The 138750-nt window shown below is 46.2% G+C and overlaps 4 protein-coding genes across 18 annotated transcripts in view; 1 reads left to right on the forward strand and 3 right to left on the reverse strand.

The window, feature by feature from the left end:
- Positions 1–2148: 2148 nt before the first annotated feature.
- On the reverse strand, positions 2149–8700 carry RIIAD1 (regulatory subunit of type II PKA R-subunit domain containing 1). 3 transcript variants are annotated; one of them, XR_013991684.1, is made up of 5 exons: positions 8595–8695; positions 8037–8113; positions 4043–4089; positions 2824–2951; positions 2149–2266 (listed from the first exon to the last, which is right to left on the reverse strand). XR_013991684.1 is itself a non-coding variant. In XM_081025301.1 (4 exons), exons 1-4 carry the CDS (start codon positions 8676–8678, stop codon positions 2881–2883), a joined length of 279 nt encoding a protein of 92 aa, XP_080881427.1. In that variant the 5' UTR covers positions 8679–8700; the 3' UTR covers positions 2149–2880. The 3 variants fall into 3 exon arrangements, 2 of the variants coding, with proteins under 2 accessions (XP_080881427.1, XP_080881426.1); XM_081025301.1 differs by having other exon boundaries at positions 2149–2951; positions 8595–8700; XM_081025300.1 differs by lacking the exons at positions 2149–2266; positions 2824–2951 and having other exon boundaries at positions 3776–4089.
- Positions 8701–13412: 4712 nt separating this feature from the next.
- On the forward strand, positions 13413–27655 carry CELF3 (CUGBP Elav-like family member 3). 7 transcript variants are annotated; one of them, XM_081025295.1, is made up of 14 exons: positions 13413–13460; positions 14209–14314; positions 15471–15553; positions 20549–20597; positions 21038–21163; positions 21296–21375; positions 22334–22477; positions 22728–22869; positions 23049–23198; positions 23532–23597; positions 23767–23883; positions 24132–24275; positions 24974–25110; positions 26706–27655. In XM_081025295.1, exons 4-13 carry the CDS (start codon positions 20549–20551, stop codon positions 25099–25101), a joined length of 1146 nt encoding a protein of 381 aa, XP_080881421.1. In that variant the 5' UTR covers positions 13413–13460; positions 14209–14314; positions 15471–15553; the 3' UTR covers positions 25102–25110; positions 26706–27655. The 7 variants fall into 7 exon arrangements, with proteins under 7 accessions (XP_080881421.1, XP_080881420.1, XP_080881419.1 ...); XM_081025294.1 differs by having other exon boundaries at positions 21035–21163; positions 23770–23883; positions 26706–27460; XM_081025293.1 differs by having other exon boundaries at positions 13414–13460; positions 21035–21163.
- A 4427-nt stretch (positions 27656–32082) lies between these two features.
- Positions 32083–95703, reverse strand: SNX27 (sorting nexin 27). Of its 2 annotated transcripts, none has more exons than XM_081025521.1 (12): positions 95203–95703; positions 72518–72749; positions 60373–60565; positions 58756–58820; positions 57097–57201; positions 54340–54418; positions 48906–49069; positions 43488–43577; positions 37270–37419; positions 36876–37004; positions 36418–36477; positions 32083–35598 (listed from the first exon to the last, which is right to left on the reverse strand). In XM_081025521.1, exons 1-12 carry the CDS (start codon positions 95511–95513, stop codon positions 35551–35553), a joined length of 1626 nt encoding a protein of 541 aa, XP_080881647.1. In that variant the 5' UTR covers positions 95514–95703; the 3' UTR covers positions 32083–35550. The 2 variants fall into 2 exon arrangements, with proteins under 2 accessions (XP_080881647.1, XP_080881648.1); XM_081025522.1 differs by having other exon boundaries at positions 95274–95531.
- A 20447-nt stretch (positions 95704–116150) lies between these two features.
- The window catches only part of TUFT1 (tuftelin 1), a gene marked incomplete at its 3' end in the record, with an annotated part of 35866 nt that continues 13266 nt past the window's right edge, over positions 116151–138750 (reverse strand). Inside the window, exons 2-13 of one of the 6 annotated variants that reach the window (XM_081025732.1) lie at positions 135102–135176; positions 134562–134663; positions 131543–131629; positions 130998–131087; positions 129082–129147; positions 126494–126607; positions 123125–123253; positions 122506–122600; positions 120520–120625; positions 119605–119688; positions 118199–118299; positions 116151–117629 (exon numbers count right to left, since the gene is read on the reverse strand). In XM_081025732.1, the coding sequence (XP_080881858.1) occupies positions 117566–117629; positions 118199–118299; positions 119605–119688; positions 120520–120625; positions 122506–122600; positions 123125–123253; positions 126494–126607; positions 129082–129147; positions 130998–131087; positions 131543–131629; positions 134562–134663; positions 135102–135176 (1113 nt within the window). Of the gene's footprint in view, positions 117630–118194; positions 118300–119604; positions 119689–120519; positions 120626–122505; positions 122601–123124; positions 123254–126493; positions 126608–129081; positions 129148–130997; positions 131088–131542; positions 131630–134561; positions 134664–135101; positions 135177–138750 lie in introns of those variants that run through there. The other 5 variants (XM_081025733.1, XM_081025734.1, XM_081025736.1 and 2 more) reach the window with 5 other exon arrangements.

Consider the following 138750-nt stretch of genomic DNA (forward strand, 5'->3'; position numbering starts at 1 on the left):
AAGGGGAAGGGATTAGACAGCATAAATTGGTAACTACAATATTGCCACGGGGATGTGAAAGACAGTTTTGGGAATATAATCAGGTACAATATCTTTGTAAAAATCAGGCAAAATGTTTACAATAATATCATTGTAAAGATTTTGTAGATGGGAACATGTCTTATTAGGGAGACCACTTCATGGACGGTGTAGATCTTGACCACTGCGCTGTGCACCTGAAGCTGAAGCTGAATAATACTGAATGTCAACTATAATTTAATATATATAGTCATGGGATATGGAGTACAGCATAGGAAATAGAGTCAATGGAATTGTAATAGACATATACGATGTCAGAAGGGCAATAGATTGGGGAGGCGGTTAACACTTTGTGAGGGGTGAAATGTCTAACTACTGCATTGTTTTGTACACTTGAAACTAAAAAACAAAAGAACACTTATAACTGTATTCCATATGTTCGAAAATAAATCAGAAACATGGCAGATTTTTATAAAGCTACAAATTAAACTTCCAGAAATGAAAAACAAAATTAGTGTTCTGTTAGCAAGGAAGAAAGGGGTTGTGAGGGTCTGCCCCGCCACCCCACTCCGAGCCCTGACTGCCCCACGCCTCGCCCTACACCTGCTGGGCAAATAGTTTCTTACCCATCACATGCCGGTTTCTATGAGGCCTCTCTTACTCCCGCATGCAGCCCTGACGCTCCTTCTACCTTCTCCTGTACCACGTACCTATCTCCATCAGGAATGTCATTGTTTTGTAGCCATGGATACAATGGGAGTGCTCACTGAATCACGCAGGCATTCCTTCTCTCCACAAACGCTGACCACGCACTTGCTGTATTCCAGACACTGTGCTAGGAGTCGGCATTCAATTGTGAACAAGTTTGATTTTTAGATTTGGTTAAGGTTTGGGGAGAAAAGCAGCCCACCTCCCAGACTATAAACTTAGCACAGGGTGTCACACAAAGTAGCGGCACTGTCACCATGTTAAATGCATTCCTGACTCAGGAAGGCTTTGAACTCTATTTTAAATGAAAAGGATTTCTTACATCTGCCAGCACTCCTCCTCTCCCACACACACCCCCCCAAGCATGAGCCATGATGCTCTCACAGTTAGATCACGCACTCAAGCATCTCGAAAAACACTTTGCACTCTCCCACACTGCTGCAGGTCGCTTCTCCAGGAAAGGTTCCAAGAGTGTCTAATATCACACTTCGTATCAGACATCCTCAGTAGATGTGTTTTTTGCTGAAGGCTTCATTAGGATTGTCGAAACAGGGATACCTCACTGTCAGAGCCATAGCTGCTGGCGAGTGATTCTGAAAGCACTTAAAATAACCCCTCAGCTTCCTGTTCCATAGCTTATTATGTGTAGCTTTAATAGTTGCCTGAACGCCCTGTCTTGGTGCCCTTTCCACTATAGCAGGTGATGGCAGCTGAGAACAAGGCAGGCACAGACCCGGGGAGTTTAGTCTCTGCTTTGGGCTGTGCTTGTTGCCATGGTGATGTTGACAAGTGACACATAGGTGAGAGGTCCTTCATGCAGTGGAGACCAGAGAGACAAGACATAAACAGACAACATCCATGCCTCCTGGCCTGGAAAGGACTGCCTAAGGCCAACCGGTCCATTCCCCTTCCTCTTAGCTGAAAACCAAATGGACGGGTAGCTGTTCCTGCAAATCTGATAACCAAGTCTAGGTTCACGGGATTGGCAACCCTGAATGGCTCGCCTCTGTCTAGCTCATTCTCTCTCGCTGTCCTTCCAGCCCACTTCCTCTTATGATTGCTCCCATGGAAATAAAAGTTAATCACCACCGCACACTCTGAACGGTAACCCAGGAGGTCAGATAAGGAGAAAACAAAAGCCACTACTGAAGGTGGTTCCTGTTCCGGTACCACACAACCAGTGGGGGTCTGCAGGGTCCCCACACTGTTTTTTTGTCCCGTCTTGGCTCTGGGAGTGGGTGGCCTGGGGGGCTGGGGAGTACTCCTTATCAAGGCACATGTGGAAACAGCCGGGTGACCCAGTGGACAGGCCCACGGCTGCCACCACGAGAAACAGGCCCGCTGCCCTGCCCACCAGGTCAAAGGATGGGGCAGAGCAACCCTCCCACGAAGGTCCTCCGTCTGAATGAAACAAGGCAGAGAGAGCAGGAAGGTCTGTTTTTAATGAGTATCTTTAAAAGCCTTTGCTGGAGCAGACACTGCCCAAGGCAGCTTCGCAAGCCACGCTGATGACAGCAGGGCCTCTTCCTTCCAGGTGATTCTGCCGCAGAAACAGTTCCACTATTAGCAGGAGTGTGGCTTTCTCCCACCTCACATTAAAAAAAAAAAAAAAATCCCAACCTTCAAAATTATTTCAGAAATCATCCTGTCTGTGAAATGTGTGATGGCCCTGAGGACCCCGCCTGTTTCCCAGACACAATGGGAAAGACCCTCGTCCCATCACCAGGGCCATGCGGAAAAGGCACCTGCAGGAACACTCTGGAATTCTGCAGCCTGAGAGCAAGGCCTGGACACCAGTGGGCCTCACCCCTACGTCCCTGCCACCCTCCACCCCCCAAAACTCCCCCACCTCCATTCTCCTCATCCACTTCACCAGATTAAAAAGACAGATGTCTCTTCCTGCCATGGACACGCTAGACAGACCATGGGTCTCTCTTCACAGTCCCTAATTCCCCAAAATAGTGTCGGAAAATCTGAATGCTCGCACGATGCTTCTCTTCAGCTTCTCTGTGTGTGTTCCTTCACACCCCGGGCCAGCCAATGCTCACTCTCCCCAGCGTAAAGGAGCTTCTGTCTGCAAGAGAGGTTAGCACCCACCCCCAGGCTGGATTCTTGCTGGTCTCTTTCCACAGCTGGGCGTCATGATTTTGCTAATTAAGCCTCTTTCTTCTCCTTAATTAGCTGCCTGTGAATCTTGTTGGGAAGTCTCGGATCCGTGAAATACTCTGGGATAAGAATCAAAAAGAAGAAATCATCGAAACCCAAGGGGGAAAGACTGGGAGGGAGACAGCTTACTGTGGTGAAAAGTTAGGAGGGCTGGGTCTTACTAGACTGCTAGCCGGTGGCCCGCTTTACGCTTGACAGCGTAATATGAGATGTCACAGCAAATCCTGTGGTCACTGTCCCCGCAGCAGCTCTGAGTCTGCCAGCTCCTGTGTTCCCAGGACTGGCTCCTCTCCCCTGTACGCTGCCAGGCCCTTGCTGACGCACAGAGAGCCATCAGAAGGCTGAGGGAGCCCTGTGGGTTCTCTGCTCCTGGCCCATCTTGGGGCCCAAATAAATGCCAAGTGTTATTCTTGTCTCAACTCTGTTTGCCAGCTTCTCTCTGAGAAGCACGTCCTCTCTGAGAATATCCTCTCAGAGGAGAGCCAGGCTCTCGCAGGATGACGACAGAAGAGGTTTTTATACACCCGCCATAATGTGCGTCAGAAACAGCATCTGCTGTGGCAGCAAAACGCAGTTGGACTCAGAAACGATGTGAGGACGGAACCAACTCCCGGGGCTAATAGGACCCAGGAAATCAGCCAGCCCAGCCCCTTCCCTCTAAATACCATTGACCTTGAGCCATCTCCAGGCAGCAGAGCCCATTAGAGTCACTTAGGGAGCCTTTAGAACTCCGGAGGCTGGGCCCCACCCCACACTAATTACATAACACCATAACACACACCTCCTCACACCCCTCCACACCCCACCCATCCCAGGCCTGGGCCTCGGTACTTTTAAAAGCTCCCAAGTGACTCTAGTGAGCACCAGGGTTGAGGATCCCGCTTTGCAATTCCTGCCACTATGTTCCTTTGGGAATCTCAAAATTCTTAACCCTCACCACGAGGAAATTCTGCCTCATTTCTTATCTGTCCTCATTTGGAGGAAATGACAATGGAGGAAAGAGTTTTCTGAAGACAGCTCCCTGGGGGACATCAGGTGAAGAAGAACCCCAGACTCTGCGGGGAGAATCCTGGCCCTGCCGAGTTCAAATCCACGCTAATACGCCTTCTGCTGCTTATCAAACACCCCACAGGGACGCAGCCCCACTCACCTGCAGCAAATTCTCGGATGTTGTCTGGCCTTCGCAAAAACATTTCTCTAGAAAACAGTAAGGGATGAGGGCAGGAGAGGAAGCAGGCGTGAGGGCAGGGTCTCTGCCTTTTAGGGCAGTTGCGCTGCTGTCCCAGGAAGCCTGTCATTCATTCAGCAAACATTTTCACCGAAACAGAGACCAAGCCTAGGGCGGGCAGCAAAGATAAAGAGCTCACTGCCTCAACCTCGACCTGGGGGGCGGGGGGTAAGAGGGGCGAGCTCACTGCGGTGAGACAGACACGGAACCCCACAGTCTTCTGAGTGAGTGTAACCAGGAATTCCCACAGCAGGGGCTTGGGTGGGGGTACCATAAAACAAAGCTGAGACGGTGGCTGTGAGAGGGCTGGTGGCCCTCCAATCCAGCAGCCAGACACTGAGGGTACCCGCAGTCCCGGTGCCACCAAGGAGTTGAAACTGCCTCACCCCATATAGACTTTTATGGTTTGCAAAGCATGTTCACAAACATCCTCTCACTTTACAACAACCCCAGGAAATAGCAGTGACTGTCTCCATTTTACATCGGAAGACACCCGGCCTTCAAAAGGTTAATCATTTGCCCAAGTTCATAAAGCGAGTAAATAAAGGAGATGGGCCCAGGCCTTGTGATTGCAAGGCCACTGCTCTCCACACATGTCCTTTTGGCCACGGCTGCCCGGCCCCACCAGCCTAAAAGGCCTTGCCGGCCCAGGGAGCCCCCACGTGGCAAGGGTCCAGAATGTCGCTTCCCTTCTCCTCCCCCAATCCAATTTGAGAATTAGTGAGCACAAATTTTGCATAAGTAACTGTACTAGATATGAGGGATTGATTTTTTTAAAGACAAAATAATTACAGTCAAAGAAATTACAGTCAAGTCAAAGGGAAGGGACAAGTTCCCAAATGTCCAAAAGGCACCTCCAGGAAGAAGGCCAAGAGAGGTCTTAGTGCGCTGGGAGATCGGAGGAGAGAAGTTACTGAGCGGGACCCCAAAAATCTCCAGAGAGCAGCTGGCACTTGAGAGGACCCTTGAGAGGGATTTCAGTGCAAGGGCTGAGGGACAAGGGCATTCCAGACCCCTGGAAGCAGCAAGTGCAAAGACCCAGAAATGAAACAGCCCAGTTCGACAGATGGTGAGTGAACCCATCAAACTGGGTCGTACCCACCTTTGTCCCCCCAGGATCCAGAATGGCATTGGAGGGGGGTCAGTGCCCCTCCACATGGTCTGTGAAATGATTGGGGAAGTTCGGTCTGGCCGGAGTAGGGCACGAGCAGGAAGTAGTGGAAAGTGAAGGAGGCGCTGTTCTGGGGGGGGCCGTGAAGGCCGGGGAGGGACATTTATACTCAGTTAAAAGCCAGTGGGAATGTGTCAGTAAAGCCTGGCACAGTCACACAGTGGGGACCTACAAGGCACAATAGACTACAGATGGCAGAATTCCATTTGTGTGAAGCACAAAAGGGCCAAACCAGTCTGTGCTGTTAGCAGTCAGAAGACTGGCTACCTTTTGGGGGGAAGTGAGTGGCAGGGGTCACAGAGGGTCTCAGGGGCTAGTCAGGTTCTCGTGCCTGCCTGGATGCTGGTGCCATGTGTGTTCTCAGCTTGTAAAAGTCTATCCCGTTGAGAATATGCCACTTTTCTGTGCTTCGTATTTCAGTAGAATGTTTAGAAAAAGACGACGACGAAGAAAGCAAGTAATAGTGTGGATCCACTAAAGTTTTCCAGCCAAGGAATGATAAGATCAGTGCTGTCCTGGGGAATATTCACCAGCCTGAGTGTTTACAAAAACACTTCATGAAGCCTTCCTCAACCCTCACCCTTTGCTATCTCATCTCCAGCCTAAAACCGGAGCTCTCTGGGAGCGTAAAGTAAGTTAGGTCCCTACTGTTTCCATGTTTCAGGTCCCAAACTCTTTCCATTATTAAGAGTTCTGTACACTATATATATATGAATATAGACTGGTCAGCTGTGGTGGAATGGCCATAAATCTCTACGACTGGAAAACCCCAGGCGGGAGCTTGTTTCCCAACAAAAACAGCTCGGAGTGTGTTGTGATTTGGAGTGAGGACAGAGCAGGGACCTATGTGACAGGTGAGCAGGCATGCTGCCCAGAATCCTGTCCCCTCTCTGTCACTGGAAGGACCATCTGAAGCATCCAATATGGACTTCATCCTGATGCGTCCCAAAGGAAACGACAAGAGCACCAAATAAACAAAGCAAACCCTCAAACTTCAAATACTTCCTCTCCCCCTCCCACCTCCACCCCAGAAAGAGAAAGGCCTAAAGGGGGCCAGGAGGATTTCACATAGGGGAGCTTCAGGGACAACAAAAGGAAAAAGCCTGCTGGCCTACCAGGCCTGGGGAGGTGGGGTGATAAAGGACAGGGACGATGCCTGAGGCTGTCCCTGCGGCAGCCAGGCACAGGCGTCGAGCTCCTGGAAACTGTTCCTGGAAGAAAAGCAGCAGGGCCCCCCCTGACATGTGACGACTAAAACAAGGTCCTCTTCATTCACCAGCCCCAAGGATTCTAATCCTTTTGTGAACAACGCAAACGGTGATTTAATTCAGGCTCTTAACATCTATCTCCAAGCTCGCTGCTGGAATCATTCCTAACTCGTGGATTGCAAGCTCCCCAGGATAGGATGTCATCCTTTACTTCCCTTTAGAAGTAAAGGTGCAAAAAGTGACAGCCCCATCCCCAGGGCTGACTTTGACAGAGGACCCCCTAAGCTATCTTTTGCCCAAGCCTTAACTCTGGCCCAAATAAAACCAACCTTCATAGACAGATTTCGGTTTTCCCTTTCTCTTTCCCTGCCTGCCCTTTGAGAACCTGCTGCCACTTGGAGAAATGGCTAAAATATAAAGAATAGTGCAATCCAGAAAAAACAAAGGGGCCTGGGGAAAAACGACATCTCTCTGGCCCGCTTTTCAGGAGAGAAGGGAGAGTTCCAGCCCTGGCTCTCCAGCTCCCATGTGCTTACAACACAAGGTGGAGGAAAAACCAGGCGTTTGGATCCTGGTTCAGCAACTTGGGGAACGTGTGTTACCGCTCAGAACTTAGCTTTTCTCCCATGTAAAATGGAAGCGATAATAAGCTATCTTTTGTGGAGTCGCTGGGAAGATCAGCCAACGTGTACCGAAATGTTATCACTATGTGGGCGCTGGGACACAAACACAGCTCCACCAGCTTAGAGTTTTGGTCCAGGGAGAGAAGCAGAAGATTGACAATGCAATTAACAATACAGTGTGATAACTGCTAAGGCAGGAAACCAAGGCAGGGCCTGCAAATGGAAGCCGCTGTTTTTTAAACCTTGCCTGTTGTCTACAGGCAAACAGCATTTGAGACAGCTGTAATATTTTCATCCCCTGCTGCTCCAAGATTATTTCCCCCCCTTCGTTCTTTGCCCATCATCCCATTAGGAGATTTTCCTGTTCAAACAAATGCCCTACTGGATTGGGTGAGCAGGCAGGGTCGGGGTGGGATATGTGCAGGGATACGTATATGCTGGAAAGTGGTCTTTTCCCCAAAACCTGCAGGGGAGTGGCTCCCAACTCTTGGAGTCTTTCTACCATGTTCTCAGGTAGGGAAGGGCCAGACAGTTGAATTTTTTTAAAGTTCTAGAGATCTTGTGAAGCATCTCTGCTGGAGGATAATGTTCTATACCCAAAGGCTGCCTGTTGAGTTTCTCACGGCCCAATTCCTTCTTCCAAATGGCATAAGGTATACAGTTATCCTTGCAGCCACGGTGAATGAATATTAATAGTTTCGAGAATTTAGAGGTAATTCAAGAAAACGCTCAGTGCCACAAATCCCAGAGTGAGAAAAAAATTCAACCTTGAGAGATATTTTCTAACTTTCGGACCCTACAGGAAGCAGTAGGGAGTGTTGAAAGAAGGAGTCACTCACACTCATGTGCCCCCCCAACAAGATTTGGTCGCGTGTTCCACTAGTTGTTCAAGGCCAGTCCTGAATACCACCTACCTGAGGAAACCACTTATGAGCAAATCCACTTCTTTGTGGGTCCTCAGGTACTTTTCGTTGGCAATCCGAGTCTGAATCTGGGGGTAAGAGCAAAGGGTCACGCTCCGGGAGGAGGCAGGTTCCAGGATTCACACCCCGCAGGTGTGAAGGGGCTGGGGAAACACCGCGAGCATCACCCGGGTCTTTGCGCAGGATGTTTGCAAACGTAAGCCCCGCGTCTCCTAATAGATAAACCTCTCACGCTGCCCCAGCTCAGGCTTAGCGCCCTTAACAACGGTCGGGTCTCCATCGCCGGGAAGTTCTGGTTTGTGTCTAAGTCAACGTATCTGGCAGTAACTTCGGGCCCTTTCTCTGTCCCGAACCCCGTCTTAGTTCTTCCTGCACTTTGAGGCGCCTGTTGGGACTCTGCTCAGGGGTCCGCCGGGGGTCCCCCCAGAGTCCCCTCGCCCCTTTATCTGGAACCGGCTCGCGTCTCTCGGGGCCCTCCACCCAGTCTGGGCCCTTATCCTGGGGGGGCGGGCAGCACCTCGGTACAGGCGGGAACCGAGGCGCACCCACCTTGAAGTCGCGCAGCTGCTCCAGCTGCGCGGGGCTCAGCGCCCCGGGGTCGGACGCCAGCAGCCCGCCCTCCAGCGTCGCCATCTTGTTGCGGTCGTCAAGGCGACGGGCCGCGCGACGGTGGGGCCCCGCCCCCAGCCCCGCCCCCGAGCCCCGCCCCGCCCCCCGAGCCCCGCCCCGCCCCCCGAGCCCCGCCTTCTCCAGCCGCAGGGAGGGGGCAGAGGGAAGCAATCTGGGGCGGCTCTGAGGCCGAGGAGTAAACTCGGGAGGGTCTCCTTCCCCAGGCTGATTTCCTGGCTGAGTGTATAAGGAACGATCCCTTCTCCTTGACCCCACCCCACCTCAAATAGTGTTTTTTCTTAGCTCTGGAGCAAAACTGGCAAAGGGATTCCTAAGGCAGTCTCCCAGAATCTGGTTCCTGACCCTCTGTTGGGCAGAACCTGGGTGAAGCCTGGTAGGGAAAGAGAATCCAGGCTTCTTCCCTTTCCGCCGGCCCGGAAGCCAAACCCTTCCCTCTGTCCTGTAGACACTGGACTTTGAAGTCTTGGATTCTTAAAACAACCCGCAAGCTCCCCATAGGATGGAGTGAACGGATGTCTTCAAAGGAAGGACTGTTCTCAGACTAAAGATGCTGGAAAGGAACCGGGGGTCATGCTGCCAGAAATTTCCCCTCTTGGACTGACTTTCTTGTGTAGATTAACGTGTCTTGGTAAATTCTAAATTATTTCTCCCATTCCCAATTGAGTAGGGGAGGGAAAAGGCAGTCGGTCTTCAAGATGTGTTCTTCTAGTATCTAATTAAGAAGAGAAAGTGAAACAAAGCCAGAGAGCTGAAACTAGCAGCCTGGAAAGGGCAGCAGCCCGCCTGTCAATTCCCACCTGCTGAGTCGCTACACCCCCAGGGATCACACCCAGCAGAGGCCTCTGCCAGGCAGTGAAGAGAGCCCGAAAGGGAGGCTGTGTTTCCAGATTTGTGAACAACTGCCCGAGGAGCAAGGAAAGGGCCTGAGAAACAAGCCTTGCCTTAGGTCATGGCCTTGGAGGGATCTCTTGATGATCTGCCTGTATCCTTCTCAGCAAAGACTGAGGAAAAGAAGGAAAAATGTTGACAGTTCCCAAGCCAGGAAAAACCTACAGGAGGCAGATTAGGTAGTGGGCTCCAGGCCTCTTCCTGGGGACCTCATCCAGGTTAGGAAGCATTTTGGTTGGTTCTCTGTTTTTTAGGAGAGAGAGTGAAGAGAGTGAAAGGAAGATAAGCTGCCATCTGTGAGAAGTGATCTTTTCAGGCAGGAGCAGGGGTTAATCAGAGATGGGAGTTCCTGTCGGCCAACGCCTGTCTCTTCCCACCCCTGAACCCCGAAAGACAGTGGTGGAAACTCTAGAGCTGCACCATCCAGGATGTTTCCCACGAGCCACCGATGGCTACTGAGCACGTGAAATGTTCCTGTGAGTGTCAGATGTGCTGTTAGTGTAAAATACAAACTGGATTTTGAAGACTTAGTACTGAAAAATAATGTAAACTATCTCATTCATCTTTATATCGATGGCATGTTGAATAATTTGGCTATATCATATAAACACATTGAATAATATTTTGGATATATCAGTGAAGTAAAATATATTATTAAAAGTAATTTCACTTACTCCTTTTTTACTTTTTTTTAATGTGGCTACCAGAAAATTTTAAATTCTATACATGGCTTACATTATATTAAACAGTGCCAGTCTGGACTGGGAAATCTACGTGTCCACACACACACCTGGATGTGTGTGCACCATTCTCTCCAGGCCCCCACCCCCATGTGTAAATAATTAACTATCGTCCCCCAGCTGCTGGTCAACCACCTTCTTGTGCTTTGAGAATCAAGCCTTTGTTGACTGATCACATCCCATGGCCCAAATCCCAAACTCCTGTGAGAGAGGCTACTTCCATTTTCTTAAAAGAAGCTCACTCTTCAGTCCTGCATCTTGTGTTGGCCTGTCTTCCCTGTCCATTTCAGGTAGAAGCCACTGGAGGGAAGAAAGGTTATATGATCAATTCTTTGCCCTTTCACAGATGCTGTACTGATGTCTTCTTCACTCTGTTTTCGGTTAGTGAGGCCACCAGGTGTTTGGTGACTAGCCACTCTGCCCACACATGCCACCACCACATTTTGCCCTTTCTGACAAATATCCCAATTATTCAGCACTTCTCATTTCCTAACAATGCAAAACCAGGAGTGAGCTCCCCCTTTATAAAGTCCATAATCTTTTTATGTAGGGCAGCTTAGCAAGCGTGCAGAGGAACAAGACAGAGCGTGAGCTTGGGGACGGCGGGCAGGGAAAGTATCTTGGAGGAACCAGGGCTTTGAATCCTCATTTCCTCCCGGACAGCGACTCCTCAGAATGAGCCTCTAGGGGACCCCTCCCCCAGTCTTTACCTCACAGGGCTCCCCTCCCCCGACGATCTGAAGGAAAACAGAGAAGTGCCTACACCTCTTCTCCCCCAAACCCTGCCTCTCCTCTCAGGCCGAAACCTTTCAGCTGGGGACCGCAAACTAGGAGAAGGATTGGAGGCATCATGCTGCCTGCAGCTGACTAGGAGGAGGAGTGAGGGGAGTTCATTATAATTCATTTTTGTGAATGTTTAATATTACAATTAATATGATTAGCCCCAAGCCTAAATGAGCAGCAGGGCAGCAGATCTGCTGACAAGACACAGAGTAATGAGATCAACGGGGGCCGTGGGGTCTTCCTAGGCTCCATCCTCAGAGGGTGTGCTCTGTTTAGCATCTCCATAAATACCAAGATCGAATTAGAGGCAAGAGAAGGAGCAGTGGGGGTGGGGAGGTGAGCGGGAAGTTACTTTCCAGATGTGCTGGCACCCTGGATTCCCTAGCACTGCCATCACATGCTCTGATCACCCATCACTGGGTCCTCTACCATCTCCCCCCACCACTCATCTTAGGGGCCCTACTGGAAGGACCTGGGTGTCCATACAATGAAGCGTAATCACGTCTACACACACATGCAAACATACCCGCCAGAATGTGGCTTCACAGACATCCAGGCTAAGGGAGGATGGAAGTCGTCGTGAACCAAGCAGTAGAAAAACAGACATCAGAAAGAAGGACACCTCTCACCCAGGGCTCCCGTGAAGACACAGGAAGAAGAAAGGCCAGGCTTAAACACTCCCCCATTCCCACCAGGAGGGTTTGATGTGGGAGTTAAACACGTGATCGCAGGAGCCAGGCTGCCTAGCTCCACTCTCAGCTGGACCTCTTTCTAGCTGCATGACCTTAGGCAAGTCACTGCATCTCTGTGACTCAGTTTCCCATCTTTATTTGGAGATAATGATAGAACCTATGTCATAGGGTAGTGCTGAGGTTTAAACACATTAGTAAATATCAAGTAATGGGAACAATGCCTGGGACACCGTTAAATGCCATCTAAAGGCTGACCACTGCTATGGCTTCCTTCCCAGAAGAGAAGCCTGTCTGTCATGACAGCTGGGGAGGGGGCTGCTGGGGTTCAGTTGGGACCTGTTTCAGAGACACCAGCACCACGGTGGAGAGGCATCAGCCCCATTCTGGGGTGAAGAAGGGGATGACAGGAGTGAAGTGTTCCACAGATCTTCTAGCCCCCGGGGTAAGCACGTGCTGGCAGGCAAAGGCTGCCCGGCCCAGCAGGTTTGATGTCAGCAGACACTCCACTCGCTGAGGGAGACCTGGGGTGGGCCCAGCACATGGAAGGGCCAAGTTCCACTGAGATTATGGAGCAAACTGGTCATCCAGAGAAGCATAGTTGTTTAGGGGAGTAATGGCCCCCGAATATGCTTCCCTAGCCCTCTTTGCTACCTGACTCAATCAGAGTCCCACTCAAGGAACCCGGGGTGGGATGGGGAGCAAAGGGAGGAGTAATCGGGTTTCCTCTGCCCTAAAAAGGGGCTGGACAGCTTTGGAATCAAGAATCTACTCTTGTCAGAGGTTCTTTGCATCAATTGTTTATGTGAAAAATATCTGTTAAGCACCTACTACGTATGAGCCAGACACTGTGCGAGACAACTGTGAAGTAAAATGCTGAATTAAACCGTGTGCTGGTCTTCAAGGAGCTTACAAGTGAGAGCTCCCGCGCCGCCGTCACCACCGCTGCCCTGCCCACGCACTTATACACACAAACCCCCCAGAGGGAGAGAAGGGGGCGTCTGCAAATGCCAACAAGATACAGTTTTTCTTGGTTCCTTTTCTGAAAAATACACATTTCTCTCTCTGCATTCATCTCACCCCGCTCTCCCCTTTCCATCTTTCCTCTCTGGGTCCCTCTGCCCTTTCCTCCCAGGCTCTGCAACCTGCTTCCCTCCCTGGTTGCACCTCCCTCCACCCCCACCCGCCCCAACCTGCCCAACTGTTCCTATGCCATTTTCTTTCCCTGGTTTCTTTCCTTGGCTCCCCACTCTCGGTCTCCCCAGATGCCGGCTCCCCTCTCCTCCCTCCCCCCTGCTCCCCTCTCCTGGGTCTTCTCTTCCAGCACCAGGGACAGCTCCAGCCCCCGGAACAATGGACCCCACCTTAGGGCTCCTCTATAAATTCTCCATCTTAGAGCCTTGCCCAACTCGTGACTGGGGAGTAAGATGGGGGAAGGGTTATTATCAACAGGACCAGCTGCTCTTCTGGGGGCGGGAAGGGAGTCGGGGAGGAAAGAGATAGAAAGAGGGCGTGGCTCGTGTCTAGATTGTGCGTCCCTCTCCAGGGTACGGAATTTGTATTCCACCCCTGAGACTGACATCACTGATGTCAGGGGAAAGGAGGTGGGAGTGGGGAGGGGGGTGTGGAGGGGGGAGGTTTTTGTTGAGGAGAGCGCGGCCGGAGAGCAGAGCTCCGGGACCCAGGTGACCGGGAAAGCAGGCAGCCCCAGCAGCGGGAGCAGCCAGCAGCAGCCCAGGCCCGGGGACCGGGGTGGGGGTGGGAGGGGGGCTGAGGGGAGGACCTGACGGGGGGCGGCAGGGCAGAAGGGACCCCCGGAACCCTGCCGCCATCAGAGATCGAGCATCTGGCATCAGGGATCTTCGGACCCAGCAGAAGCATCAGCCACAGGGGAGGTGTCCTCTCAGGGAAGCCAAGGAGAGCTCCACCTGCCCCACATCAGGAGTCCCCCCACCCCCGTGCTGGCAACCATAGCACGCCCCTAACCCCTCAGCCTCCATCCCCATCGCCCTCCTCAGGCCCTTTCCCCCACCTCCAGCTCTCATCTCAGCTCCCAGTTCCCAGCGCCCCTGTTACCATCCTACCCTCTAGGTCTTGGCCACACTGACCCCCATCCTGGGCTATTTGCCAAATCTCCGGGAGGAGAGCGTTTGTTTGGGCTATGCCCCCTGGTGGCATGACAGTGTCTGCCTAGACCCCTGACCCCTAGCCCTCAACTCCCTGGCCTCCTTTGTGTGGAGAGCTGCTCCTCTGCTCAGCCTGTGGTTGGGGGCCCAAGGGAAAGCCAGCCCCCGCTGGGCCCCGGCCCCCACCATTGGCCTCCTTGCTGGGCAGCTCCCCCTGGCCTTCGGGCCTCTCCCTACTCCCCTCGGCCCCTCCTCCTGGGCCGCCCCAATGAAGGAGCCGGATGCCATCAAGCTGTTTGTGGGGCAGATCCCAAGGCATCTGGAGGAAAAGGACCTGAAGCCCATCTTCGAACAGTTTGGTCGGATCTTCGAGCTGACAGTCATCAAGGACAAGTACACCGGGCTGCACAAGGGTGAGGGGTCAGGCCAGGCTGGAGGGAGTCCGGGGAGCGGGCTGGAAGGCCGGGGCTGGGAGGAGGGGTCAGGCCAGGCTGGAGGGGCGGAGTGGCCAGAAGCAAGAGTTTCTGGGCTGGGGAGTGTGGCTGGGGGAGCTAGAAGGGAGCTCAGCCAGGGTGACCAGGGGACCCGGAGTGAGGACTGAGTGAGGACTGCCTTTTGGGGGCAAGAGTTGTCAAGGGGCTGCAGAGAGGTGGATCCCAGAGATGAGGGGGTGTCGTCGTGGATGAACTGGAGGGAGGACGGAGGAACCAGAGAGCTGGGCAGGGGTGTGTGTGTGTGTGCAGGACAGAGTCGTAGAGTCTCAGATACTGTTGGGATGGAGGTCGGGACACAGGGTCAGGCACTTGACCCGGAAAGAGTGGACGTGGACGGGGCAGGGCAGCTCCCGGCCTAAGGAGAGGGACCCGGGCAGGGTAGGAAGGACTGAGGCTGGTGAAGAGCTGGGAAGTGTGGGGGACTCGAAAGTTAGGAGGGCTGGAGGCCAGGAGAGGCCGTGCCCCAGACCTGTCCAAGGGCAGTGTGGCCAAGCCGGCCGGGCCCAGGCAGGACTTGGAGAGCTCCAGGCACTGGGGGTCAGAGGGCCACACTGCCTCCCCTCCACCCGCCAGGGGCTTCCGGCTCCTGCTCTTCCCTTTCCTTCTCCTCTATTCCACCTGCCTCCCAGGGAGTTGGAGAGAGATGAGGAAAGAGGGAAAATGGGAGAGGAGAAGGGTGACGATGACCAAGATGGAGGGAGGTGGAGGCGAAAGAGGAAGAGGAAAGGAGATCAGCTGAGGAAGAGAGAAATACCACACTCCACGTCCTTGTCTGGCCATCACATGCCCCTGTCCTCCCCCCACACAAAGCCCCATCTCCCAACAGCCCCCGTGCTCCCCCTCTCCCATCCCCACCACCATTTAAGCCTCCTGGACTCTGGGTCTGGCCCCACGTCCATCAGCCCGGAGATCCCTGGGCGGAATGTCTGTCCCCTCTCCGACACCTCCCCACTCCAGCAGGCAGAAGGTGGCAAGACTGGACGAGGTTCCCAGGCCTCCATCTCCTGGGGGGGAGCCTTTTAGGAACACCAGGGACTCACCCCCCACCGGGTCTCTCCGCCCCTGCCCTCCTCAGGATGTGCCTTCCTGACATACTGTGCCCGCGATTCAGCCCTGAAGGCCCAGAGCGCCCTGCACGAACAGAAGACGCTTCCGGGGGTGAGTCCCGGCCTTCCCAGGGCCAGGGGGCTGAGAAGGGCCTTCGCAGGGGCAGGGGGCTCACCGCCTTCCCAAGACACTGAGTAGCTTCCACCTCCGCTCCTCCCCAGGCGTCCCTCTCTCCTCGCACTCCTCTTTCTTGCTGTAGATGCGTGCCTCTCTTCTCACCTGGAGAGAAGCGATTAGTGGAGTAAATGTAACCTTTGCGAGGAACAGATGCAGCCCCTTCCCCACTTCCCAACCTGCCCGTGGGGCGACACTTAGAGGGAGAACCTAGTTGACTGGGAGGTGAGGGGAGAAGACTTTGGACACCAAGCGTGGGGCACGGTGAGCAGGAGGCCCCCAGGCTGTCTTTTGTGGCTCTGGGGAGGAAGTCTGGCTGTGAGCTGGGGGAGGGGTGCCTGCTGCCTGAGACAGGCCGCTGGGGCCTGCTGCCCTGGCATCCATGTGCTGGCTTCTGAGCCTGGACAGGCTCACCTCCTGTCTCCCAGGAAAAGCTATGGGAACAGGGCCACAGGGCATCAGGGTGAAGCAGGGCTGGGTGGGCCTGGGCTGGGAGAAAGCCCGAGGGGCAAGCATGGGCAGGGGACGGCGGTGTGGAGGGCCAGGCTCGACCCACCAAGGGTGGCCTCGCTCCTGCAAGGCCAGAGCTCTTTGTCTGTTCCTCTCAGCCAGCAGATTTCCCCCGGCCTGGGCTGGCAGGGGCAGGTCCAGAGAATTCAGTCCCCTGCCCCCCTCTTCCCGTTACTCAACCTTGGGGGGAAAGACGTGCCATTCGCTTTTGCTCTCTCTGCTTCTAGAGTCTCCAGCACAGTGAACTGCAGGAAGTACTTCCTGAGAGGTCACTGCGTCCATCCCTTCAGCAAACATTGGCTAAGACTGTCTGGGTGCTGGGGACACAGCTGTCCCAGCCTCTACTCCACCCCCCATGTGGGAAATGGAGAGTGAAGCTGATTCTCCATTGCTTCCTGGGAGGGACACAAACTAAATGGAGGGGAAAGAAGGTGGGGGATCGAGGAAAATTAGAAGTGCTTCAACCACTCCCAACTTCCAACCCCCCGCGTGTCTGTGACCCACCCTCTCTGAGGCCCCCAACCCTTGAGTACCACTAGGAAAGCAAATTGACGGCTGTCACCCACTATCTGACCCCCGGGCAAGGCAGCCCAGGATAGTCATTGCTCACAGTTCAGGTCCATGCACATGTGTGAGCAGGCTTGGGATTCCAGGAGCACGTGTGCACGTGCACGTGGGGCACCTGACAGGCCAGGTGTGTGGGTGTGGGCACGCACATCCCTGGGAAGCCTGGTTCCAGTCAGTCCCTTCGCAACTTTCCTTCCTTTCCCTTTTTCTCCCTGGAGGCCCCTGGCAAATCAAGTTTTCGCTCCATTGCTTTTTCTCTGTTTCTGACGACTCCCCATCTCTGAGCCCCTGCACACACCAGAGGGTGAGAGAGAAGGTAGTGAGAGGAAGGGACGCTGGAGCCTGGGGGTGGACAGGAGCCCTAGGGCCATCTGTGCCAGCTGGGGGCATCAGCCCTGGGTCTGTGCCCCTCCAGCTGCCTGCATGGCTCAGACAGGGCTCTGTCCTGGGTGTGGCAAGGCACTGCCTCCCCTTCCAGAGGAAATAAGGCTCAGGCTGGGAGGTGAGGGAGAAGCCTCACCTGGTTAATGATCACCTGGCCCTGTCCCTGAGCTCCCAGGAGACGCTGAGTTCTCCACTTTGGCTCTTGCCCCAGAGGACAGAATGCAGAAGGGCCTGACAGTGCCTCTAGTAGGAAATGGGGGGTTCTGTCCTCCACTGGGGGTCCCTAGCTGGAAGCTAGGTCATTGTAGGGAGCAGATGTCTGCGACCAAGCTCTGCCTGCCCCTTTGTGTCCCCAGGTCTCCTCTCTGCCCCCTGCCGTCCTGGCAGCATTGTTTCCCCTCAGGCAGTTGAGTGTGTATGTGTGTGCACAGTGTGCCAGCTCTTGCACAATTGTGTCGGGAAGTTCTTCCTGCCGTCTAATCCCCAGGCCCTCCCACTGCGGGTTCTTTTTTAACAGCATCATTTAGTTTTCCTTTCTCCCCATCTTTGTCACCCCAGAATCTGGAAGGTGCCATCATATTAAGGTGACGCTTCAGGCTGCAGAGAGAAAGAAAGGGGGCTGGACCTGAGCCCCATTTCCTTTTCTCTCCACTAAGAGTACCCAGGAGTGGCTCTGCCACAGGTCCCTGGATTCTTCCTGCCACCAGGGTGTGACCTCCTGGAGGTGGTGGTGATGAGAGAGACTCCCTCTCCCTCGCCTGCCCTTCCCCCTTTACTTGGGCCAAAACCCCACTCTGGGGACATGGGCCCCATCAGCTTCTGCTAGCCCCATGGGGAGGACCTGTGTGTGGCCTGGGACACTGGGCACATGTCTGGAGCCAAGAGTGGCAGGGCATCAGGCCTGTGCCCTCAGGAGAATTAGATGAGTTCTTCTTGGAAGTGGGGTCTTCGCTATTGGTGAGGAGGACGAGGGCCTTCTAAGTGACCATGTTGATTGGGGGTCTCAGTGTCACTTGGGTGGAGTACAAAAAGCCCCTTTTTCTTTGGGAGGTCCTCAGGAGGCCTTATCACTTAGCAGGTGGTAGCTAGGGAAGAGAGGCACCCGGGGCTGGGTTGCCAGGTAAACAGGGCCCAGCTGGACTCAGGGGAGGGGGCAGGTGTGTCCCAGCCAAGCTAACAAAGACTGAGCTTCCCACAGGAAGTGCCAGGCCAAGAGGAGAAGGCTGGCAATGGGCACTGGGGCCCCCCGAGGGAGGCTGTCTGGGAGGGAGTGTGGGGGACCCTTCCATCAGTGTGGGCTGTACATTTGTGTGTCTATGTGAATCTTTATCAGCTGTGGGTATTTATTAATGTGCTATTTTTGTGCCTGGGAGTCTGTGCAGGGAAGGATGGCATCCTTTCTCTCTGGGGCCCAGGTTCCCCACCCCAACTAGAACAGCAAGTCCCCAGGGGCCTGCTGGGAAGGGGTCAGTGGCAAGCATGAGAATTACCCCGACACTGCCACTGGGCCCCTGGTTCTGATTCGTTCTTTCTCTCTCTCTCCCCCATGTGTGTCTGCTAAGGTGTCTGTGGGGGTATTCCCTGATTGCTTGGGTCAGAGTACAGGAAAGGAGGGTGAAAGACCAGAGCCTGAGCACCCTGCCCCCCACCCCTTCATACACTCCTCCCCCCACACACCCACACACCCACTCCTGAGGAGATTGGACCTCAGATGGGATAATCCCAGATTGGTGGTGGATAAAGGTGGTGGATATGGTGGTGGATAAAGCTGGGGGAGCTTGGCCAGAGGATTTGTGTAACTGGTTCCCCCACCAGCTGCTCTCACATCCAGAGGTGGGGGTGGGCAGGGGAGGAGTATTGGTTGAGGTGGGGCTAGATTTGATCGTGGTTGGGAATCACAAGCCAGCAGAGTCCAGCCAGACTGGCACAGTGTGACACCAGCTAGGGAGGAGGGTCCAATGTGAGAGGGGGCGGGGCAACTATCAGTTCTGCCCTTCTCTGTGCTGCGTGGTGACACACAGCTCTCCCTGCTAGAATACGAGAGCTGAGGAGACCTGGCTCAAGAGGCCTGATCCAGCCATTTCACAGATAAGGAAGCTGAGGCCCAGACGAAAGAAATGACTTTTCCAAGGTCACTCAGCTAGTGATTTGCAAGGCCAATCCTGAATGTCCAATGCTTTGCCTGAGGGTAACTTTAGCCCCATCCTCAGAATGCAGATGAATGCTTTCTTCTGTGAATTTATTTATTTTTGTCACTGGAACTAGGACTGCCCTGCCATCAGATGAGTGGGGTGACCAGTTGTATCCCCAGGGGTCAAAGTCTTCAGCAGCAAAATATTTTCAGACAGGAAATACTGAGTCCTTCCCTTCCTTCTCCAGTTCCTACGAGGCTCCCCTTCTGGTTAAGGAAATCAACCTGCAGGAGTCATTCCCAAGTCCTCTCGCCGGAAGACAGGCGAGAGCATGGGGAGAGGAACTGGGGTGTCTGCATTTCCACTGGAGGCTAAACAAAGGGAGACACTGCAGGAGAAGGAGAGAGGGGAGAGCTCTGGAGGGCAGGGAGGCTGGCCAGCACGGGACAGCAACCCTTTTAGAGCTGTCTTGGATGTGAGACACCAAGGGTTTGATCATGGGGAAGAAGGCAAGAGAAGGGACAGCATGGCCCCTGCAGGGCCTGCTCAGCACCCTACCTCCAGAATCAAGAGGCTCTCCTGGGCCCCTCCCCCACCTCCCAGCCCCCCACCAAATCCTCCACACACCCCCATACCCTGTTCCCACCCCCCCTCCCCACTCCTTCTCGGGTGTGTGGAGCAGCAAAAGTGATGACGTCACCACGGTCGCCAGGGCGACGGGGACGGATAAATCAGGCTGAGTGGGCGGTTGCCATGGCGCGCATGCATTCTCCCGTTGCCACGGAGACTGGGCATCTGCTCCCTTTGTGCTGCCCGAGTGCCTTCCCCCTAGGGTCAAGGGGTGTCGGGGGCAGAAAGAGAGGCAGACACACCTCTAGGGGTCAGAAGGAAGTCGGGGCATCTGTGGGGCTCCCTCAGTCTAGAGTCTTCCTTGGGGCTCCTTGATGGGTGGCCACTGTGGCGCCTGCGGTGTAGGACGGGGACAGCTCTTGTTGAACAGCCCCTTGGCTGGGCTCTGTCAGGACCTGGGGCCTTGGGCAGCCTCATTCTCCCCTAAGGACAGCAGTAGTGGTCCCTGGCCCAGTCGTCTGGGGCCCCACCTGAGCCTGGCACCATGCCCCACGAGCATCGTCTACATCCTGCCCTTCCTCCGGCCTCTAATCCCCTCCGGTCTAATCCTGGACAAGATCAGGCCCCAGGGTTGCCTTCCCATCAGCGACTCAGGGGGCTGGGGAACCTCCCGGGCCTGGGGCTCGCTCCCTCTGGCCTCCTGGCCTGCGGAGGGCTCCTGGCTGTTCAGAGGAGGTCCCCAGCAGTTGCCTTCTCTTCTCTCCTTTAGATGAACAGGCCGATCCAGGTCAAGCCAGCCGACAGCGAGAGCCGAGGAGGTAGGTTCTGTGCCTTTGGACCCAGTCCCTGTCCCTCAGCCCGCAGGCCCAGAGCTTGGAGTAGCTGAGGGGTAGGCAGCCTTTCTTGAGGAAGAAAGTCAGAATTCTGAAGGGTTCCCAGTGCAGGTGGGCATAGGAGTCAGCGTGGCCAGAGGGGACATGTGCCAGCCCATCACAGAGACGGCAGGACTGAGGCCCGGATGGCACGCAAGTCCTTCAGAACGGGGATGAGCACTCTATGCAACTGTACCCATCCCTCAACCATCCCACCTTTCACACCCTAGAGCCACTGGTCCCCAGGGTGAGGGGATCGACTGGAGCTCCAGGGAAGAGCGGAAGGTGGAGGGAGGGCTTCCTGCCTGTCCCAAGCTGGGCCAGAGCTGGAAAGCTGCCAGAAGGCCCTGACCCTGGCCTTTCTCTGGTGGTCTGTCCCCCAGAAGACCGGAAGCTCTTCGTGGGGATGCTAGGGAAGCAGCAGACAGATGAGGACGTCCGGAAGATGTTCGAGCCCTTTGGGACCATAGACGAGTGCACTGTGCTGCGGGGCCCCGATGGCACCAGCAAAGGTAGCCCCCACCCCTCCCCCACCCAGGCCCTCCTGTCCCTGCCCCACTGGTTCCTGGAGGGGGGGGCACAACGACTGTGGAGGCCTGGAGGCTGAGCACTCACCCTTTCCCTTTCCCTCTTGCACACTCTAGGCTGCGCCTTCGTGAAGTTCCAGACGCACGCCGAGGCCCAGGCGGCCATCAACACCCTTCACAGCAGCCGGACCCTGCCGGTGAGCCCGTCCCCGCCTTCCTTCCGCCCGTCCAGCCCCGCCTGGCCCACTGCCAGGCCCTGGCTCAGAGGGGCCAGTCCATGCCGGACAGGGTCTTTGAATTGATTCGGAAAGACTTCTCAGGCAGAAGAACTGAACCTCTTAGGGACACTTTCACATTTCAAATAGCATCTCCCTACCTCTTACCGCCACGCGGGACCCTCACCTTCAGTCCAAATGGCCTCCCCCACCCCTCAGCCCTCTCCTTCATCTCCTACCTCTTCTCCCACCTTCCCCCAGCCCCCCCCCACTGGCTGGGCATCAGGACACTTGCTCGGAGGCCCCACATGCCCTCCGCCCATGGGCAGCAGGTCAACTGCACTCATGGGGGGCTTCCCAGCGGAGCAAACCCCTAAACCCGAGCTAGCTGGCTGCAGACGTCCCCCGGCAGCGGCTGGGCAGTGCTCAGCAGGGATGGCCGCTGGGGACAGGGAACTGGGGACAGATTCTAGGCTCTACAACCGTCCTCGCAAATGTTCCCGTTTGGTTGTTTGGTGCCAGCTGGTATTAAAATGGGAGGCTGCACCCCGAGAGTGAGGCCCGGGGTGTGGGGGAGCCGCAGGGCAAGCCCCGCCGGGGATTAGAGCTTCTGTGTGGCGGCCCCACCCTGGGGACGATGTCGGGCTCCTGAGTCCACACGGGGAGGCCAGGGGTGCCCCGTGCCTGCCGGTGGGCCCTTCCCTTTCCAGGCACTTGCCTTCACATTCCTCAGCTTTCCCGAGTCTCTTGCACAGCCTGGCACGGGGTGCGGGGGGGGGGGGATTGAAATCTCCCCATTTGACAGAGGCGAGATGGCGGCCGCCCTCGCAGAGAGGCCAGGCCACGCACGAGTGGGGGGCCTGAGCCCGGTCGCCCGGGCTCTGCGCGGAGACACCCACCTCTGTCCCTCTGACGGCCGTGGGGGGGGCCCCGTGCGCAGGGCGCCTCGTCCAGCCTGGTGGTGAAGTTCGCGGACACGGAGAAGGAGCGAGGCCTCCGCCGGATGCAGCAGGTGGCCTCCCAGTTGGGCATGTTCAGCCCCATCGCCCTCCAGTTCGGAGCCTACGGCGCCTACACTCAGGCCGTGAGCACTGCCCCCTGCCGGCCGGGCCCGTATCCGCCCAAGGCCCCGGGGGTGGGGGAGGGGGGTGGGGGAGGGGTGGGGGGTGGGGGAGGGGTGGGGGGTGGGGGAGGGGTGGGGGGTGGGGGAGGGGTGGGGGGTGGGGGAGGGGTGGGGGGTGGGGGAGGGGTGGGGGGTGGGGGAGGGGTGGGGGGGCGGGCCGCCGGGCAGGGCGCAGGGGCCTGTCCCCACTGTCCTCTCCCCCTGCCCCCAGCTGATGCAGCAGCAGGCGGCCGTGCTGGCGGCTCACAGTGCCTACCTCAGCCCCATGGCCACCATGGCTGCCGTGCAGATGCAGCACATGGCCGCCATCAACGCCAACGGCCTCATAGCCACTCCCATCACCCCATCCTCAGGTGAGGCCCGCGCAGGGCTGTGCTGGTGGGCATGGGGCAGGTCAGGGGCTACCCCACTGCGGGCTGGGGAGGCAGGCCCCGGGGTCAGACAGCAGCTGGAGTCCTCCCGTCTGCGCGCACACCTGCTGAGTGGTTGTCTGTATTTGTGCGCGGCCTTCTGTCTGCTTTCTCCTCCCCAGGAACCAGCACCCCTCCTGCCATCGCTGCCACGCCTGTCTCGGCAATCCCCGCTGCCCTGGGTGTCAACGGTTACAGCCCGGTGCCCACCCAGCCCGCCGGGCAGCCTGCCCCTGATGCTCTGTATCCCAACGGGGTTCATCCCTACCCAGGTGGGGGTCTCTGCTGCCCACCCCTGTCCCCGGCCACCACTCCCATCACCGGCAGCCATGACACATGATCCTTCTCCAGGCTTGGGTTGGTTATAAGGCCTTTCTCCTGCTCTGTCGTCCTGGGCAGGGATGTTCTTTCCTGATCATAAGTAGGGAAGCTGAGACACAGAGAGGCAAAGGCACTTGGCCAGGGTTGCACAGCCAGTCAGAGTCCAGTCTTGCTAATGCCGGCTCTCCCCTCTTGCCACTGCTGTGTGCATGTCCACCCACTCCTCTCACACCCATGCTCACGCGAGGCTCTCATCCCACCTGCCCGGCCTCTGCTCTCCCCAGCCCAGAGCCCTGCGGCCCCCGTGGACCCCCTGCAGCAGGCCTACGCAGGGATGCAGCACTACACAGGTGAGGACCCCAGCCTGCAGAACGGAAGGAGGCTCCGAGCTGGGTCTGGAGTGGCTCAGACACCTCTCAGCCCTCCCACCCCCATTGCCTGGGTCAGGGGCAGGGCTGGCAGGGAGGGCCAAGCGGGGGTGTCTGGGAGCCCCGCTAGCTCTCTGTCTCCCCACCCCAGCAGCCTACCCGGCAGCCTACAGCCTGGTTGCACCTGCGTTCCCGCAGCCCCCTGCCCTGGTGGCCCAGCAGCCCCCGCCACCCCCCCAGCAGCAGCAGCAGCAGCAGCAGCGGGAAGGTGCGGCCCTTCAGGCTCAGGGGTGCCCTTGTCTGGCGGGGACGCGCACGCAGCCACACCAAGCCCAGCTCTAGCCCCATGGGTGGGGAAGAAAGCGAGTGGGGCTGAGGTGGCTGGTGCCCCGTCCACATGTTGGGAGCCATCCGTGATTCAAGGGTTCCCCCAGGACCTGCTTTCCCAGGGGCCCTGGCTCCTTGCGTCTGTCCCCCAGTCACCGAGCTGTGCCTTCTGTCCCTGCTGCCATCCAGGCCCTGACGGCTGCAACATCTTCATTTACCACCTGCCCCAGGAGTTCACTGACTCAGAGATCCTTCAGATGTTTGTACCCTTTGGCCATGTCATCTCAGCCAAAGTCTTTGTTGACCGGGCCACCAATCAGAGCAAGTGTTTTGGTAAGAATATGATGACCTAAAAGATAAAAGATGGCACGTTTTTGCCAAACTCCAAATGAGGACAGTCTGACACATTGGAATGCACTTATGGTTGCCATGGGCCCGTTATTTGGAACCCAAATTGTCCAACAGTCCAAAAAAAACATTTTGTACGCATTCAACATCCCAGACCAGCTGCTGCCCAGGCCCACCTCTCCCTCCAGAAAAACGCAGCTTCATTTTTTTTCTCCACGAGACCTGATCGGATCCGTGCTCCATGAGGTCTGCAAGAGGCTCGGGAAGGGAAGGTTTAGTCCCCAAAAGGAAGGCTTAGGGAGTCGGGTTCAGTTGCCTTCACGTTTTTGTCTGCAAGTCTCCTTCAGGGCAGAAAGGGAACAATTTTGCACCCCCTGCTTCAGAAGTCGTTTAAGGTCTGTAGGTGCTGTTTTCAACCAAGGTTCAGAGTGATCCAGGGTAAGGGAGGGGCTGCCCCTCAGAGAACCCCGGGAAGAGGGGCCCAGCGTGTGAGTGGTGGGCTGGGCTCACTCATGCCACCCATTCATCAACGACTGCTGGCTGAGTGCCTGCTGCCTGCTGGGCAGCTTTCCTGGCAGCTTTCCTGGCGTTTGGGGGACCTGGAAGCAGTAGGGTGGGGTGGGGAACCAAGGAACACAGGAGAGTGAGGTGAGGCGGGCCGCCCTTATGCACTCTCACCTCAGGCTTTGTGAGTTTCGACAATCCAGCCAGTGCCCAGGCCGCCATCCAGGCCATGAACGGTTTCCAGATCGGCATGAAGCGCCTCAAAGTCCAGCTGAAGCGGCCGAAGGATGCCAACCGGCCCTACTGAGGTGCCCAGGTGGGTCCTGCCTCCGTCCTGTGAGCTCTCCAGCCCCGCACACTGCAGCCAGGGCCCTCGCTTGGCCTGCTCCCCTTCCCCTCAGGGAGGCCTCCCTACCCCGACAGGGCCCACTCCCTCAGCTGTGCCATCCAAGTCTCACACACCCCATTCACACATACACGTGCATGCACGCACCCTCATGCACGCACGCGCGCGCGCGCACACACACACACACACACACACACACACACACACACCCTATGACCCCACAGAGCCAAGTGAGGGGTGTGTACATATCTGTGTCCACTCCCCAGATCTTCCCCAGTATTTGGTCTCGTCTGTCTGGTCAGCGTCCATGTGTCTGTGTGTCTCTTTCTTTCTGGTTTTCAGTTGGGTTGGAGTGGAATTAAGGGAATAGGGTTTGAGGATTAAGGGGGCTGGAGGGTCCCAGAATCACTGGCTCCTGGAATATCTGTTCTAAGACATGGGACATCAGGTCCTCGGTGCCCTGGACTCCAGGTGACTTTCTTACGTGGCAGTGGACCCCTGGGACAGTAGAGAGTGTACAGAACAAACTGGGGGAGTCCCAGCCTCAGGCATCCCAGGAGCAGCCTTGGTGCAGGCAGAGGAGGCTGAAATGCTGGTCTGCCTGTGAATCCCACAGAACAGGTGCCCTCCACCCCCCTGCCCACCGCCCCGCAACCGCAACCGCACAGCCCAGAGCCCTGAGCTTTGGGTCCTTTTATGTTCTCTAATCTCCTTTGGACCAACCCCCCCGAAAAATACAACCCAAGAACAATACCCACGTTTTCTGTTTCTCCCCCTTTCCCCCCAATCCTGGCTGCTTAACTCCCCGCACCCTGGGGGCCCCCCAGCCCAGGGCCCGTGTCCATTGTCGGCCGAAGCCCCCATCCCCGGACCCTGCTCCGGGCCCCTGTAAGTCGCATGGAACGAGCGTGTTGTCTTTGGAGCCAATTGTTTGTTATTTGGGGAGGGGGCCGTGGAGGGAAGCGCCCCCCAGCCCAGGGTCAGGGCCGGGGGCAGCTCGCGGGATGTGCTTGGTTAACAGTGGTTGGTGACTGTGGTCTGTGTTCTGTGCGTTTCTCTCTGGCTTCCTTCGTTCCTTTCCCAAAAGGAATGAGCACTCCCAACCAGGGTCTCCCCCAGAGGCCCCAGGCCCAAGCACAGCCCTGGCCTGTCCCTTGGCCTGCTCTGCCCTCCCTTTTGCCCACGTCCCCCTCGCTTTCCCTAGGTGTCTGTCCAGACACGTACCGTCTCCGTTCTCTGACTTCTCTCTGCCTGCCTGTCTGTGGTCTCATTTCTTTGCCTCTCTCCCCTCTAGTCCCTTTCTCCATATCTTCCAGCCTTCCTTTTCCTCACGGGCTGTTTTAACTATTTCCTTCCTGATCTCTTTGGCTTCTTGTGTCATCCGCCCCCTCCCTCCCCATCTTCTCCATCCCTGACCCTTGTCAAATGGCTGGGGGGCCGGATGGGTCCGCGGACTGAGGCCTTTTGGACGACCTGCCCTCCTCAGCCACCCCAGCCGCCTCTGCCCCCGGAGCCTGGGACCTGGGATTTGCCCACAGCTTCACCCATGTTTCCTTCCTTCACAGGTCTGGAGACACCACAGGAAGGGGCACCTGACCCCTCTCCCCACGACTGGCCCCAGCCCTCTCTGCACATCTGCCCTGGGCCTTGATTGGGCTCTGGGGCAAAAGCTGCTTCATGGCCCTGGGGGCACAGGACACCAGCCCACTCCTACCGCCCGCCTCTCCCAAAGGGCCTGTCTCCTCCCAGCTGCCCTTTTGGCCTTTGTGAGGGAGCAAGGAACAGGCTGGAAGGCTCCTGGGTGTCTGCCTTCTGTGCCCAGCTTTCGCACTTGCCTCTTCCACCAGCGGCCTGGGCTCCCACACACTCCCCACCCACCCTCGTCCCAGCTTCGTCCCCGCTTTAGGGGTTTCTCAGAAGCTGGTTCTCACGCTCCCTGCCACCCTCAGCTAGAGGTAGGATGTCCTGAACCCTGGGCTCCCAGCCCTAAAACTCACTGCCTCCCCCAAGGGCCCCCTCCAAGGAGGGTGTGGGGGAGCCCTGAGGGCTGCCTTCCACCAGTCAGCCACAGAGACCCTCTTCCTTCCATGAGGAAAAGACCTCCCCCGAACCCCTAAAAATGTTTACAGTCTCTGCTGGTCCCCTCCGTGTAAATACCACCACCAGCCGTGCGTTATCCAGCCCGGCCAGGCCCGGACGCTGCCATCTCTCTTTCTGGGAGTTTAGACAATGTTTCCCTTGGATTTTTTTCTCTCTTGATTTCTCCCTTTGCTTTGGGGGGGTAATTGGGTATTTGGGCGGAGGGGTGTGGGGAGGGATAAAGGGCTTTATTACCTGATCATTTTCTTTAGGAAGAGGTTTTAGGGAAAAGAAATGGGTGGGGGCGGGAATGGTAAGGGGAGACTGGGGAGTCCGTTTCAGACAGTTCTCTATGCTTAACTTATTTATTTATTGCATTTTACTTTTAAAGAGTCCGTCTTTTCTGTCTAAATAAAGAAAAAAGTTTAAAAGCATCAAATGAAAGTCTTGGAAGGTGGAGGGTAGGGTTTGTGCCCACGGGAGGTGTGGTGTGGCGGGGGAGGTGAACAGGGAGGTTTGGGAGAGAAGACTGTCAGGAAGGGCCAGCCCTCACCTCTGAGCAGGTTTACGCCTCGATCGTGGCTCCGTGACCCTTTTCTTCTGCCCTTCTGTGGGGCTTAATTCTGGAATGTTCTGCAGAGCTGGGCACAGAGGGGAGAAGGCAAGTCAGCAGGCCCCTCCTACCAGCCGTGTCCCTCTGAAGGCTGAGGACTTGTAGCCTCACATTCCAGACCCCCAGTCCTCTCCTCGTTCATGTGGTTGAGCTGCCCCAGAACCCGGCCCGTGGAGACACTGGGATCTAACTACCAGCACCATTATGAAGCATTTCTCTGTGTGATGGCCCTTAACGTGCATTTCCTCACTTAACCTGCCACCAACCCTGTCAGACAAGACAGAATTTGACAGACAGGAAACTCAAACCTACTAAGGGATGGCTGCAGGAGTGGAACCCAGTTTGTCAGACTCCCAACCCATGATGCTCTAGGCTCACAGGACCAGCTAGCTGACCTTTGACCCAAGACAAAGACCCCAAGGAGCATGAAGGAGTCTGTAGCCTGATCCCGTCAGGCTGGCGGGCTGCGGGAGCCCTGAGGTCCCTCCAGCTCCTAGCCCCGTCTCTGAACTGCTTTAGGACTCACACAGAAGTAGCCTTTGACGTCACAGCACATGGGCCGTTTGCTGCTAGGCAAGTACCTGTTACCCACCTTCATTATGTTCCTGCTCATGAACTTGCTCACCTTCCAGCCACGATCTGGTCTCAGGCCTGAGAGGTTCTCTTGAGAGCGTGAGACGAGGAAATCCCACAGGCCACCCCCACCTCCACCCCGTACTCTGCCTTCTCCTAAACTGCCCCAAACTAGAACAGTTACAAAGAGAAGCAGCCCGTGAAGTCCTCCAGAGACATATCTGGGGACAGTTTCAGGGAGAAAAGTCTCTTCGATCGGTAGAGATCAGGAACAGGGCCTCAGACGGAAGGAAGGGAACCCAGTCGAGATGCTTAGCAAGTACCCTGCACCTGAAACCTCAGGTAAATAGAGACAGGTGTTGGGGGGGGGGCGTCAGAGATGGGAGGCGGTGTCTGTAAGGAAGACAACAGGAGTTGGTCGTAACGTTATGATTTCTCCAGCTGTCTCACGAAAGCTTCGCTACTTTCTCGGTCAGAATAGAAAGATGGAAGGTGGATTTTAGACCAAAGGGCATCTCCCAGGGAGACGTGGGGGTTCTCCTTGGATGTGAGGGCTGGGAGGTAGTGGACCAGGAAGTCTTCTCCTTCCTGGCTTCCTCCCAGATCTCAGACAGCCCCTCTCACAAACACTGAGGACTACATTTATTGTCTGTCACTGCTCACTGCTGTCCCCCTTCCCTGCAAGGCTGCAGCCACATTTTCTCCAGAGAAGCAGGCGGTAATTAAGGTTGAATGATGGGGATGAAAGAGCCACAGAGGGGTATTTTGGGGGAAACAAAACAACCTCAGGGCAGGGATTCTCCAGGTCCTTTGACAGGAAAACGTAGGGGGCCACCTGAGACAGAAAAGGAAGCTCCTAGCTGGTTTCTTGTACACACGCCGATTTTTCAGGCCTCATATTGGCTTCAAAAATATTGGGAAGGGTAAGAAGGTGGGGCAGTGCTGTCGGCTGCTGATGTTCACTAACATCTCGTTGGCGCAGGAGAGGCCTCAGTGATAAAATGGGACAGAAGAAACAGGAAGGGATGACAGTGATCCCCTTACTTTAGACCAAGCAGGAGGAAACTCAGCAGCAGTTTCTTCCAAGACAATCAAGTGGCAGCTCACATGTTGATGGCGTAGAGAGGAGGGGAGGGCACATAAGCGAGCGGCACTGACAGGCGAACAGCAGAGGTTGGGAGAAGCCTTACAGTTAGAGACGAGAATATGGCAGGGGAAAGGCCTGGGTAATGCCTTCCATGCACTCCCATCCCATCTATTTTTAGAGCTTTCAGATGTATAAATGTCATGCAAAGTGTCCCATTTCCCTCGGGTTGGACCCTGCTCCTAGCCTGAGCGCCTCAGCCTCTCTGACTTGCAGGGTTTCCTTTGTCTTTTAATTCTCCTACGAGGCCAAAGCCTTGCACAGCCTTGCTTCTCGTACCTGTGACTGAAGAATCCCCACTTGTGGCCAAGCCTCCCCCTTCTCCGCATTCAAGAACTTGAGTATCCCTGGCCCAAGCTCCTGGTTCTTAGAAGAGTCTCTCTCAGGCCCCCCTGTCCAGTCGATTTCCCTGAGTGGTCAGCCATCTTCCTCTCGCTCCCCATGAATGGGGTTCCCCCTCCAATACATTGCATTCTCTCATCTGCTCAATGAAAACGATTCCCAGTGACGCGTCTCTAACCTCGTTTTCCTCCTGAACTCAGTTTCTTCTCTCAGACTTCCGCACTCGTAAGTGGCACCGCTACGGACCCGCTCGAGCCAACTGTTGACGATGCCCTTCTCTCGCGCCTCATACCCGCTCCAGCTGCGAAATCCCACTGGTTGTGTCTCTAGAACATCTGCACTGCCATCAGCACTGTCCAGGTCACCCTGGACGCCGGCAGTGTCCTCATCCTGCCTGCGTTTCCCCTTCCGCTCACCTCCAAACAATGCTCCATAGAGACCAGCTGTCTTCGGCAGGTTCAGCCAGGTACTGGGTACCCACACGGCCTCATCCACCACTGTATCCCCATTACTCTAAACAGAGCCCGAGACATTGGAAGGTGCCCAGCACGTAAGTCTTAAGAAGTAACGGGGGAAGAAAAACTTAAAAAAAAATAAGTAGTAACGGCTGGACACCTGGACACTGCCTCACCCATCCCGAATCTACTACAGGCCTGCTAGGGCAAAAGCTAAAATGTTTTCTCCCCCAAAGTTTCAACTCTTAAATATTTCTTTCTAGTCACCTAGACATAAAACCCTGGGAGCCTGTCATCCTTTCACATAAATTCAATGTTACTCAGTAGCAAAACATTTTACTTCCACCATTTTTCTCATATCCATTTCCCTCCTTTCAGGTGTCACTGCCTCCACTTATTCAGGAATCACAGCAGTGGCTCATTGATCTTCTGTACAGATTCTGAAACATCAATGTTTCTGAACTACAGCTGATTGGGAAAAACAACAAAACTTCTCTGGTTCTCTCCCCTCCTCCTTTTTTTTCATAGAGCACTTCACCCTGGAATCAAGGTTCTCCCATGTTATTCCTACACATACCCTAAGTTCTAATCAAATAGGACTATCTGTCTGGACAAATTCCTGCCCTCCCCACCCCCCGGCCATTCCCAATGACTAATGTCCGGCACCTAACGGCTGAATGAAGTTTTCTGAATGCCTTCTGGTTGCAAACCTGCTCACCCTAACAGTTCACCTGAAGTACCACTTTCTTCCCGACCATTTCCTTACTTGAATGCCTTCATCCAGGGGCTTTTCTCCCTTTTTCTAGCCTTAGGGCACTTAAACCTTCCACTGTTGTGTCTCACGGTCATTTCTCAGTGCTCAGCTGGTAGAATGTTCTGCTTTGCTCGGATCTGTTGCTGCGTCTAACATAATGCCCTTGACAATATTTGTTGCCTTTAACTTCTGGATTCTTTCCTCGTTAAAGCGAAACAATTTCCCCCATTAGGATGGTAATTTTTCTCAGATTCCGATTTCTCAACACAGAGTAAGACCCAGAACATCGTCTCTCTCTGAAGTGCCAAACTCGTCCTCACTCTACGGTCTTCAATCAAGCACGTGGTTGGGGTTGTAAAATACAACAGGAAGGTTCATAAACATGATCAAGGCATCGATGGAGCAAAGACGCCGAGCTTCTCAGAACAGATTCAGCCTGGATCCAACGAAGCAGAGTTCTCTGAAGAGCAGGTGCTCGGGCCGCAGCACCTGCAGCTCCTCTGTGACGGCAAAGACCACGCAGGGCAGACGACTGTTCCCAGGGTGTGGGCAGAGGGGACAACCCGACTGACCGGGGCTGTGCTGCACCCATCAGGGGTAACATGCACTTTTCAGGTCACATTCCAGAAAGGAGTCTCCCGAGTCATTTGAAAAAGGACATGTCTACATGTCGCCAGAGGTAGGGGGACAGTGCTAAGCTCTATCCTCAGGAGGCTGACGGGTTCTGTCTGCGTAAGGCTGAGGGAGGGAAGTCCTGTGAGCCAACATGGATTTAGTGCAGACTGGCGCAATCGAGTCTGAGATCTGAGAAGAAGATTCAGAGGAGCCACTGGGCACAGGTTAAACAGGGCCTCCAGGTTCTCCTTTCCCACCCCTCCTGCCTCCCCATGTTCAGGCCAACCCTTCTAACTCAAATCCCCAAGGTCCCTCTTCACTTCTTCCCACACAACCCAAAGGATTTGTAGTCTAGGAAACCAAAAAATAGTTTCATCAATAAATCAATTTATTTAAAAGAATATGTTACAATTAATTACACTAAGTGACATTACCAAACAATTTTAGAGTGGTTAGCTCTAGAACAAGGAATGAAAGAAACACTGTTAGCCATTATGTGTCTGCGTATTTTCTCTTCACATTTCTTAAATCACAAATAAAAAATACAAGATACTGCAGTGAAAATACAATTAGAGTTTCTCTCAAATAAATTAAAAGTGTGCATGGCCTGGGGAAAACTGAAGCCCAGCTCACTGGCTTAAAAAGGGGGCAGGATATAAAACTGGAGTCCAAGGTCAGCCGTTGGCCAAGTGCGTTCCCGTAGCCCTCCCCCCCTTCAATGCCGACCCCTGAGCCCTAGGCTTCCCACACTCCTGAGATTATCGCTTGGACAGACCTGATGTCGTAGTGTGAGTGTGAGCCAGGCCCGCACGACGTGCTCAGGTTCAGATGAGGGAGAGCTGGGGCGCCGACGCCAGTCACTGCCTCCATGGTCTCTGAGTACCCCTCAAACGGACGCTACTGTGACACGAATCTAGTGGAGGAACCAGGCAGCGTGCTGGAGTCCCACAGACCAAATTGTTTCTGCTGCTGAGTCGGTTCAGCCAGAGCACGATGGACGGCGAGAGGGAGGTCGCGGCGGTCCCACCAGGTCTAGACACTGCAGACCAACCAGGATGCCGTCCCTTTAAGGAAAGTGTGTCCACAGAGCCTGGCCATCAGTTGGCAAATTCTGAGATGAGAGATGTGTCACCTCCTGCCAGTGCCCAGTATGTTGGCTCCAAGCACTGGATTTGGAGCTCCAGGAGTGACCCGGAACTACTGGGTGACCAAAGGATGGGACCATCTGGCCAGGCACAGGGCTGCTGAGGCCTCATCTAAGTGCTCCCTGAGAGCTCTATTCAGGGAGGCGCTGCCCTGGGCACACACCTGTGCGGAGCCAGGGGAGGAGAAAACCGGAGGGCAGGATAAAACTAGAAAGAGCAGAGACCCTAAGCATGGCCCGGGACCTGCATTTTCTCCTGATCCATAAAAAACTCGGAGCGTTTCCCAGAGGACAGAAACTGAGTGTGGAGGGGGGGACGACAGAGACCAGGAAGACCTGCAGGCTCTGCTGGGGCAAAGCTGGGGCAGGAGAGCCCTTCCGGTTCCCGGAGACAAACTGCAACAGAAGCCTCCCTGGGCAGAAGCCAGGACCAAGACAGGAAGGAGCAGGGCAGGAAGTGCGGGCCAGGGGGAGGAGTGTCACAGGACACCACTCCATGCCAGCAGCCTGACCCTCAGCTCCAGCCATGCGGAGGCGCACGGGCCTCCAGGCCTCCCCACACCCCCTCCTTCTGCAGCTGGGGGCTTTGTCAGCGGTCCAGCCTCAAGGAGGGGCTGTTCCTACAGATTCACCCAATCTCCAAAGCACCCAGTGAATTCTACAGCAGAAAGGGACCCTCTCGAAGGACGTCCACTCTAAGGGCCTCGCCACGAGGTCTCAGATCCGGAGGGCAACATCCAGGCTGTCGCATGGCCTCCTGCCCTGTTCATCCCTACCCCACTCAAAGGTGGTGGCAAAAGCCTCTTTAGTAACTTGGAGTGGGAAGTCAACATATCTTCTTGCCAGGGTCCGGTGGCTCATTATTAAATTCATGTAGGCCACAGGAAGTTAATCCTGTGTAAAAGCCTTCAAATCAGGGCTCATTCTCTGCAACTGGAAACATTCAGCATTCTGACACTTTGCACGGGACTCCACCTGGGTTTGCAGAAGGGGAGAGAAGACAGCACATCCTATATGATCCTACACTCCCCTGGGGCCAACGGCTGCCAGGGTGACAGAGTGAGACAGAAAGAAAAGCGGCCTCATTATGACCTGCAAAAACAAGTTACAAAGAAAAGAGACTTCCAACCACCCACCCAGCACCGCTCCGTGGAGCTGACCACAACCAACTGCGGTGGCCTCCCAGGCAGACAAAGCACGAGAAGCCACCCTACAGAAGTTTTTGTTTAGAAGGTAGAGAAGGAAAAAGAAAAGGAGGCTGAGAACGCCAGCCCGGCCCCAGAGCCTGGGCTCCAGGCTCCAAAGTTCTGACTGCCAGTCAGACGAGGGGCTCTCACCAGACCAAGTCTTCTCTTCAGTGTCCTTTTCACTGCAAGCTGAGATCCAGCCCAAATGAACTGTATCGCTCCTGCTTCTCCCTGGGTCCTAGCTGGACTGGAGGGGCTACGGCTGGGCTGGCGCAGACCCTGAGCCAACCAGGCCGTGGGGATACGGGCAGGTGCCTCCCCACGGAGCTGTTTCAGGAAGTCACGGAGGGTGTAATGCTTATGGGTGGCGAGTGGTCAGGAACTGCATGGGGAAAACCTTAGGCACACGGCATCTCTGCGTGCCCTTCCCCTCTACGTCCAATTTGTGCCTAAACATATCAGCTTGACCTCTCTCTGGTCCCCAGTACTGTCCCTGCGTCAGAAAAGGCAGGGAAATAGGAAATGACGACCATGAAGTGTTTCTGGTTCCTGTGGCAACAACCTCCTGGGCCCATCCTCCCCACATTCCAGGCTGGCTGAGGGAAGGCATCCAGGCCCTGGAGAAGCAGGAAGATGTGGAACGCGGCTAGAAAGCCACCAGTGGGACAGAGATGACCCGGAAACTGTCTCGGAATCAGGAGGCAGCACCACGGCTTCAGACTCGCCTGCAGCCCGCGGCCTTGCACCTTGCAGCCCTTCAGAAACACGCCTCTTTCTCCTCCCCAACAGCCTCTTGGAAGATAAAGAAACTATGCTCCTTGCTCCTCAGACTCTGTGGTAACCCATGCACCAGAATCTTCACTCAATACAAAAAAGGGGCAAAAAAACCCAAGCAGGTTGTAAACTTTTCGAGTCCTTCATGAGGAGAGGTATTTTCCCTGTAAAATATTTTTTTTTCCTTTTTAAAGTTTGTTTCAAAATAAAGAGAGCAAGAGAGAAGTCATGAATTCTAGTGAAAGGTGTGTAAAAACACAAGCTAAAAAAGGTACTGCCATCAATATGAAATTTAAAAAGAAATATATATATGTATATACGTGCAGCTAATTTGTGTATATATAATTTTTACATACATATATATATATGTCTGAACAGTGCAAACGGAGGGAGTTCATAGTTCCAGTTTAAAAATATAGTACAAGGAAGGAGAGTCTGTTGGTGTGAGGCCCGGGTGAAAGGACACAGAGACCTTCGGAGACTTGGTTCGGCTCATTTCCTTTCCTGTCTTAACTTAGTGACTCCTCGTGCTGACCAACCTGTTGTTTTCTACCAGCTCAATTCCAGAGACACGAAATTCAGAGGGATTATTAATAATATTTAGTTTAGGGCTTCTGAATATAATGACTTTTTTCCTTTTTCTCTTTTGTGTTAATGGTTACTCTGTCTGGCATGGGAGACGAAGGATGAGAGGATGAAGGTGAAGAGAAGGGAAGGGGAGAAGGAAAGGCTAGGTGGCCATGTCCCTCTGCTGTGACCTCGCCATCTGGAAAATGTTCTGAAAGGAAAAGAAGAGAAGAGTTATTGGGAAGCCCCCGGTGTCCACGTCTCCCTCACCCGAGACAAGCCCTCAAACAGAAACGGACAGTGTATGACCCAACGACTCGATCTAACTGGACTCTTCCCCTGATAGAACCTCCCACCTAGAATCACAGCCTTTTAGAGCTGGAAGGGACCTTGGGGCTTAATTATCTGGCTCAGCCTTCCTGTTTTACACATATACGAAAGGATGAGAAAACTGCGCTCTAGGGAGGCTGGTTTGCCCGAAATCAGAAGAAGAAAAGCCAGGAGAGAATCCAGCCATTGTGCCCGAAGCCCAGCCTCTTCCGACTGTACCAAGAATATCTATTGCCACATTCCTGCCTTTACCTGCTGAACCTCAGAAACATTTTCTTTGACCATAAGTAGCTAATTACTCAGAATCTTCCAAATTCTGCTCCAGCACCGGCATATAGATAGCAAAGCAGGAGCAAACCCCATTCCCACACACACGTTCCTCATTAGCCTGTACAGACTGTCGTTGACAGCTGCCCTGCTGGGTCAGGAACAGATTGGGGGGTGACTTGGTAAAAACAGGCAAAGGAGGGTCCACGAAGTCACGAGAGGGCTGAGCATACAGCCGATGGCCACAAGGAGACGGGAGGGGGCAGGGCTTTTTCCAGTCCACCCAGCACCCCTAGCAGTGTCCTGACTCCTACGGGGTGAGCGGTCCCAGAGAGACAGAGACAGAGGTGAGGGTCCCAGGGATTTGGCCAGAGGCCTGGACCTTGTAAACAAACAAAGGTGCAACAGTCAACTCAAGGTTGTTTAGAATTACCTCTTTTCTCCACTTGAGCTCACAGAACACCCTCTCGAAGCATTCATGCATGTAATTGAACTGAAAAAACAAAACAAAAGAAAACACAGCAACACTCAGTGACTTCTCAAGACCAGGCACCACAGGGCCATGCCACTGAACTCCTGCCCTCTGTCACCCAACCTTCCTCACCTGCTCTGCCTAGAACCTCCCCCGCCCCCGCCCCCATCACCACCACCACGAGGCTCATCGCCGACACTCTGGCTCCTTCTAGTGGTAATTGCGAGTCAAGCGGGCTGGGAAGCTGCCGTCCTCGTGGGGCCCCAAGGAACGACAGGAAGAACCTGGGCTCCCGACTGCAGCCAGGTTCAGATCTCAAGACCACGGCTGCCTGTGCAGCTCTCTCCACTCAGGCTTAGTTTACGGAGAATGTACGCCAACCTGCTTTCCCCAAGCACGCTTCTCCGTCTAGCACTCACATACGGTGTGAAGATTTTAACCCATCGCGGTTTCTTCTCTCCTCGGGCGTATTCAAAGCAGAAGGCCATTCCTTCCTCATCTGTATCCCATCGCTGCATCTCGTCCCATTCAAAGGCTATGACCTGGTTCTGAACCACCGAAAGCAAGGAAGTAAGAGTGAGAGCGCTGGGGAGCTCAGGCGGGATGGTTCTGAACCGGGCGCGGGAGAGAAACGAGTGGAGACGTCCACATCATTGACAGGACAGGAGTCCGCGTGAGGATGGCGAGGAGTGTGGATGCAGTGGCAGGTCCACCCCAGTCGGAACAGTCGCACTTCACTCCAGCACCGCACCCCCAGTGGGAACCAAAACACAGCACGTGGGTACCCCAGGACCCCAGCCCGCCCGTCCTCACCTCCAGCTGTCCGTCTTCAGTGCAGGCGTGCAGTTTAAAGTGCGTGATGCTGATGGCTGTGATGACGTGCCCCTTCCTCCTGGAGTCGCAGGCACAGTGGGGGAAGAGGATTTCATTGTAGCCCTCACACGTTCTTAGCATGTTGAGGTACTGGAGAACAAAAAGGAAGGGAACCCGGTGTTACTGTGGAACGGAGCCTCCGCGGAGCTACCGACATGGCACCGGAACTCAGAGAACCCTCTCACCAGCAGCCTGGGGAGCCTGTCTCTGGTCTCAGGCCCAGCCTAAGGTGGGGCAGGACTCTGAGACGATCTTTTATCCCACTTCCAACCTCCAACCTCACCCCCTTTCTCTGCTTAAAGAAAGACACACAAAGGAAGCTAGAAGAGACACTGTAAGCAGGACTCCTGGGGCTAGACAGGGCCTCACAAGGCCACTTGGCCCTCCACCTTCACTGTACCTCAGGGCTGGGAATCGAAGCTATCCTTGTAATTCAGGAAAGGGAGCAAAGGCTTCACCCATCTCTTCTCCAATCAAGTTACAATGAGCTCAGCGATGAGGGCTCAGCTACCCCAAATCTCACACTCCTATCATGTCTAAGCTGAAAGAGACTTTAAAAGCTAGTCATTTCACGGAAACGCAGAGTAATATGAGAACTGCCGAAGGCCACATAAGTGGCACAACCAGGATGAGAAACCTGGTTTAATTTGTTGGTCAAGGATCTTTTTTCTATCACCAACTAGTCCCCAAATCAACCCCACTACCCCCTGGGTCTCATGAAAAAGCATCTGGACCCAAATCAAGTGACATATATGACCCTCACAGGTACAACGCTACCACCAGAGAGGTCTGCGAACTATGGAGTCTAACTCAGTCCCTTCTCTAATTATGGCTGGCCTCTCTCACTCAACTCAGTATTTTAAGTTGAGAGGAGAGAGTAAAAGAAGACATGTGGGAAGGAGAACAGAAGAGAAATAGGGAAAAGATGATTAAAAAAGAAAAAAGACTCATGGACCTGCCCAGAGACGGCCCCCTCCCAGAGACGGCCTGGGAACAAACAAACAGCCGTGGGCCCAGCTGCATGTCACACAGGAAGAACAGGGCACACTGAGCAGCTGTGTGGAGCGCTGGCGGGAGATAAAGGCACCGCAGCCCAGTGACGTAACGAGATGGGCAGGGGCATTAGGAGACACTGGACAGCTGCCCGACCAAGAGAGAAGAAGGGACAGAGGCGCGACACAGACCCCAGGCAACCTACGGCTCTGGTCCCAATGAATGGCACCGAAGATCGTGGCTACTGCCACCAGCTACTGTCTGGAAAGACTTAACTAAGGGCCCACATAAAAAATTAACAAAGAATCCCACCCCTGCTCCTTTCCCCACGTTGGATTTATTTCTCCTTAGGTAAAATATTAGCAACTTCAAAGGGGAGCATTGCACAAGCGCAACAAGAACACAGGGGTAGGGGCAATTCAGAAGTGCCATCGTATGTCATTGCATCATTTTTCTTCTCATTTCCCCTTCTCTCCATCACCCCGCTCCACCCCTGTCACATCCTCCCTGTAGCAGTGACAAACGGGACACTGCCTGGCCCTGCTGTTGGCACCATCAGCACACTGACACCTCTGGCCACTACATTTTGGTAAACATGACAGTGACATACGTGTACTCATAAAAGAGAACTCTTCGAAGTTATGACAAGAAGCAAAGATCCGACAGGAGGCAGAGGGAGATCAAGAGCCTGGGCTTGGATCCCAGCCCGTCACTTCCTAAGTGTTGGGCAAGTTACCTGAACTAACAGGACCTACGTCACAGCCATTCGCAGGCATTCTAGGACTCAGCATAGTATTTAGTGCGCAGTGGGTATTCCATACATGATAGCTTAAAAAATCACTTTAAAGGCTCAGTGACCCTTGGCCAGAGGGCTCAACTATTTTCTCTCTCACAAAGGCCCTGTGGAATGACATATACAGAAATGACTTTTTAAAACTCCAGGGGAAACAAGCACGTGCGTGAGACAGATGAATGGCAGGAAGTTGAAAGGCGCTGAACGAAGCTGGGTAATGGGCACACGGGGGCTAAACACGCTGTCCTTTCAGCTTCTTAATGTATTGGGACATTTCTGCAATAAAATGCTAGGAGGAAAAGAGGGCCCCGCAGCCAGGCCTCCAGCACTCCGTCCGGCACCCTGGCTGTCCCCGGGGACTTTCCACGTGCTCAATAGGCAGCCAGTTCTGCTCAGAGGCTCAAGACCTCTGCTTAAGGCCGCTGGGTGGCACGCCGCCTTGACACTAGTTCTGCTCGTGTCCTTCAACAAAAATGGCTTCCATACAACACACCTGCCAAGTGCTCTTCTTTGAGAGGCACCACTACTGTTTCAAAACAGGTCCTGCCATATTCCTAGTTGCGAGTCTGACTATATAGATTTTTGTAAACGCGAGAAACAGGCAGACAAGGAAGGGTTTAGGAAAAGACATTGGAAGAGACGTGGAGCTGCGCAGATCTTGAACTCGGTTTGTGAACTTGTGTTAAGTTACTCTTCTCTGGGGACTTCCCCTCTGCCATCTGGAAACAGAGAACACTGCTGCCACCCTCAGCTCTGATGTAGAGTAAACATATGCTTTGGAGCCAGACAGAAATGGTTCAAATCCTCATCTAACTTCTGATCTCGGGTAAAAGTCTTCCTCTCTCCGTCTCTGCCCTGCTCTGCAAAGCGGGGGTGACACCTGCATGGCTGCTATAAGGAGGAAATGAGACCGTGCATACAGTGTCCCCAGCAGCCCCAGACACACAGTATGTGTCCTCCCCCTTGAATCAAAAAGCTGATTTATCCCTCCAGATTCAGGAATGTAGTCCCCGAAAGCAAAGGACCTTCAGAGGACTTCCTAATGACATAGGTTCTAAAAATAACCTGAGTGAAAACAAAGGGCACCTGTGGCCCTGGTGAAAGGACAGAGGTCAAGTTGCGATGGGGAAACCTAAGGTTTTCAGAGATCCTCGGGTCAGGTGGTATTTCTCAGCTTTAAGAGGGCATCTCTCCATTCCTGGATTTGCACAAAGCGTAAAGAGAAGAAACATTGAAGAAAGTCTTATATACGTCCACAATTTCCAAAGTGAATTTTTGTTTTCAAACAGATTTATGTAAGGGTGTGTAGCTATATATTTGAAACACAAAATTATCCTGTCCATTTTCCTTCCATATTAAATACTGAGTACTTAAATATGTATCCTAGTTACCTCCCTGATACACACACCATGTAGGTGCCGGCCCCCATCAGGCTGAGAAGAGGAAACTTACAGCATGGGACATTCTGTGACTGTTCAATACTTAGCACGACAGGTAACTACAGAAATAGGACAGTTATTAGCAGACTCAGTACTTAACACCACAACACTTCAGCGAGTGGGTGAGGTCCATTCTGGAGAACTCGCTGTTCTCTCAAACACCCTGCTGAGGGTCAAACCAGGTCTAAACCTGAAATAAGGGCTTGCGAGGAACCTTAGGAGCCAACTCTTCCAAACCCTACAGCAGTGACTCTGAAGCACCTGGAGTTTCAGAATCACCAGGGCGCTTCTGTAAAAAATCGTTGCGAAAATTCCTAGATCCTCCCCCAGAGATTCCGGCTTAGTAAATGTGAGGTGGGTGCAGACACCTGCACTGTGATTCCCACGGGTGAGCTAGGACCACACTCTGAGAAACACCAACTTTCGCATTTACTGCCTTGTGTGAAATCACTAAAAATAATGTTGAGAAACACTAACATGGAAATTTCTTATTTGTCAGTTTAACAATGGCAAAATCAGGCCACTCCACCACAAGGAAAACATGAGTCCCAAACGTCTACTGTTTGTGTGAGAGTTAAAAAAAAAGACAGAAAGAAAGAAAAGGAAAAGACCAAATCTCTCTAGGATGATTGGATTCTCAACCATCCAAATCAGATTCAATCTAACTGTATAAATAAGTAGAAAACAAAACCGTTTTTGATCACACTGGGTCTCATACTGATGGCAAAGATATGCGCTGTCCTCTGCATCTGGAGGACACGGGGAATGAACACAGAGCTTCTTTAGCTACCAAGAACTCTGGAGTATTCTGTCAAGGTTCGACTTGATAGCTGCCAACCTGAACATCCTACTTGACAGAAAAGAAAGTAGAACTGAGAAGCTTGTCGAATTTCTGAAGTTCTCACAGTGATTTGGCAACTAACTGTACTGATGGACCTAACCTTAGGCCCACCAACCATACCGAGTTACTGATGGTATCAAGACGTATGGCTCTGAAGGGTCCATCGGAGATGGAAGTTTCAATGTACTGGCCACTGAGTAAGCTGGTGTCTTTGAACACTAATACTTGAATATATGAAATTACACTTGAATACATTTCAAACTTTAGTTTGAATAATTCTTTACAATCTGTAGTATTATAAGGTTAGTACACACTTGTATGTTGGCACTAGGTTTTCAAGACAATAGAATTCCATAAATGTTTAAGCCCATTTTACACTCAATTCGAATGACCCATGGGGAAGCGTATCAATGTACCAACTGCACTCAACATTCTCAACTGGGTGATTACAGGATACAAATTTGAGTCTGAAAATGATTTCACAAGAGATTACGCTGCTTGTTAAGTTCCGACTTTCTGTATTTTGCCACAGAAGAACACACACCTATTTGTGTCTCCAGCACGTTGCAGTGTGTGTGCCTGGCACACACTTGGTGCTCAGCAAGTAGTTTTGGTTGAATGCGTACACGGAAGAGAGTGTGTCTGGGTGCTGCATGTGCAAACACCCAATACATGTTCCGTCTGTCGTGGTGTTATCAGAGGCCGCTGTGAAATCACTTTGCTTCTGGTGGCTCTGGCGCAGGTAGAGAACCGCTGCAGATGCTGATGGCCCTACAGTATTGGGCTCTTTTCACCAAGAAGCTGCGAATGTGTTGGTCAGAATCGTGCAGTAACATATGGAAGACAATGCCAGTGTCTCAAAGAACAGGTGGAAGCTGAGTTTTAAAATCCTGTCTCCCATATAGTAAAATTCCCTTCACTGAAATTCTACCAAGTTAATATACTTTTTCTATTTAAAATACTGTTTGTTGCTTATTTCAGCCTGTTGCTATGCACAACATTCGTAGATGGTTCTCTGATCTGTGGCAATTTTCTAAGGCAAAGAGATTTCTTCCTTTTCATCATATAAGTGATAATATAACTGTCCCAGCTAGACATAAGATCATGGCTGAGTTCAATGGTTGACTTGCGTATTCTTATTTCAACCCAATTAATTTAGATAGATGAACATTCCCTCATAAGAAGTGCACAGAAGGTACAAAGAAATTCAAGTGATCTATAAGAATCATTACCAATGCAATTACTGCCTAGTGTGAAATCATGAAAAATTATAATTGGAAAAATTTCAACTACATGTGAATTTGCCAAGAAAGAAATTTTAAAATGCTATGAGTTGAAGTTCTATAAGTGTTCTTTACACATTTTATTTCTGACAATTTCCACCTTTATGGCAGATACAAATTGAAAACTAATTTTGAAACATTTAAGGAATATTCTAGGCAGGCCTCTCTAAGAGAACTTCCTGTGATGATGGAAGTGTTCTATCCTAGCTGTCCAACACAGTAGCTATTAGTCACATGTGGCTAGTAAGCATCTGATATGTGGCTAGGGCATCTGAGGGAATGAATTTTAAATTTTATTTAATTTAAATAAATTTAAAATTAAATTTAAACAGCCACATGAGGCTAGTAGCTATCGAACTGAACAGTACAGCTCCAGGATATCGTACTAATCAAAAGTGTTAATAAATGTTTAAGCAACTGCAGAGGTCGAAATTGCAAAAACAAATGATTTTGCTACTGCTGGATCTCAACTAAAATAATTTCTAATGTTAAAAACCTAAATATCAATTCTTACGGAATTGTATCATGTTTAACGTTTTGCACATCTTTTGTTTTAGAACTTTTTCTATCAAAAAAATGCCATTTGGTTATTAATAATAAAGTTATATACCTATAGAGAGCAAAGTAATTTCTGTGTGCAGTACGCGGAGGAACACAGGGACTTTCTACACCAAGGTCTGTATCCCCTCCTTTTCTAAAATTAGTTAAGCCACTGACCAGGCGGCAACATCTTTCAAAACTGACTGGAACAACAGGTTTGAGAGATAAGAAGCAGCATTTCAGAGAGAGATGATGGGATGTAAACCTACCATGACCATTTTCCTTTGTTCATACAGCTTCTGTAATTGGTAGGACTTTTCCTCTGCTTTGATGTAACCTTTCTTCACGTCATCGACAGCCTGTCACCAAAACAAGGGCAGGGAAGAAAGGAATGTAAAAACCAACGTCAAGTACCTTTTGATAAAAACAGAGACACGATTTCACCATCTGAAGAACTCTTCCCACGTGGACCATCATTGTCCCCAGTGAACTCGGCCACAAGGACACATTTATGGGAATAGGTAGCATTTATGAAGTGTCTGGTATGGGCTCCAGGATGTTCTAGGCACGTGAGGAATCTGGTTTCTCAGGTTAAGAGATTTAAATTCTGGTTAACGTATATGTGGGAAACAATTAGAGGCCACTAAAAGACAGCACCTAATACTGTGGTGAAGGTAACAGTGAAGCAGCCAAACGGTGTGGTATACAGTGACACAAACAGTGGAACAGGAAGCTCACTGCTGGTTGCAGTTTTCAAGGAAGCCTTGGCTGGAAGTCAGGAAACAGGAATGGGTTTGAGCTTAAGTACAATTAGGAGACGGACCTGCCCGGTTTAAGGTGCATGGTGGGGGACAATGGAAGATAATGCTAGAGGGGTAGGTTAACAGATTAGGGAGGATCCTAAAAAGCGGTCACAGGAATTTAGACTTCCAGACAGTAGGGGGCTAAAATAAGCAATACAATTTTATTATTTTGTTTCTTTAAAAAAAGAAGATCGATTTGTATGAGTGCCATATGAATCAAGCGAAGGAGAGAATAAAGGGAGACCGACGATGTTGTGGTATTTGAAGCACGAAATGAAACAAAACCTTAAACTAGGGTGGTAGCAATGGGAGGAGAGGAAGTGATAAATCTCAGACCATGAACAGCAAAAATCCCCAGTGGGACCTGATCCACACATCATCCGCTAATTCTAAAAGAGTCCTGGTTCAGCTATATGAAATATGCACCCCTTTCCCAACCTCACTGCACCCCAAGAAAAAAATTAAAATCTAAAGGAAGGGGACACTGATCATTGGGAGGAAAAAAGGAACAAATCATTTCTCCGGGGCCCTGGCTCAGAACCTAACCTCAGGGAGTTCCTGCCAGGAGAACTCTACGCAGGCACCAGGCAGGGGATGATGTGAACTGCCGACTTCCTTAAGGTAGCAGCAATCGTTCCCCACAGTCTTTTAAGGGGAAACAGTTGCAGAACAGAATGAGTTCAGGATTGAAGTCAAAAGACCAGTTCACCTTCTAGCGCTGGCCCTACCAGTGTGCTGAGTCACTTAAGCCCTCTCAGTCTGTAAAACAAGACTGATACTCATCTTACAGGCAGACAACAAAATGAGACAACAGGTGTTAAGAGTTTTGTAAAGTATAGATAAATAGTTGTTACTGTATCATTGCTATTGGCATCGTTTAGCTGTTAAGTCCTGCCTGGGACCACCCACTCCTCCCCAGTCCTAACGTACAAACCAGGGCTCTCTTGGCACAGAGGCTCGTATGCAGAGGGCATGCGCAGTAAGAATGGTCCCACAATGACCTGGGAACCTGAACACTTCATTATTTATCACCGAAAGACTTGGCTGCTCCAGACCAAATTTAAACCAATTATTGGAAAGCCGGGAGAGAAGAAGGAAAGCAAACAACTACTGGTCTATCTATTCAGTTTCCTATGTAACAAAGTATTACTTAGCTAAGGGAAAAGACTTTTCTGATGACCAAATAAAAATGCTGTATTTATTTTGTTCCTATCCGCAATACCTAGATCGGCTTTGACTCTGAATAGCACTTAAATATTTGATGAACATTTCCCCAGGGCAGAGGTGGGTCAGAGTGAACACCTACTGCAGCTACTCTAACTGAGCTACTGGGGCAGTAAAAACCTTCTCTCCTCCCCTCTCTCATTTCTAATCAAGATTATACTGCTTGACTAGCCCTGAGTGGAAAACATAGATATCATCAAGTAGAGCCCTCTTTTTCTTAATTAAAATTGTTCTTATTAAAGTAAAACATGTACATAGTTTTAAAAAATTACTATTACTAAAAGGCTCCTAATCAAAACAGCAGTCTTCTGCTCCCACAGCCTCATTCCACAGCAGCAACTAATTTTAATCACTGTCAGCAGTTTCTTAGGATATATTCCTTCCATAATTCCCTATGTCATGTTTACACTAGTAATTCCAAACTTACCGATTTTAGACAATGTTGACTTCCTGTGTTAAAAATATTGTCTTAGCTTTCCTATACCAGCCAAGCACTCCTACCTCTTCTTCCTCCAACCTCTCAATAAAATTAAATCAATATTCAGTATTATTATAATCAATACATTATCACAAGCATGTAAATAAATACTGTTCACAACTAACTTATGTACTATATACTATGACTTCCTTTCTTGTATAAGGTTTTTCCTGATAGTAACTGCCTCACGTTTTTGTTTGTAACTTTCCATATGACTCTTTTTTCCCCCCTTCCTCTATCTACCCCCGCCTCTGGTTCAAGCCGTGTGTTTGTTTCTCAGTCTAGCTGTGTAGGATATAGCTCCCTGGCCCATGCAGGTATTAAGGGCCTTGTCACACCCCCCACCCCCGGCTGAGGCAGTTGGTCACCAGTCATGGGTCGGCCGCTCACAGCAGCTCTCACCAGCTGCCGGCCACTCACGCTCATGGTGGCACACTCACGCTCATGGTGGCTATCTAATAGATAGCCCACAGCAGCCCACAGCAGCCCACCAGCCCACCAGCCCACCAGCCCAAGGCAGCACACAGCAGCTCATGCAGACCTCCAGCTGCTCACGCAGCCCAGCTCCAGGGAGAGCTGTTGTTCACAATCTTAGCTGTAGAGGGCGCAGCTCACTGGCCCATGTGGGAATTGAACCCCAGACCTCAGCGTTAGGAGGAAGGAGCTCCAACCTCCTGAGCCACCGGGCAAGCCCTCCATGTGACTCTCACCAATTCTTCTACAATAACCAAATACCAAACTCCTCTGGCTTCATTCAAATATTTATTTTGTAAAAACTGTTGACAGTTCTCATCAGCTGTTGTCTCCTCTCTTGTTCTTTGTTCTTGCAGGTTTATGCCTTTTAAATTTCCATTACTATTATTTTAGTGAGCCTTCAGGAAGGAGCAGATTATGTGTGTTCAGTCTGCCAGGTTTAGCCAGAATTGAAATATATCCTACTATGAATTTCAGCCTTATTAATTTTAGGGAAAAAGCTCATTATCATCAGTATCTAATATTTCACCAATTCTAAGGTGCACATTTTCCACATCTCTAAAATTGGGATGCATCTTACAATCAACTATGTGTCAGTTTAATTAGTAGCTCTTTTCTCTTTCTTAGCAGTACATAAAATAGTGCATCTTACAATGGACGGCATCTTGTAATTGATGAAATATTAGCTAGTCCCACCATCAATATATGATACAAACGTAACTAAAATTAAGGGAAAAAATTTAATATTATTTTCCAAATGGCCCAATTGTTATAGTCAATCAAGAAATCATTTGAGCTCTTCTGCCGTTTGGGGAATGTAAAATAATGCAGCTGTTATGGAAAATAGTATGGCGGTGCCTCAAAAATGTATAAACAGAATTACCATAGGATCCAGCAATCCCAATTCTGGGTACCTTAAAAGTAGGATTTTGAAGAGATATTTAGACTCCCATGTTCATAACAGTATTGTTCATAACAGTCAAGAGGTAGAAGAAACCCAAATGTCCATCCACAGATGACTAGATAAACAAAATGTGATATACACATACAATGGGATACTATTATTTTGCCCTAAAAAGAAAGGAAACCCTGTCATATGCTATCACATGGTTGAGCCTTGAGGACATTATGCTAAGTGAAATAAGCCAGTCACAAAAGGACAAATACTGTGTGATTCCATTTACACAGATCATTACAGAGCTCAGCAAAGCAGTGCTAAGGCTTTACCCAGTGCAGGGCGTGGACTTGAACCAGACATTCTGACTCCTAGCTAATGATTCTTCCACTTCACCAATACAAGGAAAAATGTTCCATTCATAATTGTAATAAAAGTATAAAACACTTGGGAATTAGTTTAAGGGGCATACATGAAACATAAAACTACAGAACTTTATTTGGGGAAACAAAGGAGGAGTTGAATAAAATAGAAACATTATGCACTTTGTTGGGAATATTACATTTAATAAAAATGGTGATCCTTCTTCAGTTAAACTGTAAATTTAACAAAAACCTAATTAGAATAGTAATAGGATACTGTTAATATTATCAAATGAGTTAAAAATGTTTAAAAGGGGGGCGGACGGGTGGCTCAGTTGGTTAGAGCGCGAGCTCTGGGCAACAGGGCTACTGGTTCGATCTCCACATGGGCCAGCAAGCAGCGCCCTCCGCAACTAAAATGAAGTCAATGAGCTGCCGCTGAGCTCCCGGGTGGCCAGATGGCTCAGTCGGTTGGAACGTGGGCTTTCAACTACAAGGTTGCTGGTTCGACTCCTGCAAGGGACGGTGGGCTGCAACTAACAACAGCGAATGGACCTGGAGCTGAGCTGCACCCTCCACAACTAAGACTGAAAGGACAACAACTTGACTTGGATGGAGCTGATGAGTCCTGGGAAAAATACACTACTGTTTCCCAATAAAAAGTCCTGGAAATGTGCTCGCTTCGGCAGCACATATACTAAAAGTCCTGGAAATACACTGTTCCCTCCAATAAAGTCCTGTTCCCCTTCCCCAATAAAAATCTTAAAAATATATATTTAAAAGGAAGTACAAGAGTAAAGATAGTATTCACTATATGGCTCTGCTATAAATCTATGATTTATAGAGTCATAATAATATAAACACTGAGTATGGATTTAACAAATGTTATAATTTGCCTGTATTAAGAAGATGAGAGAGATGAAAAGGTATATGTATTACTGGGAATGGAGGATGAAACAGAGCCAAAGTCTTATCTTCTATGGTGGGAAGTGAACAGATATTGCCCGAATCTGAAAAATCAGGTAGGAGCAATATAACCAATTTCTAATAGAGACATGGAAGTACACATAAAACAAAACAAAACAAAAACCAAAGCTAAAAGAAGTGAGATGAAGATAAGTGGGGGCGACTAGTATTTTTCATAAAAACCTGTATAGAACTATTTGAATTTTATGTATGTACGATTTTGATGAAAATTTTCTGAAAAGGTTCACAGCCATAATGCTCATTTTCTGTTGTTTAGAAAAATAATAACAAATATATTTAAGCTCTAGGACATCGTCACTTCTTAAACTTATTCATCTTTTGTGAAATGAGATAGAACATCTTACAAATTTAACTAAGATCCAAGAGGCAAAGCAGGTTACCGAAGGATTCCTAGTGAATTGGGGAACAACCCACTCCATACAAACAAAGAAATCAGGCCTTTCCAGGAAGATCGATTCACCCACCTGATGAAAGAAGTAGGTAACAGCGAGGTCATTGTCATTTAAGAGGATTTCTTCTTCTGTCGTAAAAAGCCACTTTCGAATGGTCAGGCAGGTGCCTGGCACAGCTGATGTATAATTCTGGACGTACAGTTTATGAGGAAATTCATTAGGTGCCAGCTTACGTACTAAAGAGAAGACAAAAGAGAAAGCTCGAGTGAAAAGCTATGTAAGGAATTTTCCTAGTATAAACTGCAAGTAACGTGTAAAGCAGCAGATCACAAAAGGCAGGTTATCACTAACCAGCACATCTGCGTAGGTCCATCCAGGAACTCTGCCGCGGGATCACAAAATCACCATTTGGCTAGCCAAATCAATCCTTTCTAACTAGGACTCTGGCCAGTCGGACCTCGAACTGACTGAACTCTATCACCTGAATGACAGCACCTACTACAAACTCAAAACAGCCGATCCATTTTCTGGTAGTAATAGCGATGTCCACTAAGGTTCTTTAAAGCAAGCCTTGCCGCTTACCCAGCTACGGGGCATTCAGAGTCCCTCATGTGGCAATTTTCGATGAACTGCTTCTATTGTTAATAGCTGGAAGGCTCTTCCACCCCACCCCCAATCAAGACATTTATCAAAGTGCAAAGTGTCTTCTGAGTATTGTTACTTCCTCTTCTAACAATACACAAGAAGAATAAAACAATACCACTTTGATTTCCATATTGTTTTTCTTTGGAAAGACTCAGTTTTCTTTCCTTGATGTTTACTTGGTTTTACAGCACCACAAAAGACAGATTTAATATTTCACATTCTATTTATTAACTAAAGCTTAGAAAAAAGGGTAAGATTAGAATCCAAGTGTCCTGGTTCCCTAGCAATCCTTTGTAACATTTATATCTGCCTAGTTTAGACTGTAGGGAGTTGGGAAGAATAGAGAGATGGCTGCTTCAGGGGGAATCCATGTTGTTCTACTTGACCTGGGACGGCAAGGCAATCCCAACCTACCAAATCTCCCCCTTTCTGGCATGAGGAAGGCCTGAGCAGTCAATATTATCTGTAATTTCTGGCCTTTGCCCTGTGTATACATATGACGTGGAAAGGACCCATAAACTGCAGGAAATCTATGTCCTTCAGAGCAAGCACTTAGACTTCCTCCCCTTTGTGGTCTTAATGAACCAATGAGACCACCACCCCTAGCTGTTACAAAATAATATGTAAGAGAAGCTTCCTGTCACCATGCAATAAAATTTCCTAGAAAGAGGATATTTATTTACAAAGAACCATAAAGATGTGCATTAAAGCAATGGCCTTTAAGCAATTTATCTCTTTCTACCTCCTAAAACAAAAAGCTATTCTTGGCTTCCTCTCAAGATGGAGGAGTAGGTAAATGCTGTGCTTGCTTCCTCCCACGACCACTTCAAAATTACAACTAAACTCAGAACAATCATCACTGAAAACCCCCTGAAGTCTAGCTGAACAACTAAGGACATACAGAAGAAGCCACATGGAGAGTGGTAGGAGGGTCAGAGACACTGAAGATACAGCATCAAGTGTACCAGCATTTGCATCATAGGGGTACCACACCCATGTGTAACTGTTAAAAATCAGGAGGGATATTTCGGCTGTGGAGGTCCCCCCTGAGGAGCAGGGGATCCCAACCCCACATGAAGCTGTTTCCCAGCCCAGAGTTCCAGTGCCGAGAAGAGAAATCTCCACAACTTCTAGCTGTGAAAACTAGAGGGATGGTGGCTGAGTGAGATGGAGGGTGGCTATATTCCTAAACGCTCCTCTTACAGGGCCTGCACACAGACTTACTCGTTGACAGACTAGCAAGGCACCAGGGGACATATGGAGGACATATATGGGGAGGAACTGAATTGTCTGGCATCAGGGTGAGGACTTGGAGGGGCAGCTTTCTCCCAGACAGAAGTGCTGGCAGAAGCACTGTTCCTTTGTCGAGCCCTCCCCACTCCCAGTGTGCACATGCAGGCAGGCGCCATATCTGAGTCTCCATCAACCTGTCTGACATTGTTCACCCCACACTGGTGATTCCCTGAAACCTCACCCCACCCAGCTTGAGAGCCCACCCAAGCCACTTCCAGTGGCTTTTCCATACAAACAGCCTGTCTTGGCTCATGCTACAGACTTTCCTAAAATCTCTTAAAGGTTCACAAACCCCAAACAAGCAGCATCTGGCATCAGCACGCCCCATATCTCTTGCTTAGTAGCCCCAAGCCTGACACTAGAGACAGCCAACCTCAGTTCACAGCTTAGCCGCTTCCAGGGACCTCCGAGCATAGCACAGTTAGCAACCATCTGCAGATCACTTTGTAGTTCATATCAAGTGGCCCCAGGCAGGGCACAGGCAGCAGCTGACCTTGGCCTGCACCAAAGCTCCCCTGCCCCAAGAGGATCCAGAACTAACACACCTGGTGGGCAGCCTCAGACCACACCAGAGCACCACCCAACCACCTCCACAAATGATACACCCAAAGGGTAGACTCAGCAGGCACCAGAGCCCCGCTAAAGTGAATCCTGCTCCATAGGGTCACCCCTGCACAACAGCTCCTCCACAGTAGTCACAGCCAGTCCTCACAACCAATCAGCCAGAGGGTCAATCCCTCCCACTGATGTGCCAACAGCCACCAAGGCTCAACTACAACAGGAGGGCACACACAACCCACACAAGGAACACACCTGGCACACCCGGCTTAGGCGACCAGGGAGACTGTGTCACTGGGCCCCACAGGTCACTTAATACATAAGGTCATTCTACCAAGACCAAGAGACTTAGCAGCTCCACCTAATACACAGAAACAAACACAGGGAGTCAGCTAAAATGAGAAGACAAAGAAACATGTCCCAAATAAAAGAACAGAACAAAGCTCCAGAAAAAGAACTAAACAAAATGGAGACGAGCAATCTACCAGATGCAGAGTTCAAAACACTAATTATAAGGATGCTCAATGATCTCGGTGAGAACTTCAACAAATGAGAAACATAAAAATGGAGATAAAGGGGCCGGCCCGGTGGCTCAGGCGGTTGGAGCTCCGTGCTCCTAACTCCGAGGGCTGCCAGCTCGATTCCCATATGGGCCAGTGGGCTCTCAACCACAAGGTTGCTGGTTCAATTCCTCGAGTCCCGCAAAGGATGGTTGGCTCCGCCCTCTGCACCTAAGATTGAACACAGCACCTTGAACTGAGCTGCCTCCCGGATGGCTCAGTTGGTTGGAGCACGGGCTCTCAACCAAAAGGTTGCCAGTTCGATTCCTCGAGTCCCACAAGGGATGGTGGAAAGTCACCCCTGCAACTAACCCCTGCAATTGAACACGGCAGCTTGAGCTGAGCTGCCGGTGAGCTCCCAGATGGCTCAGTTGGTTGGAGCACATCCTCTCAACCACAAGGTTGCCAGTTCCACTCCCGCAAGGGATGGTGGGCTGTGTCCCTGCAACTAGCAATGGCAACGGAACCTGGAGCTGAGCTGTGCCCTCCACAACTAATACTGAAAGGACAACTTGAAGCTGAATGGCACTCTCCACAACTAAGATTGAAAGGACTTCAACTTGACTTGGGGAAAAAAAAAGTTCTGGAAGTACACACTGTTCCCCAATAAAGTCCTGTTCCCCTTCCCCAATAAAATCTTAAAAAAAAAAAAAAAAGGAGATAAAAAACATAAAAAAGAAGCAACCTGTCAGAAATGGAGAACATTGTAACTGAAATGAAGAATACACTAGAGGGAATCGACAGTAGATTAGATGAAGCAGAGGATCGAATCAGCGATTTGAAAAATAAGGTAGCAGAAAATGCCCAATTGGAACAGCAAAAAGAAAAAAGAATCCAAAAAAACGAAGAGAGTTTAAGGGGCCTCTGAGACAACATAAAGTGTACCAGCATTCGCATTATAGGGTACCAGAAGAAGAGAGAGAGCAAGAGATTGAAAACCTATTTGAAGAAATAGTGAAGAAAAACTTCCCTAACCTAGTGAAGGAAATAGACATACAAGCCCAGGAAGCACAGAATCCCAAACGAGATAAACCCAAAGAGGCCCCATACCAGGACACATCATAATTAAAATGCCAAAGGTTAAAGACAAAGAGAGAATCATAAAAGCAGCAAAAGCAAAGCAGTTAGTTACTTAGAGGGGAGCTCCCATAAGACTGTCAGCTGATTTCTCAACAGAAACTTTGCAGGCCAGAAAGGAGTGGCAGGAAATACTCAAAGTGATTAAAAAGTTAGGACCTACAACCAAGATTGCCTTATCCAGCAAAGCTATCATTTAAAATCACAGGGACAGATAAAGAGCTTCCCAGACAAGAAAAAGCTAAATAAGTTCATTACTACCCAACCAGCATAACAAGAAATGTTAAAGGGACTTCTTTAAGAAGAAGAAGAAAAACAAGATACAAAATATGAATAATAAAATGGCAATAACTACATATCTATTAACAATTTCTTTAAATGTAAATGGATTAAATGCTCCAGTCTAAAGACATAGGGTGGCTGAATGGATAAGAAAACAAGACCCAAGTACCCATCAATAGATGATTGGATAAAGTAAATATGGTACATATATACAATGGAATATTACTCAGCCATAAAAAAGAATGAAATCTTTCCATTTGTGACAACATGGATGGACCTCGAGGGTATCATGCTAAGTGAAATAAATCAGACAGAGAAAGATAAATACCGTATGATTTCACGTATATGTGGAATCTAAAAACTAAAATAAATGAACAAACCAAACAGAAATAAACTCATAGATACAGAGAACAAACTGATGGTTGCCAGATGGAGGGGTGTTGCAGGGCTGGGTGAGAATGGGGAAGGAATTAAGAAGTACAAATTGGTAGTTACGAAATAGTCACAGGGATGTAAAGTACAGCAGAGGGAATACAGTCAATGATACTGTAAAAATTATGGATGGTGACAGGTGAGTACTAGGTTTATCGGAGACATCACTTTGTAAGTTATATAAATGTCTCATCACAATGTTGTACACCTAGAACATAATATTGTACGTCAACTGTAATTGAAAGATATAAAATGATGTTTTAAAAAAGCTACTCTTAAAAAATCTACACAAAGCACAAAGTACACTAAAACAAGTTGTGGCTAATTAGAATACCCCTCTTTTTAAGGGTGTTTCATTGGAATATATGGATTTTGAATCGCTAATTTAGAAGACCCTCATGAGAACATCTGCTTCACTGCTGGGTGCCAGTAATTTACAAAGGAGGAAAAAGGATCAGCAGTCAGCAGATACCCTCGCTTCATGGGATTCGTCCGACCTGCTTCTTAGAGACCATCCCGATGAGCGGGCTGTCCCTTGTCTGCCAGCTCTTCTTCTCTAGGCAAACCAGTTCAGTCTGACAGTTTCTGGGAGCTTCAGTCTGACAGTATTAGAATAAAATACCTCCCAATAAAACTTAATATTACCCACTGGCACTTACCAAAGGAATGATTAATCACTTCAAATAAGGCAAAGTAATTCACCGTCGTACTGTCCATGCCGACTTTTGCTGCAATAGCCTAAAGTGTAAGCAGGATAGATTAGTTGGTTTCAGGGAAACTAAATCTGGCAACAATGTGGGAAAAGACAGTTGTACGCACATGGAGGGTGAGAAGGGAGGGTTCTGCCATCTTGGTTTCACATGAACTAAATCCATGGTCCACGGCTATTTTGCTTTGTATGTATGTGTACACGTACACACACATACATATGTATGAAATTAAAGGGAAAAATACCTGTATGTGATTTAAACAGCTATGATTTCTGAGTTTCTCCCCTCCAATTCAAGCAGATAATAGTCTCTCCTTAAATATCAGCTTTACTCTCTGAAATATGACTTCTCAAGGGTCTTTATAAACAGCACTTACAAGAAATGTGCTTGGACAGATCTTAGGAAGATAAGGACAATTCTTAGGAAGAAAGGCAATTCTTAAATATCCAGTCTTGTACATTCCGCCTACATTTAATATAGGCTGCTAACATACAAGATCTATGCCTCAGGTTCTTGAGCTTCAAATACTGTTTATCAATTTTGTTCATGTTTTACAATATCTTCTTGCTTATTTTTCAGATGTTCCATGTCAGGCTAGGGACCTCAATTTCCTAAGAATAACCATCAATATCCACATGGAAATAGCAAAATGTTGGGACAGGAGAGGCATTTTAAACATGTATCAGTCCTTCTCTCCAGGAACTAAGGTCCTAACATGACAAATAAAAAGAAATTGAAAGACACCACATGCAAATAAATGAAAAATTGAAATTATATACAAATAACAACAAAACACAAACTAGTAGAACCAGCATTCCTCTTCAATCCCTATATATATATATAAGGTGTTAAGTGAAGAAGATGAAATCATTGATTATTAGTGTCTTAGTAAACCAAATATGATTATACTTTCTTCCCCTCTCTGCTCACATATCAGACCTAGGTTCACCCCTGATAGGAGGTGGGAACTGGAATTACTGTTACGATGACTAAGTTACTATTCTTCACTGCACTGGATAGAAACTGAAATGCTCTCAAGGTTTGGAGAATGGCTTGTAGCTAAAGGTCTCCATTATAGGGTGAGGGGGAAAGGTACAAAAAATAGTAGGCCTTACTAGAGAAATACTGAAAAAGAAAGAAAAAAAAAGAAAACAAACCGAAATATCAGCAAGCTATAAAATTTTCCTTACAATCATACATACCACACTTGACAATTTCAGAGATACTTGAGATCCTGCACATAACCTTTACCATGGTATACAGTGTATGAGGAAACGTATGGGGATACATTTTTTGTGTGCCACAAAGAAGAAATAAGTATTCATGTCCAAAGACCTGCTAGTCTCACTCAAAATATTGATCAAATCAGGATGAAAGACCAATAAAAAGGCCTAAAAGCAACACCCATCACCCAGACATAATCTTTGAATACCATTTCTCACCGACAGGAAACAGGGCTCCTTGGGGAAATGGCTGATTAGAGATCTAGCACAGGAAATACACAGAGTTCCTTACAGAAGAATTCTAGTTAGTAAATGTGAGGAAATGAGAGAATTAGAAAATCAGCACTTTGCAACCCTTAGTGAGATCACTGGTGATAGACTCATTTGATAAAAGGTCAGTGGAGAAGTTCACAACGGAAAGATCAGGTTATTACCACCTAAACCTACTCATTAATCATTAAAAGTGGATAACCAGATACTGTATACCTCCTGTTGAGAAGCAATATGAAGTCTATAACATCAATTACGAAGTATTTTTATCAAAAAAGCTGAACTTGAATCTAATCAAGTCTGTAGAGCAGACGTCCATTTTTAGAAAATATAAGGACACAGAAAGACATATTAAATGACAAACAGATAAAAGAAACAAACACGTAAATTCAGAATATGGGGTATTTCAACAGGACACAGACCCACTTTCTGCAATAAAACAATAACGAAAAAAAGTTGGGAAAGGGAAGAGAGACTAACCTATTTTAAAACAAACATCCTGAAATCTATGTAATTTTACTAACAATTGTCACCCACTAGATTAAAAAAAAATAAAAACCATAAAAACCAAATCTGACATAAGGACCTTATTTATTTAGACCCTGACTTTAACCAACCAACCAACTATAAAAAATCACTTTTAGATAACTGGGAAATTTTGACAATCAATTTATTAGTTAATAACGAGAAATACTGTCAGATTTTTTAGGTTTGATAATGGCTTATATAGGTTTATATAACGGCTTTTTAGGTTTGATAGTGGTTATATAAGAAGAATGTCCATATTGTTCAGAGATATATACTGAAATACAGGTCTAATAACATGAAATTTGTTTTAAAATATTTAAACAAAAGGGGAAAAAGGACATGTAATGCAAATGTGGCAAAATCTTGGTGACTATTAAGTGTGAGGGATGGACACAGAGGGTCACAGAACTATTCTGTTTTCAGGTACATTCTGAAGTTTTTTACAATTAAAGTGGGGGGAGCTAATCAGAACCACCACAACCTGGGATGTTTACTGTACTTTCTTTCAAGGAGGACCAGGTACTTTCACAGGAACAATAACAGCATCAACCACAGTAGCTAGCATTTAATAAACTTATTATGTGCCAGATACTCCAAGCACTTTATACTCATTAACTCATTTCGTCTCTCTTCCTTCACTTTTATACCACACAAAGTCAAGTCTACTTGTCCCAGTTTACTTTACCTGATATACTTGGTCTGTAGTACTGTTCTTTTTAACCCTGACTGTAACTGTCGTTCCATCTGGTAATGCTACTCTCAGTTCTACGTCAGAGACACCATTGTAGTTCTGGGGAAGAAGACACAGAGAAAGAATTTAAGACCCGGCATAGCTTCGTTCTTCTTGTAGCATGCTAGTTAGACAACCACCTAAACATGTGATAGAGCGAAAGTGAGCGCCAATGAAAAGGGGTAGAATGACACCTTATAAGTCGATAATACATTTACAAGTCAAAGCTGACTGTGGGGTACAGCAGAAGTTAACCTTTAAGATGATCATGGAAGAAAGAAATACGATGTTGAAGCCAACAGATTCACATTTTAAAACAAAACTTGTGTGAAACAGTCTAGGTCAAACACAGATGAGATTTTTGGCTTGCTTTCAAACACTCTGAACTCATACATGATAAAAGAAGACAACTGAAAGCAGCTGCAACAAATACTCTCTGGTTTTTTGTGGTTGGGTATGCCCGACTGGCTCAGGTAGTGTCCTACGCTCCTTTCTGACCCGGAAATAATCATGACACCTTGAAAGGAAAAACGGGTGAAACTCAGGAATCTGAGCCTGGTGCCCAGTTTTCTTCTAACAAAGAGTAAATCATTCTTACCCTCCTTGATTCAAAGGAAGTCCTTCTCTTATTGCTTTTGATGATGAACACATTCCTCTAACCTTGTAGTTTTTGACCCTGTCATTTTTATTAGAGAGGAACAACTATTGAGGAACAAGTCCATCTTCATTTACCACTTTTTTAAAAAGTTCTATTCATTGCTTATAACCATCTTAAGCATTACTTTGTTATAAGCCCTTGTCTGCAAGAAACTTAGAACTTAGTTGGGAAAATCAGACATAGATGTATAAACTAATCAGTGGATAACACACTATTTAATATAGTGGCATTACATATTCTTTCTTGTATTCAATTAATATTTATTAAGCACCTACAATGTGCTTGACGCTGCACTAAGGCACTGGGAATAAAAATACGATCAAGATTTAGCTCTTGTTCTGGAGATCTCATAGCATGGTGACCTGGAAATTTGCTAAGAGGGTGGATTTTCAGTGTTCTCACCACGAAAAGAGGGAAAGGAGGGAGAGGAGGAGGGAGGAAGCGAGGGAAGGAAGAAAAGAAGGGTTAATCAGATGATAGGTATGTTCCTTAGTTTGACTGTGGTGACCATTTCGCGATGTATACATACATCAAAATTATAAAGTTGTACACCTCAAAGATATATAATTCCTGTTTGTCAATTATACCTCATAAAGCCGGAAAAAAAAGATTTAGCTCTTACCTACAGGTAGCCACACTGTAGTAAATGAAAAATATAAAGCGGTAATCTGACTAAATGTACCAAAACAAATAGAGAATGAGACAGCGACAAGGCGAAACTTAAGTGGCGCTGACTGCAAAAGTTCTTGGTGGAATGAAAAACCAATGACATAACAGGGAAGGCTTCAAAAGAAGGTGGCCCGAGCACTAGATCTTGAAGGATATGTAGGACACATAAACAAAGGCAAAAAAGTCATTTGGAGAATTTATGGCAATCCACTTCATAATCAGTATCTCTAATTTATTCCCCCCACAAGGAGCCAGGGGGTGAACCGTCACAGTAGGTACTCACTTACCTCGTCTGACTCCGACAGGAACTCCTGCATGATATCACTCTCGCCAATGACTCGTATGGAGCACACTGCAGAAAACAAAGACAGAATCTGGAGTGAGGCCCCAAGGTCAAGAACATATCAAGACTGAAGGGCAGATCATAAGCACCAGGCGAGGCTGAGCTAGGATGCCATCCCTCACACATGTGCCATCCCTCACTCACATAGGACACAACAAACGTTCATACAAATATGAACTAGAACAGGGGACTAATAGGATGTACAAAGATGAAGCTTTCTAAAAATCTTCAGTATAGTCACCCCAAAAAAGATAAATAAAAGTTCAGTCAATCTAACTGTAGTCTTGTGTGAACTGTTAACAAGAAAGACAATGGAGTGAGCGTAAGATCAATTAGAAATAAACCAAACACAAAATTGAACTACAAAAGGAAAAATATCTGTCTGGCCTCGTAACAGGCCGGTGAGAGAACCACAAGCATGCAAAGCCACTTTGGGGAAATGGGTAGGTCATTACGTATTAAGCTGCACACATATTCTCACCTCACTGATTTTAGCTTCTAAACAACAACAAAAAAGAAAAGAAGGGAAGAAGAAGGCAAGCAGGCAGGTATGTAGCTAATCATCTAAGTCTAAGAAAGTTAATTTCCTGGCATTCTCATGAGGATAGTACATTACACTGATGATTTTACTTCATTTTATTAAAAAAAAAAGAAATTCTGCCCTTTCTCATTTCCCAAGGGCTGTGTTTGGAGGCCATTCCATCTTAGAAAAAAGCTAAAAACAGATGACGAAGTTTCACTACTTCTTCGGGGGAAATGATTTTTCTTCAGGGATAAGGTTCTCTACCAAAGTTTAAAAAAAATTCAACTAGGTCAATTAGTTCTTATACAAGGACACAAGGACACAGAATTACTAAATACCACGCAAGACTGTTATTCCATTAAATTAGTATTTTAAAGGAACACCTATTGCACGGCAAGCAAATCACGTTAACTCCGTAATGTAGCGAAGTAAGGTCTCTTTTCTAACCACAGAATGAACTATCTTATTCACATCTAACGTCTTAGGTAGACGAATGCTTTGGCACCCACACCCACAGATTCCTACTGTGTTGTCTGGAAGTCCTGAGGTCACAAGTCAGTTTCAGTGCTTCTACCTATAACCTGTTCAGAATAAGTTTGCCTACAACTCACCAAACCTATCCATGGACAAGAGGAATAAGGAGTTTTCAAGTTGGCTATGCCATGGAACCGAGAATCATTTTAATAAAAATGTTTTAAAAACTGCCCACTGAGTTCCCAAATCACTTCGGCATGGTGATGAGTCAGTCTGTATGTGTTTACTGGCAAATAATATAACCCTACAAATAATGCATCAAAAACTAACTATGCATTTTTCTGTTGTAGTTATGTGCTCAGTGAGTAACAAAATAGGCTATTGATCTCTGCACTGGACATTTCGGTCTTGGCTTACAAGCTCAGATCGCTCGACACCTGCAGTCAGAACCCTGACTTACTTTCACTGTTGAGTTTCAGGAGACTTGGCGCTGCAGTTCACGCACGGCAGCATATCCCAGAGCCTAGGTCTACTCAAAATGGTAGCGTTTACTGGCCCGCTTACCTTTTTCTAGATATTCTTCCAAGCCCCGACGCCGGGCATCTAACTGCTGCTCTGATAAAGAGAACGGCCACTTCCCCGGGAGTCGGGGAAAGGTGAAGTTGGCAAACTCTCGCTTCAGGTTCTGGTGGAGGATGGCAAACTCCCGGTACCGCTTAGAACACAGCTGCCTCCCTGCCATGTAAACATTGTATACCTGGGGAGCAGGAAGGAGAAAGTAAAGCCCATTTACTACAAATGAAATCACAGACGCATCAAAGGTCAAGCTCAAGTTGATACTGGCTAGGTATATTCTGTACCCACCGAGCAGAGGGCATGTTCAAGGTCACTGTAAAATAAGACCTCCTTTGAATAAGCATGTCAGAAATTCCATGTACCGAAGAGGGCTACCCCCTTATTTTTGCTATTAAAATTACCTCCAACATACTGTTTTAAATGTCTTCAGAGGCAATTATCAGCTTTTATGGGTGGCTTTTATTTTCAGAAAGTTAAAAGTCATGTAAAGCCAATGTGGTAAATATAGTGAATGATCAAGCATGCAAATTTGGAGAGAGATGTAAAAAGCTAGGGCTGATTATAAAGCAATGTGACGAATATTTGTGTGTGGCCCAAACTCCCAAAGAAAAGGTCTAAAAATGATGTAAGCAATTGTGGCATTTTTGTTATCAAAAACTCCTTTCCTGAAATCAGATATCCCAAGTTTTGTTCCTCTCCCTTCCGTCATTAAAATGGAGTTAATAAAAAGTTGAAGAATAAATGTACTCTAAGGACCTTCTCCTAATAATAAAGACTAATAATTCTCATATAGAAACAGGCAGACATTTTTGTTCACAGAGGCATACCAAGCTTCTAGCCCAGGACCTGGCACATAGTAGGCACTCAGCAAATATGATGACAAAATGAATGAACACAGCTCTTGAGTATGTGGCCTTATAAAGTGGCAGAACGTGAAATCGAAAAACATCAAATAATCCAAGTTACTTTGTATTCTCAGAACATATTTAAAAATGCAGAGAAGGGAATTTTAGCTCCAAATCATATTTACTGGCTTAGCAAAAATCATTCAGAATTTTACATGTGTACAAAATAGGTCACCTACTCATGTCATCAAGAGATAATCACCGAGAACGTATAGGCCAGAGCCTTTCCTTCAAGCTCAAGAAGAACCTTCCCCACGCTTGTGTGGCTTAGGAAGTATGAATTAAATGCAAAAATAAACTAATTATTCATTCCAAACGTCTCTCCCACAACTCTCCTGTGATCCCTCCCCCATTAAAAGCGAAGCCTCTAATCCCTCTCAAACAGCCTCCTGGGACATGCACGTAAGATCCTGGTCAATGACTTTTCTCCCTGTGATTACGACTCAAGTATGTATCTGATTGTAATGAATCACACATATGACCAAGTATTCCCGGCACTACTTTCGGAAGTACGAAAGCACGAAAAGAGCACCGGTCTTCCCCCCAACAGGACCACACGTTCTCTCAAGGGCAGGAAGTTTCAAGACGTCTTATCCTGTCAATCTGGTCCTGTCTACTTACTTCTCAAACTAAAATTTGCAAATTTCTCAGTAACATCACCATGGCTCAGCTTAAAAAGCAAGTGCACAAGCTATTAGTGTTATAAACCAGCCTGAGTTCCTCACACAAGGACGGAGGTAGGGAGGTAAAACCAGCTGGCAGCATCTACTGCTGGTTCAAAGATACCCCCACGTCTTTTTCCAAGGCAGAGGACAGTGGGTCTTTCATTATGCACAGGAAAACTAGGACTGCGTTTCCTCCATGGTGACCACTTGAGTGGTCTGAAGTCCAGTAAAACATTTCCTAAGACAGAAAGAAGCCTACTTAAGAGGGCTTTGTGGCAATTGCAAAAAGAAACCCTAAAAATTGACTTCCAGTTTCTTCATCAGGTGAAAATAGTAACATCAAATAGGATTTCCCCCTTCTTCCCCCATTTAAATGTGAAGTCAAAGGGAACAGAAATATAAAGAGGACGCCTGACAGTTCAGTAATACTTTAATAAAAGTAGAAATGGCCTCCACAAGACCCAAACCGTTTTAAAATTAACTGTACTTAGCAAATGAGAAACATACAAAAAGAGATCAAAACAGAGACTGCTTTGTTCTTGTCCTTAAAATTAACCAAAATCTATTAGTATTCATTTCCTTAGTTTGGACATGCTTATTTGCGAAAACAAAAAACAAAACAAAAAAAACAGGCTGATTTACTTAAGCCCCAGCTGAGGTCCTCTGCCTAAAAATCATGAGTATACATGGTCCATGAGAAATAACAGTCTCATTACAGAGGAGAACATCCATCAGAAAATATATTCTCTGGACTTGAAGGGGAATGTAATCAAATAGGAACTAAAGACGAGCCCAGGCAAGCAATGCTTCTGGGACCTTCCCATTTTGATTTAAATCCTCACATTGGTCGGCTCATTCATGGCATTAGGTGAAGTCAGTCTAGCTTTCTACGAGAGTATATTGAATTGAACGATCACTGGTCATTCTCTTTTCCAACTGGCCATATCCTAAGACTTTAAGTTGGGGTCTCAGACTGCAAAGCCAGCTGCCTGAGGGGACAAGTGCCAGCCCCCCTGACATCCTCTTTGCTGATGTCTCTGTATTTTGCAAGTCAAAGTTCCAAAATTCAGCTTTGAAATAAGTTCTAAATTCCTCATTATGTAAATGTTGACAACACATGCCATGCCATGCCATGCCATTCCTCTCTACCCTCATGACTCAGTTCTGTGAGATGAATGCAAGATGGTAACTGATACATTCTGGCAAAGAGCACAAACCACTGCAGGGAAAGCAATTCTAGTAACATCTGGGCCATAGTGAGTAGCAGAAACCGAAATCCCAGATGTCAGAGATCTTTGTTTTGTTGGTTCCTTAACCACCACCTACAGATTTCTTAACGCTTTTCAATGATAATGTCTCATTTGATGTAGCATCGGAGTACTTGAATGTTCTCATTTCCTCAACCCTCTAGGAAGGACAGGAACTGTGCTACTGAACACACAGAAGAGAATCTCCTTATACAATCAAAAGTGATTAGACAAAAAGTAGAATGATGACATTTCAGCCATGGCAATATCACCCAAGCTCAGCTTCCAAATGTTCAGTAGATACTGAACTGGTTCATGCTATTGATCTAGACGAATCTTCATTGCATATCACGACCCACAATGCCACCCTGCCATTTCATCTGGGTTTTAGCAGAAAATTCCTTGGAAAAAACACTTTATTTGCTATTCACAGGCTACCTATAACAGCAAAAGGAGATGTCACACTCAGCTGATTTCTGGATGAAATCTCAGAGATCCTAAACTAAGGGAATCTTCCCAAACGCTGAAATATTTAGGCTCCTTCTTGGAAAGAAAAAAGTATTAAAGGCAACAACATGCTCTTAAATAACTTAGGCTTATCGTGTGTAAATGTGTGTTTTCCCTAATGTGACTCATAAAAGGTCTCTATTACTTTTCTTTTTCTTTATTTGGACCTTAGGTATACAGAACTGGATTAATCATAATTCTTGGTTCATAATACAGTCTCATTCTGATGAGCTCTTTGTTTGACTATTTGATTAGTTATTTTTAATCCTGTAAAAAGTAAACTAAAAGCTAAGACCTTGACAATAATTTATTTCTAACCATATAGTCTCTGCCTCCTTCATCCCATCCCTGCTTCCCTGATCGCCAAAATTATCATACTCAACTATATTCATCATTCCCTTGGTTTTCCTTTTAAAGTTTTTCTGTATTTATGTGTAATCCTTAATTTTTTATTTTAATTTTTAAAGGGTACTTTAGTTTTATAAAAAGGTTATCATGTAGAATGAGACCTTTTAGGACTTGTTTTTTCACTTAGTCTCACCACAATGTTATATACCTTTTGCGGTTTATCGTTGTATATAACACTTTGTTTGGTTTTCTAAAAATCTGTTCTGCCATTGATGAGCATTTGGGTTGTTTCTGGGTTTAGCTATTGCGAACAACACGGCTACAAACATATGCATACAAGCCCCGTTGCACACATGTAAGAGATTCTCCTAGGGTTCCATTAATTTACACTTTCAGTAATATTAAAGAGCCTCTTAATTTATGCCAATAAAATGGGTGTGAAAAGACTTCTCACTGTGGTTCTGATTTATATTTCCTTAGTTACTAATGCTGTTGATCATCTCTTCATATATTCTTGGCCTTATGAGTGTTCTTTTCTGTAAAATACCTATTCATATGTTTTGTCCACTGTTCTATTGAGTTTTTGTGCTTTTCTCATTGATTTGTAGTTCTTTATGTGTTCTTGACATAATCATTTCACGTGTGTTTATTGTGAATACCTCATGCAAGGGTATAATGTGTTCTCTCACTTTAAAGTATCTTAATTTTTTGAAAGTTCTCAATTTGAAGAGTCCAATTTACCAATATTTTACGTCCAATGCTTTCTGTGTCTAAAGAAACGTTTTTGCTATCCCCAGAATCTAAAAGCTACTCACCTATACTATCTACTAAGAGCTTTTAATTTTTTGTCAATTAAGTCCTTAATCCATCTGGAATTATTTTTTCTATATAGTATGAAGTAGAGTTCCACTGGTATTTTTTTTAAAGCCAAGAATATTTAAAATCAAGTTTTAATTGAATTGTCCATAAATAACAATACTCATCTTTTACAGGGCAATCTGGGAACTTCTGGGTGGCAATTAACCTCCCCTGTAACAACTAGAAAACTGGACATGATATGGGAAGTAATTATTTTCAGACACTGGACAACAGGCAGCTAAGATCTGTGATCCCTGAGAAAAGAGAAACAAACAAGACGAGCCCTACCATAACCTAGGCTTTCCGCCTAGAGGTTAACTCCTGAACTGCAACTCAGACAGGGGCCCGGAAACAGAATTCAGCAACTTCAGTGAGTTGAAGAGACAGAGACTGGAGTCCAGAGAGGCCAAAGCAGCTAGAATTTGCAGGACAGAGTACATAAGAGGAGGGAGCTAGAGAGAGAGGAGCTCCAGAAATCTGCATAGGATCTCCTTGAACTTTGGCTGAATAACAACTTGAGGAAAGAACTATCACGAGAGTGAGCTATAAAATGAACAAATCCTGGAGTTCAAAAAGGATCTGGAATCAACTGACTTCCCTCTAGCCAGAATAGAGAGACTGCCCTTGAATCTACATGACATTCAGAAAAGAACTCAAAAGAGCCATGCTTTAGAAGTGGGGCTAAATTAGTTCCAGAATAAAAGTTACTTTAAACTCGCCCTAAAAGAGTTTAAAATCAAACTCAACAGCATCAAAGTAATCTGTTAGTAACTCAGCTGCATGCCAGCAAAAAATTCCAACACTCTTTAAAGGAATAACACAAAACCTAACACCCAATACAATAAATTCACAAATCTGCAATATCCAATCAAAAATTACTGGACAAAAAAGAAGTGTGGAAATTTGACTTGCAACCAGGAGAAAACTCAGTCAGGAGAAACAGACTCAGAAATGACAGACACAAAACAATCAGTAGACGAAGACATGAAGCATGACCACAAGCTGCTTCTGCTTAGCATTCAGGAAGGTACAGGAACAGCAATCCCACCCCAGACGTAAGAGAGCTCCTGGTCACTTGCCAGTTTCTCCATGGGCCTCTTGTGCTCAAAAGAAAGACTAGGGGCAGAGCAGGAGACCAGAGAGAGTCTCCCTTGGTAGCCTCGGCATGAGGGAGGTGACTGGCAGTTGATAGGGGACAAACACAATACACCACCCACTTTCCCCAGACCCTTCTCTTCAACTAAGCAAAAGCCTTAAGCCCTTGGGGATGGGCAGGAAACTCTCTCATTCAGAGAGCATAGGCAAAGATCCATTACTTCCAAGGGAAGAGTAAAAGCAAAACCTTCCATTCCTGGAAAATATGTTAGACCCAGGTTCTTATCTTGATGCTGTAGCAGAGGTCTGCTAGAGCTGGGGGAGGGACAAGAAGCTTTTCCGAGACTACCCACAGATCGAGCGCTGACTGGCAGTGACAAGGAAGGAGGAAGGGCCTTGATTAGTTAAGAGAGAAAAACTAAGAAAACCTCACCTCCAAGACACAGGCACACAGCTCCTGCCTAAGACTGAGGCTGAATCAGACAACATAGAAGGCATCTACCTTTACTATGAATGTAGCCCAAGTAAAAAGCAAGAGCAGTGGGGAAGGGGCCAGGGTGTGGACAGAAAACCTGTTGGGGGGTACAGGCATGCAGGGGTGGCTAAAAGCTGAGAGGGAGGGGAGAGGAGAACACCGAGAAGAACCCTTTGAGCACAGCCTCCACTCTAAGCACAAGGCAGCCTACTGATACAGTGACTTGAAGCCTATGGCACAATGAGATGACAGCCACAACACAACCCAAATTGAACGTAACTGATTCAATCCTCTAACAGAAGAAGGGCTTACACATTTTCAAGTTCAAACATTATTTACGTCAGTCTCTAATGCTCTACACACGATGCCTGGCACTGAATCAAATATCACAGGACAGAAAAACAAGACCTCTCCCCACAAAAAAACAAAACCCACTTATGTCAAGAGACAAGGCAGCCTGAGAGATATCCACACGTTGAAACTATCAGACAAGGACTTTAAAATAACTATGATTAATATGTTAAAAGATCTCATTGAAAAGGTAGACCACATGTATGAACAGATAGGGAATTTCAGGAGATAGAAAACATCACATGGCAATAACAGAAATAAAAAACACGGTACCAGAGATGAAGAATTTCTTTGACAGGCTCATCAGTAGACGGGACACAACCGAGAAAAAAATCAGTGAAGTTGAAAACCGAGTAATAAAATTAATTTAAACTAAAACAAAAAGAGAGAGGCAAAAATAAGAATACAGTATCCAAAAATTGCAGGACAATATCAAACAGTCTAACACACATGTAACTGGAATCTCAAAAGGACAAGAGATAAAGAATGAGGCTGAAGAAATATTTGACGACATACTGGTTAAGAATTTTTGACAAATAATAAAAGATATCTAACCACAGATATAAACTTTAGAAAACCCCAAGGAGAATAAATACCAAGACACACCCACTTAGACACATAAAAATCAAACTTTTGAAAACTAACTATAAAGAGAAAACTTTGAAGGTAGCCAGGGGGAGTTAAAACGTTACATACAGAGGAACAAAAACTAAAATGAACAGGCTTCTCATCAGAGACTATGCAAGCCAGAAGACTGGAGTGACATTTTAAAGGACTGAAAGAAAAAACTATCGACCCAGAATTTTATACCCTGTAAAAATAGTTTTCAAACATAAGGATGAAATAAAGACTTTTTCAGACCAACAAAAGCTAAGAAAATTCATTGCCAGCAGATCTGTACTATAAGAATATTAATGGAAATTCTTCAGGCAGAAGGAATATGATACCATGCGGAGATTGGATTTACATAAAGGAATGAAGGACACCAGAAACGGTAAATATGTGGTTAAATATAAAAGAAATCTTTTCTTATTTTTAATGTCTTCAATTGTTTAAAGCAAAGATAACAACAAAGTATCATGGAATTTATAACACATATAGAAGTAAAATGTATGACAACAGCACAAAGGATGGGGGGAGGAAATGAAATACATTGTAAAATTCTTATAGTATAAAGTAACATTGTATTATTTAAAGGTTATACATAAAAGTTAGATGTATATTATAAACCTAGAACAGCTACTAAGAAAATAAAACAAATTATATCTAGTAATACAACAGTAGAGATAAAATGGATTAAAAAATATTTTATTGATCAAAAAGAAGGCAGGAAAGGAGGAAAAAATATAAAACAGATGAGACATAGATAACAAAGAATAAGATGGTAGATTTAAACATAACTATATCAATATTTATACTAAGTGTAAGGACACATTTAATATACACACTACAAATAAAAGACTGAGATTGCCAGACTGGATACAAACCAAGACATAAATATATGCTATTTATAAAAAACCCACTTTAAGCCTAACTGTATAGATAGGTTAAAAGTAAAGGATGGAAAAGATATCCAATGAAAACAATAATCAAGAGAAAGCTGAAGTGGCTATTAGTGGCTCCATGTTAATATCAGAGAAAGACCTCAGAACAAAGACAAGGGATAAAGAGAGATATTTCATAATGTTAAAGGGGTCAATTCATCAAGAACACATAATCACTTTATTATACATAAAGAAAAAACTGATAGAACTGAAGATTTTATACGTTTTATTGTATAAGTTCCCTATAGACCAAACTTCCCAGTGATAACAACTACAAATTCTGGACATAATACAAAACCCAATTACCTGAGGACTCTGAACAGTACACTACAAGCAAGCAGACTGTAGAGGGGATTCAAAATGTGGAGCGGCCCAGAGGGAGAGGCAGTCTCCTGTTTTTAGGGGGCTTTGCCCTGATAGTGGGCAAAAGTCGCAAAGTAGCCTAACTTTGGGCTTCTGCAACTAAGAATCCGATAGAAACCCTGGCATCTTTCTGGCTGGAGGAAAAGAGAAAGGATTCTGGGCAACCATGGCTGCCACCGGAACGAGTGGAGAATTCCAGAGGAAAGACAAGCAGACAAGAGGATCCCTTAATTCTGTCAATGAACTAACGCCACACATATCTCCACTGACTCCTCCCTGAATGATATGTACGCAGGACAGACTCAAAGTAGCACAGCAAAGGCTGAAAGAACTGCACAGAGACTTCAGGTACAACCCACAGAAGGTGGCACAGCTCACAGTTAATTGCCAGATAAAACAAAAACATCAACAGTCCTCAGGAATGTCACAGAATCCAGTCTACGCCATGTAACATTCACAATATCTAGGACACAATTCAAAATTACTCAACATAAAAACAAAACAAAATTACTCATTATGTGAAGAACCAGGAGGATGTGACCCATTTTCAAGAGAAAAGACTCCAACCAGAGGCCAAACTCAAAAGATGTAAATATTGAAATGTTCAGACATATAATCAATGGAACAGAATAGAGTACAAAAATAAAACCATGCATATACGTTCATGATTTTCAACAATAATGCCAAGGTATTTCAATGGGGAAAGGACATTTTTTTCAAAATACGTTACTGAAACAACTGAATATCCACACGGGAAAAAAACACAACAACAAAAAAAACCCCACAGTATACAGAAATCAATTCAATGCATCACAGACCTAAACGTCAGATGAAAATGATGGCGCAGCCACTTTGGAAAACAGTGAACGTTCCTCAAAAGTTTAAACACAAGAGTTACCATATGACCCAGCAATTCCACTCCTAAATATATATCCAAGAGGAATGAAAACATATCCACACAAAAACATACACAGACATGCTTGTGACAACATTATTCATAATAGCCAAAAAGCAGACACCCAAATGTCCATCAATTGAAGGAGAGAAAAATTAAATGTGGCCTATCCTACAGTGGAAGCTTATTTGGCTGACACATTCTACAACGTGGATAAACCTTGAAAACATGTGATTTCACTTATTTTATGAAATGCCCAGAATAGGCAAATCTATTGAGACAGGAAGTAGACAAGGCTGGAGAGCAATGGACGGTTTGGAAGATGATGGCAAAATAGTACGAGGTTTCTTTCCGAGGTGAAGAAAATGTCCTAAGATTGACTGTGGTGATGGCTGCACCGCTCTGAACATACTAAGAACCACTGAACTGTACGATTTAAGTAGGTGAATTTATGGTACGTGAACCGTATCTCAATAAAGTTATTACAAAAACACAGAGCTAGGCCTATAAAACTTTTACAATAAAACATAAACATAAAAGATTTGTGCCCTTGGCTTAGGCAGATTTCTTAGAATACAAAAAGCGTTATCCATAAATGAAAAAAAGACCTGATAAACAGGACTTCATCAAAATTTAAAACTTCAGTTCTTTAAAAGACACTGTTAAAAATAAAATAAAAAGACAAGCCACAGACTGGGAGAAATATTTTACAAAACATCTATCTGATAAAGGACTTATACCAGAATACATAAAGAACTCTTTCAACAAAATAATAAGACAACGCAATTTTTGAAATGGACGGAAGAGTCGAACATCAATGAAGATGTAAGAAGGGCCATTAGGCACACGAAAATAAACGATCACCACGAGTCACCAGGCAAACACAAATGAAAACCAGTGAGACACCACTATACCCACTTGAATGGCTGGAATTTAAACAACTGAAAACACCAAGTGTTCAAGAGGTTCCGGGGCAACTGGAATTCTCCCCTGCAGGTGAGAACGCAGAAATGGTACGGCCTCTTTGGAAAACACTTTAACAATGTCTTACAAGGTTAAACTTACACTTACCATCTGACCCTGCAATTCCACTTCTAGTTACGTATGTACTCAAAAGAAATGATAACACAAGTCTACAGAAAGCCCCGTACATTCATGTTATTTCATGGAAACGACCCAAACGTGCACCAAGAAAATGCGTGGATAAATAAATTGTGGTAGATCCATCGCATGGCATATTACCAGCAGTTAAAGAGGAACACACTATTGCTGTATGCAACAACATGTATCAATCTTACAAAGACTACACTGAGTGAACAAAGCCAAACACAAAAGACTACATATAGTATGATTCCAGGCACTTGACATTCTAGAAGAGGCAAAAACATAGTGACAGCAAGTTCTCAGGGGCTGACAGGGGTGGTGGTAGGTGGAGGGGCCAGGCTGCAAAGGGGCACGAGGAGACTTTTCCGGGTTGTGAAAATGGCCTGTATCTGGACTGTGGTGGGGGTGATTGTAAAACTATGTCCATTTATCAAAACTCATGAAACTGGACATTAAACATGGGTGAATGTTAATGGAAGTAAATTATACTCAGTAAAGTTGATTTTTTTTAGAAAAGGACAATGAGTAGTTTCATTCCTCTTCTGAAGTCGACAGAGCTTCCCAAGGTCTTAGGTAATTCCCAAAAGGTCTCAACATCCAATCTGCTCCATTTTAGGGCCTGACCTTGATTTCCAGTTCTTACAGGCTTTACGATTCAAAGTATAGCACCTCGGAAACACAAAACTCTGTTTTGTGTGCTCGGTTCTGAGAAGACGCGGACTCCCTGACATAAAACCCATGTGCTGCCATCTCCGGCTAACTCACACATGATCTGAGCCTTTCGGAACTGTTCTAGCTGCTTTGCTTGCTTTTCTCATCTTCTCACACAAAGAATTTACTGGAAATGTCTGGTGGCTCATTCCTATACAGGGGACAGATCTCAGTTTCAGAGACGGCAACCTTAGCCAGCAGGTCAGCTTTAACACATGTAGTCTGTTTGCCAATATCTAACGGAACCCACTGCATTTTTTAACAAAGAATAATGAATTTCTCATTATGTCAACATTCCCCAAATAATCAAAGGCAAATAAAGCATATTGAAACCAAGAGGAAAATTAAGCAGATTGGGCTACCAGTGGCAATCAGGTGCTGAAGAATAAACAAAGGCACTCAGGAAAGGAAGGGGCTGGCACACATCACCCAACATTCAAGATGGGCTTTCCTGCATATCTGCAACAGCAACAGAACGGAAACGTATAAAACAGCTCACGTGAATTGCATTCAGAATATAAGTAGGACCTTGGGAAAAACCAGAGTTAATCATTCACACAGCCATCTGCAGAGAAAACGGAAAAGAACAAGAGGCGGAGAGGAGTATGGGGCACATGTAAGCTCTGACATGGACAAAGTGTGACCCCCATGTTTTGGAAGACACCACCTTTTAACGTTAAACTTGCGCTATGGTTCTATGGAGTTAACAGTGGGCCTGCCATTAGCAACGAGCTATGACAACCAATACAAGAACAAACAAACAAAACTAAACCAAGCAAACAAAACAAACACACACACGTTCACAACAGGCCAGAATGCAAACTTAAAACTGTCTGGAATAAAATGGCATCATACGTAAGCAGAAATAGGATTCCTCATTACCGTTGTTCACCCTGCAATAAATCAGGTTCAGGGTCTCTCATGTACATGCGAACCCACCTTCCCGGCTGGCAAACTGACCTAGGCGGCAGTCAGTTCCTCTAGCGCTCTAGGGGGCATCGGCACCGTTAAGATCGGGGGAAACAAAAGCGAGGTGTGTGCGGATGGAGTTGGGCTGACACTCACCACAAACTTCTCACCATTCTGCTCCACATGTTTGTATGTGGGGACCGATATGGGCACTGCTTGCTTTTCTGTGTAATCATAAAATGATTGTCCCAACGAGTCGTCACTGGGATCTAGGTTATCTGCCTCGTGAGGAGGCACAGATAACACTGTCAAGATCAATTCCTTGTCGCCTGCTCGGATCAGGTCCACCACCTGCTTGTGTGTCGCCCCCTCAACATTCACGCCGTTCCTAAGGGGAAAAAGGGAAAAAGACAATCCCATGAACCAGAAGGGTCCAAACACCTTGTAGCTCCACCCGCCTGCCCCCACTCCGGTGTCACGCAGAAGGAACCATAAAATCAAAGAAGGAATTTGGTTCCAGACAAGCTGTTTAGATTTCTACAGATCAGAGTGTCAAGAAGTGTTTGCAAACTTATGGCGGGGGTGGGGGGACATGGAAACAGATGAGACGACCTACCCTGCCTCTACGCTAGAATCCCACACACAGCTTCAGAAAAACACATGGGAAAAAGGTGAACGAAGCTGAGAGGGAAACAAAGCTTTTAAAGCTGAAGAGTCCAATCTCCTCATCCTAACAAGCACGTAGAAAATACAGTCCAAGTGCCCTTTAATAATCCTGCCGTCTGAACTGTCCTTTTTAAACCTCCTGGAATTTCTGCTAAAAGGAAATTTTTCACAAAATACATCCCCTTAATTTGTAAAGACTCAAAAAGTACAACTTCATTCTTTGACATTTATATCTGATTTCTCCCCATATCTTCAAATTAGTCAACTTAATTTTCCTTTATACCAAGTTTTGTCACCCTGGATGTTAAATGGTACATAGCTTCATACACACCAGCTTCTTCTATCATTCCATTTTTTCAAAGGCAACGAGATCACCTCTCTAAAACTTCATTACCTGACCCAACTTCCTCTGGGCTCCCAATCATTTCTACTCATCTCTTAGAATTCTACCTACTTCTTTCCTGCTCAGTGCTACCTCACTTAAAGCTCTGTGGAATCTGTTCACATTAAAAAAAGGTACATCTAAGGCTAGATAGTAAACCAACCTACTCATTCTCCTTCCTGTTTCACTGTGTATAAAAAGGCTGAAACTAGGAAAAGTACAAGGTTTGGAAGAACACTAATTTTGTCAGGAAAGATGCTGAGTCTCCTAAAACTCACTCAGCCAACCGAACCACCTTCCCAGAATGCTGACCCAGCTTGCTACCTCAGCAAAACCACCAGGCAGCGAGCTGACCCGGGGGTTCCCACTGGGGCTAGCCCAAGCGGGGTCAGAAATACACACCTGGCCTTCAGTCGATTTGATAGAATCTTAACTATCTTTTAGAGTCCAACTCTTCTTCAGGCCTGTTCCAAACCATTAGGGGTTTTCCTTCCTGAAAATGATGCTAAGTTTAGTAACAAACCTTCCACAGACTTTTCAGTCACTGGAATTGTCTGTCAGAGTCTGGTATCTCAAACATCCATTTATATAAACAGAACAGGCAAGAGATCACCCCGCTTGCCTCTCCTTGTTTTGAGTTTAATAATCTAGCTAGTAGATCCAGCACTCTTGATATGTCACAACCTAAAGTCTAACTTACACACACACACACACACACACACCAGTAATTTCACAACTGGCTAGCTGTAAAAGGAAACAAAGAGCCCATTCCACTGATGGAAACTTTGGCTTTTAAAACTCCAATTAGGTCAAATTAGTGACCAAGAAAAAATGGTCAACTCTTTGATCCCAGAACAGGATGATAAAATAAGAAAATGGGCTTTGGAGCTAGCCGTACATGGGTTCAAACCTGCCTGTTTGTACCAGAATTGGTCTTGATCGAGTTATTTCACCTGTTTTACTATTGCTGTCCACATCTGTAAAATGGGGACAATAATAAACCCCTAACAGGGTTTTTGTGAGGATTAAAAAAACATAACTTGCCGGGAGTGCTGCCTGAGCGCTCGCATTTGAAAGTATCCAAAAGGAAAGAGCGCTATGTACTTGTTGATTATGAAGAGATTTTGATTAAAGAAGAAATGGAAACCTAATGCTGGGGACTGGCAAAGGATTTCATCTAAAGCTTTGGCCTTATTAGGAGTTCTGAGAAAATGTTTTGCTGGTAGAAGAAATAAAATCAAAAAAGCAAGTTAGAAATCAACATGGAGGATTTTCCTCTATCCTTAGGATCTCAGTTAACTCACGAATATCCTTGTTAATTTTGTTTGTTTGTTTAAAACAAAATGGGAACCACTAACACTTTGAGACGGAACAAAATATCTTGGATACTAAAATTAGATTTTTATATTAGTACAATTTTATGAGGTGCATATTTGTGAAAACCATTTAAGAACTGATGCTCAAATCTTACTTTTCAGTTGCCTTATTTTTTTTCCCTTAAAGGATTTCTAATCTGGGGTGCTCTGTCAATAGACTTGGGGGCCAGTGAATACCTACAAAATTTGTATGTAAAATTGTATTTGTGTGAATGTATATATATTGTTTCCTGGAGAGAGGGTCCAGAGCTTTCATCAGCTTCAGAAAGGAATATGTAATCTCTAGAAAGGCTCAGAACTATTGCTTTCAAGGCACCTGCACCCATTTAGTTTTCAGGTTAGAAAGCACTGCTCCCTGGGTCACTCAAAGAAACAGGCCCTGAAGACCATCAGAGAAACCAAAGAGAGGCTTCCTGCAAGGGCCCCAGGGCAATAAGGGAGCTCGCTTAGGTTTCACTTCTTTATTAGTAAGAAGCTTCAACTTGCTATCATCCCAAAAACATCTTTCAAAAAAAAAAAAAGGTGGGGGGCAGGAAAGAACTACCACTGCCACATCCTAAACACACTTGCTAGTATTTATTTGGTTCGGCTACAGAAGGAATGCTATACATTCCACCATTTAATACAAAGCTGAAAATTCCTTCATTCTTCAGAGAATGAAATGAGGTCAGTAAAAAACCCCAGGATATCTGATTTCAAAAAGGGCCCTCCCTCCTCAAGAATTAAGAGGCCTTGACAGTCATAAAAATATTTATATGATAAGCTCCTTTCTCCAAGAATGTTACATATACCAGGCTCAAATTAGATGTGGTCCAATGTGCACAATTCTAAAAACATAAATGAACGCAAACTATGAATTCTGCAATCAAGGGAATTTTCAGCAATACCGACTTCTGGTTCAAAGCATGGGTTTTAGAGTCAGACCGACCTGGGTTTGAATACCAAGGGCGCCATTTAATAGGTAAGACATGAGGTAAATTATTCAATCTCATTAACCCTCGATTTCCAAATCCATAAAATAGGGCTAATAATGCCAATAGCAACACAGCTGTTGTGAGAACTAAAATGGGATAAAGCTCTAGAACATGGTAGCCACTCAATAAATGGTAGCTATTCGTGTGATAGGATTTGTATCAGTTGTGCAAGCCAGTCAGGGGTATCTTGGCCGCCTAACCCCTTCCGCCACCAATGTCCCTTGTCTTTCTTCTGCCTGCAACATAATCTAGTTGGAATTCATTTGAAAATAAATCACTGAGCTCTCAACCAATGAGAATGGGGATCACAAGACAGTCACTGGCATAAGACCAGGCATCAGAGAACCTCTAAGACCTACACCAACAAAAGTATCTACTGCCCAGTTGTTTCTACCCACTATGCTTCTTCCACAAACAAAGGCAGTAGCTTAAACAGACTATCAAAAATGTTTCAACAGATATGTGATTAAACGCAAATACAGCAAAATGTTAATAGAATCTAGGTGGTAGGTATGCAGGTATTCACTGTGTAATTCTTTCAACTCTTCTGCATGTTCAAAATTTTCCATAATAAAATGTAGGGGTAGAAAAGGCTACCAAAAAACTCCAACAATTCAACAAAATTTTATTTCCTTAGGCAACTAGATGATACTCAATTTACTTTGTGTCTTCAGCACTGTAAAGACACACTTGATAGTTTCAATCAAATTCTCATTTTTTGCATGAAACCAAAATTTGGCCCATCCCAGAAGCCTTTAGCTAACTAATGGGCGTGGCTTTTTAGATAAGACTTTTATTCAACTAAAGTTAGCCAACTGAGGAAACTGCAAAGCTAATACAAACACTCCCAGAAGCAGGAAAAAGCTCTAAATAGTCAGGATTTGTTTTTGAGTAGTGCTTGTGAAGGAAGCTATATATAATGAAACTAGATATGGGTGGAAACAGACAGAGCCAATCACTATATGTCCCACAGGAAGGAGCCATGCTATGTGGTAAGCAGAATATTATTTTGACCCCCTGTGACATACAAGAAAGTAACTCAAGAGTAATTAGTCCCTCAGAGGCAGCCTGTAAAAAATAGACAATGAATTCCTGTAACTGCAAGCAGTAAGACATACTTTTCAATTGTGTAAATTAAAACACAATACCTACATGTCCATAAGAACAGTTCAAATTAAAAAAGGGTGACAAAACCAAGATTTCCAAGGATGCGGAAGAACTGGAATTCTCATACACTGCTGATGGGAGCATAAAACAAAAACATTCTGGCAATTTCTTATAACGGTGAACAAACATTTACTACATGACCTAACAACCCAAGAGAAATGGAAACATGTCCACACAAACAATTAAAGCTGAATGTTCACTGAAGCTTTCATCATAATAGTCCCAAGCTGAAAACAGCCAAATGTCTCTCAAAAGTCCAACACCTGAACAAACTGTGAGATACTTGTGTAATGGAATATTACTCAGCAATAAAAAGGACCAACCTACCGATATTGACAACATGGACAAATCTCCAAAACACATTGACTGAGCAAAAGAAGTGAGACAGAAGAGTCTGATTGATTTGACTCCCTTTATTTGAAGTTTCAGAATAGGCAAAACTATAGTGCCAGAAATTAAATCAGATCAGTAGTTGTCTTTGGGGTCCGGGGGTAGGATGAGTACTGAATGCAAAGGAACACGAGGATGCTTTCTGAAGTGATGAAAGTGATGGTGAAATGGTCTAGACTTTTGTCTAAACATAAACTCTACACTTAAAAATGTGTGCATTTGACTGTATGTAAATTAAGCCACAATAAAGTTGATTAAAAAGTTATTACATGTCTTCACTTATAAATATTATATGAACTGGCAGTCCGTCAGCATGACACATAACCCCATTCTACTTTTCGATTGCTCCGCATTTTTTTCTGCTGTTATGAACAAGCTGTCTCATGAAGATTCTACACGTCTGCAGCATGAAACTGTTTAATGGACAGAACACATCCTTTTTCCTTCACCGCCCACATCTTCTTGGAAAAACTGTCAACACTTCCAAGCCTTACAAGCCTATTTCACAGAGTAATGAAGAGAAAATTAAGCCAGGGCTAGTTTTTACCCTACTACTGCTTTGGCTTCTTATCCTAATCTCCCATAAACAACGGGACACATTTCAAACCTAGAGTTAAGAACATCAGCAACAGATAATTATAAAGTTAAGCCAGAGAGCAAAAGTCTATTAAAGCAGTCATGTGAGAGACAAAAGTCAATTCACTAAGCTTTGGATTAATATCATTACATCGCATTACAAATATAATTCAGATTTTGTTTTTTGAGACCTAGATTCCTCTTTAGATTTTTAGCATTCAAAGCTGTAAGAAATTTTCTTCTGAGAGTATTTGAAAAAGAATTTGTTCAGCCAAATATCTAACATTAGGGAAACGCTTAAGGACATGAAGGTACACCAAACAAATGGACTATACAGTTCTTTAAAAATATTTATGAAGACTATATGCAAATGTGGAAAAGTCCTTAGAGTATGTTAAAGGCAAAAAACAAAGATGGACTACAAATTGTTTGGGGGTGTTTGCATTTCAAATATAAAAATACTGTCCAGTGTGATTATCAGCATAGAAAACACACTCAGCAATAAGTTACAATATGCAAAGCATGAAAATATTAATAGTTGAATTTGGGTGACTGCAACTATTTAATATTTTTAAATAGTAATTTAAAAAATTTAACATAGCTGTTGTATCTTTTCAATTATACAGAGCTTTTTAAACCAACTCCCTACCTTCTCCACAATATATTTTCTTGGAAATTTGGTGAAGACCTCACAAATTGGAGAAAAAGAGACAGTCCCGACACATCCGAAGAGAGACGCTTCCTTTGACTTTTCGCTGGTTCATTGCCCAGTTGGTAGATAGAGCTATACTAGACACTGAAGTACGAAAACAAGGAGCCACTCTACTGAAATGTGAGGATATGCGCTTTCTAATACTGTAGTTCAATCATCGGACTGGCTTAGGTTGGCTTCTTTGCACCTAACTCTGCCTTGCTATCTTACGTAGGCAAACAATCAAGTCCGAAAATATTTTTATTGACTAACTGTCTTAGCAGTCATGCTGTACTTTGCCCTTAAACTTGAGATAAGAGAGTAAGACATGCATGAGCAATGAACATAGTCAAAGGAAGTGAAGCCTGAGTGTGTTCGCGCAAAATACTATTCTGGATGACTAAATATCAAGAACATTTTGGAATTTTGTTTCAGAAATACTTTGCATCTTACATTTTAGAACACTTTATCGATAGGACAAGAGAAACACAACTAAAGAAAGTAAATGGCCAAAGGTTTCTAAAATGTTTGAGCTTTTACTAATAAACAGCAAATCTGGTCAACAATTTAAGAAGCACAAGATTATCATCTCAATTACTTTTAAAGTTAACTTACATCATATGGAAAATGAGACGATGACCATGTAAAAGGATGACCATGTAATTCCTTTTGGAAAGTAATTTCACTGGTAATGTGCATCTACAGTCATAAAAATGTTCATATTCTTTCACCTCACAACGGCATGACTGAGAATTTATTCTAAGGAGCTCATCAAAATGTGAGCTCCATGCGAGCAGGGACGTTACAGTGACGTGCAGACTGCTCTCAAATATTTGAAAGAATAAATGAAATAATCCTGAACTCAGAAAAAGTAAGGCACAAACATAGTCATCATTTTTTAGGTTGTTTCCAAGTTCTGTTCTTATAAAAAAGCCAACGATAGGGGATGAATGGTCAAGAAAATTACAGCACAACCACCTAATTAATTATAAAGCAATCGTTTGAAAGTATAAATATACACATGCAGAACAAAACAATCTAAAAATGTTTCAACCAATGTTGGTAAAAAGTGGGTTATAAAAATGCAACTTCTAAAAGATAACAGGAGAAAAATCTAGGTGAGGTTGGGTATGGCAATCAGATTTTAGATACAATGACAAAAATACGATCCATGAAAGAAAAAACTGCTAAGTTGAATTGTATTAAAAATAAAAACTTATGCTTTGCAAAAGACACTGTGAAGGGAATGAAAAAACAAGCCACATACTGGGAGAAAATACTCGGAAAACACATATCTGATAAAGGACTTGTATCCAAAATATATAAAGAACCCTTAAAACTCAACAATAAGAAAACAAACACCCAATTAAAAAATGGACACAAGATCTCAACAGACACTTCACCAAGAAGATACACAGATGGCAAATAAGCACATGAAAAGTTACACATCATCATTCATCATGAGAGAATGCAAATTAAAACAAGACACCACTGCATACCTGTCTGAATGGTTACATTAAAAACACAACAACTGATAATATCAAATTCCGTGAGGATGTGAAGCAACAGCCACTCACTCACTGTTGGCAGGACTGCAAAACGGTGCCGCCACTTTGGAGACAGTCTGACAACCTCTTAAACAGCTAAACGTAGTCTCACCATGGGCTCCAGCAATCACACTCCTACCAGGTATGTACCCAGTTGAGTTAAAAACATATTCACACAAAAACCTACACATAGGATGTTTACACCAGCTGTGTTCAGAATTGCCCCAACCTGAAAGCAACCAAATGTTCTTTATAAGTGACTGGATAAACAAACTGTGGTCCATCCAGACAATGGAATATTATTTGGCTATAAAAATAAATGAGCTACCAAGCCACAAAAAGACGTAGGGGAGCGAGGCGTCAATGAAAATTGCTCAGGGAAAGAAGCCAATCTGACAATTATACGATATTCCAGAAGAGCAAAGATCAGTGTGTGGCCGAGGCTTGCAGGGAGAAGGATGAGCGGAGCCCAGGGCATTGTCACGGCAGTGACGCTCTTCTGTATGATACCGGCACGGTACATGATGCATTTGTCAAAACCTACAGAACTTTGCAACACAAAGAGCAAACCTTAATGTATGCAAATTTTTAAAAAATCAGTAGGTTGGGGGCACCCGACTGGGAGAAGAGAATCTAACCCTATCTCAAATGTGTATCAAACAACCTCACTAATGGGGACGGGGCAAAGGCGCAGAGCTAAGTACCAGGAAATGAATGAATCCCGTAAGACTAAAGGCAAAAGGGGCTGCACGTAAGAACTGTACTCAATACACTTCTTTCCCACGGGGTACACGTGAACAATTGTGATTTTGCTATCCATGTACACTGGAACTGAACCACGAAGTCAATGAACGGTGGATGTGGGGAGCCAAGCTTCTCACCGCTAGGGCGGAAATGTACAGAGCAGCAAGGGGCGAGGGGTCCAAACGATCCATGGAAACGGAGGAAAGCCACAGACATCGGTGAGAACTCACGTTTCACTTAATACAGATATAGATGGTTGCATATAGAAATATTTATAGATAGATATGTGTATATACACACACACATTTCTTTACCCTGTCAGCTGAGAGGGCCAGAAAAAAACTACACCCTAGTAGCAACGACCATAGTGGGTTTCAAATACCATCCTCCAATAGCAAAAGGAACCAGGGGCCCTAAGAGAAATGGCTGATTCGAGGACTGGGGCAGGAAATGCGCAAGAGGAGGCTGGATCATTCTGTAGTGCCAGAAAGCAAAGAAATGCTCAAAAGCAAACACACACTGATGGGGATGTGGCAAAAAAGCACAGGAGCTGACTGGAAGAGCAGCTACCAGTGGCCAAAGCTAGGCCAACTGCAGCAACAAAATCAAGTCGCAGTATCAGATTATACAACCCAAAGTGTAAAATATCCACGAGCCCATACTGATAGAAATAAACGACTGAATAGATTCATACGTGGGGGAGAAGACACATCCTTCTGTGTAGAATTCCAAACAAATTAGAGACACTATGCTTTAAAGAGGGGGAGCATAACTCCGCACTCCTGAAGCGTGGGCGCACAGTGACTCCTACACAACGGGTACAATATGAGAGGGGAGAGGGGAGAAGGAAGAATCACTTCACAGTGGAGACACCAAACACCACTTCAGCCAGATGATCAAGGTGAAAAGTAACAGTCCTAAGTCAGGATGATTATATGGACCCTGGATGTGAACTGATGAAAATGGTACTTTACCTCTGTGATCTACCTTCCCCCAAAACCCAAACCCCAATCTTATCATCAAAACAAAACCAAAGTCCAATAGTCAGGCGTCCTGTAATATACCTGACGAGTAGTCCTCAAAACAGTCAAGGTCATCAAATACAAGGAAAGACTGAGAAGCTGCCATAGTCAAGAAGAGGCACCTCAATGAAACGAAGGGGTCCTGGGACAGAAAGACATTAGGCAAAAAATATGGAAATCCAAATAAACTATGGGCTTTACCTGATGATAATTTATCAACATTGGTTCATTAACTCTAACAAATTTAAGATGTTCATAAGGAGAAACTGTGTACGGTGGGGGTGGGAAAGGGATTTATGGGAAGGCTCCATACTAGCTGTTCAATTTTTTTGTAAACCTAAAACTGTTCCAGAAAATAAAGTCTATGAATTTAAAAAATCAGATTATAAATGACATATAACAGTATGCTTTCAACTTCATAAAAAATGCACAAATAAAAGACCAGCCAAACTACCAAAGTAGTTATTTTAGGGTAAGATGATGGGTAATTTTTTTTCCCTCTTCCTTAGTCTCCAAATTTTATCTAACGTATTTACATACTTTTATAATTTAAAAAATGATTTATTTTTTTTTACCACCGCACACCTATTAGGATGGCCAACATCCAGAATATGGACACCACCAGCTACTGGCAAGCAGATGGATTAACAGGAATTCTCACTCATTGCTGCTGGGAATGCAAAACGGTATAATCACTTTGGAAGAGAGTTTTGCGGCTTCTTACACAACTAACAAACTCTTACCACTTGATCCAGAAGTTGTGCTCCTCGGTGTTACCCAAAGGAGTTGAAAATGTATGTCCACACAAACCCTGCATACAGATGTTTACAGCAGTGTTATTCCTGATCGCCAAAATTTGGAAGCAACCTAATGCCCTTCCGTGGAGGATAAATGAACGGTGGTCCATTCCGGACAATGGGATACTACTCAACACTGGAAGAAATGAGCTATCAGCCACGAAAAGACAGGAAGAAACTCAAACACACGTGTCATTATAAATTTATCCACACCCATAGAATGTCCAACACCAAGAGCGAACCCTAATGTAAACTATGTGCTCTGGGTGACAGTGATGCGTCAATGCAGGTTCACCAATGGTGACAAATGCACCCCTCTGGTAGGGAATGTTGACCCTGGGGGAGGCTGCGCACGTGGGGGTCAGGAGGTATATGGGGAACCTCTGCACCTGCCACTCGACTTTTCTGTGAACCTAAAACTACTCTAAAAAAAGGAAAGCTTATTAAAATATTTAATGAATTTTAAAAATTAAGAATGAAATCTCATATATTTAGATGGATATAATATCTATCTACATAGTATGTATATATATATGTACATATATATATATACACACACACACACACACACACACACACATATATACATATGCCAGGGGTGCCAAAAAAACGCATACAAGTGGACACTTTGGTCAATGTTGCTCAAGCAGTAGTTCGCCCTCATCAGAAGTGTCTACACGCTGATGGGAACCACTTTGAGCACCTCTTGTCATTGCGGAAGTCAAATGTGATGTGTATTCATCTGTTATCGGTATATATTGAGGATTACAATTTTAATACAGTGTTTTCTTTTCTTAAAATGTGTGTACATTGGCACCCTTTGTACACCAAAGTAGATCTACCTCTGTCGTCAAACATTAGAATTCCCGATCTAAAGAGTAGGACTCTATCACGACTCCTTAGTGAATAATTCAAAACAAGATGGGGCAAGCTATTCCATTTTCTGCCATGAAAATCAAACCAAGAACTGAAATCTTTAAATCAATTAAACCTTCAGACAGTTAAATGTTATTTCATTTTCACTTAGGAGGCTAATGCACAAAATAACTTCATTAATTGTCACTTCCCTGTTTCTTTCCCTGTCCCCAATCAAAAACAACAAAAACCATCTGGCCTCTCTTCAGTTATGATTTAATGTAAACATTTTCCAGCCTAAACAACTGCTAAATACAAGTGAGCAGAAAACTACCGCATCAAAGTTATAGGGTCTCAAAATTACAATCAGTTTGCTTTGTCTTCAGATTTTTAAGGCCATTGTCATGTAATGCAATAATCCTGACAGACTATTCTTTACTAGGAAAAGAGAATATAAAAGTGTCTTGACTCAAACCATAGCCAAAAATAAAAACAAACAAAAAAACCTCATCTTATTCTAAGCCTCATCTTTAGTGAATGAGGGGAAAGCAAATGTCAACTACATGTGGACCAAATTACATGATTTCCAGCCCGAGTTCACAATCCATTAGTGCTTTTTTTAAGTACCAAAGCAAAATTCAATATTTATACAAATATTTTAAAGCATCCACATCCAGAAATGTAACACTGGGCAAAAAAAGGGTATCAATAACAATAAAGTATGGCCCTGGCAGGGATGAGAAACTGTGTGTGTCAATTAGCATCTGGAATTCCCAAAAAGGAAAAAAAAGAATAAATAACTTGTCAAATAAGCTGCTTACCATCACAGGGACTTTTTATCCTTGGCTGAGTGTGCTACTGACAGAGAATGCTGCCTGAGACAGGAAACGTACAAATAAGGCTCATCTGTCTTTCAACCTTAGTACCTCCAGTCAGAAGTAGTAGGGGTTTATTACTCTGGAAGGAGTAACAGATTCCTCAAACCTACTTCCAAAGCAGTTTACAAATATATCTTTGCAGGTAGATTTATTTCTGAATAAATAAATCATTATGTGTCATTTAGGAAGAAAGTATCAGGGTTAAGGATTTAAAGTATTTTATAAGTAAATACAAACTTATCATCAAACTATTCAGAAAAAAGTTTGTTACCTGGTAATTACCCGTCAAGCCAATGTAATCGCTTGTCACCAACACCAAGAATAAAAACTTGTTCATTTCCCGCCTGATACAACACAAAAGTCCAGCCTTAAATCTTAAAACAGCCTCCCCCGTTAAAATCAAGGCTGTAAACGTGTGTCCCAGGACGCCAGCACAAACCTAGTGTATATCCACGGCCCTGGCAAAATGAATGGGCCCCTGGCGTTTTCAGAAGTGTCTTGGTTTGAGCAATAAAACTACACGTTCCTCGCAGTACATTTTGCGTCTGGGAGACTCCTGTTAAGATGCACACGGTCCCTGGGCCCTTGCACTTACTGGCTTAGGTAACTAAAGGCAGAAAAGTACTTCCGGGGACTCGGAGGAATTGCTCTAAATTTGTGAATCCAATTGGGAGAGTTGGGTGCCATCTTTATTTTCTTACCCTCCCTGGGTTTACTCCAGTATTAAAACTGTCTGGTAATCTGCCAGATCCCCCACCAAACCATTATTTCCTAAGGGCAAGGACTACATGTCATTCAGCTCTGTATACCCAGCGTCTAAACCCGTGTTTGTCACGTACTAAGCACTCATTAATTAAAGATTTTCCCTGAATAAATGAAAAAAACCTATTAAGGCTAACACACAAACACAATAATGGTTTTCCTTCATGCATTTCCGTAATTACATCCCTTATTTTTAACTTTTTACACTGATTTCACTTCTTACAGGGAAATACTAAAAATATTATGCAAGCTCTACATTTTTCGAACTTTAGTTTTAGTATTAGTGATCATTTGCTTTTTATTATGGGAATAATGCTTAAGAGTAAAATATGGCATTTAATTATGTAACCAATTTCAAAGTGAGGCTGTTTTCTTTTATTCAAATACACTGAAAAGTAAATTGTTTTTATCAATTTTTAAATATAACATTGACTCCAAGGATAGCAAAATGAGGTAAAGGAGAATAAGAAATAAACATATTGACATTTAAAAAGTAAGTCTTCAGTGGAAATGTATCGGCTGTATGCGATGTCAGAGGCGTAGTAGATTAGGGAAAGGGGATTATCACTTTGTGAGGTGTACAAATGATAAATGTCTATTACATTGTTTTGTACACCTAAAACTAATAAAAAAGGTAAATCTTTATTTCATATGAATTCTAGGAATAATCGATCATAATTACACTGTTTCATATCATGAAAATTAAATGCAGCAGACTTAGTATGAAAAAAATTAAGCACAATGGGTTTCTTCACATAAGAGGCTAAAGAATTACCAGTAAGGTCTTCAAGAAGGTTCCTGTACTAAAACTATAAAAGTATACATTAATTTTGTTTTGAAAGGATTTTTTGTTTTTCAGTTTTTGTTTTTACAAACTTGATCAGCATAAAACTATGATTCTATGTAAGGTTAGATGTGAAAACGGGTTATTTCTTCACACTGTGGGATAATAAACATTAGATATGAGTAAGATATGAGTAAGAAAGTTGCTAACAGCCGTAAAAGTTTCCCTAACATCTTTCCTCACTTCCCTCCTATGTACACTATTTCTGAAGACCCCCTCACTCAGTTACTCACCAGCAAACAATCCGTCCTCAGTCGTTTCCCCGCACTAACTCAGGCTTTGAGATCTGCTTCAGTCTGAACCACTTCCCACATGGCCAAATGAAACGCAACCCCAGATATTTTTCATTTGATATACTGTGTACAGTGAAAGTTAATTAAAGAATAAAATCTACTTGCTTTATCAACAACTTTAGCTTGCAAGTCAGGTAAATTACCAAAGAAGGAAATCAATTTTTAAAAGTTCTACTTCACTATTTCTGAATTACTACATCATGAAATTAAAAGAATGATTCCTTGTATGATCTGGTAAGTTTTTTCTGGGGCAACAGCCTGCATCCTGAACCAACACCCATTTCCTAAATATTCCTTTAGTCTCAAGAGATAATTTACATGAGTGTGAATAGAAGTATAAATTTACCAGTACTATTGAAAAAAACAAGTTCAAAATATGTTCATCTATGAAAGACAGCCTTCAAAATTAATAACTTTTGAAGGGAAATGGCCTTTGGCAATCAAATACCATCCTTTAATCCAAATTAAATGTGGACAATTTCTTTTGGAAGGTAGACACAGACCAATTTCTGTAAGCTATAGTCTATTTCAATTCATTGAACAAGAAGAAAAGTACAATAAGACCTTTTCTGAATCCGCAACATAAAAGACAACTGGGTAGGATAGGGAAATCTAGAAAAATCTACCAGCACATAACTCATAAAGGGAAATTTTAGTGTCACATTTCCTTGGATTCAAAACACCCGGTAGGGAAACTGACTGCCATTTCCAAGTAGATGCAGATTACATAGCCTGAGAAAACAGACCCCAAAAGTAGTTTTTTAACCCTACTAGAATCAAAATAACAATAATATTGGGTAAAAAGAATTCAGTGACGGGCCCGGTATATTCAATAGACAAATGACACTGATTAGAAATCACAAAGTTTAAGGATGATTAAACTGGTGAGCAAAAGCAGTGGAAGAAGTTTCCCAAACTTTCACAGAGGTCATCACATTTTCTAAGGTCTCCAAATACTAAGTTACTCAATCTCCCAATTTTTAAAACATACTAAATAAATAACTAGAACTATACAGTCACATAGATATAAGGGGGTGAGGACAACTTCCTGGTGAATCGCCCTGAATAGTTCCCTGGGAGGAATCAGCCTCTGCATTACAGCTGCCAGACAGACACTCCATACAAGCAGCTGACGCCCTGCGACGCTCCTTCTCCAAAGAGAAGTAAATTAATGACTCGTGTTTCAAGTCCACAGAATACATAGGTCTGTCATTCCAGTCTTCGCTGAGGTCTGACACAAGAATGTGCAGTTTCCGATAGCTCAAGCCAAAACAAATCCCTTTTGAAAAGACGTCTGCATAACAGTGGAAGTCCCTTGAAGGTAATACACATTAGGGGACTCAAAAATAGTTGCTTACTCTGCAACTTGAATACCTTGCAGATAGTTGTATTTTCTCAAATGTTATGAGAACCTTAGTTAGCAGGGAGCAGTAAGTAATAAACAAGAGTCTATCCACGTGCTACCTAGCATTTGACTGATATGATACCATGAAAATGAATGCTCGCCCTCCGGAGAGAAAGCAAAAACGTACTTTGTGGGCACCCCCAATTCTTAAATTTATCTGTAGGGTCTATGTACGAATTTTGGTTGTGAAGATAGACGACAAGTACACATCTTAGTACTACATTCAGTTCCCTGTCTTCAGTCCCCTCAACTCCCGACAACATGCCCAAATAAAATATTTAAATGAAAGGAGGCATCTTCCAATCAGAGGAGCCACCTGGAGGAACGTTAACTCAGAAAATCACAGGTAGGGCAGAGCACCTGGGACCTACAGCATCCAAAGATCAAACTGATGGACTGTAAACACAACAGCAAGTACAGGCATTTCACACATAAGAGAAAGAAACGCTGGATGGGGCTGTGAGGTGAAATACAAATGAAAGGCGACCAGCTCCTCAGCAGCTGTTTGCAGCTCTGGGTGTTAGAGCTCAGTTGTCCCTCGTCCCCTTCTTTATATAGTACAAGCCAGCCCCAGAGACTAGATGCTCGGAAATTCTTCTAATTCTAATAATGATTGTCCTCTTTGGCCTTGGAAAGTTATTCAACCTCTTCGGGTAAATAATTAAATAAAAACTAAATTTTCACAGGGAGCCCTGGGTAATTGATGCACATACTACTGTATTCTGACCTCGAACACAGAATAAAATCCGAACTTCTGAGCACTGCATGCAAAGCTCTTTTTGATCTAACTTCAGGCACAACTGTCTATAGACAAACAGCAAGCTTAGATTCCTTATATTTATTTATATTTAATAGTTATTCTAAGAACTCACATCTTCAGTTTCCTCGGCCTACAGAACCCTCCCCCTTCTCTGCCAACTGAAATTGCGCTTGCCCTTCAACCACAGCTGAAAAGCCCTTTAACACCTATCTACCCACCAATCCTCTCTTCCCTCTAAACACCGTTTTTTGTTTCCCTCCTTTACTTCACTTTGCTTTGCACACAGTGAATTGTGACATGTACCTTCCCCACTGCAGTGGAAGCTTCTCAAGGGCAGGGGTGCTGGGATTCTGACTCTACAAGCCCGACAGGACTTGACACGTAGTTTGTGCTTCTCTGTGGAACCAGACTGAACATTTGGTGATATTAGTGGGCCAACACCAAAAAGTGAGGCCCTAACTCATTGCTTTCCAAACAGTGGATCACAACCTAATGAGTCGTGAAAGTAACATAAGTGGGCTAACGTCAGCATTCAGAAAACAAAACAGTACAAAATATCGAACATACTAGAAAATACCAGTGACAGGTACCAGTAAATACAGTTTTGTGAAACTTGCTTCGGGTGTTTTTTTTGTATTTATATTTTGGGCTGTAATATAAACTGTATCTCTTACTGTGAGTTGCAATTAAACAACTATTTTGACATTGCCTAAGGATTTATTTTCAAATGTGGGGCGAGAACTGTACCGCCCATACACAGGCTCCTCCTGGGCTGCCAGTGAAGCAAGGACATCATCATCTGCACAGCTGACAACGGAAGGACCCTCACTGGCCCTAAGCCAGTTATGTCCGCGGGGTCAGTAATACCATCATCTAACGAAGGAACTCACCCCCGAGCACATTCCCAAAGCACTGTGCGGTGATCATAAATCATGTCTGCTTGGCAACTGAGTCTCTGCTTATCTGCCAGGTCCTAAGAATTATTCCCAAAGGGACTTATCTTACAAAATGATTACCCGTGAGGCCGTGGTGACAAACCCTCACCTGAAACAAACGAGTCAGTGAGGATGGAAAGAGAACTTTTCTTCAGAGTGACTTATATGACCCAGACAGATCTACATGTCCTGGTCACAGCCATGTTGTGGAAGTGACTTCCCAGGGGAAGATACTGCTATTCTCAAACTTAGTTCTATTTGCCGCCTCAACCACCGATGGAATTAACAGTACTGAGTTAGATTGCAATTATGAGTGTCATGCTCTCCTCACCGAAAACCAGTCAAGATAGAGACAAACAAGGGCAAAGAATGACTGCTTCGGTCCCCGCTCACCCACCCAATGTAACACAAGAGACATAAGACAGTTACATTTCCCAATACAACCAAAGCTCAACTGCTATCCAAGTGTATAGGGATGTGACTGCATTTTAAGAACTTTAAGAGACTGTTCAGTCAAGAAGAGTTTGACTATTAGCAGTCAACAATAGCTGAAAAAACAAAGAAATGGACAATACACTGGATTTAGAATGCAAAAACCTGGGTTTAATTCTGGTTAACACTCGCTAGTGCAATACCCAGTTTCCTCTGATGAAATAGGGACCCTAGTAACACATTCACTCAGCACGTATTTATTGAGTAATACCCTCCACGCGCCACTAGACATCTGGCTGGCGACCGATACGGAGGTGTCCCCTGGCCTCAAGGAGCTTATACACGTATGTTCCCCCTCACAAGGCTGCTGTGAAGATCCAATGTAAAAACACCGCACATTGTCACACACACTTCAAACAGCAAGGTGGTACAATGATTATTGTTACGATGTGGTGTAATGATGAGGGTTCCTGTTCTTCTACCGCTTAACCACCCATCTTTACTACCTCAGCTTAGCAAGATTCGATAAATAAAGTACAGATGATTGGATATAATAGCCCATTATCTACGGAAATTCTTTGCCTGACAAATGGAACGCAGGAGCCTAACAAATCAGTATTTGTTAATACAGCCCTAGCTCATGACTCAATATAACCGTAAAGATAAAATGAACTGAGACTTCAAGGCCTGTCCCCTGTAGTGTCGCTGCAGGTAGGCCTGGGCATGTGAGTTGCGTTACCCACACCTGGCAAGGGAGTGAAAAATAAAGATTTCTATGCCCCATGCAAGACCTATGGAATCACAACCCTTAAAGGGGGGAGGCTGAGAATCCATACTTTTAACAAGCACACTTACACAGTGACTCTTATGCTCACTAAAGCTTGAGAATCATTGCCATAAAAATTCCTTTGATCAATAACCATGATGTCAAATACCATTTCCAAAACCTGCCTGGAATGTCTGAGCCACACAGAATAAAATTCAGCTACAATTGAGAAAATAACTCTTGAGGTCCTTAGCAGTCAATGTCACAGGACTCACACTTCACTGGCAAAAATACTTCTTGGGGCACCAACCTCTTTTCAGTCAACCATTTTCAAACTTTCACAGAAAATAAAGCCAAAAAACAAAAAAGAACACCCACGAGATGTTTGTAAGTTATTAAAATCAACTCTCTATAGTCAAATATATGGTGACGGAAGGAGATTAGACTTTGAACGGTGAGCACACACAATATATGGATGGTGTATTACAGAATTGTACAACTGAAACTTATATAGTGTTATTAACCAATGTCACCGCAATATATTTAATTTAAAAAAAAACAAATTTTTATATATGGCTTTAATTTTTCTTATGGTTTAACTTTAACAAGGGAAAGTTGATGGGTATATTATTATCCCATAGCTATCAAAGAGGAAGGCATATACTCTCTGTATCATGATTTTTAACGCAAGCCCACCTTAGGAGTCCATGCTTACTAAAGACCACACTACCCAAATACCAAGGAGACAAAACAAACTAGTCAACACACAAACCTAATCCCTAAAAACTATAGATGGCACCATATCCAAATCCACTGCACACACAAACCCTCCTAAGGGAATCTCTCAGGAAATCAATCAAGAACCCTTGGAACTATTTTAACCTTAAGAAAATTAACCTGAAATCAAACGTTACTTCACATACTATATAATTAGTGCAAAGATATATTTATTTTGGTTCTATTTGTGGAAAGTATCCTTCACTCATTAGCCTCCAGGTATATCCATCAAAGTGAAGACACTCAATATATGTTACAATGGGAAAAATTACAAGGTAAAGACTAACATTCTAACTGCAATAAAATTTAGAGCCCAGAGGGCTTGTTCATACGCCAGTACCAAGCCCTGCAATATGCCCCTTTCCCAAAGCAGGTAGAATCTAGTCGGTTTTGAAGGGAGAAAGGACAAACTGAACCACAGAGAATTTACTTTAATGACTGTTTCAAGAGTCAGTGAGGACGGGTGGGGCCTAGGTAAACGGACTTTAAAAGAAATGGATGTTCTTCCTTTTGTCTAAGCTTACATTCCCTTAAATCTGAGTTACTCCGTTCTTTCACACCTCTCCATCAGTTGTCCAACAGCAATATATGAGAACTGGAATAATTTGTGCATAGGAGGAAAGCGTCAAAAATTAAAGTCTTAATTCAACAGCAATTATCACAGTCCAGACATCCACCTATGACTTCATACAAATTCCATCTACATAATAATAATCTACCTATGTCTAACCCTGACCCCATCTGGCACTTCATCAACTTGCAAAGCTTTGCTGGGACAAGAAAGATGAACTTAAGGAACATGGCAGAGAGACAGAAAAGCTCTGAGGAATGTTGCCTAGAATACGCTTTAGGAAAATTAGCATCAACCTAACTAAGATCAAAACAAGCAGCAGGCATAGATATCCCTCAAGAATCATGTCTGTTTGGTCGCTGACTTCCTCCTCATTTGAAAACCTAAGGAAAAGATGCAGACTTTGGAAGAAGAGAAGAAAAGCGAAACAAACTATATACAGTTGACCCCTAAACGTGGGGGTTTGGGGAACTGACCCTCCCCCAGCTGTCGAAACTCTATGTATAACTTTTGATTCCCCAAAAACTCGTTTCTCCTCAGTATTGTCGGGGGATTGGTTCCAGGACCCCTCGCAGAGGACACTCAAGTCTCCAGTAGAAAACGGTGTAGATAGAGCGATGCATGCAGTTGGTCCCCCACCTTCGTGGACTCCCAACCGTGGATTGAAAACAGTACAGGTATTTACCGAAAAATATCCACATATAAGTGGACCCACGCAGTTCGAACCGTATTGTTCAGGAATCAACTGGAGTTGAGATCTCAAGTGAATTTACCAACTAGCTTAGCTCTGTGCTGCAACTCTATTTCCACTGTAGCAGTGGAGAAGCTTCAAAGAATTCAGACATCAATACAGTTGGAAAGGTAAGAAACCAATGCCAGGAAGATGTCTGATCATCGCAACCTTCCAGAGAAAGTTTCTCTAAGCTAAAAGAGAGAAAGTTCTCTACTCACCACCAAGGATGAGCCAAAATGCAATGTCTTTTTTCTAGGAGGAATGAACCTAGACTGGAACCTGAGCCTGAGATAAGCCCTTCTACCTGCCCTAGGAGGTCATCCAAGGTCTCTAAAGAGTACCTAGTTCATATCTGGACTCTGCTGCAAAAACTACAACAAAGGCAAGAAGACACCATCTATGTTAGTTTGTGAGTGTGTACACACACACGCACAATGGTCAATCATGTTAGCTATAGTCTGCTACAGAACTATTTTAGTTTAGTTCTTTCAGCTCCTGTAAAGAGTAAATGATTTAGAACTTTATGATCAATTCATAATTTAAAACACGTTAGTTTTAAATTTAAAAATAAACAGCTGGGTCCAAAGTAAACTTTCAAAGAAAAAGAAAAGAGACAATTCCAAGAGCTTCTACTGGAAGGAAACACCAGGCACAGATTTTGAGTTATCTAGAAAGAAAATCAGGAGCCCAGGTATAAAGCGAAAGGTCACTATTGCATTCTATATCTGAATGCCCTTACCCTCAAACTATTAAGAATATATTGCTAGAGAATACTAGAAAAGAGTATGTAGGATGTTAACAGAAAAAAAACCATCTGTTTACAGGAAGGACGGAAAAAGTTACAGCAATAGCTCCAAACACTTGCTTTGATGAGCTACTCTTTCTTGAGGTGCAAGAGGAAACAGAACGGGTGGATACCACAGAGGAAGAATGTCAAAGATAAGGGCGGAGCACCAGGTAAATAAGACAGACGGGATGGCCAGCTCTGTAGGCCCCAGACGTTCCAGATCCTATCCCTTTTGAAGTCTTGAGCAAACCGACTGTTTTACTAGAGGAACGCCTGAAGCTTGTGGACACTGTAATTAAAATAACATTTGCAAAAAATGAGAAGGACTTCTTGAGAGCAAATCCAAGCACTGAGGGAAAAGGGCAAAAGTGTGAAAACAGAGTACACAAGACAGAGAAAGAAGGAGCGGTCAAGACACAGCACTGAAGACGACTGAGGATGGAGGGAACGCCAGCGTACACCCCCTCCCAGCCAGCCAGCCATCACTACATACGTGTTAACACAACGTACACAAACACAAGTGGAGCACCTGGGTCGGAGCAGTGGAGGAGGTCTGCACAGAAATCGCGAGACAACGCAGCATCCTGCGCGAGCTTTAAGGGACGCGGTGGGGAAGGAAGGATGAAGGAGCGTCAAGGAGGAGGGGCTGCCGAAGGGAAGAGGATGGGTTGCAGCAGCAGCAAAGGGGCCTAACGAGAGGAGGGGAAAGCAACCCGGAGGCAAGAAAGCACAGGATCGAGTCAAGCGTGGCATCATCACCAGAGGATGGAGTAGGAGAGCGAATGAAAACAGCGTGCCCTGAAAAAGTGGGGACGTCCAGGACCCCAAAAGGGGGTTGTCATTGGAGACGGAAACAAAAGTACGAGTGCGGTGCTGGAGTCAGAGCAGAAATGCTCTCAGAGGCGTGTGGGGACCGAGACACTAGATTCAAAATCAGGGGGTAAGACCACGACTGCTGTGCAGAGAACCACAGTGGCGGAGACACCACGGCCACCACCGACCCCACCACCGGTAAAAAAAAAAAAAAAAAAAGAAAAAAAGAAAAAGAAAGAAAGAAAAAAAGAAGGTTTGCAAGGGTCAGAAAAGAAGGTATACTCCGCGAATGAATACAAAAACGAAGAGAGGACGGACACGGATAAGGACAGAAAAACCCACAGCGGGTGCTGACCCGTAAGGAGAGGGTAAGTAAGGACAGAAAAAGGAGAGCAGCGTGGCGGGCCGATGCTTCCGAGGAAAAGTAGGAGCGGACCCGAGGTCCTGCCCCTCGGGCTGGAGGGCCGCGGGGACGGTCCACGGGGGCTGCAGGGACGGGGGGCGCGCAGGCAACGCCGCCGCCCACCCGGAGACCTCGGGCCGGGCACACGCCCACGGCGGCCGGCTCGGAGGAGGTGCTGTCAGCGAGCAGGGTCTTCGCGGCAGAGCGGGGGGCGGCGAGGAGCAGCCAGCAGCCCGCGGGGCAGCAGAGCAGCCGGGGGCATGGGGGGGCCCGGCGGCAGGGGCACAGGGACAGAAACCGGAGCTCGCAGGCAGGGAGGTGGGAGCCCAGAAACCCGGGGAGAGGGAGGTGAAAGGGCCAACCCCCCCGGAGGTGCGGGGCTTGAGGGGGGCGGGGGTCCCCAGGGCCGGTCGGGGTTGGGAGGGTGACAGGGGTGGAGGGGAGATGCAGGGAGGGGCGGGGGCGGGGGGGGCGGCGGGCAGCCCCGATACTCACACCTCCAGAATGCGGTCCCCCTTGCGCACCCCGGCACGATCGGCCGCCCCCCCGGGCAGCACCGCGCTCACATGCTGCAGCGGCGCGTACAGCTCCCCGTTGATGCTCCGCAGCTGCCCGCCCTCGCTCACTTGGCCCCGCACGTTGAAGCCGTAGCCGGACTCGGACTTGACGATGCGCACGACCCGCGGGCCGGCGCCTCCGCCGCCGCCGTTCCCGGCGCAGTGGAGCCCCGACCCCCCACCGCCGCCGCCACCTCCGTTCCGGTGAGGGGCTGAGGGGTGAATCCCTTCCCCGTCCTCGTCCGCCATCTTGCGAGCAAGCGAGCCGTATCCCCGCCCCCCTACGCCTCCACTCCCTCCCCGCGCGCGCTCGCCCTTCTCAGCAGCCGCGCGACCACCCGCGCGCGCGCCCGCTCCTCCGACCGCGGGACCCGAGTGGGCCAAGGAGCTGCCGGCTGGGGTAAAGCGGCGGCAGGGGGCGGGGGAAAGCGGACGGTTGGGCACCGTGGCGCCTCCTGGGAAATGTAGTTTCTGGAACGTGGGGGCGGGGAGGGGGCCGGGCCGGGCCGGAGCTGAGGTCATATGACGCGATTCGGAAGCAACGCCTGCTGGGAGTTGGAGTTTGTCTTTTATGCTCTTAGAAATTTTATCTGTTGGATGGTTGAGAGAGTGGTATACTGAGTCAACCGTTGACTTGGGCAAGGTTTTTTTTTTCCCCTTCTTTCATTTCATAGACCCGCAAAACAATAATATGAGGACGCGTTGACGTTTGTGTTTCAACACACTCTTAACTTATAACAACTCATTTGCTCAATACCTTATATCTTCACACACAGTATTTTATTTTATGGCCCCAACAACCTCGGGAGACTGCTGGATCATGTCTTATTTCTCTATTTCACATATTAGGAAACTGAACCTTAGAGTGCCCAAAGTCATCCAGCTATTAAGTAACAGGAACTAAGGCGCAGTTATTTTTGTGCAACTTTCTTTTCACGTATTGCAACTACATAAAAAGTATGCCCTGACTGTACAAAAAGCATATGTAGAGGAAACTGTGGCCTCACTGATTTAGAACTGGATGTTAGAGTGGCCAAGTAATTTCAATTGAGCAATGATTTTGGGTACCTTTATTTCTAATTCTTTTCGTTTCCCCCAACAGCACAGTAGTGTAACTTGCAAATGGCAGCAATTGATGTTTTTTGGCTACCTACCCAAACACAAACTTACAGAGACTGTGCAGAATGCCTGGCAAAGGCGAGTAAGAAGAGCAACAGCAAAAATAATGTAAATATCTTAAACACTTAATACTCAGGTCTGCTGTTTGATTTTACCTACTGGCGGGCTAATGTTGGTCTGTTACTGTTTCATGGATGCTGATAAAAGACACAAAATTCCTGGGTCAGAGACAAAGGACTGTGATGCCACCTGGAAGCAACGTGTGCTTCAGCATGTTTGTGTCAATTCCTCTTGCCCCCCAAGATTCACAGGGATGACACGAAGGGCTTAGATGAATGCTATGCGCTTGGTGGATTTACATCATGGTTGAGAAACACAGAGCTTGGGGAACCCGCCATTTTATAGGAAGCAGTAAACAAACGTGCTCATGTCCTGGAAGGAGACATTACATCATCCCTCAGAGTTGCTCACTACAAATACAACCCTGAGAAATGACCCTGGTGAAGAGCAGTCAGGGTCTTGCATTCTTGGTATACCCAGGAAGTTAAGAAGCATGAAAGACCCACCAAGGACTGTCTCTCAACATTACTATGTGCCAAACACTATTCTAAGCACTTTACGTCTATAATCTCATTTAATCCTCACAACCCAATAATATTGTTATTTTGTAGATGAATAGACAGGCATAGAGAGGTCACAGAGCTAATAAGCAATGAATCCAGAAGCAACAGGGATACAGAGTTAAAAGATAGGAAAAGTTTACTTGCAGAGGTCTGATGACTTATAAAAGCAACAAACAACCCCCCAAAAGAATCCATGGACTATGTAAGGGTGTCCAAGGGGATAAAAATAAACAAAAATGGTAGACTAATTAAGATAGCTCACAAAATGTAGGATGAAGACTCAAAGTTATTATATCAGACAGAACATAAAAATTAATGTGACCTTACTTTATAACCAAGCTAATGAAGGGCCTTGATTAGTTAATACATACGGAAATTAATAAAAAGTTAGAATAAGAATTTTGTTCCAAAATAATGGCACTTGGATTTTTGTTGTTTTTTAACATGGATCGTTTGGTTTCAACTGAGTGTGGGATGGGAAAGAGCTTATCCACTAAAGCAAGGCATCAGAGAAAGGAAAAAGGGAGCTTCCACTGAAAGAGCTAATTTTTTTTCATTTGTTTATTTGATAAAAATGTATTGAGTGCCTCCTCTGTTCTAGGCTCTATAGTAGTGGCTAGAGATACAAAGATAAATAAGATATCTATGAACTCCACGAAGGGCAATATGACATGGTGAAATTTACAAATGCACCTACTCCTTGATCTGGCAGTGCCATTTCTAGTTCATTGTACTGTCACACTTGCACATGTGTGACGTGACATGCTTGTGAAGTTAGTCATTGCAGTATTGTTTGCATTCGAAAAAGACTGGAAATAACCTAATGTTCGTTGATTAAATGATGGTACACCCACATTGATTAAATGATGGTGGAAACCCAAATAACTGTAAATAAAGAATAAGGAAGCCTTTTTTGCACTGAAATGGAATGATCTCAGAGATACTGTACATAATTAAGTGAAAACAAGGGACAGCACAGTCTATAGAACATGAAAGGGTAAGCATAGATATAGTTATCTCTCTAGAAGTATTCACAAGGAATTGATAACTTTACCACTGGGGAAGGGGACTGGAAAGCAGATGTGGGCACAGGGGTAGGAGTGAGACTTTTGTAATTTCTGAATTTTCTGGACAGGTAAATGTGTTGCCTATTCAAAAAATAAAATACATAAAATATTTAGAAAGGAGCCTATTGAAAGAAAAGATGATCAGAGCATCAAAATAAGAAAATAAAAGAAGACACTATCACTGCTCTTGAGTACTCATAATCTAATGAGAGTCAGCAAAAAAAAAAAAAATTACGGTACAGGTCTTGGCACACCTGAGTAATGAGCTGTGCTAGATGCCTGCAGAAGCTGCTAAAAGTGCACGTAGGAAGGGCCTTCCAAATGGAACAGTTAAGCTGAGTAATCATAGATGAGAAGAGTTAGCGAGGCAGAGAAGGAAGAGCATTTCTGAAAAGGAGAACAATGTATTCACACAGAGATTTGGAAGAACATGGTGCAATGTAAAAACAGCAGTTCAGTAGGACTGGAAACATGGGGACCAGAGGAAGTGGGCAGGGGTGGAGACAGGGAAGGTGGGCAAGGATCAGATCTGGGAGGTCTTTAGGCATTGGATATCATGCCCAGGAGTTTAAATTTCATTCCTAAGTATTTAGGGGCCTCTGAATGCTTTTAAGCAGAGCAGAGGTATTATCAAAATTTGTGCTTCAGAAAGTTCATTCTGTAGGAAGTGGAGAACAAAATGAGATAGATCAGGTAAGAAGCCATTGCAATGCTTCAGGTGAGAAATGATGAGATTCATACTAGGGCAGTGGTGATGGGAGGGGGATTCCTTGCCGAGAAAGGACTTGGAGCTCAGATGTGAGGGTGCTGAGGAAAGAATGAGATAAGATTCCTGACTTGGTGGTGTGATTCCCCAAGACCAGGCATGAAAAGGAAGAGGAAGAGGTGTGTGGGGAAGACAATGAGTCCAGTTTGGGGTATGTTGGATTTGAGGGGCCTGCAGAGGATCCAAGAAGAATTGATCCGCAATTGGTTGGACACGTGAGTCTGGCATTGAGGAAAGGGGTCTGGGCCAGAGCACAGATTCGGGAGGCGTGGGCCCTGGGTGGTAGGTGGTGGTGGATGAAAGCCTCAGGCAGAGCGTGTAGTGAGATGAGAGGAGTGCCAAGGCTAGAACCCAGAGAATGCCCCTCCCCCTACCCCCTGCCGACTTTAAGAGGCAGGGCATCAGCTGAAAGACGGAGGAGTCAGAGAGCTGGGAGACCCAGAGCCCCTGGGAGCTTGGAAAGAGATGAAGCTGCTTTTGGAAATAGGACCTGGACTGTTTGCAGAGCTCTTCCCATCGAAGAACTATTGAGTCTTCACCATGACAGTATAAATAGAAGCGTTCACAAGAAACTAGACTCCAATAGTCAGCAGGCCCCAATCACATGGCTAGTTAATAGCAGAACTGAACCTTGAACCCAAATTTTCTGACGCCAAGGCCAGGACTCCACCACCCAGCTTCCTTTTAGTTAAAGAAAAAGAAGTTCCTCCTACCCTTTGTGATGTACAAAGTCGGCAGGTTTCCATCAGCTTTCTGTGTAGAAATTACTTAGGTGAGAATCCCACCTCCACACTTTTGCTCAGATGTCCTTTGGTCCTAGATGTCCTGCCTCTTCTTGTTCCCTCTGTACAGGTCTAAAATCTACTCATCCTCCAAGTTCTTGTGTAAGTCCCTCCATAAAGCTTCCTCTGAGGACTCCAGTTCACTCTGACATCTCTCTTTTCTAAATTCCTTGGGCAAATCCATCTTCCAGTGACCCCCTGGCCCCCCAATGCATCACACACGTGTGTAATCCCCTCCCGCTGAGTGTGGGCGAGGCCTGGGACTTGCTTCTAGGCAGCAGAATGTGGCAAAGGTGACGCTGTGTCACTCCCCTGATTACAGTTACGTGCCATCACGCTCCTTCTTAGCTAATTGGAGCAAGAGAGTTTCCTGCTGGTCTCCAGGAACAAAGCGGCCCTGTTGTGAATTGCCTGTGGGGCCTCTAGGAACAGGGAGTTGTCCCCAACTGACAGCAAGAATATCAGGCCCTCAGTCCTCCACCTGCAAGACAGGCTGCCAACCACCACAGGAGCTTGGAGGACGATGTGGGCTCCTCCAAGCAACATAGCCAGCCAACACCTCACTCTGCACAGGACCCAGCCATACAGGGCACAGCCGCCTGACCCACAGGCCTGTGAGGTCGTCAGTGGGTGTTGTTTTCAGCTGCTAAATCTGTGGTACTTTGTTACATGGCAATAGATATTGCATTTATGATCAGTGCCACTCCGTGTAGACCCTAACAATGCAACATCTCGTTTAGCTTTACTTTTCCAATCGGAACATAAGCTTCTTGAAAACAGGGAACTTGTCCCATGTGACCTCGGGGTATGTGAGAGGCACAAGAGCAGGAGCTCCACAAGTGTTGATGGAATGTTAGTCCGGGAAAGGACCGTAAAGTGGCTAACGACATCTGCTGTATAGGGACGTGGGGATTGAATGAGTGGCATGTGGGAAAACACCTAACAGAATGCTTAACACGTAGGTTTTATTAATATGTATTAAATAAACATCACACCTAGACCCATTCCCTCATTATGCTGATAAAGAAATAGCTTCCTCCACATCACCCTCCAAAAATATAAACAGGCCCAGCAAAGTACAACGACTTGTCAAAGGTCACTCAGATCTGTGGCGAGAACGCCACCCTAAGAAGACAAATTAAATGGCTTAAATGAGTTAACAAGGCGTGCTATTACCTGCGGGTTCAGGAGTTAAAGAAAACAAAAAAAAGGACCTTTTTTTAGGCCCTCACCTTCGTTCTGATTCCTCTTTCCTCTTCACTACCTTTCTGTACTTGTTCCACGAAGACCACATGAAAAATTACTCTTCTGGTTAATTGAGTAACTGATTTGCAAGAGTGGATAGTACCTAGAGACTAGAGGGTTTATTAGTCAAGATTCTTCAGTTGCAAGTGACAGAAACTCAATGCAAACTAGCTTAAGCCAAAAAGGGAATTGATTGGTTCCCATAACTAAGGGCGACACTGGGCATTCCAGTTAACTGTAGCTGTACTAACTCCCAAAGTTAGAGGCATAAAACAATCATTTTCTTATGCTGATGGACTCTGCGGGTCAGAAAGTCAGATAGCACACTAGGGATGGCTTGTCTTTGCTCCATGATGCCTCAGCCTCAGTTGGGAGGACTCAAAGGCTAAGGTGACTCGATGGTTGGGGTCATCTGGAAACGTCTTGTTTCTCTGAGGTCAGCTGTCTGCTGGGACCTCAGCTGGGGCTGTTGGCCCTACATGTGGCCTCTTCCTGTGGCTACTTAACCTCTTTAAGCATGGTGCCTGGGTTCCAGAAACAAATGTCCCGAAAAGAATAAACAGTCGTGCATGGCATTTTTATGACTCAGCCTTTGCAGTCACATGGCTTTACTTCCACCATACTATTTTGTCCAAGGGGTCACAAAGGTCTGCCTAGGTGCAAGGGGAGGGGATGTAGGCACCACCACTCGATGGGAAGAGTATTGCCCTGTAATTAGGGCATGTGGGATGGGTCATGGCTGGTAGTGGCCATCTCTGGAAAAATGTGCTACACTGGGATGGCTCATAGAAAGAAAGAAAGCATATGCTACAGGGATCAAGGCCTTAGGGTCTGACACAGAGAACTCAGAGCCACCTTGCTTGTTTTCATTTGCCTTTCATTTTTGCTCATCTCTGCTTCTCTTTGTCTATTAGCAAAAACAAACAAATTCTCAGCATCTGTAAATAATTTCCCAGGGAAGGACTGATTGAATCATGGGCCCACCACATGCACCAACGGAAGTCGCCTAGAGAAGGAACTGTGAGTGTCCTGGTCCCATGCCCAGGTCACATGCTAAAAGAAAGCTTGCTGGGTAGACTGTAAAGAACAGCTAGTACAATCTAGTACAGGTTTAACGTAAGTGAGCACTTATATCCACTTAGTGTATAATTATAACTACACGAGTTCTCTAGCAGCTTTCTGTAGTTGTAGCATTTCAAAGCTCTTTATCTGGTCATCTTCATACCATGCCCTCGTCTTCCTCTTGGCCACACAGCACCTTTCTGAGATTGGCTGGGTTTCCCATTGGGGAGAAGTGCTCCCTGGCTCTTACAGCTACACTGGCTGGCTTTTTATTTTTTTGGCATCTCTCTCTCTCCACATCTGGTTGTCATGTTTCAAAGGGTCATTCCCAAGTATCATTTCTCACCATCCTTCCGCTTGCAACTCCTTAGGCAGTTGTCCCTCTGTTAGTTATGTCTCTCTTCATTTTTCTCCATGCCCCCTCTTTTTTTCCCCCTCAAAATCAAACTTAATTTTCCAGCGGTCCTTTTTCCTAGAAATTCTCAGAGACAACAGTTGAGAAATAATGCAGTAGGTTGGGAGACCTCGTAACAAAAGGACCTTTTCAGTTCCTTTGCTAATGACTGGTTTAGGGAATTAGAAGGTGACACATTGTGGCCCAGGGGACAGGAGAGAAAGCTGATGCAAGGAACCCTGGAAAATTGAGAGTCTGATATGAAGAAAAGAGGGGTTTTTGAGTCATTAGTGTCATCCAGTGGAAAAGAGTGTGAGACTTGGGGCCTCTGCATCGGTTCCTGTTTAGCTTTAATCCTTAATGTGTCACTTAGTATGCTTTTGGCTGCAAGTACAGAAAATTCAGAAGTAGTGTAAACAATCAGGAAATTTATGATCTCACCTAAATAGCCAGTCTAAAGGTGTGTGTTCCAGAATTGGCTACTTGAGCTTCTCCTTCACACCCCATGGGATCCAGGTTCCTTCCATCTCTGTCTCATCTGTCATCTTCACTGTATTCTCTGCATCATTTGGCTACTTCCCCTCCTGGTGGCAAGGTGACAGCTCAGCTCCAGGCATCACCCACACACGTGGCCACCACATCATCGAGAAGCAGAAAATAAAAAATGTCTCCTCGTGGGCCGGCACGGTGGCTCAGGCGGTTGGAGCTCCATGCTCCTGACTCCGAAGGCTGCCGGTTCGATTCCCACATGGGCCAGTGGACTCTCAACCACAAGGTTGCCAGTTCAACTCCTCGAGTCCCGCAAGGGATGGTGGGCAGAGCCCCCTGCAACTAGCAATGGCTACTGGACCTGGAGCTGAGCTGCGCCCTCCACAACTAAGACTGAAAGGACAACAACTTGACTTGGAAAAAGTCCTGGAAGTACACACTGTTCCGCTATAAAGTCCTGTTCCCCTTCCCCAATAAAAATCTTAAAAAAAAAAAAAAATGTCTCCTGGTGTCTATTTGTAAAAGCAATGAAACCCTTTCTGGAGGCCTTGCCTCCGTTTTCTCTCAAGTCTCATGGGCCCAAAGTGTGTTACCTGCTGATCCCCTAAACCAGTCCTGAGCAAAGGAACGGACATTACCATGACTGATTCAAACTAATTGAGACTTTTTCCCGGAGCTAAGAATCACACAGCTTGCCAGTGAGTCAGGAATAAGACTGGGCCTCTGCCAAAAGAAAAAAAGATGGGAGGGAGGGAGTTCAGGGGAGGATAAATTTGGATCAAGCAACCAATTGGATCTGATGCTCTTCTCATCAACTTGTTTTCTCCAACTGTAAACCAGAGACGATGATACATCCTTCATCGATCTGTGGAGATACTTCAAGAAACAAGGTTTTTCAGGAGACACTTTTGAAAATAGTTCAATTAAAATACAGTGGGCCAAGCGGGCAGGAGAAAAAGAAAAACTACAGTGGGCCACACACTTCAACATGAGTGAACCCTGAAGAGACATTATGCTATGTGACATAAGCCAGTCACAGAAGGACAAATAGTGAATGATTCTGCTTCCGTGAGGTTCCCTAGAAGAGTCAAATTCATACAGAAAGTAGAATGGTGATTGCGAGGGCTAGGGGAAGAGGAAATGGGGAGCTAGTGTTTTGTGGGACAGAGTTTCACTTTGGGAAGATGAAAAAGTTCTGGAAATGGTTGCACAACAATTGGCATGTATGTAATGCCACAGAATTGTACATTTAAAATGGTTGAAATGGTACATTTTATATTATGTGTATTTTATCACCACAAACATTTTAAAAAAATAAAACAGAAAAAAAATATAAAAAAAATAAGTAAAATAAATAAATAAAACAGTGGGGCTATTTAAGATAGCAAAGAAATTGTGCTGAACTTGAGAAATGTACAATATAAATTTATGGTTGTCTCTCATAACCATCATGATGTCGAATGTTTCCCTGTTTTAATTTGTGGGTAAGCGCTTCCCAGCCTCAGCTATCACTTCTTTCCCAGTCATGTGCCATCGTCCCCTCTTTCCTCAGACCCACGATTGTTTGGACTGAAGTACACAGCAAGACATTCCAGACCCCGAATGCCCTGCAGAGAATGGAATCGCTGTGACTACTCCCCCTTCTGCCCCCCCACCTTCCCCTTGCAGGTTACCTGCACCTGCCTTCCTTTGTCTGCCAGTCCTCTTTCAATACAGCTGGCTTTCCCCACATTCGTGCCAAAAGCCTTGGGGACAAGGAGGCAGAGTGGCACTCCAGAGAAGCAGAGGCACAGCAGGTGATGGCAGCTCTAGCAAAGTCTATTTACTGCCAACACATGTATACTAATATTTACTGATCACACAGATGTTTGCAAATGACACAGAGCTGTGAGGAGCTGTGCAGAGAAGTGACTGGGGTGTACCCCTCCCCAGCACCCCTTCCTGGAGGCCCAGCCTGAAGGTACCGAAGCCCCGCACCCCCACCCATTGTCAGATGTCCAGAGCTGAGTTCTAGCGCATAAACGAATTCAGAGGTCTCTATTCATATTTAACCCACTCACTCGAAACATTTTTTCCCAAAAAATATCACAGATGGTGGAGATCTTGAACATGGAATCCCGACCACTCCTTAAATTCACATCCCAAGACTTAATCACGCTACCAGTTTCTCTTTACCTGTGACCTTCTTCAGTGATTAAAACAGATTCTAGGCAAATGGCCTCCAGAGAATGACGTGTGCCCTCCAGGGCACAAACCCTGAATGGTGGCAATCAGTTATCTGCCTGTAGCACCTGACACCAGGCAAGAGCCCTGGGGCGCCCCCACCCCCTAGCCTCCAGGAATGATTTTCTTTTGTTCAGTGATCCTGGTCAGTCACTTGGCAAAACACCCTCTGGGTTACAGAAAAGGGAATCTATTTCTGTTCAGCCCGCACTGACTGAGTAATTACCACATGGGGGGATGCTGAGCCTGGGCTGGGGACACAGATAAATCATCAGCCCCTGCCCTTTGGGAATTCTCAGGTCTGGGGGAAGAGGCAGACAGGAAAACAGTTACTGGGATAACTTTCGTACCAGCTGTGCTGGGAGCATTGACGTGGGACGATCAACCGTCTGGGGCGTCTCTGGGGACTCAGAAAAGACTTCACCAAAGACCCCCATTTGAGTGGAGTTTTGAAGCATGAGTAAAAGCTTGCTAGAAGGGTAAGGGAGGGGAAAGAATTCCAGGCAGAAGGAACAGCATATACAAAGGCAGAGGGGGTGAGGAAGGACATGGTGTGTTTTGGAGACAACTGGCAGTGTGGCAGAGGTCCAGAAATGAGGCTGGACGGGTGAGGCGATGAGTAGCTTAAACCGCCCCCTCCCCTATGGCCCCGGGGGAGGGGGACAAAAACAAGCAGAAGCTCAGGCTCTGTTGCTGGTGAGCGAGCAATATCACCTTTCTACATAAAGATCACATCCTTAAGTCTTCGTCCTGTGGGGCTTCCAGGTCTTCTACAACATTGTACCCTACTCGTGGGAACTGTCTTCTCAAGGAATCAAGCTTTCTTGTGTCTGGAAAGGCCCTTGGACAGGTCATCTGGAATCTTTGGGCCGTTGTGTGGTCTGAAATTGATTATTGCTGATGGGAACTCTGAAGAGCCGGATATTTTATAGAGGAGGGACTGGGGCTCAGAGGGGAGAAAGGCCCACCCCCCCAGCCCCCATCATGGTAGGACAAGCCAGGCCAGTGCTCAGTCCTCCTTCCCACCCTCACTGAGCTTCCTCTCCTCTCTCCCTTAAGGGACCCAGGCTGGTGCTCTGCATTCAGTAGATGCACGAAAATTCTGGTTAGTTCATCCCCTCCAGAAAAAAATAAAGCACATTTAGTGTATGAACTTGGTGGAACTTTCTAGAAACTTCCAGAACCACTTCTCTCCTGAGTAAGGGATGATTAAACATGAGCAAGATGAACAGAAACTTCTCACAGCACTCTAGGAAGTGCTGGTCTAACACAGGAACTGTACAAATGAGGTTTTAAAATAACCTTTCCGCCTGCCTCTAGGCAACTTCAACGAGGATTGGGATATATTTTCAATTTTTCACCAAGTATTTACTTTCCCAGAATCCAATTTCTTTTTAGGCCTGGTCTTTTATCTTTCTGGCGTTAGACTTAATTTGCAGAACTGCTCCCTGGTCTCACCCCAACCTGGCTGGCTGAACCTTTGCAAAAGAAGTGACTTTGGGATTCACAACAAGAAAACTCCAGGTATCCGGGGTGGTCTGAGGAGAGAGTCTGTCTGGCATCTTTTGGGCCCATGGGCCACCTGCCCAGGTGCTTGAGCACCTGCTGCCCTCTTGTGGCTGCAGCCTGGGGTACAGCCGTGCCTCACAGCAACTGAAAAAAATCCTCGTTTTCAGGTTCACGGGCTGTGTTCTGAAAGCGTCGTCTTCCTCCCCTGCACCCCCCAGACCCAAGGAATTTTCGAGCTGAAAGGGACCCTCGTCCAATCCCCATGTTTTGGCTTTTTTTTTTTTCTTTCTAAGAACAGGAACCCAAGGATCAGACAGATTAAGTCATTTAGCCAAGGACACGCCCTCGTTAGAGAAGTAGTGAACCCCTACTGTCCTTAGAAGACCCTGGGGGAGAGGGAGGGGAGGAAGAAGAAGTTGCCCTGTGACATTTAGAAGGCCGTAATGATGCTACAGAGTGGCAGCAGTCCACGACCCCTCCGTGTTCTGCTTCCCAAGGAAAGCTGCTTTGTAAACGCACACAGGCCTTGGATAAGACCGGTCGCTCTGCCTGCCTTGGACACTTTCTTAGGCCACAGATAGCACTCCAGCGTCCAGGCCTAGATTCTTATCCGAATTTCCACCTTGAGTAATTCTCCCCCCCCCCCCATGTTTGGGTCTCAGTTTTCTCATCTTTAAAGTGAGGGAGTCGGATTGGATGCTCTCTAAGGTTTCTCTGAGCAGTGAGTTTATGATGAGGGTCCATTTGCTCTTGGCATATATATATTGGGTGGCACTGTTAGATGGGAGTAAACTTTTCCAAACCAGCACAGCCAGTAAACGAAGATCTAAGATTATAAGCCAGATCCAGAGCCTATCCTGACTCTCAAGCTCAGTGCTACACTATCTCCCTATTGTTGAATGACTGGCCGAACACAAGAACAAATGAATGAGTGAGTGAATGAATGAATGAATAAATGAATACAATTCTTTTTTTTTTTTTTTGAATACAATTCTTTACCACTGATGGCAATGCTAATAGCTGGTGTTTGACTCTCATGTGGGTAGGATATTAATACTTAGGATCTGCCTCTTCCTTACTTTCTGGAACCAACTAAGAGAGATGAAAACAACTCAAAACAAATGAAACAGGGAAACGTCCTCTTCAGCACAGAAAAGACCTGTTTCTTTTAAAATCACAGAGGATTTACTCAGCATCTGCTTTGTGGCAGTACCAAGGCAGGGCACTTGGGGGGGTTAGAGATATCCCTGACCTTGAAAAGCTTGCAATCTAGTTGGGGAAACAAACCTATACAAAGTCTGGATTATAATGTTACAATTATTACAACCTAAAACAGGGTGATAGAGAGTAGTCGTATTAATTGACTTGAGAAAGGGAACACAGAGCCCAGGCATGAGAATTCTGGGAGGGCTTCCTGGAAGAGGAATTCAGGCTAACTCTGGAAGCATGAGTAACTTTCTTTGATTCTTTTCTCTCCATCTCCTACATCCAGCTAGTCATTCATCAAGGCCTATCAGTTCTTTCCAAATGACTCACACCAGTCCCTTACTTTCCAGTTCAGCAGCCATTACCTCAGATCAATCCCTCATTACTTCATGCCTGGAGGTGCCCTTACGTCTCTTAACTTGTCTTTTTGCTCCCAGCCTTTACCTTTTGCATCCATATTTTGGATTAGCCTCCTTACTTTATAACGTCACTCCTATGATTCATTCATTCCAGCTTCCCTTCCACTAATATGTATTGAGCACCTACTGTGTGCCAATCACCACTTTGTGCACTCGGGATTTGGCGTTGAACAAGACAGGCGGAGAACACCCCTGCCTCCCTGGAATGTACATACTAGTTTTTAAAACTGCCAGTGGAGACGTGCTGTCGTGCACGGCGGCCTGCGGGGTCTCTGCTCCCGCTCCCCACACAAGAACACAGGATATGGTGAGACCAAAAAGGAACACCCACGGAGCCATAGGTAGGGGAGTCATACTACTATAGTCTCACTGGAGGCTGGATTCACCTGACGTGCGAACTGCTGTCCGCTTTTCTGCCAACCGACCGACGACTCCCCATTTGCTAGCTGCAATCCGCCTCTCTGCAATCTGCAATCCACACTCCAACGCTTGCTGGCTCAGCCACCATCTTCTTGCTAGCCCCCATTTTCTGCTAGCGTAGCCACAGCAGTTATATTAGTGGCCAATGGCTCATTGGTGACAGCTGACAGCCAACTAGCCGCAGCTGATGGCCATCCAATCACAGTTGACGTCCATTTACTACCTGAGCCAGCACCTTTCTATGTGAGGCCGAGAGCCTGGAAACTGCTCTCTGGGACTCTGTCCCCACACCTACTGCTTTTAAGTTTAGAGTCCAGACTCCCCCGGCCCGGGCAAGGCCTACCCTGTTTGTCTCCCTCCTCCTAACCTCCCATCACTTTCCAGCAGGGTTCTTCAGCTGGGCTCACCATTCCCCACACATACCACGATTATCTCCAGCTCATTCTATCATTATGCCTTTTTCCCTTGGGCCTACCTGCCCAATTCCTTCAGGCCTAGTTCTGTCTCCACATCCTGCCCACCTTCCTCAGACCTCCTCTTACACGATGACTTGCCTCTCTCATAATAGTATTTCACATGCACCAGTATCACTTACCTCTTCCACCCACCTGACAACATTGTAAGCTGCTGGAGGGCTTCAGCCCTGTTCTGTATCTTTCCATCTTGACCTCACCTGGCATGATATTGTGTAAATAGTAGGGTTTTTTTTCTCTCTCTTCCTCCTCCTCTTTGTTTCTCCTAGCAATAACAACTGACATCTGTGAAGCACTTTACAAAGTGTTTTCATTTACGTCATCTTCTATAAGCTGCACAATAGCCTCGTATCAATTACCAAGAAATACTTAGTGGATTAAGAGGTCAAAAGAGGACGGCATTCCAGGTGAAGGAAATAACTGCAGCAAATGTACAAACACAGCAAGGACCTGGGTCTGAACAGCCGGCTGTGTGGGAGCGCAGCCACGCTGGACAGAGAAGGGTGAACACTGGAGAATATTTGGAAAATGAAGAATAAAGCTAACAAAAAACAAACAGAAAAACAAATCCCACCTCACTAACATGTTTAGCAGCTAGGTGTATGTATGTATGTATGTATGTATGTTTTTTAATTAAAATATAATATTATAGATTCACATAAATAGTTATTGGCTTTTTCTCCATAGTTCGTAGTATATTTAAAATTTGACTATATTGCTTTTTTAATTAAAGTATGGCTGACATACAATGTTATATTAGTTTCAGGTGTACAATATAGTAATTCTACATTTATATACCTTATGATGTGATCTCTATGGTAAGCCTAATAAACATCTGTCACAATAATACAAAGTTATTATATTATTGACTATATTCCCTGTGCTGTAAATTACATCCCTGTGACTTATTTATAACTCTTAATCCTTTCACCCTTTTCACCCATCCTCCTCCCATCTGTCAACTATTATTTTCTATCTATGAGTTTATTTCTGTTTTGTTTGTTCATTCATTTTGTTTTTTAGATTCCACATCTAAGTGAAATCAAATGGTATCTGCTTTTCTCTGTCCGTGACTTATTTCACTTGGCATAATACCCTCCAGCTCCATCCATGTTGTCACAAATGGCCAGGTTTCATTCTCTTTTATGGCTGAGTAATATTCCCTTGTATATATGTACCACATCTATCAATAGATACCTTGGTTGCTTCCATATCTTGGCTATTGTAGATAACGCTGCAATGAACACAGGGGTGCAGATAGCTTTTCGAATTAGTGTTTTCATTTTCTTCAGATAAATACCCAGAAGTGGAATTGCTGAGTCATAAGGTAGTTCTATTTGTAATTTTTTGAGGAACCTCCATACTGTTTTTCACAATGGCTGCACCAATTTGCAATCCCAGCGGCAGTGCACGAGGGCTCCCTTTTCTCCACACCCTTTCCTACACTTGTCATGTGCTGATTTTGTGACGACAGCCATTCTGGCGGGTGTGAGAGGTGTATTTATTTCCAGTCCTTCTAAAAACCATTTTTCTTTTGCATAGCTCTAGTAAGTGTCCATAAAATTGTGTGTCCCACTTTTTGTCACTTAACATTCGGAGCACAGTTCCCTGACGCGACCTTGTCTTCATAAAGTCCATGTGTAGTGAATGCATAATGTTCCAGAGTGGCTGCCTCTGAAATGAATTTACCCTTCGCTCTTTTGCTGGACACACGTCATTTCCCGTTTTACGCTATTATAAGATGCACTGCAACAAACCTCTGCAGACAGAAGACACGGAATAAAACTAGGTCTTTGGTGAGACCTCAATGTGCTTCATGAAGGCTCACTAGAGCCTAAAGCTTCTCTGGACTTTTCTGTTCACCTGAGCCAGTACGAGTGATTCTTTATGGCTTAAGACCATTGCAGTTGCGTTTTCTCAGACTTGCAAATCCACAGGATCCTACCTAACATAAGAGTTCCCAAGGCAGGGCTGCACTTACCCTGCTCACCGCCCTCACCCTGCCTGAGTCCTCGGTCTAAGGCTTGGCGGCCTGGACCAAGTAGGTGCTTAATAAAAACACGCAGACAAAGAATATGAACTCTTGTTTTGACGGTGATCTAGAAGGATCTTTGTATTTTTATCAGGTGGTTGGAGCTTGTCAATAAAAATGTTGCCTCTTCTTCATATTTACCACTAAATTCCTCACTTTTTTGGCCACTTTCCATTTTTTTAATTCATAAGTTTCACACTTTGATGAACTAAAACGTGTTCCTTCGTGACCTTTATTTTTTGGTTGAGGTATAATTGACTTCTACTTTCATGACCTTCAATACTAAAATTCTAACTGGATCTCCTGTCACAGTTGAGGTTCAATGGTGTTTTCTTCTAGTTTTTCAAGAGTTAAGTTGTGATATTTAATTTACCTAGAATTTATTTAGGTGTACTATTTGAGGTTAGAGGTGTTCGCTTTTGTTTTCAAAAATTTCTAACCAACTGTACAAATGTGCTTTTCCCCATTAAGTTGCAATGTTTCTTTTGTCCTTTTGCTTATATAAAATTGCATCTATTTTTGCTTAGTCTGTTAAACTGATGTATAAGCTATATAATACTTTACTATCTACCAAGGTTAATACTCCTTCCAATTAAGCTGTCTTCAAAATTTTCTTGGCCATCTCCCCTGTTTATTCTTCCAGATGAATTTAAAAATAATTATATCCAATCCTAAAAAGACTCTATTGGGATTTTCACTGTAATTACACAAAGCCTAAAAAAAAAAAACATTAAAGAAGAATTGACATCTTTACAATTTTAACTTTGCCATCTGGGGAAGTTTTTCTTCATTAAGGTTTCCCATATTTCTCAACAAAATCTGGTCATTTTCTTCACATAGATCATTGGCATTTCAAATAAAGGTTATTTTTAGGTATTTTATATTTTAGGTTGTTTTCTAATTGGGCTATCACTGGTGTATGTAGGGAAGCTTGTTAATTTGATGGACCGTCCAATTGACTCTCTAATTGTCAAGGCACTCTTTTGTTTCCTCCTGCAAATACCACTCCCAGGTCTGCCCTCTGGAACTAGACAGAGTAAAAACCACTTCTCCTTTTACAGGACAAATTGTCATCTCTTTGGAGACTGCTATCATGTTTCCCATCAGCCTTCTTTTGTCCTGGCTGAATAACCCCATCTGACAGGATGAAATACTATTTGGGAACGTTTCAAATGACGGTGGTGAGGAGGGAGGATGGGGGAAGTTTAGACTAGAAGGTGGGGGGACCAGTGGAAACCCGAGCTTACAGGCTGGCGAAGACGAGGCTCTGAACATGGGAAGGGCCAATTCTGAGAGGGATTTCAAAAGAGGAAACATTAGGACACATTGACAAACTGGACGTAAGGGGTAGAGGGATGGGGAAAAGAGTGAAAGATGACTTTAAAATTCCTAGCCTGAATCACTGAAGAGTGATTCTCTCTAAGAGAAAGTATGAGAGATTGCATAGGGGGGATAGTTTGGAAGGAAGTCAGTTTCCGTCCTCCTGACCCTGAGATGACAATATAGCCAAGGAGAGAGGCCTGTCCTATAGACCAGTTGTGAGATAACAGAAAATGTATATATTGGTCTCTGCCCCTGGTTCTTGACACAGACCTTCTAAAACCCTTGTAATTTCCTTTCCTAAATGATAAGAGCACTGGGAGTATCTTTGGTTCTAATATTTGGTCTTGGACCCTGCTTCCTGACCCAGCTCCTAAATTCCTTGGAATTTCCTGGGTGATAGGAACATCTTTTATTCTACTGAGGAGACTCTGGGTGGATACTGGAAGGGGACTGGTCACCAGAAAGACCAAGCCATGATTAGAAGCTTGGAATTTTTAGTCTCACCGCCCCCATCCTCCAGGGAGCGGGGAAGGGCTGGAAATGGAGTTGATAATTACCATGCCTGTGTGAGGAGCCTCCATAAAATCCCAGTCGTTGAGGTTTGGAGAGCTTCTGGTTTGGCACACATCCACATCAGGAAGGTGACACCCTCCATGGGGACAGAAGCGCCTGCACTCAGGACCCTCCCAAACCTCATCCTACGTGTCTCTTCATCTGGAGGTTCACCTGTATCCTATCCTTTAATAAGCTGGCAAACCTAAGTGTTTCCCTGAGTTCTGTGAGCCTCTCTAGCCAATCAAAGCCAAGGTGGTCGGGGGTGGGGAGAAGGGTCATGGGAACCTCCAATTTGTAGCCAAGTCGGACAGAAGTCATGGGTAACCTGGGGACCTACTACTTGCAGTTGGCCTATGAAGTGGGAGGCAGTCTTGTGGGACTGAGCCTGTCACCTGTGGGACCTGACACTATCTCCGGGTGGTGTCAGAACTGAGTTGAACTGTAGGACACCCAGCTGGTGTCGCAGAACTGCTTGTTGGTGTGAGAAGCCCCCCCCCATACTAGGTCACCGGAAGTGTCAGAAGTGAAGTGTTCTGTGTAAGTGGTACAGGAGACACACAGATGGAAAACTGAGTTTTTCCTAAACACCGGTGTTTTTCACATTTCCCCCCACAATAATATATTTTACACAGCCGGCCAGTTCACACACAAACACAGAGATATAAAACAGATGTAAGGGTCCCTGAACTCTTGCAGACACATGCGAGTTTGGGCCTGGAATACTGGTGAGAGGGAGGCATGGCCCAGGTGTGTGACCAGCATTGAACTGAAGGATTAAGTCACCAAGAGGCATGTCTTCCTTCCCCTCAGCTGTCCGAGGTCCTGCGGTCTCACTCTTGTGACCAACAGCCTGTCAGAACTAATAACCCTGCCACCATCTTCCCTCAGCCCCAGGTTCCAGAGGGCTCCGAAGATTCCAGCAGGAAGGCCACACACACTTTTCGAGTTCAAAGTCAGTCTCTCTGCCAACACACAGAGCACATGGAGCTAGAAATTGCTCACCTTTAAAAAAACTTCTCCTTTATCTTCGGCCTACGGGTTTTCCTTGAAGAAGGGGCTAGAGAATATTTAGGTCTCCAACTCTGAGTTTCAAGGCCATGGTGAGTAGACTTGGGACAGGGAATATAGGAAGCCCTTTCTCCTTGGAAAGCCGGAGTCCTAAATTGAAGCGTAGAAAAGAGGCCAAGAGCCCTAGGCGAACATCTGTTGGGTGGGAGTCTGAACATACTCAGGCCCAAACTCTGGCTCGAGGGAGCCCAGGGGACTGTCAGAAGCCCCACAGAAACCAGCAACACAATTTGAAGAGCTGGTTTAAGAGAGATGTCTATCTCCGGGGAGGGACATTAGCCTCCTCGGTCTAATTATCGTGTCAGAGTAGCTTTCCAGAGTAAATCTTGGAACATTTCATAGGGAAAGGTTGTTTTTAAATAGAGATAAAAAATGAGCGAAGCCACTTTTGGTTTTAGAAACTTAGTTATAAAAAATCCCCAGGGCACGTATGGTTGAACTGCCATGTCCCCATTAGGCTTTTTTCTGTTCGGGGAGGGGTCCAACAGAGGTGGGAGGACAGGGGCAGTTCCCCGAATATAGGAATATAGCCGGACAATCAGCTCTAATGCGTCTTTTGGAGCAAAAATTGACGTAAGACCCAGTATTATATTATATTATATTATATTATATTATATTATATTATATTATACTATACTATATTACATTACATTACAAGACCCTCTCTTTTATTAAGACTGGGTCTTATATTAATTTTTGCTCCAAAAGACGCATTAGAGCTGATGGTCCAGCTAGGTCTTATTTCTGAGGAAACATGGTAGTTGTTTGAGAGGGAAGGAGCCTCCGGCAAGCTGCTTTTCCCATGATGCTCCAGGTTCACAGGAGGCGGCTGCTGACGGCGGCGTGTCTGGGCAGCTTTCAACATTCAGCTCAGAGAAACTGGGCTTCGTGGCAAAGGTCCCAGGAGCCAGACCCAATTCCTCTCCACAAAACATTCAAGAGGCACAGAGGAGTTGGCTTACAAATGACATAATACAGGCAATAAAGAGGTCGCTGAAGGCAGGAGCAGCTCACCACACCCTTTCTCAGGCCCGGTGCCGTATCTCATTCTCTCAGATGCCCAGCCTCCATCTCTAACTGAAAAGGTTGCCAAGATAAAAACTACCTTGCCCTCAATGGCTTTCTCCTCCCAGAGCCTCTGCTCTTTTCGGTAGCCACACAGCTAACCTCTGGGAAGGATGTACCAGAGGCACCTTTTTGTCCCAGGAAGTGTTTCCAGCGTCTCCAGAAAACCTGATTATCTCCAACATGGATCTCTGCTCATCCCACCAGGCCCTGGGAGGCCCAGGCCGAGAGCCTCCCTTTCCTGTGTGGCAGCACACTCCCTCCTTTCTCCAGCCTGGCAAGCCGTCTTGGCACCTTAGGCAACCCCACCCTGCTTCTACCTTCTTAATATTCTGAGAACCAGCAGTCTAGATAGACCCAAGCCAAGCGAGAGTGCCAAAGAAAGAGACCCCGGGACCATCAGAAGACAAGCCCAGGTCTGGAACGGGTTTCCAGTACATTCTGAAACCTGGAGAAGGGGGCGGGGGGATTAGAAAGACACTGGCCAGGGATGAAGGGGGTTGTAGTTCTAATTTCTTTGGTCCAGAGAAGACTCGTGTCAATTCAGCGATGTCCCCATTGGGCCCTGCAGTCAGCTGCATTCTTGGCAGAAAGAAAAAGATCACTGGACAAGGGGAATGATGTGCAGAGACAGCCCCAAACGATACGCTGAAGAGCTGCAGTCAGCATTTCCAGAGTGCTTTCCATTTCTGCACAGCACGTGGCGTTACTCATTGGTAAATCTCTAATCGCAGGATCTGCGCCTCCGACCAGTTCTTTCCCGACTGCGGACACACACAGGCAGGCTCAGAGATCCCACAAGGCCCCACCCCAGACAGGGTCAAAGCCAAAGTCAGGAGCCACCTCCTCCCACCAGGGCTCGGACCACGGAGCTGAGCTGCTGAATGGGGACATCCAAGTCCTCTGAATGCCAGAGTCCTCACATCACACTGTCTGGGATGTCTGGACACCGCCCAGACGTGGACAACAAAATGCCCGTCTTCCAGAGGCACTAATCATGTTCTTTCATCCTCCCTGAAAAGTGAAAAGAAACCAGGCCAGGAATTCAAACAGACACATTCATGTCATTTATTAAATGCACCATACAAAGAATAGGCCATGGGGCAAATCGGAAGTGGAAGGGCCCGTGACCAGTGACCACCATCCGGTCTGAACCCCTTGTTTTACAAATGAAAGAACGGCACAAAGAAACCTGAACATTACATTACGGACAAGAAGCAGAAACAAACGGACTTAAGGCTTCCTGGTTTGGGCCAAATAGAACCGAAAGACTTAATCTATGTTGATTTTTAATTTCTCTGCGTCCTATAGTACCATATTCTGATGCTTAGCTCCTTCTTGAGGCTGCAGGAAGGGCCCTAAAGAAAACACAGTGCGTGGCAGGGTGATTCAAAGCCAGGAAAATAGACCAACTGTGAAGCAGAGGATACACAGGGATCAGGGGAAGAATTCAGTTCCTCCCCAAGAGTCCCGCCCACCCGCCCTCTGCCCCCAAACCACATACACTGAGACCCATTTGCCGCAGGGGCGAAGTACTTGCCTTCCTGAGGGGCAGATCAGGTGTGGCGGAGGAAGGGGCAAGAAGCAGGCAGGGAAGCGAACGAGAAAAGGTGTCTAACAGTGTCGTTCTGAAATGAAGGCCCGTGTCACAACACTGCTGCCAAATGCGGCAAGAAAAGGCCGCGGAACTCTGGGATACAAGCAAAAACACCAATAACTTAGCAAAATAAATACAAAGAGAGTTTTGCTGAGAGAGACACAACCCAGTGCGAACAGGTTTTCGGCTCTGAGTCAGTCGAGAAGACAGGTGTGCTTTGGACTGCATCTTGGGAAAACCCTAAGACATTCTGTCCCACAGAACTGTCTGGGGTCCTACAGACTCCCTGCTAAAAGGTACTTCCTGAAGGTCCATTCCCTCCTCCCCAGAGTGGCCGGCTGGCCAATCAGAGCTCAGGTAGGCCAGTGTCCACTTGAAGGAGGCCTGGGTCAGCAGGAGCTGAGGGTGGACCAAGTCGGAAAACAGTTTGTTGCCAAGAACTGAGCTGTGTTTGCGAGAGGAACTTAGTTCCCCAGGATACTCTCCAGTCACTGGGGACATCTGTGCCCCCAGCTTCTAAGCTGAAGCAAGTCCTGTCCCCTCTTCAGCTCTCCTGACCGGAAGAGGGCCTGGCTTCAGGGGCAGCTGAACTCCAGTCTACAACAGAAGGGAAGCTCTGCTAAGAGAAAAATAGTAACTATGGAGACAAGGACACCGCCCGGCAGTGCCCAGAGCGGGCGCTCATCCTCCATCCACCCAGCACTCGGAGGCAGGGAGCACGGGGGAGGGCAGGGCGCCAACTACCCCAAGCCCCGCGCAGCCAGGGAACAGTCAAAAAGTCAGAGTCAGTGCTAACGGCCGAGGGGCGATGGGCTTCTCCACAGGCGAGAGGCGGCAGTGACAGCGGCGTCAGTCTCCGTCACCTCATGTTTCCACCACTCGGATGAGAGGCATGGGCTTAGGGCTGGGGGGCTTGGCTATCCTGACGCTGCAAAGAAAATTGGAAACACTGAGTCCTGTACCGGTTGCCCACCCTTCACAGAGCTGCCCCTCCACGTGTGTCTCTGGGATTCTACACTGCGGTGCCTGCTGAGCTCCCAGGTTCCAAAGGCTTTGCAACAGTCATTGTCAGTGACGCCTAAGCGAAGACCTGGACGTGGGACTTTGGTCTGGTGACCAGGGTGATGAAAAGATAGGGGGCAGTTAAACATCTGAGAAGTGGGTCTCGCTGGGACTCTTGATTTTTTTTCAAAGTCTTGGACCTTTTTGCGAATCTCTTGGGGAAACAAAAGGCTTTCTCCCTACAAAAATGCTCATATTACACATACACAATTTTTGCACACAGTTTCAGGGGGTTCATCCACCTCTAGCCTCCGAAGGGTGGTGGTAGCAGGCTCTACTCTAACCTAGTTAGAAAACGGTTTGGGTGGATCAGATCAGAGACTGAGAGAATAAAGCTGGGATTTAAAAGAGTCTGTCCTTGCCTTGGCTTCCCAAAGCTCCGTCCCTCTTTCCTCCACTTGCTCCTTGGGCCCCACGCAGCACACACCCACTCACCTGCCCAGGTTCTCTGTCTTGGCCCAGGTCTGGGTGCTGAAATTGCTATGGCTGATTTGTTTCTCTATCAGGTGTTCCATCCGGTCGTGCATCTCTAAATTCTGTAACACACGTTGTGAGGTTAGAATTGGCCCTTTCCTGGCTTGCCATTGGTCACGTTTAACTAGCTCATTCGGGTCTCTCCATCTGTTTGCGCTGCTGTCACCCCCACCCCTACCATGCGTGCCACCACCAGGTGTCCTCTCCCCTCCCATGCCCTGCTCCAGCCCCCTTCCCTGAGGACGTGTTCTCTCAGTAGTCTGTGCTGTACATCATTTCCTGTATCCCCTCTCTATACGTTTCCTGTACATCATTTCCTAGAGTCAGTTGAGATCTTTACTTGCCCTTCTAATACACTATTCTATAAAGTATTCTTAGATCTTTTTTTAAAGATTTTATTGGGGAAGGGGAACAGGACTTTATTGGGGAACAGTGTGTACTTCCAGGCCTTTTTTCCAAGTCAAGTTGTCCTTTCAGTCTTAGTTGTGGAGGGTGCAGCTCAGCTCCAGGTCCAGTTGCCGTTGCTAGTTGCAGGGGGCACAGCCCACCATCCCTTGCGGGAGTCGAACCGGCAACCTTGAGGTTGAGAGGATGCACTCCAACCAACTGAGCCATCCAGGAGGCAGCTCAGCTAAAGGTGCCGTGTTCAATGTTAGTTGCAGGGGGCGCTGCCCACCATCCCTTGCGAGACTCGAGGAATTGAACTGACAACCTTGTAGTTGAGAGCCCACTGGCCCATGTGGGAATCGAACCGGCAGCCTTTGGAGTTAGGAGCACGGAGCTCCAACCGCCTGAGCCACCGGGCCGGCCCAGATCTTTTTTTCTTCAAATGTATTTTATCTCTAAATCTAGACTGCAAACTCCCTGAAGGTCAAACAGCCCTATTCTCCCATTTCTTTTTATTGTCACACTGTGGCTGCCCTCTTCAGGTAGTTGACAGACAGGAAGGGCTCTAAGGGAAGGTGGAAGTTAGACTACGAGGGACTCAGCTAATCGAGCCCATCGCCTCGGCCGTGGAGAAGACGCCACCTATCAAATGCCTCCTCCTTCACAGCCTGGCTCCGCGGTCTGCTCCACTGCCAAGATCATACTCAGAATCAAGGGCTCGTCTCCATGCTGCCAGGGCATGGAGCTTGTCCCACGATAACACAGCCCTCCCAAATGGGGACAGGGCTTTCATTGGCAGCAACTCCCTGAAGGGTCTCAGACAACATTTCCTCAGCTGAACCGAAGACCAGTCCCAGACACTCACTTCCGAGCAGCCGCTGGACAGGACCAAGAGCCCCCCAACCCAAGAACCTCTCTCTCCCTCAAGTCCAGTCTTCTCAAGAGCCTGCTCCCTTCCCGGGGCCGCGCAGCACACACACCTCTGCTTCCAGGTAAGCAATTTTCTCCTTGAGCTCCTGGATGGTGGTGTCTTTTGTCTGGATTACAGCTTTTGAATTCTGGAGCTGCAAAGGTGTGGGAGACACTGGAGCTCATTCTGACATGACTCATTACACACTCATCGACCTTCGCCCCGCTGCCGGAGAGGCCCGCAGAGACAAAACGCAATTTGCACCATTCACACGGCTTGTTTAGCTTTTCTATAAAACCTTCATCGCAGTCGCTATTAAACTGAATTATTCTAGGTATGGGGGTAAGGGTACAAGGGGATCAGCACCCTGATAATCCAAAGTAATGAATGATTCAAAAACCATTCCTTTGACTTGGGGAAATACACATTATTTATTCACTTAGGAAATATTTATTGAGTGTTTACTACATGACAGAACCTATTCTGGACAAGGAGACGTGGCAGTGACCAAGACAGAAAAATCCTAGCCCTCCCGGAGCTGACATGCAGCTAACACGCCCTCCCGCTTAGGACGGGTCTCAAGTTTTCAAAACAGTTCTGCAAATCTTACGGCTGCCACCCTAAGCCTCAGGCAGGGGGAGGCAGAAAATCTGCCACGAGGTACAGGGTTGAAAAATCTGCACACAGGTAAGTGCACTTATTGTGACTTAATTGTTCATTTACTATCTCTCTTCCAAGTGTAAAGGGAACTAACCTTTTCCTTCTTTCCCATTGGAAAGCAGAAGGCAAATGACCAAAAAACGGAAGAAAAGCAAATCCCAATCATGCACACCTAGCCACTGGTAGCCAGAGTGTTTCCTGGGACACTTAGGCACAGAAGCCAAGCTCCCAGGAGAATAAATAAACTAAAGGGGAGACCTGGCAGGCAGGCCTTCAATGTGGTGCCTTCCCGGGGGACCCAAGTCGAGCAGGGGTCCCTGCTCACCTGTTCTATCATCTGCCGGACTTTCCGCTGCTGGCTCTTCAGCATGTCATCCAGGTGGTGAATCTTCTCCCGCAGCCCAGCCACCTCCTTTTCCAGGGAAGCAGCCCTGGGGACCAAGGTCAGAAGGCTGAGGCAAGCGGAAAAGATACGTTGTCTACCCCGTCCCAGGGAGGGTCTTGGGCTCGGGGTTCCATCAGGGCTGATCCCCTCTGCCCGACTGCCCAGTGGTCGGCCATAAGGAGCAGGTGAAGGGACCCCTTGGGACATCCCGGATGTTGGGATGTCACTAGAGATCATCTCGACCAAATAAGGGAACTCCGAAAGGTGAGAGGGGATAAGACATTCTGGATAGCTCTAGAGGGCAAAACTAGAACCAACAGGTAGGTAGGCACCCCAGGGAAGTAGGTCTTATGTAGACACAGGAAGACTTTCTTAGAACTGGAGCTGTCAGAAGTGGGCTGCCTTGTGTGTAATGCGCTCCTCAGTTCTGGAAAGAATCAAACAGGAGCTGGGACTATGACACCCAACACCATTAAGCCGGTGGCCAGGATTTTATATCAAGGAGATCAATCCAAGGCTCCTTCTAGCTTCCTCACACAAGTCTGCTTCTAAGTCTCCAGACGCTGTTTCCTTTGCATCTTCTGAGCAAACTGGACCAAGATGGCCACAGGTCAGGTGGCTGGATGAGTGTCCTAGAGGTCAGACCTCTGAAGGATTCTGGTACCCAACACTCTCGGGTTCTACCTAGGGAAGCAGACAAGTGCCCGCTGCCAGTAGGTGGGCAGTTCTGGGGAGCACTGGGGTATAACGCAGTCTGAGCCCCCCAACGACCTTCCTAAGCTTCAAACTTTCTAAGTTTCCACCCTCAGCTCTCCATTCCCATCTTTCTCAGTCTCCTTTCATTTAGAATTTCAGCATTCACGATGCAGAGCTAGCACTTGCCATCCCCAAGCCTTGGTTTGGGATTATCTGGTCCTTTCCATTTCTCACGCTTTTTCCTCTCTGGCCTGCCTGTGAGCACCCCGCCGTTGGGGAAGACGGAATGCCAAGTAATTTAAAGCAATTCTTGTGATGAAGTCGAGTCAGAAAGGAGGCGACACATCTGCATGTTCTACGCCACGCAGGCCTACATTATGGTTATCCCAAAGGAGAGAAAATGCCCCAGCAGACTGAGGGTTCCAAGAAGGCAAGGCTCGTGTCTGTTAACCTTGGAATTCCTTAGAAGGCCCTTCCGGTAATGTCTGTTGAACTTGAAAAGGTCCAACTCCTACAGTGGAGATCAGACCCAATGTGCTGATATTAAATTGGATTTACCGCTTGAGATCTTATTTATGAATTGCGAACAGCATAAAAAATTTCCAAATTCCTGAAGGTCCAGAGTGGCCCAATCTTCGGTCTGTAAGTTTCACCGTCTGAACCCCTGATTAGAGGGAACCTGCAAAACCAGCGAACCTCAGAGTAGAAAGGATCTCAGAAAACCCCGATATGCCACTAGACACGAGGTTCTCAGTTTCTGAGTCGGTTCAGTACGTCTTCGCGAAGCTGCTCACTATAGTTTTCATCAGCACAACTTGTGAGGAAGTTACCCGACTTTACTCTCAAATAGTTTACAGTCAGTTGTTGTTTGGAGACAGGAAACTGTGGCGTGACAATTCCCCATCCACAGGCAGAATAACGACCTGTGAGATGCTGTGCGTCAATGGCAGATGCTTTTCCAGCTCTCAGTTGACCTTGGCTCTCAAACCATAAAAGCCTTTTCTTGAGGATATCACCCCATGAAAAATGAACTCCCCAGAGATGGCGGCCGCTCAAGCAGTCTGTCCCTGGGCGGGGCCCCGAGCTGAGCAGGCATCGTGTGAGTCAGAGGTGGAAGAACTGACATCAGCGCCAGCTTCTTCCCCAGGTCTGGCCACCCTGGGAGCTGTAGCCTGCAGGGCCCGCCCTCCCCTCCCTGCACCCCAGCTTCACGGTGAACAGGGCCCTTACTTTTCTTGTTCTGCTCGGCAGTCAGCATTCTTCCTCCGAAGTTCCTCAAGGGCCGTCTCCCCTTCCCGAACCTTCACCAGTAAGGCCTGATGCTCCTGGAGGGGGCCAAAGGAAAGAAAATCGAGGATGAGGGGATGGCAAGTTTCTGCGACAGGTTGGGCACTAGGGCTGGGGCTCAGACCCTACTGGGCCTGGGACAGCTGCCAAAGAGCAGCAGGCCAAGCTGGTTTGATGGGGCACCCTCCCCTCTCAGGGAAGGTTGCCCGGCCTCAGCCAGTTGCCCGGAGGGAGAGCCTGGCCCTGCATTACCCAGGCCCACCGGCCAGCTATGGCCGCCAAACCTTCAGAAACCAGGCCAAGTGGCTCCTCAAGGGCAGCTGTATCAAATCGGCTAAAATGGAAATGGGTGCAATTCTAGTTAGCGAGGGCTGAAGCTAGATGAGAGAAATGCCTTCTCTTCCTTAAAGGCTGAAAGGTACTCGAAGGTAGTTGCCAAAGGAAGCTATGAAGTGTGTTTTTCTGGAACTGCTCAAAAAGGAGACTCTGCACAGCCATGTCAGTGGACCCCAGCACTCCCCACCCGGGGGTCTGTACACGACGGGCGGGGGCCAGCGGTTACCATCTCCATGCCCGACAGGCGCCTCTGCAGCTCTCCCACTTCCATCTCCTTCTGCTCCATTCGGTCTTCTGCTCTCTGCAGGGCCACGTGACTCTGCTCTGCCTCTCTCTGATACTGGCTGAGTGTGACCTAAGACACAGGAGGGGGATGTGTGTAGTGGGAGGAAGAAAGAGAGCAAGTGTGAATCGAAACCTTAGAAAAGAGCCCAGGAGACTAGGTGCGGTGATGGGAGGTGGGGGTAGCTCTGCTAAGCACACCTTGGTCTCCCATCACCACTCTGGGACCACTCAGGTGATGAGCAGGTCAACTCCACGCCCAAGGCGCATTGGCACCAAGTGGGTGGGGCTGCACCTCAGAGCGACACGGGGAACCCATAGGCACCACCCTGCAATGGCTGACTTCAACATGCCCTCGCGTTCTCCAAGGCCGCCCCAAGGTTAACCCAATGCCATGGCTTTCCTACAAATGCAAACACAGAGAAGCCAGGGGAGGGTATCTCCACACCCTTCCTTCTGTCCCCAACTCTTCCTCAGCCTCGCTTCAAGCCCTATTGCACCCTACATACAAAGGCCAAGGGCTACTAAGCACCAGGAAGAATTTTTTTGTTTTAATCTGAGATGACAAACTCATTAGGAAAGGAAAGAAGCAGAATTTTAAAATGAAAAAGGAAACAACTTGCCCCCTTCCCTCCCACATGCATTTTCCAATTCCTAATTATCCTTCGGGGTTCGGCTTAGACACCCTTTCTTCCAGGGAGCTGCTAAGCCTGGGTGAGGAGCCCCCAGAGGACACACAGCCCTTCCTTCTTAGAGCACTGAGCAGACTGTGCCTGGCCACTCATGTGCACCCCCCGGTAGGATGTCAGCTTCACGGTGACAGAGACCTGGAACACCATTACATTTCCGGAGCTCAGCAGAGTACCCAGCAAGGCCACTGCTCGATGAGATGACAAACAGAATTGACGCTCATCATGTCCAACCAACCTATTCAAGGTCACACAGCTAGATCTCAGTGACTCCATCATCCATTTCAATGCTTCCCAGTTACCCCACAATGACCCCGCCATCTGTTACCGAAAGAGAACCCACATAACCTCTGGAAAGCCTAACTGGCCCTGGGAAAACAGAACACCAGCAGCCAGTTTGTCCGGCTCCTCCCAAGTTAGAATCAGGGAGGAGACCGCAAAGCTGAGGATGATGGGTGATGGGACATGTCCACGCTGCACACCAGCCCTGGCCACGGCAGACTCACTGCAAATCCTTCCTGACAGCAACAGCCAGTAGAACGGGAAACCCACGCTTCATGGCAGGTTGTTTTCAAAGTAACTGACAACCTTGCCCTTCCTACTCCCAGGTTCAGAAATGTAGGCCAGAGAGTTTAATTCGTGAGGAGATGCTGAGAAAGCCATCAAACATCCCACGTTAGCCTGGAACAGGACAGCCCCACGGGCAGGAACTTAAAAACAAGGCCTCTCATTTCTGTACATGAACATCGCACCCAGGTTGATGGGTGCTCGGAACACAGCGTCAGCAGGCCATGGGCCAATTCTCACACTTCACTGTAGGATCACAAGGGAAACAGAAAACTATGCCCCCTGCCACTGCTGTCCTTGTAGCTCCAGCCAGCCCTGCCCTAAAGACACCTCTTCATCATAAGAGAGGGTGCCAACCTACCCCAACAGTGGGACCAACCCAGGAGCACTGCTGCAGGTGGGTGCTGTGCACCATGGGGTTTAAAGGACAGCCCCTCCGAAGAAGCCAAGGGCGTGTGGCTGCAGCTGTGCAGGGCCTCTGGCCCTGGGCTTGTACTCAGGACACTTGTGCTCAAGCTTTGAAACCCAGGGCTAACAGAGTCCTCCACGTGTGGCCAAAGCCAACAAGTACTTCACAGTCCTTCTCAAAGCAGAAATTCCTTGCCAGACTTCAGTCTGATCAGTGCTGCAGCCTTAGCCTTCCCTTGCTCCTGTTCTGCTCTAAGAAGGTAGGGAACAGCCGGTCAGCAAGCTGGTGCGTCACCAACCACATTGTCCCAGTTGCAAAAGCTGAAATAGATGCGGCGAACGCCTTCACTGCACAGCTACTTTGTTCCGAGCAAACTAATCTTCGTACTGCCCAAAGTCCAAACCACTCAGGAGAGGAAAACCTGCCCGCCTATTACACTGGTCACTCAGAACAACAGAGGAGAGCTTGTATTTCTAAAATCCTTTAGAGTAATGAATATATTTACATATATTATCTCACTCAATCCACACACCAAACTCGTGAGGGATAGTCCATGACTGCTTTTTACAAAAGTTGAAACTGATGCTTAGGGAGGTTAAATTCCTTGCTCAAATAAACACTTGGACTGCAAGGGAAGCAGCCGATCATTCGCAGTGCCCTCCTTTCTCACCCTCAAAACTTGTCTCTGTCTCGTGAGAGAGAAGAGTTCAGGGTGGCCTTCCTCTTTCCACCAGCTCCCGGCATGCCTGGGCAGGGCATAAGCCTATCATTACATATTTATGACATAAATACCTTACGTGTGGATGAATAATAGCAGATAACACATGGTTAATCTCACACGGAGTAGTTAGAAACACCGCCCAGTGTTTGCTCAGAGTATCTCAGGTTATACTCAAAGAATTATCTGGAAAAGTACAGAAAACTTCACACACTTTTAATAGTAGGGGCTTTCATTTTCTACTTAAACACTTTTTTTTTTTTTTTAAGGAGGGCACAGCTCACAGTGGCCCATGCAGGGATTGAACTGGCAACCTTGGTGTCATCAGCACCATGCTCTAACCAACTGAGCTAACTGGCCACCCCATTTTTGTATATTTTAAATCTATAATAATCTAGTATTACTTTTATAACAATAATTGAGATATTTGTTCAAGATCTCAAAGCTCTGCAAAGTAAAACCAAGACTAGATTTAAAGCGCCTCACTCTATGGGCACCGTTCTTTCTACAGCCACAAAGATTCACCCATTTGTCCAGTACACAAAAGGTGCCCAGCTTATGACAGGCACGCAAGGCACCAAGAATGCAGTGGAGAAGCTGACAGCAGCAGTCCTTGCCTACATGGTACCTAGAGCCCACTAGTTCGTATCGTGGTACTTAATGAAACGACTTTTGAATGTCCCGCTCTCCCAGACCAGCACCACCGCTCAACTTCAGCAGAGCTGACCTTTGACCTATGGGCTAGCCTTGGACAACAAAAATCCAGCAGAGGGACAAGGAGACAGGAAGTGCCCCAGGTGTCAAAGCCTAGCCTTTCCAGTGGATGACACCCATCCAGAAAGACATGAAGTCCATACCGAGAAGGTGGCTGGTACCTGTATCCAGCAGCCCCACCCTTGGGGTACCTGCTTCCCAAATCCCACATCTCACCTCAAAAGCCACACGGTCTGACTGGTGCTGCCAATCAGCCTCCCGCAGCTTGGCTAGCAAGTCTCTCACGGTCTTCCTCAAGCTCTCAGCATCTTCATTTACACAGGTGTCCACCTGTAGCCAGCGCAGGGAAGGGAAGGTGAAGCCACCATGTTTGTGACTTGGTAAGAGAAGGTTCGCCCCAACACACACTTCTTAGGGCCATCGTGCTCAGACCACCCTCACAAAAAAATTCACATCACACAGAGTTCTGAGTTCTTCATATGAAAACGCTCTCTCCTCAGACCCTAAGAAACTCAACTAGCCTCAAGTCACCCGATTATTTTAGGACACACTCAGTCATTTTTATCCGTGTATCAGCTGATTAACAGGTGTGTGTGTCGATGCCGTGTGTGTGTGAGTGTGTGTGTGTGTGTGTGTGTGTGTTCTGCTTCCATCAGACCAGCTCTCTGACAGCGGAGACCTTGTTCCCCTTTGAATGTAGCCTCAAGGGCAGGGACTGTCACACCCATCATGAGGGTACATCCCAAATGCACGTCTTTTGCTATTCTCTGCACCTAGCACAGAGATCGGCACATAAAGGGTTACTGACGAATGGGCAGGTTTGGGGCAAAAGCACCCTACCGGCCCAGGACTGAACCCATGAAGAAAAAGGTCTCTCTCCAGACGCGCCCACGGTGGGCTGGCAGTTAGGGCTGAGTTGGCATGTAGGGTCTGGCACCCACCTGGGCCGCCTAGGTACCTGACACCAGTTACCAGCTAGCTCCCTGTGAGTCTGACAGGAAAACCTGTCTTGCACAGTGGGAAGCAGCAACACCTTCAAACCAGGACACAGAGCTCTCAGCTGGCAAGGGGGTGAGGGGTCCCAGTCGCTGGGTTATTACTGAGTCCTGTGGGCTTTCAGACACCTCACCACGCCCTGCCTTATATACGGGCTGCTTCAGAAACAAGATAACATCCGGAAGGGCTTGGAGCTCATGAGAAGAAAGAGGCTGGACAGATAATACCAGGTGTTATTACATCTTGCTGCCAACAGCACATTTGCCAAATATGGTGATTCAGGGGAAGGGAAAAATCCAAGCTGTGCATCTGAAGTGAGCGGTCAGAACCAGAACGTTACAAATCCAGTCGTCAGGAAGTTCTCCAGCCAGGTCTCCATATCTCTACCTAAGCTGCCGGCCAGGTGAGAACGATTTAAAAGGCTCCCAGAGCATAACTATTATGTGTCTACTTCGGAGGGTGTTCTCAGAGGACTATTTAATGACACGGGAAATTTTCATGATATAGAGAAAAAGGGAAGTTATGAAATCGCACGTAGGAGTTAGAAACAACAAACTGGATTTTAACACAGCAACGTAGATAGATCTAAAGCGTCGTGTTGTATAAGAAAAGGAAATATAATATCAGTCCTTTATGAAAATTGAAAATATATTTAATAGGCATATTTATATCATATTTTGAATATATTAGCATGAGTACCTTTTGGTGGGGGAAGGGAGAGGCCGAGAAAAAAAAAAGGAAACGTAAAACCAGGGAGAGGCTTTTAGGGCTAGGTCTCATTCGGCTCTGTACCTGAGAGCCAAAAACCCAGCCCCCCAAAAAACACCCACCCAAACAAACACAAAGAAATGCTATACACAGTATAATCTCAATATTGTAAATAGACATATATTTGCAGTGAAGGAAAGGCAAAAGAAATGTCACCAAACTGTGGGTTTTCTCTGGGTAGATTACAATTGATTTTTTTTCCTTTTACTTTGTTATCTGAATTTGCCAAATTTTCTATAATAAATAAGTCTTTGTATTATATAGTCTCATAAAATAATAACATGTCCTTTTTTAAAAGTACAGCCGTGTTTGTCAATTATACCTCAATAAAGTGGGGGGGAATTTGAAAACGAAGTACAGCCATGGGAGGAAATAGTCTGTTGTTATTCAAAAGCATGAGGCAGATTTATAAGTACTAACATGGAATGAAGGTTGTACTATACTCTTCAGTTTAAAAAAGTAAAAAAGCAAGGAATTTATTGATCATGAACTTGTACGTGTGAAAAATACGTGTATATTACATACATACATTTGTGCATGTACATATGGTACCTGGGGATATATTAAGATACACAGAGGCATACATACATGTGATATTTAAATGTGGTTGTCTGTGTATAGGAAAACACTCTAGAACACTGGTACTCAACTTTGGCTAAACATTACGATCACCTGAAGAGACTTTAAAAGTCCTGATGCCAAGGCCACATCTTAGACCAATTAAATGACAATCTCTAGGGTCGGCATAGAGGCATCATGTCCTTTAAAGCTCCGAAGGCCATTGCAATGGGCAGCGAAGGCTGACAAGCCACCGTTCTAGAAGGATCCACCCACTTTAGTCAGTTAACAGTGGATCCTTCCAAGGAAAAGAACTGGGAGAGGAGAACTTCCACTTTATGTTCCTCCATTGTTCGAATTTTCACAAGTAAGCACTACACTTATTATACTTAATGAGAGAGAAAGCAATAAACAAAGGGATCAGGGAGGAGGACATGTGTCTCCCGGCTAAGCAGGAGTTACCAGCTTTCCCTGTCACCTACCTCAGGGGGGCTGCTGTACAGGGTGCTGGGACTTTCACTAAAGCCATTTGGCTTTTCTAGCACCACCTGTTCAAAGAAAAATAAAACTGGTGGTTAAATCGGTCCCAAGCAAACAACTTCAAAACAATTATTCTCCTAAAAGCTCAAATCATAGATAGATAGACAGACAGATAGATAGATAGATAGATGAGAGAGAAGGAGGAACAGGAAGAAAAGAAGGGAGGAGAGGAGGGGGAAAGAAGAAAGGTGGGAGGAAGAAGGGAGAGAGGAAACAAAGACACCCCGTGCTGTGTGGGAAAAGTGGAAAGGAGAGGAGTGGAGAACCTCCTGCAGCCTTGAGAGGGAATTGAGAGGGAATACTCGAGCCTTGTGGGGAGGACGAAGGAAACCTCAGGCTAAAGCCCTTTCCGCAGACTGGAAAGTATGCAGGCCCAGTCCTTGCAGCCCAGGGAATACAAGCAGCTGCCTGCTACAAACAAAGCGTTTCCCTCACCCCGGGGATTCTGACAAGGTTTGACAAAGCATAAATCAAAAGGGGAAGCAGCGTGTGCTGCAATTCTTTCCAGCCCAAAGCCTGATTATTAATCACATGACTGCTGGTTTGTGCAAACAAGGGGCCTGGGCTTCTGGGCCAGCCTCTGAGCACAGTATGTTCTTCAGTCACCTGACAAAGCACCTCCCACCAACCAGATGTGAGCTCAGGCAGCGAAAGTCCTACCTTCAGCCAAAGCAAAATGCATTAGGACAAATCGGCCACCATGCAGCCAGTACAAGCCCAAACCAAAGGGAAATTCGGCTGCCACTGGCTCTAGGTCACAGTTCCCCTCAGGAGCAGGAGGTCAGGGGCTGCTGGAGAAACACCATCCCACCCAAACCAAACACCAGTGACGGACAGACAACTCAGAATCAACAGGAGGATGAGGGTGTAGTCATGAAAGAGACAGTTCTGCTCCCCTCAGGACATTTCCATCTTCAAGTTGTAAAAAAGCTGAAAAGCAGGATCTAAGGATTGTCCATCCCAAGAAGGCTCGGGCAATCGAGTCAAACGCACAAACATTTCCTGGACCTTCTGCATCCCGGCCCCTGTGCTGGGTGTGGGGATGCAGAGACGGGGGTGGACCCTGACCTGGGGGGGTCTTCCCCCTTCCGAGGAAGAGGTAGCAATAAGCACAGTTAAATAACAGCCAAGGACCCAGGCTTCCACTTTACACTACAGGTGTCCCCCAAATTAAACAAGATCAACTTACAAGTTTCGCGTTTTAGGTGACTGTCGGCTTTATAAGACTGTATTACAGGATGGACCCCACAATCCTTATAGATAAGACATTTTGCCAATGCCATAATGATAATTTTATTTACATAAATTTAATATTTGGACAGCGTTTTAGGCACAGGTGTACTTATACCGTGTTTGCCCGAAAACAAGACCTAGCCGGACCATCAGCTCTAATGCGTCTTTTGGAGCAAAAATTAATACAAGACCTGGTCTTATTTTAATATAATATAAGACCAGGTAGAATAGAATAGAATAGAATAGAATAGAATAGAATAGAATAGAATAGAATAGAATAGAATAGAATAGAATAGAATAGAATAGAATAGAATAGAATAGAATAGAATAGAATAGAATAGAATAGAATAGAATATCGGGTCTTATACTAATTTTTGCTCCAAAAGATGCATTAGAGCTGATGGTCCGGCGAGGTCTTATTTTCGGGGAAACGCGATATGTGGGCTGACAACGTGTCAATGCCAGTGCCCATGCTGGAGCACCCTAACAAGGCAGCATCGCCTATATTCTTTCCTCTCCTGGCAGCAGTATTAGATTTGGCACCCAGTGGGTGACTGGTAATGGGACTGCCTGGTACGAGCCCGCCTCCTCAGTGGGGCCCCAACCTCAGATCATTTCCCGTTACCTGTATCTCCTGTCTATGGCGACCCTCTCCTGGATCCCTTTCGAGCTTGCTACTTATATCCTCCCGGACCTTCTGCAGGCAGCTCCTGGCCTAGGAAGGGAGGGGAAGAAGCTTTAGGTTTGGGATAAGGAAAGAGAGCATGCCAACTCATTCACCTGTGCCCATCCCAACCCTTACTCCAAGAAGTCAGGTAACACTCTGGGCTCTGGCTGGGGGAAGGAGGGACCCTTGTCACGTGGGGCTGCAGCCTAGTCTCTCCTGTACAAGCAATAAACTAAGCAAACCCTCTGCCCTGGGGAGCTAACATTCTAGGTGGGGAGACACATAACACAAAAGACAAATAAAGACACGTAATGTTATATGGAGACAAGTGCCGGGGTGAGGGTGTGGAAAAGCTGGGGAAGCAAAGCTGGTCATTTTAGATAGGAGGGGATAAGGCTAGGCATCTGGTACTTAAATCGGATCCTACAAAAGAAGGGAGCCCCCAAAATGTGAGATTTAGAGAAAGGACGTAGGTCGTTTCCACAGAAGGAAGGGGTACCCACCTCCTGGATGTACTGGACCTCACTCTTCAGCTGGTTAATATTTTTCTCATGGATCATCTTATCTCCAGACCTCCCCTTCAAGTACACCTAACATATGGAAAAGAACACTATGTGGTTAAGAAACCTCCAGCTAAATGAACTCTACACAGGTACTCCCATACACTGCTGGTGGGAGGATAACCTGTTAAAACCTTTCTGGGAGGCAATCTGGTTATTCAGATCAGAAGACTTACAACTATGTTTACTCTTTGATCTATCAAATCTACTTCTGGAAATTTATCCTAATGAAATAAATTTAAACTGGCATACACACTCATATATATAAATTCATGGAAAGTGGGTAAAGGGGATTTATACATTTTTCTCTCTATGTCATGTTTGAATCATTTGCAATTGAGAAAATGTTTCTGTATTACCTGTGTTATAAAACACATACACACAACTGACTAGCATATATGTTCCACAAAATATTGTTTATGGCAGCAAAAAACAAACAGACAAAATGTCCAACAATGAAGAATGACTTAAATGAATTATGGCATATCTATAATAGAATACTATGCAGCCATTAGAATGCCAGATATTTACAGTTATGGACACAGAAGACGTTATAAACCACCACTGAAGGGGGGGAGCAAGCAAACTGTAGAATAAAGTGTACAATACAACTTTATTTTTTAAAAAAATGCATAAGAATATAAAAATGTCTGAGAAGATATACAATAAAGTGTTAACAATGATTACATTGATAGACTTATGGAATAGTTTTACTTTCTTCAAGGTCAGGCAATGACTTTGAGTGAGAAAAAAACTTAATTAAAGGCATCCAGATTGCAGATGACACAATCATGTATATAGAATAATCTAAGGAATCCACAGAAAAACTATTAGAACAAATAAAGGAATTCAGTAAGTTTGTTGGATTTAAAAGGTATATACAAAAAAATACCTGTAGTTGTATTTCTATATAATAGCAATAAACAATCTAAAAAATGAAATTAACAAAACAATTCCATTTATAACAGCAACAACAACAAAATACTTAGAAATCCATTTAAGAATGTTCAAGACTTTCTGAAAATTACTGAACACTATTAAAAGAAATAAAAGAAAACCCCCAAAATGCACAACATCCGTTTTTATGGATGGGAAAGCTTAATATTGTTAAGATGGCAATACTCCCAAATTGATCTACAGAGTCAACAAAATTTGTATCAAAATCAAAGCTGGATTCTTTACAAAAACTGACAAATTGATCCTAAAATTCAGATGGAAATGCAAAGAATCCTAAATAACTATAGCAATCTTGAAAAAAAACAAATTTAATACAAAGCTACAGAAATCAAGATAGAGTAGGACTAGGATAAGGATAGATATAGATCAATGGAATATAATTGAGAGTCCAAAAATAATAATAATAAAAATATATACTCAACAGATTTTGGACAAGGGTGCCGATACCATTCAATGAGGGAAGAACAGTCTTTTCAATAAACAATGTTGGTAAAAGAATCCACATGCAAAAGAATGAAGTTGGACCCCTTCCTTGCAACACACACAAAAATTAACCTGAGATGGATCATAGACCTAATTTGTAAGAGGTATAATTCTCTGAAGAAAATGGAGGAATAAATCTTTGTGGCCTTGATTAGGCCAAGCCTTCTTAGATTTGATACCAAAAGCAAAAGTGACGAAAAAGACATATATAAATTGGATTTCATCACATTAAAAACTTTTGTTTCAAAGGCCATCATCAAGAAAATGTTAAAAACCCCAAACAAACCCATAGAATGGGAGAAAAGTTTTTAAATATTTCCAAACCATATCTCTAACAAAGGTCTAGTATCCAGAATATAAAAAGAACACTTACATCTAAACAATTAAAACACAACTGAATTTTTAAATAGGCAAAGGATTTGAAAAAAATATTCTCCATGAAAGATACGCAAATGGGCAACAAAGATATGAAAATATGTCATGAAATGCAAATTAGAACTACAAGATACCACTTCCTATCCACTAGGATCGCTATAATAAAAAAAATGGGTAATAACAAGGGTTGGTGAGGATATAGAGAAATCGGAATCCTCATACAATGCTGATGGGAATGTAAAAGGGAGCAGATGCTTTGGGAAAAAGTCTGGTAGCTTCTCAAAATATTAAATACAGAGTTACCACATGACCTAGCAATTTCACTTCTAGGTATATACCAAGAGAATTGGAAACATGTTCACACAAAAAATTGTACATCAACATTCAAAGCAGCATTATTCATAATAGCCAGAAAGTGGAAACAAGCCAAGTATCCATCACTTGAAGAATGGGTAACAAAATGTGATATAGCCACTGAAGAGAATATTATTCAGCCATTAAAAGGAATAAGTACCGATATGTGAAACATGGCTGAACCTTGAAAACATTATGCTAAGGGAGAGAAGCCAGGCACAAAAGGCCACATGTACGATTCCATTTATATGAAATGTCTAGAAGAGGCAAATCCATAGAGACAGACAGTAGTTTGGGGATTGCCAGGAGCTGGAAGGATGACTGAAAATGTTCTGGAATGAATAGTGGTGATGGTTGCTCAGCTCCGTGAATATACTAAAAACCACTGAAATATATAGTTTAACTGAGTCAACTGTGGGGTATGTGAATTATATCTCAAAAAGATGTTTTTTATAAATAACAAAAATTTTAATTTTAAAAAATGAGTTCCATTCACACACCTCTCATCTGTCTCTCCAATCCTCCAGCGCCTACATATGGACAGTGGCGAGGTACCTAAAATCCATCCCATCCACTGCTGTGCCAGGGGCCAGGCTGCATTAACATCACTGGAGACCAACTGTGGTCTCCTGGGTTCGATTACCATCTTTCTAGGAGATGGCCCGGAACTAGCACTGCAGGGCTGGTTCTTCCTAGTCAAACCATCAGCTCCCTTTGGCAAAAGCCATTCCCTCCCTTGTGCCTGTAGGGAGAAAGGGTGGGGGGAGAACAGGTGGAGGGGAAATCAGCTCACCTTAATGATCTCCTCGTGTCCGTCGTTGGACTCCACCAGTTCTGAAGCCAGAGAATGGCTGGTTGAGCAGCCAGACACCATGGCATAGGTCTTTCTGCCCGCCTGCGAGAGAGACAGAGAGAGAGAGAGAGAGAGAGAGAGAGAGAGAGAGAGAGAGAGAGAGAGAGAGAGAAAGTGGCTCAGAAATCGTATGGCAAGCTCCAAACTTCTGCCCCTTGACCAATGCAGAAGACCTGTTCCTCAAAAGACTTGAAGGGTTAGTCTGACTTTTTCTTCCAAAAAGTCGATTCAAAACCTCTACCAAAAGCCACACAAACACCACACAAGGAAAATTAATAGAAACCGCAGGTTAATTTTCATTTTAGTGGCGGGTCTCCCCATCCCCCAAAGCAGCGCGCAATGCTGAGGTCAGCTGGAGGTGTCTGAAAGGAAACGTTCCCAGGGCAGCAGGGATGGCCCCAGGCAGCACTGGGATGAGGGGTCAGCGGCAAGGAAGAAGTGGCTGAGGGTAGGAGGCTTCCCCCCCAGACGCCTCCATACCTTCTGGGCTATGTGTTCAAGTTCATCTCCTGTCAGTTCACTCTGGAGGGTCAGTCTGACAATGTCCATGCTGCCCTAACAATGACAATGAAGCGACAAAAACCCTTTACCTTTAGTCTACGACAGGTACAGGTACACCTTTGCCAGCCCTCGTGCAGTGGGCCTTATTATTGCCACTTCAGACAAAAACCAAGCTGAGGTCTGGGAAGGTGACATTAGCTTGTCCGAGATCAGATCACCACTGGGCAGTAGGATGTCTCTTTCCAGAGCTCTTTCCACCACACCAGAGACCACACAGCACACTGCTCCATGCAGCTCCCGAGGGGCTTCCCTGGCCTCAGATTACAGGAAGCACATTATACGGACTCCCTTTCCCCAACCCTCAAGAGGACATTCCTGGACTGGTCATCCCCAATCCAGACTTTCTGCACCTGAGAGCCAACCAGGAAGTTATTGATATTCTTTACCAGACTCAGATATCCTTCCTGAACCAAACTATAGAAAGATACCTGAATCTAAACCTCTATTTCTGTGAGCCACACAAAATCATCCAAATGAAAGCAGGCAAGATAATAGGTATTTATATGGAGATTGGCCTACTTTCAAGGGAAGAAACAGATTTTTTTTTTCATAACTCAAAAGGTTTAAAAAACATATTATGGGAAAAATGGAAAACCTGAGGGGGAAAAACATGTAGTAAGAGGGAAAGTAGGGGCTGGAGATTCGGGGATATAATAACTTTGAGAGGGTCAGCAAGGCAGAATGGACCAAAGCCTGCCAATAACCTGTGTTATGTGTCGAGGTGGGTGAGAGGCTTAGCCACTCCAGGCCTCTGGTTCCCACCAGAAAAAATCAGAGGTTGGACTAAGTCTCTCTAAGGATCCTTCCAGCTTCAATACCATGACAGCAAGAAAGAGGAATATATGCCTCTCCCAGGCAATAAAGAGAAGATGGTGGTAAATTACCAAGGATGAAAGTGACCTTGAGGTCAAGTGATCATCCCCTGCCCTGAGGTCCAGAAATACAAATGCCATCTTACTCTTAACAGATTTTAAGGAACCCTCTTAACCTTCCAAATGTCTGTTGGAAAAAAAGGAGGAAGAAAGGATGGACTCTGCCCAGGGAGTTGGGAGAAACTCCTATGGGTGGCAATAGTCCTTCCTACAAAAGAAAGAGAAACTTGGTGGAGAAATCAGTCTCTGTGATCCAGATATTTCACGCTCAGTGTTCTCACTGTAAAATGGGAATACTACCATCCAACTGAGGGGTTTTTTGTTGAAGATTAACTGAAAATGTGTGGAGGTTGTTCTCTGCCACATGAGAGGGGGATATTCTTAATTAGCCTCCTCCCACTTCTTGGAACAAACCCAAATTTAGGAAAGATGGAAGACACCCCCACATGACCTTTCAGCTTTCTCAATTCTGGCAGTGTAGCTGGTTTTACACCTTACTTCCTACCAAATCAAAGCCCTGTCCTTAGTGTAACATTTAAGGTTCTCCATAGTCTGGGTCAACTCATCTCTTCTGCCACTGCCCCCCTATACCCCCCATCCAGTACATCCCATGCTATCCCACTTCAGTGACTTTGCTGTCATCCTTTCCCTTTTAAATGTCCTCTCTTTCAATTTTCACTTGGGCATCTGCGAGTCCCTCACAAATTTACATTCAAATGCCACATCTTCCATGATGCTTCCCAACATCCTGTGGGCAACACATCCGGCCCTCTCTGAGCTTGCTCAGCACCACAGAGCCTCCTGTGGTACCTGCCTCTTAGTTATTTGTGTTCCCTGAGGAACCGCCCTTGCTAACTGTTAATTCCTTGTGGGTGGCTGTCGGCCGCAACCCTTCACGCAGGTAAACAATTTCTGAACGCACAGTGAGTGCTCCACGATATCTAGATCAAGAGAACATTACAAAAGAAAAGAGGGGAAATGATTTCAAAATAGTCAGAGCAGCTGCCAGTTTTCCCCCAGGACACAGGCATGCACTTTGATTAAAACACCATCTCCCCACACCTGGAGGCAGTTGGGAAAAGCTGGGGCATCCCTCAGCTAGAAGAAAGGAGTAATTAGCCAATGAAGAATATCAAATCTGGTTTATTTCATGAACCCAGCCATTCCCATTGGAAGAGCATAGATAACTAGGCTGGACTGGGGCCCTGAAAGGTCATCTCATCCATTCACATCATCAGAATCCCAGACAGAGAAGAGAAAGGGGGAGAGCTGAAAAAGCACTCAAAAAAATAACGGCTGAAAACTTGCCAAATTTGGCAATAATTATAAACTTACACATACAAAGAGCTAGGCAAATCCCAAAGAGGATAAACCCAAAATTCATGCCAAGACACATCAAAGTTAAACTTCTGATAATTAAAGACAAAGAAAAAAATCTTGAAAGCAGCCAGAGAAAAGTGACATCTTACCTATAGAGGGAAAACAATTTGAATAACAGCAGATTTTTCATCAGATACCGTGAAGACCAGAAGGAAATGACACACTATTTTCAAATGCTGAAACAAACAAGCAAGCAAGCAAACAAAACTCAATTGAGAATCCTATACCCAGGAAAAATATCCTTCAGGAAAGAGGGGGAAATCAAGACATTCTCAGGTAAAGGAAAACTAAGAGAATGTATTACCAGTATACCTACACTAAAAGAATGCCTTTAAAATGTCTCTAAACAGGAAACAATAAAAAAGGAAACTGAGAACATTAGGAAGAAACATGAGTAGCAAAAATATGAGTAAATACAATAGGCATTCCTTTTTCCTCTTGGGTTTTCTAAATTATGTTTGATGACTGAAGCTAAAATTATGACACTGTCTGATGTCAGCCTAAATGTATACAAAGAAAATATTTAAATTAATTATATTTTAAATAGGAGAATAAAAGGATATAAAGGAAGGCAAGGTTTCTGTACTTCACTCAAACTGATAAAAATGACACCAGCAGGCTATGATAAGATATATATATATATATATATATATATACACACACACACATGCACACACATATCCATATGTGTGTGTATATACATATATATACACATATATATACACATATGTATATATATATTCCTAGAGCAATCACTAAAAATCTTATACAGATAACACTCAAAAACACTATAAAGGAATCAAAATGGAATCCTAAAAAGTGTTCAAGAAAGGCAGGGAGAGGAAGACAGAGAAGTGAAAAACAGAGAGAACAAACCAAACCAAAAATAAAATAGCAGGCTTACCATACCAATAATTAACATTAAATGTAAGTGGTCTAACTACACCAATTAAAAAATAGAGATTGGCAGAATGGATTTAGAAAACATGACTCAATATATGCTGTCTACAAGAAATATTAAATATAAAGATAAACATAAAGAAAGTAAAAGGATGGGGAGAATATATCATGCAAACATTAATCAAAGGAAAGGAGGAGTGGCTGTGTTAATATCAGATAAAGTAGACTTCAGAGCAAAAAGAATTACCAGAGACAGAGAGAGAGATTATATAATGTAAAAGGGTCAATTCACAAAGACATAGCAAACCCAAACATACGTACCAAACAACGGAGCTGCAAAGTACGTGAAGCAAAACCTGATAGAACTGAAATACACAAACCCCACAATTATAGTTGAAGACTTCAAAACCCAGCTC

The sequence above is a fragment of the Rhinolophus hipposideros genome (assembly GCF_964194185.1).
Source record: "Rhinolophus hipposideros genome assembly, chromosome: 19".
Lineage (NCBI taxonomy): Eukaryota > Metazoa > Chordata > Mammalia > Chiroptera > Rhinolophidae > Rhinolophus > Rhinolophus hipposideros.

Excerpts from the sequence above, each read along its gene's own strand:
- RIIAD1 (XM_081025300.1), bottom strand. The coding sequence starts at position 8,678 with ATGGCGACGCTGGAGGGCGGGCTGCTGGCGTCCGACCCCGGGGCGCTG. Across the intron at positions 8,114-8,594 it reads AGCAGCTGCGCGACTTCAAG|ATTCAGACTCGGATTGCCAA; the intron begins GTGGGTGCGCCT and ends TCTTACCCCCAG. Across the intron at positions 4,090-8,036 it reads CTCATAAGTGGTTTCCTCAG|AGAAATGTTTTTGCGAAGGC; the intron begins GTAGGTGGTATT and ends ACTGTTTTCTAG.
- SNX27 (XM_081025521.1), bottom strand. The coding sequence starts at position 95,513 with ATGGCGGACGAGGACGGGGAAGGGATTCACCCCTCAGCCCCTCACCGG. Across the intron at positions 57,202-58,755 it reads TCCTGTCGGAGTCAGACGAG|AACTACAATGGTGTCTCTGA; the intron begins GTAAGTGAGTAC and ends CTTCTTCCCCAG. Across the intron at positions 49,070-54,339 it reads AGTGATTAATCATTCCTTTG|TACGTAAGCTGGCACCTAAT; the intron begins GTAAGTGCCAGT and ends TCTTCTCTTTAG.
- CELF3 (XM_081025296.1), top strand. The coding sequence starts at position 14,170 with ATGAAGGAGCCGGATGCCATCAAGCTGTTTGTGGGGCAGATCCCAAGG. Across the intron at positions 15,554-20,548 it reads AACAGAAGACGCTTCCGGGG|ATGAACAGGCCGATCCAGGT; the intron begins GTGAGTCCCGGC and ends TCTCTCCTTTAG. Across the intron at positions 23,884-24,131 it reads GCAGCAGCAGCAGCGGGAAG|GCCCTGACGGCTGCAACATC; the intron begins GTGCGGCCCTTC and ends GCTGCCATCCAG.